This window comes from Schistocerca gregaria, chromosome 4, assembly GCF_023897955.1.
Source record: "Schistocerca gregaria isolate iqSchGreg1 chromosome 4, iqSchGreg1.2, whole genome shotgun sequence".
NCBI lineage: Eukaryota > Metazoa > Arthropoda > Insecta > Orthoptera > Acrididae > Schistocerca > Schistocerca gregaria.
In genome coordinates, this window is record NC_064923.1 from 5,373,731 (window position 1) to 5,517,909 (window position 144,179).

General features: G+C 33.0%; 2 long non-coding RNA genes across 3 annotated transcripts; both read left to right on the forward strand.

Annotated features, from left to right (window-relative positions):
- The first annotated feature begins 9,281 nt into the window (after positions 1 to 9,281).
- On the forward strand, positions 9,282 to 68,526 carry LOC126267575 (uncharacterized). Of its 2 annotated transcripts, none has more exons than XR_007549034.1 (2): positions 9,282 to 9,964; positions 67,910 to 68,526. It is a non-coding gene; the product is annotated as an uncharacterized LOC126267575 (long non-coding RNA). The 2 variants fall into 2 exon arrangements; XR_007549033.1 differs by lacking the exon at positions 9,282 to 9,964 and adding an exon at positions 25,814 to 26,496.
- LOC126267579 (uncharacterized) lies at positions 34,027 to 50,714 on the forward strand. Its single transcript, XR_007549038.1, has 2 exons — positions 34,027 to 35,209; positions 50,531 to 50,714. It is a non-coding gene; the product is annotated as an uncharacterized LOC126267579 (long non-coding RNA).
- Positions 68,527 to 144,179: the final 75,653 nt, after the last annotated feature.

A 144,179-nucleotide genomic window follows, 5' to 3' on the forward strand; every position in this document is an offset into this window, starting at 1 on the left:
AGCTGAACAGCTTTACCAGCAATTACATTAATTTTTATTGCCCTTCCATCATTACGACTATTATATTTACTTGATGATTCAGTAGATGCAATAATTACAATTAAAACCATTGGACGACAATGATATTGAAGATATGAATATTCAGACTTCATAGACGTAGAATTTGACACTTATATAACACCAGAACAAGACCTAGAAAATGATGGATTCCGACTACTAGATGTAGATAACCGAACAATCCTACCAATAAATACAGAAGTACGAGTATTAACAAGAGCATCAGATGTTCTACACTCATGAGCAGTTCCTGCATTAGGGGTTAAAATTGATGCAACGCCAGGTCGGTTAAATCAAGGAACATTCACAATAAATCGACCTGGATTATTCTTTGGACAATGCTCAGAAATCTGTGGAGCAAACCACAGATTTATACCAATTGTAATTGAAAGAACTTCAGTAAATTTATTTATTAAGTGATTATCTAAGATAATTTAAGGAGTTAGTTAAAATAAATAACATTAGAGTGTCAATCTAAAGTAACTAAAAAAAATTAGTACACCTTGAAATTCATCAGATGACTGAAAGTAAGTAGTGGTCTCTTAAACCAAATAATAGTAAATTAACGACTACTTCTGATGGGGAAATTATATCCAAATCCCTCAAATATCCCCTCTTATATGATTCTCACTATTCATTATATTTTCAGCTACATTAATCTTGTTTAATCAAATAAACTTCTTCTCATTTAAACCTAACCTTATTAAAAGAGCAGAAAAAGGAACAATTGAAATAAAAAACTTAAATTGAAAATGATAACAAATCTATTCTCAACATTTGACCCATCAACTAACATCTTTAATTTATCATTAAATTGAACTAGAACATTTCTAGGACTATTATTAATCCCATCACTATTTTGACTTACACCATCACGAATTAACATTATCTGAAATAAACTAAATTTAACCTTACATAATGAATTTAAAACACTTCTTGGACCAAAATCATTTAATGGAACAACATTCATTTTCATCTCAATTTTTATTATAATATTATTTAACAATTTCATAGGATTATTCCCTTATATTTTTAATAGAACAAGACATTTAGCATTAACATTTGCAATTGCCCTACCTATATGGCTAAGATTTATATTATTTGGATGAATTAACCATACTAATCATATATTTACACACCTTGTACCACAAGGTACACCGCCTGCATTAATATCATTTATAGTACTAATTGAAACAATTAGTAATGTTATTCGACCAGGTACATTAGCAGTACGGTTGGCAGCAAATATAATTGCAGGACACTTATTATTAACCTTATTAGGAAACACAGGACCATCTATAGCAATAAACTTAATCTCATTACTAATTATTGGACAAATACTTCTATTAATTCTAGAATCAGCAGTAGCAATAATTCAAGCCTATGTTTTCTCAATTCTAAGAACTCTATATTCTAGAGAAGTATATTAAACCTATGTTAACAACTCACTCAAACCACCCATTCCACTTAGTAGACTATAGACCTTGACCATTAACAGGAGCAATTGGAGCAATAGTCCTAGTATCAGGACAAGCAAAATGATTCCACCTATTTAATATTAACTTATTCATAATTGGATTTGGAATTACCCTACTAACTATAATTCAATGATGACGAGATGTAGTACGAGAAGGAACATATCAAGGATTACATACAGGATTTGTATCAATTGGATTACGATGAGGAATAATTTTATTTATTGCATCAGAGGTATTATTTTTCGTTTCTTTTTTTTGAGCATTCTTTAGAAGAAGATTAGCACCAACAATTGAACTAGGAATACTATGACCTCCAATAGGAATTCAACCCTTTAACCCTATACAAATTCCATTACTTAATACAGCTATTCTTTTAGCCTCAGGAGTAACAGTAACATGAGCACATCATAGTTTAATGGTTTCTAATCATACTCAAGCATTACAAGGATTATTCTTCACAGTGTTATTAGGACTATACTTTACAATACTTCAAGCATATGAATATTGAGAAGCACCTTTTACCATTGCAGATGCAGTTTATGGATCAACATTCTTTGTTGCAACAGGATTCCATGGTTTACACGTAATTATTGGAACAATCTTTTTATCAACATGTCTACTTCGACACTCAATAAATCAATTTTCACCAAGACATCACTTTGGATTTGAAGCAGCAGCATGATACTGACACTTCGTAGACGTAGTATGATTATTCTTATATATCTCTATTTATTGATGAGGTAGATAATTGTTTTTCTAGTATAAATAGTACATTTGACTTCCAATCAGAAAGCTTGATATAAATCAAGAAAAACAATTCTAATTCTATCAACAAGAGTTTTCATTAGATTTATTATTCCAATAATTGTTATAATCCTGGCAACAACACTATCAAAAAAATTAATTAATGATCGAGAAAAAAGATCACCAGTTGAATGTGGGTTTGATCCAAAAAGATCAGCACGAATACCATTCTCAATACGATTCTTCCTAATCGCAGTAATCTTTTTAATTTTTGATGTAGAAATTGCACTAATTCTACCAATTGTAATTATTTTTAAAACTTGAGACATTATAATCTGAACAGTATCAACAATATTTTTTATTCTAGTTCTATTAGGAGGACTATACCATGAATGAAACCAAGGAGCATTACAATGAGCAGAATAAAGGGTTGTAGTTAAATATAACATTTAGGTTGCATTCAAAAAGTATTGATATTATCAATCAACCTTAAATAGAATAAGAAGCGAAATATTGCAGTCAGTTTCGACCTGGAAGATTGGTATGTACTACCCTTATTCTTATTAATTGAAGCCAAAAAGAGGCGTATTACTGTTAATAATATAATTGAACTATAATAGTTCCAATTAAGGAAATGTAAAGCCAATATGAAAGCTGCTAACTTTTTATATTAGCGGTTAAACTCCGTTAACATTTCTAAAATTTATATAGTTTAAATAAAACATTACATTTTCACTGTAAAAATAATATATCTATATTTATAAATACTTAAAAGTAAAAATACTTCCTTAACATCTTCAGTGTCACGCTCTAATTATAAGCTATTTAAGTAAACGAAAAACAATATTACCAAAATAAATATTCAAAAAATAAAAGTTAAAAGATAAATCTTGAAATTAGAATCATATCAACCTTGAATATAACCAATTAAATAAATAAATAATCTATATAAACCTTGACCACCAAGTAATTCACCTCAACCATAATCAAATGACTTAGATGAATAATAACCTATTTTTAAAGGAATATATCTAATAAACTTAGTTGAAAGAAAAGGTATAAATCATATAGAACCAGCAAATCTAACAAAAGAAAGTATACTTAAAGAAAATAAATTATGAGAAAAATCAAAATTAGAAATAAGATAACCTAAATAAGCACCTAAAATAACAACTGTAATAGTTAAAAACTTTAAATAATAAGGTAAAGCAATCACATGAGGAATAGGAAAAATTAATCAAGATAAAAGACTACCACCAAAAACAGCAACAAACAATAGACCAATTATTCCAAATGAAATATAATAACCCTTATCATCAAAAGAAAATCTAGAATAAAAATTATTATCACCAGATATTGAATAATAAAACAAACGAAAAGAATAAGAAGCAGTTAAACCAGTAGAAAAAAAATAAAGAAAAAAAATTAAACAATTAATTCATCTTAAACAAACCATCTCAAGAATTAAATCCTTTGAATAAAATCCCGCTAAAAAAGGTATTCCACACAAAGATAAACTAGAAACATTAAAACAAACTGAAGTTAAAGGTATGAAATTAACAATTGATCCTATAAAACGAATATCCTGAGAATCCTTCAAATTATGAATTATTGAACCTGCACATATAAATAATAATGCCTTAAATAAAGCATGAGCCAATAAATGAAAAAATGCAAGCTTTGGATAACCTATAGCCAAAATTCTTATTATTAAACCAAGTTGTCTTAAAGTAGAAAGAGCAATAATCTTCTTTAAATCAAACTCAAAATTAGCGCCCAATCCAGCCATAAATATAGTTATACAACCAATTAAAAGTAAAAATCAACCACAATTATAAGTATCCAATATTGGTCTAAAACGAATTAATAAATAAACACCAGCAGTAACAAGAGTAGAAGAATGAACTAAAGCAGAAACAGGAGTAGGAGCTGCTATAGCAGCAGGAAGTCATGAAGAGAAAGGAATCTGAGCTCTCTTAGTTATAGCTGCTAAAACAATTAATATAGTAATGAGCTTTATTTCAAAAGAATTAGAAATAAAATCATAATAATAAATATAATTTCAACCACCAAAATTTAACATTCATGCAATAGAAATTAAAATAGCAACATCACCAATACGATTAGAAAGTGCAGTTAATATACCAGCACTATAAGATTTTACATTTTGATAATAAAATACCAAACAATAAGAAACTAAACCTAAACCATCTCAACCTAATAAAATTCTAATTAAATTAGGACTAATAATTAAAAAACCTATAGAAAGAATAAATATTAAAACAATAATAATAAAACGATTTATATTCTTTTCACCAGATATATAATCCTCTCTATAATAAATAACCAAAGAAGAAATATATATAACAAAAGATATAAAAATAAGAGATATTCAATCCAAAATTAAAGTTATAACAACTATAGAACCATTTAAATTGAAAAGCTCTCACTCAACAAAAACTCTATAATCAATTATTAAATAATAAATACCTAAAATAAAAATTATAGTTCTCGAAATAAACAAAGAAAAAAAAACTCAAAGAACAAATAGAAAATAAATTCACGGCCTAAGATGAAAAACTTCATATCATTGATTCCACAAAACAATATTTTTAATTAAAATACTTAAGCAAACTAAACAAAGAAATATTCACCCTTTAAACAGAGAATATTTAAAGGCAATCAATGTAAAAGTAAAAGATGATATTCACGAAAATAACCAAGAGAACAAGTATAAACACCAGAATAATAATTCCCATGCTGAGAATAAGAATATATATACAAAGTATAAACAGCTCTAAAAAAAGATAAAAAAATCAAAGCAAAGAATCTAAAAGAAGATCAAGATATAATTCTATTTAATAATCTAATTTCACCTACCAAATTTAAAGAAGGAGGAGCAGCCATATTTGATGATCTTAAAAGAAATCATCATAAAGCCATTCTTGGCATCAAATTAATTATACCCTTGTTAATTAATAATCTTCGTCTACCTAAACGATCATAAATAATATTAGATAAACAAAATAAACCAGAAGAACATAAACCATGACCAACCATTAGAGAAAGAGAACCTACACAACCTCATCAATTCATAGTCATCAATCCACCAATAACCATTCTTATATGAGCAACAGAAGAATATGCAATTAAAGACTTTAAATCAACCTGACGAAAACAAATAAATCTTACAATAACACCCCCAGATAAACCTAAAGACAATCAAAAATAATTAAACTTTAAACCCAAATAAGAAATAACCTTTATAACACGAAAAATACCATAACCACCTAACTTTAATAAAACACCAGCAAGAATTATTCTACCTGAAATAGGGGCCTCTACATGAGCCTTAGGAAGTCATAAATGAACGAAAAACATAGGTATCTTAACTAAAAAAGCCAAAATTATAAATACATAAAACATAAAATAATAAGAACCAAAATCAACCAATAAAGGAAAATATAAGGTATTAGAAAAATCATAAACCTTAAATAAAACTAATAATAAAGGTAATCTAGCAACCAAAGTATAAAAAATTAAATAAACACCAGCCTGCAAACGCTCAGGTTGATAACCCCAACCCAAAATTAAAAGTAAAGTAGGAACTAATCTAGCCTCAAAAAAAATATAAAAAGAAAGAAGACTTAATCTAGCAAATGAACAATAAAGCATAATTATTAAAATCAAAACCATAAAAACAAAAAAATTAGAATGATATGAACTTAAATAAACTGAACCTCTAGCAGTGATTATTAAAGAACAAATCCAAAAACTAAGTAAAATTAAACTAAAAGAAAAATAATCAATACCAAAATAATATCTAATTATATTCAAATCAGCATATGAATAAACACAAATTATAAAAACAAAACCCGACAGAAACATTGAAGAATGAACCAACCATCAACAATTATTTAATAAACAAAGAGGGATCAAAAAAATAGTTATAAATAAATACTTTAACATAAAGATAAACCAAAAGAATTAAAAAAATCATTACCATGAGAACGAATTATTGAAACTAAAATAGAAAGACCTAAAGCACCCTCACAAACAGAAAAAACTAAAAAAATAACAGGAAAAAATAATCATAATCAAACTCAATAAGAAAAACAATAACTAACATAAATAAAGAAAGTACAATATATTCTAATCTCAAAAGAACCATTAATAAATGTTTACGTTTAGAAGAAAAAACATAAACACCAGCAAAATAAATCAATAAAGAAGTAAAAATAGAGAATATAAACATTAGTTTTAATAGTTTAAAAAAAACGCCGGTCTTGTAAACCGGAAATAAGTCCAGCCCCCACTTTTAAAACTTCAGAGGTGGAAAAGCTTCCATCATCGGTCCCCAAAACCGGTATTTTAAATAAACTAACCCCTGAAATGATCAAAATAATAATTATATCATTATCAAATGTAATAAATATTAATTTTATTAAATTAAGACACCCAATATCAATAATGCTTTTTATTATCCTTCAAACCTTCCTAGTTGGATTAATAACAGGAACAATAATAGAAAGATATTGATTATCATATATTTTATTTTTAGCATTTCTTGGTGGTATACTAGTATTATTTATTTACATTACAAGAATTGCATCAAACGAAATATTTCAGCCTAAATCAATCACTATAATTATTACATTCATAATGTGAGTATTTATCATATTAATATTAATTATTCTAGATATATCTATATTTATAGACTTTTTCAAAAACACCGAAACTATAAATATTGATAATTCAATCAATTATCAAGAAATAACAATATCTTTAGAAAAATTATATAATAGACCAACATTCATTATTACAATAATAATAATAATTTATTTATTTTTAGCACTACTAGCAGTTGTTAAAATCACCAATATTAATCAGGGACCTATTCGTAAAATAAGATAATTACTAATGAATAAACCCTTACGATTAAGACATCCTTTAATTAAAATTATTAATAACTCTTTAATTGACTTACCTGCCCCAACAAATATTTCATTTTGATGAAATTTTGGATCCCTATTAGGGTTATGTTTGGTAATTCAAATCGTAACTGGACTATTTTTAGCTATACATTATACATCAAATATTGAAATAGCATTCAGTAGTGTAGTACACATCTGCCGAGACGTAAATAATGGTTGAATTATCCGAACCTTACACGCAAATGGAGCATCTATATTTTTTATTTGTATTTACTTACATGTAGGACGGGGAATTTACTATGGATCTTATATATATATACATACCTGAATAATTGGTACAGTGATTTTATTTTTAGTTATAACAAGAAATAAAAATATAATAATAAATGAATCATCAATTAAATATTTTATTGTCCAAGCAATTGCATCGACAATATTATTATTTTCAATTTTGCAGATTCAAATAAAATATCCCATGGGATGGGAAACAGAATTTATCCCATCAATAATAATTAGATCTAGACTATTATTAAAGATTGGAGCTGCACCTTTCCATTTCTGATTTCCAGAAGTTATAGGAGCATCAAGATGAAATAATTGTTTAACATTAATAACATGACAAAAAATCGCCCCAATAATGGTCTTATCTTATTGTATTCAATTAAGAACTTTTATTTGAACAATTATTATCTTAAGAATTATTATTGGGGCAATAGGAGGTTTAAATCAAACATCCTTACGACAACTTTTAGCATATTCATCAATCAGACATCTAATTATATTAATTATAATAATATAATTATGTAAATTATCTATAATTAGATTATTTAACTAATATATATGAAAGTTAACTTAATATAAAAAAAGAATTCATATTAATAACATATTATATTAAATTACATAATTGTATAAAATATATTTATTATATTATTTAATCTTTCTTTATTTATTAGTGAAAAGAAAGATTAAATAAGAAAGAATATAATACAATTATTGCTATACATGTTCCATATTAATCTTTAATTATATATAATAGAGAAGTTGTTGTGGTCATACATAGGGGCGTTTCTTTTTTTTTTTGTTAATGTTTCTGGTTTTTTTCTTTTTTTTTCTTTAAATATTTGAATCTTTTATTTTTTCATGAATTAATAGATTTAAAATTTTCTTATTTTTTATTTTTAAAAGTTTTATTCTTGCTTGTTTATTCACTTTTTCTTTGTATTATATGTAAGTTTTGTTAGACTAAATGTTCTTTTTGCAGTAATTTGAGTTAATTATCAAGTGATTTTGGATTTAGCAATTGATTTAGTATCGGCATAATTCGTGCCAGCAGCCGCGGTTATACGATTGATACAAGTGAATATTATTGGTTAAAACAGTTGTTTATATTATTAGGGTTGAAATATAAATTTGTAAGGTGAAATGTTAAAATTTATTTGTGGCCCTTTTTATGAATCTGTGAAATTTAAATAATAAACTAGGATTAGATACCCTATTATTTTAAATGTTAATTATATTTCCCAGGGTACTATTAGTTAAGGTCTTTAAACCCAAAGAATTTGGCGGTATCTCATTCCATTCAGAGGAACCTACCCCATGATTGATAATACACGATTTACTCTACTTAATTTATTTGTTTGTATATCTCCGTTATCAGAGAATCTTTTTAGAGTTATAATTCTCAAGATTTATAATTATAAAATATTTCAGGTCAAGGTGCAGCTTATAGTTAAGAGGAGGTGGGTTACAATAGATTTTTGTTTATAACGGATTTGATAGTGAAATACTGTTAATGAAGGTGGATTTGATAGTAATTTAATTTATTTAATTTAACTGATATTGGCTCTGAGATGTGTACACATCGCCCGTCGCTCTCATTATTGATTATTCTATTTTATTTTAAAGTAGCTTCAATTTAGATGAGATAAGTCGTAACATAGTAGATGTACTGGAAAGTGTATCTAGGAAGAGTTTCAAGATATAACTTATTAGTAAATTGTTTCATTTACACTGAAAATTTTTCTGTGCAAATCAGGATATCTTGATTATTTATTTTATTATATTTATTTTTTGTTTATTTAATTATTTAATATAAATAATTTTATTGTATTTTTGTCTTAGTATATTTTATAGAATTGATTTTTTAAATTATAGTTTATTGGTAATGTAAGTGTTTTATGAAATATTATTTTAAATTTTTTTAAGTAGATTTTATTTATTGTACCTTTTGTATCAGGGTTTATCAAAATTTTAGTATTTATTGTACTTGTCTCGATTTGGGTTGATTTATAAATAATTTATAGTTAATGTATCATAATTATTATTAAATTATTTATAGAAATGAGATGTTAATCGTTTCCCAAGATATCTAGTTTCTTAAGAAAAAATTTAATTTTTTAAAGTTAATTGTTTTTATTTAATTTTTTAAGTAAAAATATTAACTTATTTATTCTTTAAGGGATAAGCTTTGAAGTTAATAACCTATAATTTATTTTATAGAAATATAATAGTAAGCTTTAAACCAGCTATCTTTAAGATTACGTTTTAGTTCATTATTTTTTATTTTGATTTTATAAATATTTTAGGTTTTTTATTAAGATTCTTAATTTAATTTTAAAATTTTTGTAATAATGATAGAATTAGTATATTTATTTGTATGAAATTTTTACCTTGTGAACTTATTATAAGGAACTAGGCAAAATTGATTTCCGCCTGTTTATCAAAAACATGTCCTCTTGTTTATATTTTGAGGTCTGGCCTGTCCACTGAGCGTATTTTTAAAGAGCCGCGGTATTTTGACCGTGCAAAGGTAGCATAATCATCAGTCTCTTAATTAGTGGCTGGAATGAATGGCTTGACGAGAAATCAACTGTCTCTTAATAAATTTTTGAATTTAACTTTTGAGTCAAAAAGCTTAAATTCTTCTTTAGGACGAGAAGACCCTATAGAGCTTGACATTTTACTTTTATATAGTTTTTTGTTTGTCTTTCTATATTTAATGATGATGTTTTGTTGGGGTGACATGAAGAATAGATAAACTCTTCATTATTATATCATTTATTTATGTTTGTTATTTTGATCCATAATTTATGATCATAAGATTAAGTTACCTTAGGGATAACAGCGTAATTGTTTTTGAGAGCTCATATCGACAAAGCAGATTGCGACCTCGATGTTGGATTAAGAAAAATTTTGGGTGCAGGAGCCCAATGATTAGGTCTGTTCGACCTTTAAATTCTTACATGATCTGAGTTCAGACCGGCGTGAGCCAGGTCGGTTTCTATCCTAAGATTGTTAATCCATATTAGTACGAAAGGACCATATGGTTAAAATATTTTTTGTTATATTGATTAATATTAATTTATTTACTATTTTGACAGATTAATGTGTTGAATTTAGAATTCATTTATGTAGATTTTTTCTACAAATAGTATTGATACTTTATGATTTATTTATATTTATTTTGAATTTTCTTTTATTGGTTATTTGTGTTTTAATTAGTGTTGCCTTTTTAACTTTATTAGAGCGTAAGGTTTTAGGTTATATTCAGATTCGAAAGGGTCCAAATAAGGTAGGTTTTGTTGGAATTCCTCAGCCATTTAGAGATGCTATTAAGTTAATTTGTAAGGAGCAGCCAATTCCTATTATATCTAATTACCTACTTTATTATTTTCCCCCTGTTTTTAATTTAATGATTTCTTTAGCCGTTTGAGTAATTTTTCCTTATTTAACTTATATGTGTTCTTTTTCTTATGGATTTTTATTTTTTTTATGTTGTACTAGATTAGGTGTTTATACTGTTATAATTGCTGGTTGATCTTCTAATTCAAATTATTCATTATTAGGTTCTCTTCGTTCTGTTGCTCAAACAATTTCTTATGAAGTTAGTTTAGCTTTAATTTTATTGTCTTTAATTATTTTAATTGGTAGTTTTAATATGTTTGATTTTATAAACTATCAGCTTTATTGTTGATTTATTATTATTTCTTTTCCTTTAGCTTTAGCTTGTTTTGCTTCTTGCTTAGCTGAAACTAATCGTACTCCTTTTGATTTTGCTGAAGGGGAACCTGAGTTAGTTTCAGGATTTAATATTGAGTATGGTGCGGGTGGTTTTACTTTAATTTTTTTAGCTGAATATACTAGAATTGTCTTCATAAGAATGTTATTGGCTTTAATTTTTTTGGGTGGTGATTTTTATTCTTTTATATTTTTTATTAAGCTTGTTATTATATCTTTTGGTTTAATTTGGGTTCGTGGAACATTACCACGGTTCCGTTATGATAAATTAATATACTTAGCTTGAAAAAGTTTTTTACCTTTATCTTTGAATTTTTTTATTTTCTTTGTTGGTTTAAAGATTTTATTTATCTCATTTGTTTAGTGAAATTTTTTGAGAAAAGTTAATAGAAGAGTTAAACTTCTAATTTTATGTTTTCAAAACATATGCTTTTCCTAAGCTAATTAACTTTATTCCTTAATTAATTTATCTCATGCGTTTGCGACATGGACATTAATTAAGAAATATGTGAAGTAAATAATTGTTAAGATTTGACCTGTTATAATATAAGGTTCTTCAACAGGTCGTTTACCAATTCACGTTAGTAAGCATACAACAACTACTATAATTCAGAATAAAATTTGATTAATAGGGTAAAATTGAATGCCTCGGAATGGTGTTTTATTATAAAATGGTAAAATTATTAAGATTCTAATTGATAAAAATAATGCAATAACACCTCCTAACTTATTAGGGATAGATCGTAGAATTGCATATGCAAATACGAAATATCATTCTGGTTGAATGTGAACTGGTGTTACTAATGGGTTGGCAGGTACAAAGTTATCTGGATCTCCTAATAGGCAAGGATTAATTAAACATAGTATAATTAATAATGATGTTATTATTACAAATGTAATAGAATCCTTAAAGGTAAAGTATGGATGGAATGGAAATTTTTCAATATCTCCATTTAGTCCAAGAGGATTATTAGATCCTGTTTGGTGAAGAAAAAATAAATGAATTGCTGCTATAGCAGCAATAATAAATGGTAATACAAAATGGAATGTGAAGAATCGATTTAATGTTGCATTATCAACAGCGAATCCTCCTCATACTCATTGGACTAAATCTGTTCCTAAGTATGGGATTGCTGATAATAAATTAGTAATTACTGTTGTACCTCAAAAAGATATTTGGCCTCAGGGTAAGACATATCCTATAAATGCAGTTGCTATAACTAAAAATAAAATCACTGTACCAATTATTCAGGTATGTATATATATATTAGATCCATAGTAAATTCCCCGTCCTACATGTAAGTAAATACAAATAAAAAATATAGATGCTCCATTTGCGTGTAAGGTTCGGATAATTCAACCATTATTTACGTCTCGGCAGATGTGTACTACACTACTGAATGCTATTTCAATATTTGATGTATAATGTATAGCTAAAAATAGTCCAGTTACGATTTGAATTACCAAACATAACCCTAATACGGATCCAAAATTTCATCAAAATGAAATATTTGTTGGGGCAAGTAAGTCAATTAAAGAGTTATTAATAATTTTAATTAAAGGATGTCTTAATTGTAAGGGTTTATTCATTAGTAATTATCTTATTTTACGAATAGGTCCCTGATTAATATTGGTGATTTTAACAACAGCTAGTAGTGCTAAAAATAAATAAATTATTATTATTATTGTAATAATGAATGTTGGTCTATTATATAATTTTTCTAAAGATATTGTTATTTCTTGATAATTGATTGAATTATCAATATGTATAGTTTCGGTGTTTTTGAAAAAGTCTATAAATATAGATATATCTAGAATAATTAATATTAATATGATAAATACTCACATTATTAATGTAATAATTATAGTGATTGATTTATGCTGAAATATTTTGTTTGATGCAATTCTTGTAATGTAAATAAATAATACTAGTATACCACCAAGAAATGTTAAAAATAAAATATATGATAATCAATATCTTTCTATTATTGTTCCTGTTATTAATCCAACTAGGAAGGTTTGAAGGATAATAAAAAGCATTATTGATATTGGGTGTCTTAATTTAATAAAATTAATATTTATTACATTTGATAATGATATAATTATTATTTTGATCATTTCAGGGGTTAGTTTATTTAAAATACCGGTTTTGGGGACCGATAATGGAAGCTTTTCCACCTCTGGAGATAGAATTAAACTACCTCCTTTAGTATCAAAAACTAACGTGCATCATACACCTTAATGTAAAAAGGTAAGCTAAACAAGCTAATGGGTTCATACCCTATTTATAGAGGTATCAATCCTCTCCTTTTTAATGACCAACAACTCTACAAAACTTCTCTTCGTATCAACATTAATGATAGGAACGATCCTGTCCATTTCATCAAATTCCTGATTTGGGGTTTGAATAGGACTTGAGATCAACTTACTTTCATTTATTCCGCTCCTAACAAGAAATAAAAATATAATAATAAATGAATCATCAATTAAATATTTTATTGTCCAAGCAATAGCATCGACAATATTATTATTTTCAATTTTGCTGATTCAAATAAAATATCCCATGGGATGGGAAACAGAATTTATCCCATCAATAATAATTAGATCTAGACTATTATTAAAGATTGGAGCTGCACCTTTCCATTTCTGATTTCCAGAAGTTATAGGAGCATCAAGATGAAATAATTGTTTAACATTAATAACATGACAAAAAATCGCCCCAATAATGGTCTTATCTTATTGTATTCAATTAAGAACTTTTATTTGAACAATTATTATCTTAAGAATTATTATTGGGGCAATAGGAGGTTTAAATCAAACATCCTTACGACAACTTTTAGCATATTCATCAATCAGACATCTAGGTTGAATAATTAGATCATTAACAGTCAGAGAAAACATCTGAGAACTATACTTCATTATTTACTCACTATTAAGAATAATTATAGTTTTATTATTTAATCAAATTTATTCAGCCAGAAATATAAAAACCGAAATTAAATTCATAATATTCTTATCTTTATTATCTTTAGGTGGACTACCACCATTCCTTGGATTCTTACCAAAAGGAATTGTAATACAATCATTAATAGAAAACAATATAACAACTATTACAACTATTATAGTTGTATTAACTACAATTACACTCTACTACTATATACGTATTAGATTCTCAGCTCTAATTATATCATACACAGAAAATTCGTGATCTATAAAGATAAAGTCCCAAAAATCAAGAATCATTCTTCCTATAACAGTAATAATTTCAACAATAGGATTGATTTCAACATCAACCTTAATTTCATTATACTAAGGACTTAAGTTAATCAAACTAATAACCTTCAAAGTTATAATTAAAAGAATAATCTTTTAGGCCTTAGTAAAATTTTACACCTCTAGAATTGCAGTCTAGAATCATAATTGAATATAAGACCTAAATATGATAAGAGAGAAAACATCTCATAAGTAGATTTACAGTCTACCACCTAAAATTCAGCCATCTTACCGCAAAAATGATTATTCTCAACAAACCATAAGGACATTGGTACTTTATACTTCATATTTGGAGCATGAGCAGGAATAGTAGGAACATCAATAAGAATACTTATTCGTGCTGAACTTGGCCAACCCGGATCTCTAATTGGGGATGACCAGATTTATAATGTTATTATTACAGCTCACGCATTCGTAATAATTTTCTTTATAGTAATACCTATTATAATTGGTGGATTTGGTAATTGACTTGTTCCACTAATAATTGGTGCACCAGATATAGCATTTCCACGAATAAATAATATAAGTTTTTGATTACTACCACCTTCACTAACCCTTCTTCTTACATCTTCTATAGTAGATAATGGTGCTGGTACAGGATGAACAGTTTACCCTCCTCTAGCAGGAGCTATTGCACACGGGGGTGCATCTGTAGATCTAGCTATTTTTTCACTGCACTTAGCAGGTGTATCATCTATTCTTGGTGCAGTGAATTTCATTACAACAGCAATTAATATACGATCAGAAAGTATAACTTTAGATCAAACACCTTTATTTGTATGATCTGTAGCTATTACAGCATTACTTCTCCTTCTTTCACTTCCAGTTTTAGCAGGAGCTATTACTATATTATTAACAGATCGAAATTTAAATACATCATTCTTTGACCCTGCAGGAGGGGGTGACCCAATTCTATATCAACATCTATTTTGATTCTTTGGACACCCAGAAGTTTATATTTTAATTCTACCGGGGTTCGGAATTATTTCACATATTGTATGTCAAGAAAGAGGAAAAATTGAATCATTTGGAACATTAGGTATAATTTATGCTATACTATCAATTGGACTAATAGGATTTATTGTATGAGCACATCATATATTTACAGTAGGAGTGGATGTTGACACACGAGCATATTTTACATCAGCAACAATAATTATTGCTGTACCTACAGGAATTAAGGTATTTAGATGATTAGCTACATTATATGGAACTAAATTCAAGTTCAATCCACCATTATTATGAGCTCTAGGATTTATTTTCCTATTTACAATTGGTGGATTAACAGGATTAGTATTAGCAAATTCATCACTTGATATTGTATTACATGATACATATTATGTAGTAGCCCACTTTCATTATGTATTATCTATAGGAGCAGTATTTGCAATTATAGGAGGTGTCATTCAATGATATCCACTATTTACAGGATTAACTATAAATAATACATGATTAAAAATCCAATTTACAATTATATTCATTGGAGTAAATTTAACATTCTTTCCTCAACACTTCCTAGGATTAGCAGGAATACCTCGACGATACTCTGACTACCCAGACGCATATACATCATGAAACGTAGTATCAAGAATTGGGTCTACAATTTCTATTGTAGGAATCATTATATTCATTGTAATTATATGAGAAAGAATGATTACAAACCGAGCAATTAAATTTAGAGCTAACATAAGAAGATCAACAGAATGACTACAAAATAACCCTCCTGCAGAACATAGTTACTCAGAATTACCATTAATCTCTAGATTCTAATATGGCAGATTAGTGCAGTAGATTTAAGCTCTACAAATAAAGGTTTGACCTTTTATTAGAAAATATTTATTAATGGCAACATGATCAAATTTATCTCTTCAAGATGGAGCTTCACCATTAATGGAGCAATTATCATTCTTTCATGATCATACTATGGTCGTATTATTATTAATTACAGTAATTGTAGGTTATGCCCTAAGTTATATATTATTTATTGCCTATACTAACCGTAATATACTTCATGGACATTTAATTGAAACAATCTGAACAGCTTTACCAGCAATTACATTAATTTTTATTGCCCTTCCATCATTACGACTATTATATTTACTTGATGATTCAGTAGATGCAATAATTACAATTAAAACCATTGGACGACAATGATATTGAAGATATGAATATTCAGACTTCATAGGCGTAGAATTTGACACTTATATAACACCAGAACAAGACCTAGAAAATGATGGATTCCGACTACTAGATGTAGATAACCGAACAATCCTACCAATAAATACAGAAGTACGAGTATTAACAAGAGCATCAGATGTTCTACACTCATGAGCAGTTCCTGCATTAGGGGTTAAAATTGATGCAACGCCAGGTCGGTTAAATCAAGGAACATTCACAATAAATCGACCTGGATTATTCTTTGGACAATGCTCAGAAATCTGTGGAGCAAACCACAGATTTATACCAATTGTAATTGAAAGAACTTCAGTAAATTTATTTATTAAGTGATTATCTAAGATAATTTAAGGAGTTAGTTAAAATAAATAACATTAGAGTGTCAATCTAAAGTAACTAAAAAAAATTAGTACACCTTGAAATTCATCAGATGACTGAAAGTAAGTAGTGGTCTCTTAAACCAAATAATAGTAAATTAACGACTACTTCTGATGGGGAAATTATATCCAAATCCCTCAAATATCCCCTCTTATATGATTCTCACTATTCATTATATTTTCAGCTACATTAATCTTGTTTAATCAAATAAACTTCTTCTCATTTAAACCTAACCTTATTAAAAGAGCAGAAAAAGGAACAATTGAAATAAAAAACTTAAATTGAAAATGATAACAAATCTATTCTCAACATTTGACCCATCAACTAACATCTTTAATTTATCATTAAATTGAACTAGAACATTTCTAGGACTATTATTAATCCCATCACTATTTTGACTTACACCATCACGAATTAACATTATCTGAAATAAACTAAATTTAACCTTACATAATGAATTTAAAACACTTCTTGGACCAAAATCATTTAATGGAACAACATTCATTTTCATCTCAATTTTTATTATAATATTATTTAACAATTTCATAGGATTATTCCCTTATATTTTTACTAGAACAAGACATTTAGCATTAACATTTGCAATTGCCCTACCTATATGGCTAAGATTTATATTATTTGGATGAATTAACCATACTAATCATATATTTACACACCTTGTACCACAAGGTACACCGCCTGCATTAATATCATTTATAGTACTAATTGAAACAATTAGTAATGTTATTCGACCAGGTACATTAGCAGTACGGTTGGCAGCAAATATAATTGCAGGACACTTATTATTAACCTTATTAGGAAACACAGGACCATCTATAGCAATAAACTTAATCTCATTACTAATTATTGGACAAATACTTCTATTAATTCTAGAATCAGCAGTAGCAATAATTCAAGCCTATGTTTTCTCAATTCTAAGAACTCTATATTCTAGAGAAGTATATTAAACCTATGTTAACAACTCACTCAAACCACCCATTCCACTTAGTAGACTATAGACCTTGACCATTAACAGGAGCAATTGGAGCAATAGTCCTAGTATCAGGACTAGCAAAATGATTCCACCTATTTAATATTAACTTATTCATAATTGGATTTGGAATTACCCTACTAACTATAATTCAATGATGACGAGATGTAGTACGAGAAGGAACATATCAAGGATTACATACAGGATTTGTATCAATTGGATTACGATGAGGAATAATTTTATTTATTGCATCAGAGGTATTATTTTTCGTTTCTTTTTTTTGAGCATTCTTTAGAAGAAGATTAGCACCAACAATTGAACTAGGAATACTATGACCTCCAATAGGAATTCAACCCTTTAACCCTATACAAATTCCATTACTTAATACAGCTATTCTTTTAGCCTCAGGAGTAACAGTAACATGAGCACATCATAGTTTAATGGTTTCTAATCATACTCAAGCATTACAAGGATTATTCTTCACAGTGTTATTAGGACTATACTTTACAATACTTCAAGCATATGAATATTGAGAAGCACCTTTTACCATTGCAGATGCAGTTTATGGATCAACATTCTTTGTTGCAACAGGATTCCATGGTTTACACGCAATTATTGGAACAATCTTTTTATCAACATGTCTACTTCGACACTCAATAAATCAATTTTCACCAAGACATCACTTTGGATTTGAAGCAGCAGCATGATACTGACACTTCGTAGACGTAGTATGATTATTCTTATATATCTCTATTTATTGATGAGGTAGATAATTGTTTTTCTAGTATAAATAGTACATTTGACTTCCAATCAGAAAGCTTGATATAAATCAAGAAAAACAATTCTAATTCTATCAACAAGAGTTTTCATTAGATTTATTATTCCAATAATTGTTATAATCCTGGCAACAACACTATCAAAAAAATTAATTAATGATCGAGGAAAAAGATCACCATTTGAATGTGGGTTTGATCCAAAAACATCAGCACGAATACCATTCTCAATACGATTCTTCCTAATCGCAGTAATCTTTTTAATTTTTGATGTAGAAATTGCACTAATTCTACCAATTGTAATTATTTTTAAAACTTGAGACATTATAATCTGAACAGTATCAACAATATTTTTTATTCTAGTTCTATTAGGAGGACTATACCATGAATGAAACCAAGGAGCATTACAATGAGCAGAATAAAGGGTTGTAGTTAAATATAACATTTAGGTTGCATTCAAAAAGTATTGATATTATCAATCAACCTTAAATAGAATAAGAAGCGAAATATTGCAGTCAGTTTCGACCTGGAAGATTGGTATGTACTACCCTTATTCTTATTAATTGAAGCCAAAAAGAGGCGTATTACTGTTAATAATATAATTGAACTATAATAGTTCCAATTAAGGAAATGTAAAGCCAATATGAAAGCTGCTAACTTTTTATATTAGCGGTTAAACTCCGTTAACATTTCTAAAATTTATATAGTTTAAATAAAACATTACATTTTCACTGTAAAAATAATATATCTATATTTATAAATACTTAAAAGTAAAAATACTTCCTTAACATCTTCAGTGTCACGCTCTAATTATAAGCTATTTAAGTAAACGAAAAACAATATTACCAAAATAAATATTCAAAAAATAAAAGTTAAAAGATAAATCTTGAAATTAGAATCATATCAACCTTGAATATAACCAATTAAATAAATAAATAATCTATATAAACCTTGACCACCAAGTAATTCACCTCAACCATAATCAAATGACTTAGATGAATAATAACCTATTTTTAAAGGAATATATCTAATAAACTTAGTTGAAAGAAAAGGTATAAATCATATAGAACCAGCAAATCTAACAAAAGAAAGTATACTTAAAGAAAATAAATTATGAGAAAAATCAAAATTAGAAATAAGATAACCTAAATAAGCACCTAAAATAACAACTGTAATAGTTAAAAACTTTAAATAATAAGGTAAAGCAATCACATGAGGAATAGGAAAAATTAATCAAGATAAAAGACTACCACCAAAAACAGCAACAAACAATAGACCAATTATTCCAAATGAAATATAATAACCCTTATCATCAAAAGAAAATCTAGAATAAAAATTATTATCACCAGATATTGAATAATAAAACAAACGAAAAGAATAAGAAGCAGTTAAACCAGTAGAAAAAAAATAAAGAAAAAAATTAAACAATTAATTCATCTTAAACAAACCATCTCAAGAATTAAATCCTTTGAATAAAATCCCGCTAAAAAAGGTATTCCACACAAAGATAAACTAGAAACATTAAAACAAACTGAAGTTAAAGGTATGAAATTAACAATTGATCCTATAAAACGAATATCCTGAGAATCCTTCAAATTATGAATTATTGAACCTGCACATATAAATAATAATGCCTTAAATAAAGCATGAGCCAATAAATGAAAAAATGCAAGCTTTGGATAACCTATAGCCAAAATTCTTATTATTAAACCAAGTTGTCTTAAAGTAGAAAGAGCAATAATCTTCTTTAAATCAAACTCAAAATTAGCGCCCAATCCAGCCATAAATATAGTTATACAACCAATTAAAAGTAAAAATCAACCACAATTATAAGTATCCAATATTGGTCTAAAACGAATTAATAAATAAACACCAGCAGTAACAAGAGTAGAAGAATGAACTAAAGCAGAAACAGGAGTAGGAGCTGCTATAGCAGCAGGAAGTCATGAAGAGAAAGGAATCTGAGCTCTCTTAGTTATAGCTGCTAAAACAATTAATATAGTAATGAGCTTTATTTCAAAAGAATTAGAAATAAAATCATAATAATAAATATAATTTCAACCACCAAAATTTAACATTCATGCAATAGAAATTAAAATAGCAACATCACCAATACGATTAGAAAGTGCAGTTAATATACCAGCACTATAAGATTTTACATTTTGATAATAAAATACCAAACAATAAGAAACTAAACCTAAACCATCTCAACCTAATAAAATTCTAATTAAATTAGGACTAATAATTAAAAAACCTATAGAAAGAATAAATATTAAAACAATAATAATAAAACGATTTATATTCTTTTCACCAGATATATAATCCTCTCTATAATAAATAACCAAAGAAGAAATATATATAACAAAAGATATAAAAATAAGAGATATTCAATCCAAAATTAAAGTTATAACAACTATAGAACCATTTAAATTGAAAAGCTCTCACTCAACAAAAACTCTATAATCAATTATTAAATAATAAATACCTAAAATAAAAATTATAGTTCTCGAAATAAACAAAGAAAAAAAACCTCAAAGAACAAATAGAAAATAAATTCACGGCCTAAGATGAAAAACTTCATATCATTGATTCCACAAAACAATATTTTTAATTAAAATACTTAAGCAAACTAAACAAAGAAATATTCACCCTTTAAACAGAGAATATTTAAAGGCAATCAATGTAAAAGTAAAAGATGATATTCACGAAAATAACCAAGAGAACAAGTATAAACACCAGAATAATAATTCCCATGCTGAGAATAAGAATATATATACAAAGTATAAACAGCTCTAAAAAAAGATAAAAAAATCAAAGCAAAGAATCTAAAAGAAGATCAAGATATAATTCTATTTAATAATCTAATTTCACCTACCAAATTTAAAGAAGGAGGAGCAGCCATATTTGATGATCTTAAAAGAAATCATCATAAAGCCATTCTTGGCATCAAATTAATTATACCCTTGTTAATTAATAATCTTCGTCTACCTAAACGATCATAAATAATATTAGATAAACAAAATAAACCAGAAGAACATAAACCATGACCAACCATTAGAGAAAGAGAACCTACACAACCTCATCAATTCATAGTCATTAATCCACCAATAACCATTCTTATATGAGCAACAGAAGAATATGCAATTAAAGACTTTAAATCAACCTGACGAAAACAAATAAATCTTACAATAACACCCCCAGATAAACCTAAAGACAATCAAAAATAATTAAACTTTAAACCCAAATAAGAAATAACCTTTATAACACGAAAAATACCATAACCACCTAACTTTAATAAAACACCAGCAAGAATTATTCTACCTGAAATAGGGGCCTCTACATGAGCCTTAGGAAGTCATAAATGAACCAAAAACATAGGTATCTTAACTAAAAAAGCCAAAATTATAAATACATAAAACATAAAATAATAAGAACCAAAATCAACAAATAAAGGAAAATATAAGGTATTAGAAAAATCATAAACCTTAAATAAAACTAATAATAAAGGTAATCTAGCAACCAAAGTATAAAAAATTAAATAAACACCAGCCTGCAAACGCTCAGGTTGATAACCCCAACCCAAAATTAAAAGTAAAGTAGGAACTAATCTAGCCTCAAAAAAAATATAAAAAGAAAGAAGACTTAATCTAGCAAATGAACAATAAAGCATAATTATTAAAATCAAAACCATAAAAACAAAAAAATTAGAATGATATGAACTTAAATAAACTGAACCTCTAGCAGTGATTATTAAAGAACAAATCCAAAAACTAAGTAAAATTAAACTAAAAGAAAAATAATCAATACCAAAATAATATCTAATTATATTCAAATCAGCATATGAATAAACACAAATTATAAAAACAAAACCCGACAGAAACATTAAAGAATGAACCAACCATCAACAATTATTTAATAAACAAAGAGGGATCAAAAAAATAGTTATAAATAAATACTTTAACATAAAGATAAACCAAAAGAATTAAAAAAATCATTACCATGAGAACGAATTATTGAAACTAAAATAGAAAGACCTAAAGCACCCTCACAAACAGAAAAAACTAAAAAAATAACAGGAAAAAAATAATCATAATCAAACTCAATAAGAAAAACAATAACTAACATAAATAAAGAAAGTACAATATATTCTAATCTCAAAAGAACCATTAATAAATGTTTACGTTTAGAAGAAAAAACATAAACACCAGCAAAATAAATCAATAAAGAAGTAAAAATAGAGAATATAAACATTAGTTTTAATAGTTTAAAAAAAACGCCGGTCTTGTAAACCGGAAATAAGTCCAGCCCCCACTTTTAAAACTTCAGAGGTGGAAAAGCTTCCATCATCGGTCCCCAAAACCGGTATTTTAAATAAACTAACCCCTGAAATGATCAAAATAATAATTATATCATTATCAAATGTAATAAATATTAATTTTATTAAATTAAGACACCCAATATCAATAATGCTTTTTATTATCCTTCAAACCCTCCTAGTTGGATTAATAACAGGAACAATAATAGAAAGATATTGATTATCATATATTTTATTTTTAGCATTTCTTGGTGGTATACTAGTATTATTTATTTACATTACAAGAATTGCATCAAACGAAATATTTCAGCCTAAATCAATCACTATAATTATTACATTCATAATGTGAGTATTTATCATATTAATATTAATTATTCTAGATATATCTATATTTATAGACTTTTTCAAAAACACCGAAACTATAAATATTGATAATTCAATCAATTATCAAGAAATAACAATATCTTTAGAAAAATTATATAATAGACCAACATTCATTATTACAATAATAATAATAATTTATTTATTTTTAGCACTACTAGCAGTTGTTAAAATCACCAATATTAATCAGGGACCTATTCGTAAAATAAGATAATTACTAATGAATAAACCCTTACGATTAAGACATCCTTTAATTAAAATTATTAATAACTCTTTAATTGACTTACCTGCCCCAACAAATATTTCATTTTGATGAAATTTTGGATCCCTATTAGGGTTATGTTTGGTAATTCAAATCGTAACTGGACTATTTTTAGCTATACATTATACATCAAATATTGAAATAGCATTCAGTAGTGTAGTACACATCTGCCGAGACGTAAATAATGGTTGAATTATCCGAACCTTACACGCAAATGGAGCATCTATATTTTTTATTTGTATTTACTTACATGTAGGACGGGGAATTTACTATGGATCTTATATATATATACATACCTGAATAATTGGTACAGTGATTTTATTTTTAGTTATAACAAGAAATAAAAATATAATAATAAATGAATCATCAATTAAATATTTTATTGTCCAAGCAATTGCATCGACAATATTATTATTTTCAATTTTGCAGATTCAAATAAAATATCCCATGGGATGGGAAACAGAATTTATCCCATCAATAATAATTAGATCTAGACTATTATTAAAGATTGGAGCTGCACCTTTCCATTTCTGATTTCCAGAAGTTATAGGAGCATCAAGATGAAATAATTGTTTAACATTAATAACATGACAAAAAATCGCCCCAATAATGGTCTTATCTTATTGTATTCAATTAAGAACTTTTATTTGAACAATTATTATCTTAAGAATTATTATTGGGGCAATAGGAGGTTTAAATCAAACATCCTTACGACAACTTTTAGCATATTCATCAATCAGACATCTAATTATATTAATTATAATAATATAATTATGTAAATTATCTATAATTAGATTATTTAACTAATATATATGAAAGTTAACTTAATATAAAAAAAGAATTCATATTAATAACATATTATATTAAATTACATAATTGTATAAAATATATTTATTATATTATTTAATCTTTCTTTATTTATTAGTGAAAAGAAAGATTAAATAAGAAAGAATATAATACAATTATTGCTATACATGTTCCATATTAATCTTTAATTATATATAATAGAGAAGTTGTTGTGGTCATACATAGGGGCGTTTCTTTTTTTTTGTTAATGTTTCTGGTTTTTTTCTTTTTTTTTCTTTAAATATTTGAATCTTTTATTTTTTCATGAATTAATAGATTTAAAATTTTCTTATTTTTTATTTTTAAAAGTTTTATTCTTGCTTGTTTATTCACTTTTTCTTTGTATTATATGTAAGTTTTGTTAGACTAAATGTTTTTTTTGCAGTAATTTGAGTTAATTATCAAGTGATTTTGGATTTAGCAATTGATTTAGTATCGGCATAATTCGTGCCAGCAGCCGCGGTTATACGATTGATACAAGTGAATATTATTGGTTAAAACAGTTGTTTATATTATTAGGGTTGAAATATAAATTTGTAAGGTGAAATGTTAAAATTTATTTGTGGCCCTTTTTATGAATCTGTGAAATTTAAATAATAAACTAGGATTAGATACCCTATTATTTTAAATGTTAATTATATTTCCCAGGGTACTATTAGTTAAGGTCTTTAAACCCAAAGAATTTGGCGGTATCTCATTCCATTCAGAGGAACCTACCCCATGATTGATAATACACGATTTACTCTACTTAATTTATTTGTTTGTATATCTCCGTTATCAGAGAATCTTTTTAGAGTTATAATTCTCAAGATTTATAATTATAAAATATTTCAGGTCAAGGTGCAGCTTATAGTTAAGAGGAGGTGGGTTACAATAGATTTTTGTTTATAACGGATTTGATAGTGAAATACTGTTAATGAAGGTGGATTTGATAGTAATTTAATTTATTTAATTTAACTGATATTGGCTCTGAGATGTGTACACATCGCCCGTCGCTCTCATTATTGATTATTCTATTTTATTTTAAAGTAGCTTCAATTTAGATGAGATAAGTCGTAACATAGTAGATGTACTGGAAAGTGTATCTAGGAAGAGTTTCAAGATATAACTTATTAGTAAAGTGTTTCATTTACACTGAAAATTTTTCTGTGCAAATCAGGATATCTTGATTATTTATTTTATTATATTTATTTTTTGTTTATTTAATTATTTAATATAAATAATTTTATTGTATTTTTGTCTTAGTATATTTTATAGAATTGATTTTTTAAATTATAGTTTATTGGTAATGTAAGTGTTTTATGAAATATTATTTTAAATTTTTTTAAGTAGATTTTATTTATTGTACCTTTTGTATCAGGGTTTATCAAAATTTTAGTATTTATTGTACTTGTCTCGATTTGGGTTGATTTATAAATAATTTATAGTTAATGTATCATAATTATTATTAAATTATTTATAGAAATGAGATGTTAATCGTTTCCCAAGATATCTAGTTTCTTAAGGAAAAATTTAATTTTTTAAAGTTATTTGTTTTTATTTAATTTTTTAAGTAAAAATATTAACTTATTTATTCTTTAAGGGATAAGCTTTGAAGTTAATAACCTATAATTTATTTTATAGAAATATAATAGTAAGCTTTAAACCAGCTATCTTTAAGATTACGTTTTAGTTCATTATTTTTTATTTTGATTTTATAAATATTTTAGGTTTTTTATTAAGATTCTTAATTTAATTTTAAAATTTTTGTAATAATGATAGAATTAGTATATTTATTTGTATGAAATTTTTACCTTGTGAACTTATTATAAGGAACTAGGCAAAATTGATTTCCGCCTGTTTATCAAAAACATGTCCTCTTGTTTATATTTTGAGGTCTGGCCTGTCCACTGAGCGTATTTTTAAAGAGCCGCGGTATTTTGACCGTGCAAAGGTAGCATAATCATCAGTCTCTTAATTAGTGGCTGGAATGAATGGCTTGACGAGAAATCAACTGTCTCTTAATAAATTTTTGAATTTAACTTTTGAGTCAAAAAGCTTAAATTCTTCTTTAGGACGAGAAGACCCTATAGAGCTTGACATTTTACTTTTATATAGTTTTTTGTTTGTCTTTCTATATTTAATGATGATGTTTTGTTGGGGTGACATGAAGAATAGATAAACTCTTCATTATTATATCATTTATTTATGTTTGTTATTTTGATCCATAATTTATGATCATAAGATTAAGTTACCTTAGGGATAACAGCGTAATTGTTTTTGAGAGCTCATATCGACAAAGCAGATTGCGACCTCGATGTTGGATTAAGAAAAATTTTGGGTGCAGGAGCCCAATGATTAGGTCTGTTCGACCTTTAAATTCTTACATGATCTGAGTTCAGACCGGCGTGAGCCAGGTCGGTTTCTATCCTAAGATTGTTAATCCATATTAGTACGAAAGGACCATATGGTTAAAATATTTTTTGTTATATTGATTAATATTAATTTATTTACTATTTTGACAGATTAATGTGTTGAATTTAGAATTCATTTAAGTAGATTTTTTCTACAAATAGTATTGATACTTTATGATTTATTTATATTTATTTTGAATTTTCTTTTATTGGTTATTTGTGTTTTAATTAGTGTTGCCTTTTTAACTTTATTAGAGCGTAAGGTTTTAGGTTATATTCAGATTCGAAAGGGTCCAAATAAGGTAGGTTTTGTTGGAATTCCTCAGCCATTTAGAGATGCTATTAAGTTAATTTGTAAGGAGCAGCCAATTCCTATTATATCTAATTACCTACTTTATTATTTTCCCCCTGTTTTTAATTTAATGATTTCTTTAGCCGTTTGAGTAATTTTTCCTTATTTAACTTATATGTGTTCTTTTTCTTATGGATTTTTATTTTTTTTATGTTGTACTAGATTAGGTGTTTATACTGTTATAATTGCTGGTTGATCTTCTAATTCAAATTATTCATTATTAGGTTCTCTTCGTTCTGTTGCTCAAACAATTTCTTATGAAGTTAGTTTAGCTTTAATTTTATTGTCTTTAATTATTTTAATTGGTAGTTTTAATATGTTTGATTTTATAAACTATCAGCTTTATTGTTGATTTATTATTATTTCTTTTCCTTTAGCTTTAGCTTGTTTTGCTTCTTGCTTAGCTGAAACTAATCGTACTCCTTTTGATTTTGCTGAAGGGGAACCTGAGTTAGTTTCAGGATTTAATATTGAGTATGGTGCGGGTGGTTTTACTTTAATTTTTTTAGCTGAATATACTAGAATTGTCTTCATAAGAATGTTATTGGCTTTAATTTTTTTGGGTGGTGATTTTTATTCTTTTATATTTTTTATTAAGCTTGTTATTATATCTTTTGGTTTAATTTGGGTTCGTGGAACATTACCACGGTTCCGTTATGATAAATTAATGTACTTAGCTTGAAAAAGTTTTTTACCTTTATCTTTGAATTTTTTTATTTTCTTTGTTGGTTTAAAGATTTTATTTATCTCATTTGTTTAGTGAAATTTTTTGAGAAAAGTTAATAGAAGAGTTAAACTTCTAATTTTATGTTTTCAAAACATATGCTTTTCCTAAGCTAATTAACTTTATTCCTTAATTAATTTATCTCATGCGTTTGCGACATGGACATTAATTAAGAAATATGTGAAGTAAATAATTGTTAAGATTTGACCTGTTATAATATAAGGTTCTTCAACAGGTCGTTTACCAATTCACGTTAGTAAGCATACAACAACTACTATAATTCAGAATAAAATTTGATTAATAGGGTAAAATTGAATGCCTCGGAATGGTGTTTTATTATAAAATGGTAAAATTATTAAGATTCTAATTGATAAAAATAATGCAATAACACCTCCTAACTTATTAGGGATAGATCGTAGAATTGCATATGCAAATACGAAATATCATTCTGGTTGAATGTGAACTGGTGTTACTAATGGGTTGGCAGGTACAAAGTTATCTGGATCTCCTAATAGGCAAGGATTAATTAAACATAGTATAATTAATAATGATGTTATTATTACAAATGTAATAGAATCCTTAAAGGTAAAGTATGGATGGAATGGAAATTTTTCAATATCTCCATTTAGTCCAAGAGGATTATTAGATCCTGTTTGGTGAAGAAAAAATAAATGAATTGCTGCTATAGCAGCAATAATAAATGGTAATACAAAATGGAATGTGAAGAATCGATTTAATGTTGCATTATCAACAGCGAATCCTCCTCATACTCATTGGACTAAATCTGTTCCTAAGTATGGGATTGCTGATAATAAATTAGTAATTACTGTTGTACCTCAAAAAGATATTTGGCCTCAGGGTAAGACATATCCTATAAATGCAGTTGCTATAACTAAAAATAAAATCACTGTACCAATTATTCAGGTATGTATATATATATTAGATCCATAGTAAATTCCCCGTCCTACATGTAAGTAAATACAAATAAAAAATATAGATGCTCCATTTGCGTGTAAGGTTCGGATAATTCAACCATTATTTACGTCTCGGCAGATGTGTACTACACTACTGAATGCTATTTCAATATTTGATGTATAATGTATAGCTAAAAATAGTCCAGTTACGATTTGAATTACCAAACATAACCCTAATACGGATCCAAAATTTCATCAAAATGAAATATTTGTTGGGGCAAGTAAGTCAATTAAAGAGTTATTAATAATTTTAATTAAAGGATGTCTTAATTGTAAGGGTTTATTCATTAGTAATTATCTTATTTTACGAATAGGTCCCTGATTAATATTGGTGATTTTAACAACTGCTAGTAGTGCTAAAAATAAATAAATTATTATTATTATTGTAATAATGAATGTTGGTCTATTATATAATTTTTCTAAAGATATTGTTATTTCTTGATAATTGATTGAATTATCAATATGTATAGTTTCGGTGTTTTTGAAAAAGTCTATAAATATAGATATATCTAGAATAATTAATATTAATATGATAAATACTCACATTATTAATGTAATAATTATAGTGATTGATTTAGGCTGAAATATTTTGTTTGATGCAATTCTTGTAATGTAAATAAATAATACTAGTATACCACCAAGAAATGTTAAAAATAAAATATATGATAATCAATATCTTTCTATTATTGTTCCTGTTATTAATCCAACTAGGAAGGTTTGAAGGATAATAAAAAGCATTATTGATATTGGGTGTCTTAATTTAATAAAATTAATATTTATTACATTTGATAATGATATAATTATTATTTTGATCATTTCAGGGGTTAGTTTATTTAAAATACCGGTTTTGGGGACCGATAATGGAAGCTTTTCCACCTCTGAAGATAGAATTAAACTACCTCCTTTAGTATCAAAAACTAACGTGCATCATACACCTTAATGTAAAAAGGTAAGCTAAACAAGCTAATGGGTTCATACCCTATTTATAGAGGTATCAATCCTCTCCTTTTTAATGACCAACAACTCTACAAAACTTCTCTTCGTATCAACATTAATGATAGGAACGATCCTGTCCATTTCATCAAATTCCTGATTTGGGGTTTGAATAGGACTTGAGATCAACTTACTTTCATTTATTCCGCTCCTAACAAGAAATAAAAATATAATAATAAATGAATCATCAATTAAATATTTTATTGTCCAAGCAATAGCATCGACAATATTATTATTTTCAATTTTGCTGATTCAAATAAAATATCCCATGGGATGGGAAACAGAATTTATCCCATCAATAATAATTAGATCTAGACTATTATTAAAGATTGGAGCTGCACCTTTCCATTTCTGATTTCCAGAAGTTATAGGAGCATCAAGATGAAATAATTGTTTAACATTAATAACATGACAAAAAATCGCCCCAATAATGGTCTTATCTTATTGTATTCAATTAAGAACTTTTATTTGAACAATTATTATCTTAAGAATTATTATTGGGGCAATAGGAGGTTTAAATCAAACATCCTTACGACAACTTTTAGCATATTCATCAATCAGACATCTAGGTTGAATAATTAGATCATTAACAGTCAGAGAAAACATCTGAGAACTATACTTCATTATTTACTCACTATTAAGAATAATTATAGTTTTATTATTTAATCAAATTTATTCAGCCAGAAATATAAAAACCGAAATTAAATTCATAATATTCTTATCTTTATTATCTTTAGGTGGACTACCACCATTCCTTGGATTCTTACCAAAAGGAATTGTAATACAATCATTAATAGAAAACAATATAACAACTATTATAACTATTATAGTTGTATTAACTACAATTACACTCTACTACTATATACGTATTAGATTCTCAGCTCTAATTATATCATACACAGAAAATTCATGATCTATAAAGTCCCAAAAATCAAGAATCATTCTTCCTATAACAGTAATAATTTCAACAATAGGATTGATTTCAACATCAACCTTAATTTCATTATACTAAGGACTTAAGTTAATCAAACTAATAACCTTCAAAGTTATAATTAAAAGAATAATCTTTTAGGCCTTAGTAAAATTTTACACCTCTAGAATTGCAGTCTAGAATCATAATTGAATATAAGACCTAAATATGATAAGAGAGAAAACATCTCATAAGTAGATTTACAGTCTACCACCTAAAATTCAGCCATCTTACCGCAAAAATGATTATTCTCAACAAACCATAAGGACATTGGTACTTTATACTTCATATTTGGAGCATGAGCAGGAATAGTAGGAACATCAATAAGAATACTTATTCGTGCTGAACTTGGCCAACCCGGATCTCTAATTGGGGATGACCAGATTTATAATGTTATTATTACAGCTCACGCATTCGTAATAATTTTCTTTATAGTAATACCTATTATAATTGGTGGATTTGGTAATTGACTTGTTCCACTAATAATTGGTGCACCAGATATAGCATTTCCACGAATAAATAATATAAGTTTTTGATTACTACCACCTTCACTAACCCTTCTTCTTACATCTTCTATAGTAGATAATGGTGCTGGTACAGGATGAACAGTTTACCCTCCTCTAGCAGGAGCTATTGCACACGGGGGTGCATCTGTAGATCTAGCTATTTTTTCACTGCACTTAGCAGGTGTATCATCTATTCTTGGTGCAGTGAATTTCATTACAACAGCAATTAATATACGATCAGAAAGTATAACTTTAGATCAAACACCTTTATTTGTATGATCTGTAGCTATTACAGCATTACTTCTCCTTCTTTCACTTCCAGTTTTAGCAGGAGCTATTACTATATTATTAACAGATCGAAATTTAAATACATCATTCTTTGACCCTGCAGGAGGGGGTGACCCAATTCTATATCAACATCTATTTTGATTCTTTGGACACCCAGAAGTTTATATTTTAATTCTACCGGGGTTCGGAATTATTTCACATATTGTATGTCAAGAAAGAGGAAAAATTGAATCATTTGGAACATTAGGTATAATTTATGCTATACTATCAATTGGACTAATAGGATTTATTGTATGAGCACATCATATATTTACAGTAGGAGTGGATGTTGACACACGAGCATATTTTACATCAGCAACAATAATTATTGCTGTACCTACAGGAATTAAGGTATTTAGATGATTAGCTACATTATATGGAACTAAATTCAAGTTCAATCCACCATTATTATGAGCTCTAGGATTTATTTTCCTATTTACAATTGGTGGATTAACAGGATTAGTATTAGCAAATTCATCACTTGATATTGTATTACATGATACATATTATGTAGTAGCCCACTTTCATTATGTATTATCTATAGGAGCAGTATTTGCAATTATAGGAGGTGTCATTCAATGATATCCACTATTTACAGGATTAACTATAAATAATACATGATTAAAAATCCAATTTACAATTATATTCATTGGAGTAAATTTAACATTCTTTCCTCAACACTTCCTAGGATTAGCAGGAATACCTCGACGATACTCTGACTACCCAGACGCATATACATCATGAAACGTAGTATCAAGAATTGGGTCTACAATTTCTATTGTAGGAATCATTATATTCATTGTAATTATATGAGAAAGAATGATTACAAACCGAGCAATTATATTTAGAGCTAACATAAGAAGATCAACAGAATGACTACAAAATAACCCTCCTGCAGAACATAGTTACTCAGAATTACCATTAATCTCTAGATTCTAATATGGCAGATTAGTGCAGTAGATTTAAGCTCTACAAATAAAGGTTTGACCTTTTATTACAAAATATTTATTAATGGCAACATGATCAAATTTATCTCTTCAAGATGGAGCTTCACCATTAATGGAGCAATTATCATTCTTTCATGATCATACTATGGTCGTATTATTATTAATTACAGTAATTGTAGGTTATGCCCTAAGTTATATATTATTTATTGCCTATACTAACCGTAATATACTTCATGGACATTTAATTGAAACAATCTGAACAGCTTTACCAGCAATTACATTAATTTTTATTGCCCTTCCATCATTACGACTATTATATTTACTTGATGATTCAGTAGATGCAATAATTACAATTAAAACCATTGGACGACAATGATATTGAAGATATGAATATTCAGACTTCATAGACGTAGAATTTGACACTTATATAACACCAGAACAAGACCTAGAAAATGATGGATTCCGACTACTAGATGTAGATAACCGAACAATGCTACCAATAAATACAGAAGTACGAGTATTAACAAGAGCATCAGATGTTCTACACTCATGAGCAGTTCCTGCATTAGGGGTTAAAATTGATGCAACGCCAGGTCGGTTAAATCAAGGAACATTCACAATAAATCGACCTGGATTATTCTTTGGACAATGCTCAGAAATCTGTGGAGCAAACCACAGATTTATACCAATTGTAATTGAAAGAACTTCAGTAAATTTATTTATTAAGTGATTATCTAAGATAATTTAAGGAGTTAGTTAAAATAAATAACATTAGAGTGTCAATCTAAAGTAACTAAAAAAAATTAGTACACCATGAAATTCATCAGATGACTGAAAGTAAGTAATGGTCTCTTAAACCAAATAATAGTAAATTAACGACTACTTCTGATGGGGAAAATATATCCAAATCCCTCAAATATCCCCTCTTATATGATTCTCACTATTCATTATATTTTCAGCTACATTAATCTTGTTTAATCAAATAAACTTCTTCTCATTTAAACCTAACCTTATTAAAAGAGCAGAAAAAGGAACAATTGAAATAAAAAACTTAAATTGAAAGTGATAACAAATCTATTCTCAACATTTGACCCATCAACTAACATCTTTAATTTATCATTAAATTGAACTAGAACATTTCTAGGACTATTATTAATCCCATCACTATTTTGACTTACACCATCACGAATTAACATTATCTGAAATAAACTAAATTTAACCTTACATAATGAATTTAAAACACTTCTTGGACCAAAATCATTTAATGGAACAACATTCATTTTCATCTCAATTTTTATTATAATATTATTTAACAATTTCATAGGATTATTCCCTTATATTTTTACTAGAACAAGACATTTAGCATTAACATTTGCAATTGCCCTACCTATATGGTTAAGATTTATATTATTTGGATGAATTAACCATACTAATCATATATTTACACACCTTGTACCACAAGGTACACCGCCTGCATTAATATCATTTATAGTACTAATTGAAACAATTAGTAATGTTATTCGACCAGGTACATTAGCAGTACGGTTGGCAGCAAATATAATTGCAGGACACTTATTATTAACCTTATTAGGAAACACAGGACCATCTATAGCAATAAACTTAATCTCATTACTAATTATTGGACAAATACTTCTATTAATTCTAGAATCAGCAGTAGCAATAATTCAAGCCTATGTTTTCTCAATTCTAAGAACTCTATATTCTAGAGAAGTATATTAAACCTATGTTAACAACTCACTCAAACCACCCATTCCACTTAGTAGACTATAGACCTTGACCATTAACAGGAGCAATCGGAGCAATAGTCCTAGTATCAGGACTAGCAAAATGATTCCACCTATTTAATAATAACTTATTCATAATTGGATTTGGAATTACCCTACTAACTATAATTCAATGATGAAGAGATGTAGTACGAGAAGGAACTTATCAAGGATTACATACAGGATTTGTATCAATTGGATTACGATGAGGAATAATTTTATTTATTGCATCAGAGGTATTATTTTTCGTTTCTTTTTTTTGTGCATTCTTTAGAAGAAGATTAGCACCAACAATTGAACTAGGAATACTATGACCTCCAATAGGAATTCAACCCTTTAACCCTATACAAATTCCATTACTTAATACAGCTATTCTTTTAGCATCAGGAGTAACAGTAACATGAGCACATCATAGTTTAATGGAATCTAATCATACTCAAGCAGTACAAGGATTATTCTTCACAGTGTTATTAGGACTATACTTTACAATACTTCAAGCATATGAATATTGAGAAGCACCTTTTACCATTGCAGATGCAGTTTATGGATCAACATTCTTTGTTGCAACAGGATTCCATGGTTTACACGTAATTATTGGAACAATCTTTTTATCAACATGTCTACTTCGACACTCAATAAATCAATTTTCACCAAGACATCACTTTGGATTTGAAGCAGCAGCATGATACTGACACTTCGTAGACGTAGTATGATTATTCTTATATATCTCTATTTATTGATGAGGTAGATAATTGTTTTTCTAGTATAAATAGTACATTTGACTTCCAATCAGAAAGCTTGATATAAATCAAGAAAAACAATTCTAATTCTATCAACAAGAGTTTTCATTAGATTTATTATTCCAATAATTGTTATAATCCTGGCAACAACACTATCAAAAAAATTAATTAATGATCGAGAAAAAAGATCACCATTTGAATGTGGGTTTGATCCAAAAAGATCAGCACGAATACCATTCTCAATACGATTCTTCCTAATCGCAGTAATCTTTTTAATTTTTGATGTAGAAATTGCACTAATTCTACCAATTGTAATTATTTTTAAAACTTCAGACATTATAATCTGAACAGTATCAATAATATTTTTTATTCTAGTTCTATTAGGAGGACTATACCATGAATGAAACCAAGGAGCATTACAATGAGCAGAATAAAGGGTTGTAGTTAAATATAACATTTGGGTTGCATTCAAAAAGTATTGATAATATCAATGAACCTTAAATAGAATAAGAAGCGAAATATTGCAGTCAGTTTCGACCTGGAAGATTGGTATGTACTACCATTATTCTTATTAATTGAAGCCAAAAAGAGGCGTATTACTGTTAATAATATAATTGAACTATAATAGTTCCAATTAAGGAAATGTAAAGCCAATATGAAAGCTGCTAACTTTTTATATTAGCGGCTAAACTCCGTTAACATTTCTAAAATTTATATAGTTTAAATAAAACATTACATTTTCACTGTAAAAATAATATATCTATATTTATAAATACTTAAAAGTAAAAATACTTCCTTAACATCTTCAGTGTCACGCTCTAATTATAAGCTATTTAAGTAAACGAAAAACAATATTACCAAAATAAATATTCAAAAAATAAAAGTTAAAAGATAAATCTTGAAATTAGAATCATATCAACCTTGAATATAACCAATTAAATAAATAAATAATCTATATAAACCTTGACCACCAAGTAATTCACCTCAACCATAATCAAATGACTTAGATGAATATAACCTATTTTTAAAGGAATATATCTAATAAACTTAGTTGAAAGAAAAGGTATAAATCATATAGAACCAGCAAATCTAACAAAAGAAAGTATACTTAAAGAAAATAAATTATGAGAAAAATCAAAATTAGAAATAAGATAACCTAAATAAGCACCTAAAATAACAACTGTAATAGTTAAAAACTTTAAATAATAAGGTAAAGCAATCACATGAGGAATAGGAAAAATTAATCAAGATAAAAGACTACCACCAAAAACAGCAACAAACAATAGACCAATTATTCCAAATGAAATATAATAACCCTTATCATCAAAAGAAAATCTAGAATAAAAATTATTATCACCAGATATTGAATAATAAAACAAACGAAAAGAATAAGAAGCAGTTAAACCAGTAGAAAAAAAATAAAGAAAAAAATTAAACAATTAATTCATCTTAAACAAACCATCTCAAGAATTAAATCCTTTGAATAAAATCCCGCTAAAAAAGGTATTCCACACAAAGATAAACTAGAAACATTAAAACAAACTGAAGTTAAAGGTATGAAATTAACAATTGATCCTATAAAACGAATATCCTGAGAATCCTTCAAATTATGAATTATTGAACCTGCACATATAAATAATAATGCCTTAAATAAAGCATGAGCCAATAAATGAAAAAATGCAAGCTTTGGATAACCTATAGCCAAAATTCTTATTATTACACCAAGTTGTCTTAAAGTAGAAAGAGCAATAATCTTCTTTAAATCAAACTCAAAATTAGCGCCCAATCCAGCCATAAATATAGTTATACAACCAATTAAAAGTAAAAATCAACCACAATTATAAGTATCCAATATTGGTCTAAAACGAATTAATAAATAAACACCAGCAGTAACAAGAGTAGAAGAATGAACTAAAGCAGAAACAGGAGTAGGAGCTGCTATAGCAGCAGGAAGTCATGAAGAGAAAGGAATCTGAGCTCTCTTAGTTATAGCTGCTAAAACAATTAATATAGTAATGAGCTTTATTTCAAAAGAATTAGAAATAAAATCATAATAATAAATATAATTTCAACCACCAAAATTTAACATTCATGCAATAGAAATTAAAATAGCAACATTACCAATACGATTAGAAAGTGCAGTTAATATACCAGCACTATAAGATTTTACATTTTGATAATAAATAACTAAACAATAAGAAACTAAACCTAAACCATCTCAACCTAATAAAATTCTAATTAAATTAGGACTAATAATTAAAAAACCTATAGAAAGAATAAATATTAAAACAATAATAATAAAACGATTTATATTCTTTTCACCAGATATATAATCCTCTCTATAATAAATAACCAAAGAAGAAATATATATAACAAAAGATATAAAAATAAGAGATATTCAATCCAAAATTAAAGTTATAACAACTATAGAACCATTTAAATTGAAAAGCTCTCACTCAACAAAAACTCTATAATCAATTATTAAATAATAAATACCTAAAATAAAAATTATAGTTCTCGAAATAAACAAAGAAAAAAAACTCAAAGAACAAATAGAAAATAAATTCACGGCCTAAGATGAAAAACTTCATATCATTGATTCCACAAAACAATATTTTTAATTAAAATACTTAAGCAAACTAAACAAAGAAATATTCACCCTTTAAACAGAGAATATTTAAAGGCAATCAATGTAAAAGTAAAAGATGATATTCACGAAAATAACCAAGAGAACAAGTATAAACACCAGAATAATAATTCCCATGCTGAGAATAAGAATATATATACAAAGTATAAACAGCTCTAAAAAAAGATAAAAAAATCAAAGCAAAGAATCTAAAAGAAGATCAAGATATAATTCTATTTAATAATCTAATTTCACCTACCAAATTTAAAGAAGGAGGAGCAGCCATATTTGATGATCTTAAAAGAAATCATCATAAAGCCATTCTTGGCATCAAATTAATTATACCCTTGTTAATTAATAATCTTCGTCTACGTAAACGTTCATAAATAATATTAGATAAACAAAATAAAACAGAAGAACATAAACCATGACCAACCATTAGAGAAAGAGAACCTACACAACCTCATCAATTCATAGTCATCAATCCACCAATAACCATTCTTATATGAGCAACAGAAGAATATGCAATTAAAGACTTTAAATCAACCTGACGAAAACAAATAAATCTTACAATAACACCCCCAGATAAACCTAAAGACAATCAAAAATAATTAAACTTTAAACCCAAATAAGAAATAACCTTTATAACACGAAAAATACCATAACCACCTAACTTTAATAAAACACCAGCAAGAATTATTCTACCTGAAATAGGGGCCTCTACATGAGCCTTAGGAAGTCATAAATGAACCAAAAACATAAGTATCTTAACTAAAAAAGCCAAAATTATAAATACATAAAACATAAAATAATAAGAACCAAAATCAACCAATAAAGGAAAATATAAAGTATTAGAAAAATCATAAACCTTAAATAAAACTAATAATAAAGGTAATCTAGCAACCAAAGTATAAAAAATTAAATAAACACCAGCCTGCAAACGCTCAGGTTGATAACCCCAACCCAAAATTAAAAGTAAAGTAGGAACTAATCTAGCCTCAAAAAAAATATAAAAAGAAAGAAGACTTAATCTAGCAAATGAACAATAAAGCATAATTATTAAAATCAAAACCATAAAAACAAAAAAATTAGAATGATATGAACTTAAATAAACTGAACCTCTAGCAGTGATTATTAAAGAACAAATCCAAAAACTAAGTAAAATTAAACTAAAAGAAAAATAATCAATACCAAAATAATATCTAATTATATTCAAATCAGCATATGAATAAACACAAATTATAAAAACAAAACCCGACAGAAACATTAAAGAATGAACCAACCATCAACAATTATTTAATAAACAAAGAGGGATCAAAAAAATAGTTATAAATAAATACTTTAACATAAAGATAAACCAAAAGAATTAAAAAAATCATTACCATGAGAACGAATTATTGAAACTAAAATAGAAAGACCTAAAGCACCCTCACAAACAGAAAAAACTAAAAAAATAACAGGAAAAAAATAATCATAATCAAACTCAATAAGAAAAACAATAACTAACATAAATAAAGAAAGAACAATATAATCTAATCTCAAAAGAACCATTAATAAATGTTTACGTTTAGAAGAAAAAACATAAACACCAGCAAAATAAATCAATAAAGAAGTAAAAATAGAGAATATAAACATTAGTTTTAATAGTTTAAAAAAAACGCCGGTCTTGTAAACCGGAAATAAGTCCAGCCCCCACTTTTAAAACTTCAGAGGTGGAAAAGCTTCCATCATCGGTCCCCAAAACCGGTATTTTAAATAAACTAACCCCTGAAATGATCAAAATAATAATTATATCATTATCAAATGTAATAAATATTAATTTTATTAAATTAAGACACCCAATATCAATAATGCTTTTTATTATCCTTCAAACCTTCCTAGTTGGATTAATAACAGGAACAATAATAGAAAGATATTGATTATCATATATTTTATTTTTAACATTTCTTGGTGGTATACTAGTATTATTTATTTACATTACAAGAATTGCATCAAACGAAATATTTCAGCCTAAATCAATCACTATAATTATTACATTAATAATGTGAGTATTTATCATATTAATATTAATTATTCTAGATATATCTATATTTATAGACTTTTTCAAAAACACCGAAACTATAAATATTGATAATTCAATCAATTATCAAGAAATAACAATATCTTTAGAAAAATTATATAATAGACCAACATTCATTATTACAATAATAATAATAATTTATTTATTTTTAGCACTACTAGCAGTTGTTAAAATCGCCAATATTAATCAGGGACCTATTCGTAAAATAAGATAATTACTAATGAATAAACCCTTACGATTAAGACATCCTTTAATTAAAATTATTAATAACTCTTTAATTGATTTACCTGCCCCAACAAATATTTCATTTTGATGAAATTTTGGATCCCTATTAGGGTTATGTTTGGTAATTCAAATCGTAACTGGACTATTTTTAGCTATACATTATACAACAAATATTGAAATAGCATTCAGTAGTGTAGTACACATCTGCCGAGACGTAAATAATGGTTGAATTATCCGAACCTTACACGCAAATGGAGCATCTATATTTTTTATTTGTATTTACTTACATGTAGGACGGGGAATTTACTATGGATCTTATATATATATATACATACCTGAATAATTGGTACAGTGATTTTACTTTTAGTTATAGCAACTGCATTTATAGGATATGTCTTACCCTGAGGCCAAATATCTTTTTGAGGTACAACAGTAGTTACTAATTTATTATCACCAATCCCATACTTAGGAACAGATTTAGTCCAATGAGTATGAGGAGGATTCGCTGTTGATAATGCAACATTAAATCGATTCTTCACATTCCATTTTGTATTGCCATTTATTATTGCTGCTATAGCAGCAATTCATTTATTTTTTCTTCACCAAACAGGATCTAATAATCCTCTTGGACTAAATGGAGATATTGAAAAAATTCCATTCCATCCATACTTTACCTTTAAGGATTCTATTACATTTGTAATAATAACATCATTATTAATTATACTATGTTTAATTAATCCTTACCTATTAGGAGATCCAGATAACTTTGTACCTGCCAACCCATTAGTAACACCAGTTCACATTCAACCAGAATGATATTTCCTATTTGCATATGCAATTCTACGATCTATCCCTAATAATTTAGGAGGTGTTATTGCATTATTTTTATCAATTAGAATCTTAATAATTTTACCATTTTATAATAAAACACCATTCCGAGGCATTCAATTTTACCCTATTAATCAAATTTTATTCTGAATTATAGTAGTTGTTGTATGCTTACTAACGTGAATTGGTAAACGATCTGTTGAAGAACCTTATATTATAACAGGTCAAATCTTAACAATTATTTACTTCACATATTTCTTAATTAATGTCCATGTCGCAAATGCATGAGATAAATTAATTAAGGAATAAAGTTAATTAGCTTAGGAAAAGCATATGTTTTGAAAACATAAAATTATAAGTTTAACTCTTCTATTAACTTTTCTCAAAAAATTTCACTAAACAAATGAGATAAATAAAATCTTTAAACCAACAAAGAAAATAAAAAAATTCAAAGATAAAAGTAAAAAACTTTTTCAAGCTAAGTACATTAATTTATCATAACGGAACCATGGTATTGTTCCACGAACCCAAATAAAACCAAAAGATATAATAGCAAGCTTAATAAAAAATATAAAAGAATAAAAATCACCGCCCAAAAAAATTAAAGCCAATAACATTCTTATGAAGACAATTCTAGTATATTCAGCTAAAAAAATTAAAGTAAAACCACCCGCACCATACTCAATATTAAATCCTGAAACTAACTCAGATTCCCCTTCAGCAAAATCAAAAGGAGTACGATTAGTTTCAGCTAAGCAAGAAGCAAAACAAGCTAAAGCTAAAGGAAAAGAAATAATAATAAATCAACAATAAAGCTGATAGTTTATAAAATCAAACATATTAAAACTACCAATTAAAATAATTAAAGACAATAAAATTAAAGCTAAACTAACTTCATAAGAAATTGTTTGAGCAACAGAACGAAGAGAACCTAATAATGAATAATTTGAATTAGAAGATCAACCAGCAATTATAACAGTATAAACACCTAATCTAGTACAACATAAAAAAAATAAAAATCCATAAGAAAAAGAACACATATAAGTTAAATAAGGAAAAATTACTCAAACGGCTAAAGAAATCATTAAATTAAAAACAGGGGAAAAATAATAAAGTAGGTAATTAGATATAATAGGAATTGGCTGCTCCTTACAAATTAACTTAATAGCATCTCTAAATGGCTGAGGAATTCCAACAAAACCTACCTTATTTGGACCCTTTCGAATCTGAATATAACCTAAAACCTTACGCTCTAATAAAGTTAAAAAGGCAACACTAATTAAAACACAAATAACCAATAAAAGAAAATTCAAAATAAATATAAATAAATCATAAAGTATCAATACTATTTGTAGAAAAAATCTACATAAATGAATTCTAAATTCAACACATTAATCTGTCAAAATAGTAAATAAATTAATATTAATCAATATAACAAAAAATATTTTAACCATATGGTCCTTTCGTACTAATATGGATTAACAATCTTAGGATAGAAACCGACCTGGCTCATGCCGGTCTGAACTCAGATCATGTAAGAATTTAAAGGTCGAACAGACCTAATCATTGGGCTCCTGCACCCAAAATTTTTCTTAATCCAACATCGAGGTCGCAATCTGCTTTGTTGATATGAGCTCTCAAAAACAATTACGCTGTTATCCCTAAGGTAACTTAATCTTATGATCATAAATTATGGATCAAAATAACAAACATAAATAAATGATATAATAATGAAGAGTTTATCTATTCTTCATGTCACCCCAACAAAACATCATCATTAAATATAGAAAGACAAACAAAAAACTATATAAAAGTAAAATGTCAAGCTCTATAGGGTCTTCTCGTCCTAAAGAAGAATTTAAGCCTTTTGACTCAAAAGTTAAATTCAAAAATTTATTAAGAGACAGTTGATTTCTCGTCAAGCCATTCATTCCAGCCACTAATTAAGAGACTAATGATTATGCTACCTTTGCACGGTCAAAATACCGCGGCTCTTTAAAAATACGCTCAGTGAGCAGGCCAGACCTCAAAATATAAACAAGAGGACATGTTTTTGATAAACAGGCGGAAATCAATTTTGCCTAGTTCCTTATAATAAGTTCACAAGGTAGAAATTTCATACAAATAAATATACTAATTCTATCATTATTACAAAAATTTTAAAATTAAATTAATAATCTTAATAAAAAACCTAAAATATTTATAAAATCAAAATAAAAAATAATGAACTAAAACGTAATCTTAAAGATAGCTGGTTTAAAGCTTACTATTATATTTCTATAAAATAAATTATAGGTTATTAACTTCAAAGCTTATCCCTTAAAGAATAAATAAGTTAATATTTTTACTTAAAAAATTAAATAAAAACAAATAACTTTAAAAAATTAAATTTTTTCTTAAGAAACTAGATATCTTGGGAAACGATTAACATCTCATTTCTATAAATAATTTAATAATAATTATGATACATTAACTATAAATTATTTATAAATCAACCCAAATCGAGACAAGTAAAATAAATACTAAAATTTTGATAAACCCTGATACAAAATGTACAATAAATAAAATCTACTTAAAAAAATTTAAAATAATATTTCATAAAACACTTACATTACCAATAAACTATAATTTAAAAAATCAATTCTATAATATATACTAAGACAAAAATACAATAAAATTATTTATATTAAATAATTAAATAAACAAAAAATAAATATAATAAAATAAATAATCAAGATATCCTGATTTGCACAGAAAAATTTTCAGTGTAAATGAAACACTTTACTAATAAGTTATATCTTGAAACTCTTCCTAGATACACTTTCCAGTACATCTACTATGATACGACTTATCTCATCTAAATTGAAGCTACTTTAAAATAAAATAGAATAATCAATAATGAGAGCGACGGGCGATGTGTACACATCTCAGAGCCAATATCAGTTAAATTAAATAAATTAAATTACTATTGTAACCCACCTCCTCTTAACTATAAGCTGCACCTTGACCTGATATATTTTATAATTATAAATCTTGAGAATTATAACTCTAAAAAGATTCTCTGATAACGGAGATATACAAACAAATAAATTAAGTAGAGTAAATCGTGTATTATCAATCATGGGGTAGGTTCCTCTGAATGGAATGAGATACCGCCAAATTCTTTGGGTTTAAAGACCTTAACTAATAGTACCCTGGTAAATATAATTAACATTTAAAATAATAGGGTATCTAATCCTAGTTTATTATTTAAATTTCACAGATTCATAAAAAGGGCCACAAATAAATTTTAACATTTCACCTTACAAATTTATATTTCAACCCTAATAATATAAACAACTGTTTTAACCAATAATATTCACTTGTATCAATCGTATAACCGCAGCTGCTGGCACGAATTATGCCGATACTAAATCAATTGCTAAATCCAAAATCACTTGGTAATTAAATCAAATTACTGCAAAAAGAACATTTAGTCTAACAAAACTTACATATAATACAAAGAAAAAGTGAATAAACAAGCAAGAATAAAACTTTTAACAATAAAAAATAAGAAAATTTTAAATCTATTAATTCAGGAAAAAATAAAAGATTCAAATATTTAAAGAAAAAAAAAGAAAAAAACCACAAACATTAGCAAAAAAAAAAGAAACGCCTCTATGTATGACCACAACAACTTCTCTATTATATATAATTAAAGATTAATATGGAACATGTATAGCAATAAATGTATTATATTCTTTCTTATTTAATCTTTCTTTTCACTAATAAATAAAGAAAGATTAAATAATATAATAAATATATTTTATACAATTATGTAATTTAATATAATATGTTATTAATATGAATTCTTTTTTTTATATTAAGTTAACTTTCATATATATTAGTTAAATAATCTAATTATAGATAATTTACATAATTATATTATTATAATTTATATAATTATTTATATTAATTATAATATTTTATATTTAAATTAATAATTTTATTTATTATATCCAATTATAATAATATTAAATATTAAATTACATATTATTATATATATTATATTATAATAACCTATTTTAAGCTAAAAACATAAGTAGCTATAATCCTAGGTAAATAATTGCATTAAAATAGTCAATTGATAATGGTAAGATGAACTTATAATACTTTAATTTCAATTAAATGTAATATATTAATATAAATTATTTGTTATATATATATATATATATATATATATATATATATATATATATATATATATATATATATATATATATATATAAAATGAGCAGGATAAATTAATCCTAATTAAACAAAATAATATATAAAAGAATTTCAAAAAAAAACTTTCGATTTATATATTAAATAAATGAAGTGCCTGATTAAAGGGTTACCTTGATAGGGTAAATAAAGTAAATAAAATTACCTTCATTAAAATTACATAAGATAGAATTAAACTACCTCCTTTAGTATCAAAAACTAACGTGCATCATAAACCTTAATGTAAAAAGGTAAGCTAAACAAGCTAATGGGTTCATACCCCATTTATAGAGGTATCAATCCTCTCCTTTTTAATGACCAACAACTCTACAAAACTTCTCTTCCTATCAACATTAATGATAGGAACGATCCTGTCCATTTCATCAAATTCCTGATTTGGGGTTTGAATAGGACTTGAGATCAACTTACTTTCATTTATTCCGCTCCTAACAAGAAATAAAAATATAATAATAAATGAATCATCAATTAAATATTTTATTGTCCAAGCAATAGCATCGACAATATTATTATTTTCAATTTTGCTGATTCAAATAAAATATCCCATGGGATGGGAAACAGAATTTATCCCATCAATAATAATTAGATCTAGACTATTATTAAAGATTGGAGCTGCACCTTTCCATTTCTGATTTCCAGAAGTTATAGGAGCATCAAGATGAAATAATTGTTTAACATTAATAACATGACAAAAAATCGCCCCAATAATGGTCTTATCTTATTGTATTCAATTAAGAACTTTTATTTGAACAATTATTATCTTAAGAATTATTATTGGGGCAATAGGAGGTTTAAATCAAACATCCTTACGACAACTTTTAGCATATTCATCAATCAGACATCTAGGTTGAATAATTAGATCATTAACAGTCAGAGAAAACATCTGAGAACTATACTTCATTATTTACTCACTATTAAGATTAATTATAGTTTTATTATTTAATCAAATTTATTCAGCCAGAAATATAAAAACCGAAATTAAATTCATAATATTCTTATCTTTATTATCTTTAGGTGGACTACCACCATTCCTTGGATTCTTACCAAAATGGATTGTAATACAATCATTAATAGAAAACAATATAACAACTATTATAACTATTATAGTTGTATTAACTACAATTACACTCTACTACTATATACGTATTAGATTCTCAGCTCTAATTATATCATACACAGAAAATTCGTGATCTATAAAGATAAAGTCCCAAAAATCAAGAATCATTCTTCCTATAACTGTAATAATTTCAACAATAGGATTGATTTCAACATCAACCTTAATTTCATTATACTAAGGACTTAAGTTAATCAAACTAATAACCTTCAAAGTTATAATTAAAAGAATAATCTTTTAGGCCTTAGTAAAATTTTACACCTCTAGAATTGCAGTCTAGAATCATAATTGAATATAAGACCTAAATATGATAAGAGAGAAAACATCTCATAAGTAGATTTACAGTCTACCACCTAAAATTCAGCCATCTTACCGCAAAAATGATTATTCTCAACAAACCATAAGGACATTGGTACTTTAACTTCATATTTGGAGCATGAGCAGGAATAGTAGGAACATCAATAAGAATACTTATTCGTGCTGAACTTGGCCAACCCGGATCTCTAATTGGGGATGACCAGATTTATAATGTTATTATTACAGCTCACGCATTCGTAATAATTTTCTTTATAGTAATACCTATTATAATTGGTGGATTTGGTAATTGACTTGTTCCACTAATAATTGGTGCACCAGATATAGCATTTCCACGAATAAATAATATAAGTTTTTGATTACTACCACCTTCACTAACCCTTCTTCTTACATCTTCTATAGTAGATAATGGTGCTGGTACAGGATGAACAGTTTACCCTCCTCTAGCAGGAGCTATTGCACACGGGGGTGCATCTGTAGATCTAGCTATTTTTTCACTGCACTTAGCAGGTGTATCATCTATTCTTGGTGCAGTGAATTTCATTACAACAGCAATTAATATACGATCAGAAAGTATAACTTTAGATCAAACACCTTTATTTGTATGATCTGTAGCTATTACAGCATTACTTCTCCTTCTTTCACTTCCAGTTTTAGCAGGAGCTATTACTATATTATTAACAGATCGAAATTTAAATACATCATTCTTTGACCCTGCAGGAGGGGGTGACCCAATTCTATATCAACATCTATTTTGATTCTTTGGACACCCAGAAGTTTATATTTTAATTCTACCGGGGTTCGGAATTATTTCACATATTGTATGTCAAGAAAGAGGAAAAATTGAATCATTTGGAACATTAGGTATAATTTATGCTATACTATCAATTGGACTAATAGGATTTATTGTATGAGCACATCATATATTTACAGTAGGAATGGATGTTGACACACGAGCATATTTTACATCAGCAACAATAATTATTGCTGTACCTACAGGAATTAAGGTATTTAGATGATTAGCTACATTATATGGAACTAAATTCAAGTTCAATCCACCATTATTATGAGCTCTAGGATTTATTTTCCTATTTACAATTGGTGGATTAACAGGATTAGTATTAGCAAATTCATCACTTGATATTGTATTACATGATACATATTATGTAGTAGCCCACTTTCATTATGTATTATCTATAGGAGCAGTATTTGCAATTATAGGAGGTGTCATTCAATGATATCCACTATTTACAGGATTAACTATAAATAATACATGATTAAAAATCCAATTTACAATTATATTCATTGGAGTAAATTTAACATTCTTTCCTCAACACTTCCTAGGATTAGCAGGAATACCTCGACGATACTCTGACTACCCAGACGCATATACATCATGAAACGTAGTATCAAGAATTGGGTCTACAATTTCTATTGTAGGAATCATTATATTCATTGTAATTATATGAGAAAGAATGATTACAAACCGAGCAATTATATTTAGAGCTAACATAAGAAGATCAACAGAATGACTACAAAATAACCCTCCTGCAGAACATAGTTACTCAGAATTACCATTAATCTCTAGATTCTAATATGGCAGATTAGTGCAGTAGATTTAAGCTCTACAAATAAAGGTTTGACCTTTTATTAGAAAATATTTATTAATGGCAACATGATCAAATTTATCTCTTCAAGATGGAGCTTCACCATTAATGGAGCAATTATCATTCTTTCATGATCATACTATGGTCGTATTATTATTAATTACAGTAATTGTAGGTTATGCCCTAAGTTATATATTATTTATTGCCTATACTAACCGTAATATACTTCATGGACATTTAATTGAAACAATACTGAACAGCTTTACCAGCAATTACATTAATTTTTATTGCCCTTCCATCATTACGACTATTATATTTACTTGATGATTCAGTAGATGCAATAATTACAATTAAAACCATTGGACGACAATGATATTGAAGATATGAATATTCAGACTTCATAGACGTAGAATTTGACACTTATATAACACCAGAACAAGACCTAGAAAATGAAGGATTCCGACTACTAGATGTAGATAACCGAACAATGCTACCAATAAATACAGAAGTACGAGTATTAACAAGAGCATCAGATGTTCTACACTCATGAGCAGTTCCTGCATTAGGGGTTAAAATTGATGCAACGCCAGGTCGGTTAAATCAAGGAACATTCACAATAAATCGACCTGGATTATTCTTTGGACAATGCTCAGAAATCTGTGGAGCAAACCACAGATTTATACCAATTGTAATTGAAAGAACTTCAGTAAATTTATTTATTAAGTGATTATCTAAGATAATTTAAGGAGTTAGTTAAAATAAATAACATTAGAGGGTCAATCTAAAGTAACTAAAAAAAATTAGTACACCTTGAAATTCATCAGATGACTGAAAGTACTTAAATTGAAAATGATAACAAATTTATTCTCAACATTTGACCCATCAACTAACATCTTTAATTTATCATTAAATTGAACTAGAACATTTCTAGGACTATTATTAATCCCATCACTATTTTGACCTACACCATCACGAATTAACATTATCTGAAATAAACTAAATTTAACCTTACATAATGAATTTAAAACATTTCTTGGACCAAAATCATTTAATGGAACAACATTCATTTTCATCTCAATTTTTATTATAATATTATTTAACAATTTCATAGGATTATTCCCTTATATTTTTACTAGAACAAGACATTTAGCATTAACATTTGCAATTGCCCTACCTATATGGCTAAGATTTATATTATTTGGATGAATTAACCATATTAATCATATATTTACACACCTTGTACCACAAGGTACACCGCCTGCATTAATATCATTTATAGTACTAATTGAAACAATTAGTAATGTTATTCGACCAGGTACATTAGCAGTACGGTTGGCAGCAAATATAATTGCAGGACACTTATTATTAACCTTATTAGGAAACACAGGACCATCTATAGCAATAAACTTAATCTCATTACTAATTATTGGACAAATACTTCTATTAATTCTAGAATCAGCAGTAGCAATAATTCAAGCCTATGTTTTCTCAATTCTAAGAACTCTATATTCTAGAGAAGTATATTAAACCTATGTTAACAACTCACTCAAACCACCCATTCCACTTAGTAGACTATAGACCTTGACCATTAACAGGAGCAATTGGAGCAATAGTCCTAGTATCAGGACTAGCAAAATGATTCCACCTATTTAATATTAACTTATTCATAATTGGATTTGGAATTACCCTACTAACTATAATTCAATGATGACGAGATGTAGTACGAGAAGGAACATATCAAGGATTACATACAGGATTTGTATCAATTGGATTACGATGAGGAATAATTTTATTTATTGCATCAGAGGTATTATTTTTCGTTTCATTTTTTTGAGCATTCTTTAGAAGAAGATTAGCACCAACAATTGAACTAGGAATACTATGACCTCCAATAGGAATTCAACCCTTTAACCCTATACAAATTCCATTACTTAATACAGCTATTCTTTTAGCATCAGGAGTAACAGTAACATGAGCACATCATAGTTTAATGGAATCTAATCATACTCAAGCACTACAAGGATTATTCTTCACAGTGTTATTAGGACTATACTTTACAATACTTCAAGCATATGAATATTGAGAAGCACCTTTTACCATTGCAGATGCAGTTTATGGATCAACATTCTTTGTTGCAACAGGATTCCATGGTTTACACGTAATTATTGGAACAATCTTTTTATCAACATGTCTACTTCGACACTCAATAAATCAATTTTCACCAAGACATCACTTTGGATTTGAAGCAGCAGCATGATACTGACACTTCGTAGACGTAGTATGATTATTCTTATATATCTCTATTTATTGATGAGGTAGATAATTGTTTTTCTAGTATAAATAGTACATTTGACTTCCAATCAGAAAGCTTGATATAAATCAAGAAAAACAATTCTAATTCTATCAACAAGAGTTTTCATTAGATTTATTATTCCAATAATTGTTATAATCCTGGCAACAACACTATCAAAAAAATTAATTAATGATCGAGGAAAAAGATCACCATTTGAATGTGGGTTTGATCCAAAAACATCAGCACGAATACCATTCTCAATACGATTCTTCCTAATCGCAGTAATCTTTTTAATTTTTGATGTAGAAATTGCACTAATTCTACCAATTGTAATTATTTTTAAAACTTCAGACATTATAATCTGAACAGTATCAACAATATTTTTTATTCTAGTTCTATTAGGAGGACTATACCATGAATGAAACCAAGGAGCATTACAATGAGCAGAATAAAGGGTTGTAGTTAAATATAACATTTGGGTTGCATTCAAAAAGTATTGATATTATCAATGAACCTTAAATAGAATAAGAAGCGAAATATTGCAGTCAGTTTCGACCTGGAAGATTGGTATGTACTACCCTTATTCTTATTAATTGAAGCCAAAAAGAGGCGTATTACTGTTAATAATATAATTGAACTATAATAGTTCCAATTGAGGAAATGTAAAGCCAATATGAAAGCTGCTAACTTTTTATATTAGCGGTTAAACTCTGTTAACATTTCTAAAATTTATATAGTTTAAATAAAACATTACATTTTCACTGTAAAAATAATATATCTATATTTATAAATACTTAAAAGTAAAAATACTTCCTTAACATCTTCAGTGTCACGCTCTAATTATAAGCTATTTAAGTAAACGAAAAACAATATTACCAAAATAAATATTCAAAAAATAAAAGTTAAAAGATAAATCTTGAAATAAGAATCATATCAACCTTGAATATAACCAATTAAATAAATAAATAATCTATATAAACCTTGACCACCAAGTAATTCACCTCAACCATAATCAAATGACTTAGATGAATAATAACCTATTTTTAAAGGAATATATCTAATAAACTTAGTTGAAAGAAAAGGTATAAATCATATAGAACCAGCAAATCTAACAAAAGAAAGTATACTTAAAGAAAATAAATTATGAGAAAAATCAAAATTAGAAATAAGATAACCTAAATAAGCACCTAAAATAACAACTGTAATAGTTAAAAACTTTAAATAATAAGGTAAAGCAATCACATGAGGAATAGGAAAAGTTAATCAAGATAAAAGACTACCACCAAAAACAGCAACAAACAATAGACCAATTATTCCAAATGAAATATAATAACCCTTATCATCAAAAGAAAATCTAGAATAAAAATTATTATCACCAGATATTGAATAATAAAACAAACGAAAAGAATAAGAAGCATTTAAACCAGTAGAAAAAAAATAAAGAAAAAAGTTAAACAATTAATTCATCTTAAACAAACCATCTCAAGAATTAAATCCTTTGAATAAAATGCCGCTAAAAAAGGTATTCCACACAAAGATAAACTAGAAACATTAAAACAAACTGAAGTTAAAGGTATGAAATTAACAATTGATCCTATAAAACGAATATCCTGAGAATCCTTCAAATTATGAATTATTGAACCTGCACATATAAATAATAATGCCTTAAATAAAGCATGAGCCAATAAATGAAAAAATGCAAGCTTTGGATAACCTATAGCCAAAATTCTTATTATTAAACCAAGTTGTCTTAAAGTAGAAAGAGCAATAATCTTCTTTAAATCAAACTCAAAATTAGCGCCCAATCCAGCCATAAATATAGTTATACAACCAATTAAAAGTAAAAATCAACCACAATTATAAGTACCCAATATTGGTCTAAAACGAATTAATAAATAAACACCAGCAGTAACAAGAGTAGAAGAATGAACTAAAGCAGAAACAGGAGTAGGAGCTGCTATAGCAGCAGGAAGTCATGAAGAGAAAGGAATCTGAGCTCTCTTAGTTATAGCTGCTAAAACAATTAATATAGTAATGAGCTTTATTTCAAAAGAATTAGAAATAAAATCATAATAATAAATATAATTTCAACCACCAAAATTTAAAATTCATGCAATAGAAATTAAAATAGCAACATCACCAATACGATTAGAAAGTGCAGTTAATATACCAGCACTATAAGATTTTACATTTTGATAATAAATAACTAAACAATAAGAAACTAAACCTAAACCATCTCAACCTAATAAAATTCTAATTAAATTAGGACTAATAATTAAAAAAACCTATAGGAAGAATAAATATTAAAACAATAATAATAAAACGATTTATATTCTTTTCACCAGATATATAATCCTCTCTATAATAAATAACCAAAGAAGAAATATATATAACAAAAGATATAAAAATAAGAGATATTCAATCCAAAATTAAAGTTATAACAACTATAGAACCATTTAAATTGAAAAGCTCTCACTCAACAAAAACTCTATAATCAATTATTAAATAATAAATACCTAAAATAAAAATTATAGTTCTCGAAATAAACAAAGAAAAAAAACTCAAAGAACAAATAGAAAATAAATTCACGGCCTAAGATGAAAAACTTCATATCATTGATTCCACAAAACAATATTTTTAATTAAAATACTTAAGCAAACTAAACAAAGAAATATTCACCCTTTAAACAGAGAATATTTAAAGGCAATCAATGTAAAAGTAAAAGATGATATTCACGAAAATAACCAAGAGAACAAGTATAAACACCAGAATAATAATTCCCATGCTGAGAATAAGAATATATATACAAAGTATAAACAGCTCTAAAAAAAGATAAAAAAATCAAAGCAAAGAATCTAAAAGAAGATCAAGATCTAATTCTATTTAATAATCTAATTTCACCTACCAAATTTAAAGAAGGAGGAGCAGCCATATTTGATGATCTTAAAAGAAATCATCATAAAGCCATTCTTGGCATCAAATTAATTATACTCTTGTTAATTAATAATCTTCGTCTACCTAAACGTTCATAAATAATATTAGATAAACAAAATAAACCAGAAGAACATAAACCATGACCAACCATTAGAGAAAGAGAACCTACACAACCTCATCAATTCATAGTCATCAATCCACCAATAACCATTCTTATATGAGCAACAGAAGAATGTGCAATTAAAGACTTTAAATCAACCTGACGAAAACAAATAAATCTTACAATAACACCCCCAGATAAACCTAAAGACAATCAAAAATAATTAAACTTTAAACCCAAATAAGAAATAACCTTTATAACACGAAAAATACCATAACCACCTAACTTTAATAAAACACCAGCAAGAATTATTCTACCTGAAATAGGGGCCTCTACATGAGCCTTAGGAAGTCATAAATGAACCAAAAACATAGGTATCTTAACTAAAAAAGCCAAAATTATAAATACATAAAACATAAAATAATAAGAACCAAAATCAACCAATAAAGGAAAATATAAAGTATTAGAAAAATCATAAACCTTAAATAAAACTAATAATAAAGGTAATCTAGCAACCAAAGTATAAAAAATTAAATAAACACCAGCCTGCAAACGCTCAGAATAAAATTTGATTAATAGGGTAAAATTGAATGCCTCGGAATGGTGTTTTATTATAAAATGGTAAAATTATTAAGATTCTAATTGATAAAAATAATGCAATAACACCTCCTAACTTATTAGGGATAGATCGTAGAATTGCATATGCAAATAGGAAATATCATTCTGGTTGAATGTGAACTGGTGTTACTAATGGGTTGGCAGGTACAAAGTTATCTGGATCTCCTAATAGGTAAGGATTAATTAAACATAGTATAATTAATAACGATGTTATTATTACAAATGTAATAGAATCCTTAAAGGTAAAGTATGGATGGAATGGAATTTTTTCAATATCTCCATTTAGTCCAAGAGGATTATTAGATCCTGTTTGGTGAAGAAAAAATAAATGAATTGCTGCTATAGCAGCAATAATAAATGGTAATACAAAATGGAATGTGAAGAATCGATTTAATGTTGCATTATCAACAGCGAATCCTCCTCATACTCATTGGACTAAATCTGTTCCTAAGTATGGGATTGCTGATAATAAATTAGTAATTACTGTTGTACCTCAAAAAGATATTTGGCCTCAGGGTAAGACATATCCTATAAATGCAGTTGCTATAACTAAAAATAAAATCACTGTACCAATTATTCAGGTATGTATATATATATAAGATCCATAGTAAATTCCCCGTCCTACATGTAAGTAAATACAAATAAAAAATATAGATGCTCCATTTGCGTGTAAGGTTCGGATAATTCAACCATTATTTACGTCTCGGCAGATGTGTACTACACTACTGAATGCTATTTCAATATTTGATGTATAATGTATAGCTAAAAATAGTCCAGTTACGATTTGAATTACCAAACATAACCCTAATAGGGATCCAAAATTTCATCAAAATGAAATATTTGTTGGGGCAGGTAAGTCAATTAAAGAGTTATTAATAATTTTAATTAAAGGATGTCTTAATCGTAAGGGTTTATTCAATAGTAATTATCTTATTTTACGAATAGGTCCCTGATTAATATTGGTGATTTTAACAACTGCTAGTAGTGCTAAAAATAAATAAATTATTATTATTATTGTAATAATGAATGTTGGTCTATTATATAATTTTTCTAAAGATATTGTTATTTCTTGATAATTGATTGAATTATCAATATTTATAGTTTCGGTGTTTTTGAAAAAGTCTATAAATATAGATATATCTAGAATAATTAATATTAATATGATAAATACTGACATTATTAATGTAATAATTATAGTGATTGATTTAGGCTGAAATATTTCGTTTGATGCAATTCTTGTAATGTAAATAAATAATACTAGTATACCACCAAGAAATGTTAAAAATAAAATATATGATAATCAATATCTTTCTATTATTGTTCCTGTTATTAATCCAACTAGGAAGGTTTGAAGGATAATAAAAAGCATTATTGATATTGGGTGTCTTAATTTAATAAAATTAATATTTATTACATTTGATAATGATATAATTATTATTTTGATCATTTCAGGGGTTAGTTTATTTAAAATACCGGTTTTGGGGACCGATGATGGAAGCTTTTCCACCTCTGAAGTTTTAAAAGTGGGGGCTGGACTTATTTCCGGTTTACAAGACCGGCGTTTTTTTTAAACTATTAAAACTAATGTTTATATTCTCTATTTTTACGTCTTTATTGATTTATTTTGCTGGTGTTTATGTTTTTTCTTCTAAACGTAAACATTTATTAATGGTTCTTTTGAGATTAGAATATATTGTTCTTTCTTTATTTATGTTAGTTATTGTTTTTCTTATTGAGTTTGATTATGATTATTTTTTTCCTGTTATTTTTTTAGTTTTTTCTGTTTGTGAGGGTGCTTTAGGTCTTTCTATTTTAGTTTCAATAATTCGTTCTCATGGTAATGATTTTTTTAATTCTTTTGGTTTATCTTTATGTTAAAGTATTTATTTATAACTATTTTTTGATCCCTCTTTGTTTATTAAATAATTGTTGATGGTTGGTTCATTCTTTAATGTTTCTGTTGGGTTTTGTTTTTATAATTTGTGTTTATTCATATGCTGATTTGAATATAATTAGATATTATTTTGGTATTGATTATTTTTCTTTTAGTTTAATTTTACTTAGTTTTTGGATTTGTTCTTTAATAATCACTGCTAGAGGTTCAGTTTATTTAAGTTCATATCATTCAAATTTTTTTGTTTTTATGGTTTTGATTTTAATAATTATGCTTTATTGTTCATTTGCTAGATTAAGTCTTCTTTCTTTTTATATTTTTTTTGAGGCTAGATTAGTTCCTACTTTACTTTTAATTTTGGGTTGGGGTTATCAACCTGAGCGTTTGCAGGCTGGTGTTTATTTAATTTTTTATACTTTGGTTGCTAGATTACCTTTATTATCAGTTTTATTTAAGGTTTATCATTTTTCTAATACTTTATATTTTCCTTTATTGGTTGATTTTGGTTCTTATTATTTTATGTTTTATGTATTTATAATTTTGGCTTTTTTAGTTAAGATACCTATGTTTTTGGTTCATTTATGACTTCCTAAGGCTCATGTAGAGGCCCCTATTTCAGGTAGAATAATTCTTGCTGGTGTTTTATTAAAGTTAGGTGGTTATGGTATTTTTCGTGTTATAAAGGTTATTTCTTATTTGGGTTTAAAGGAAAATTATTTTTGATTGTCTTTAGGTTTATCTGGAGGTGTTATTGTAAGATTTATTTGTGACTATGAATTGATGAGGTTGTGTAGGTTCTCTTTCTCTAATGGTTGGTCATGGTTTATGTTCTTCTGGTTTATTTTGTTTATCTAATATTATTTATGAACGTTTAGGTAGACGAAGATTATTAATTAACAAGGGTATAATTAATTTGATGCCAAGAATGGCTTTATGATGATTTCTTTTAAGATCACCAAATATGGCTGCTCCTCCTTCTTTAAATTTGGTAGGTGAAATTAGATTATTAAATAGAATTATATCTTGATCTTCTTTTAGATTCTTTGCTTTGATTTTTTTATCTTTTTTTAGAGCTGTTTATACTTTGTATATATATTCTTATTCTCAGCATGGGAATTATTATTCTGGTGTTTATACTTGTTCTCTTGGTTATTTTCGTGAATATCATCTTTTACTTTTACATTGATTGCCTTTAAATATTCTCTGTTTAAAGGGTGAATATTTCTTTGTTTAGTTTGCTTAAGTATTTTAATTAAAAATATTGTTTTGTGGAATCAATGATATGAAGTTTTTCATCTTAGGCCGTGAATTCATTTTCTATTTGTTCTTTGAGTTTTTTTTCTTTGTTTATTTCGAGAACTATAATTTTTATTTTAGGTATTTATTATTTAATAATTGATTATAGAGTTTTTGTTGAGTGAGAGCTTTTCAATTTAAATGGTTCTATAGTTGTTATAACTTTAATTTTGGATTGAATATCTCTTATTTTTATATCTTTTGTTATATATATTTCTTCTTTGGTTATTTATTATAGAGAGGATTATATATCTGGTGAAAAGAATATAAATCGTTTTATTATTATTGTTTTAATATTTATTCTTTCTATAGGTTTTTTAATTATTAGTCCTAATTTAATTAGAATTTTATTAGGTTGAGATGGTTTAGGTTTAGTTTCTTATTGTTTAGTTATTTATTATCAAAATGTAAAATCTTATAGTGCTGGTATATTAACTGCACTTTCTAATCGTATTGGTGATGTTGCTATTTTAATTTCTATTGCATGAATGTTAAATTTTGGTGGTTGAAATTATATTTATTATTATGATTTTATTTCTAATTCTTTTGAAATAAAGCTCATTACTATATTAATTGTTTTAGCAGCTATAACTAAGAGAGCTCAGATTCCTTTCTCTTCATGACTTCCTGCTGCTATAGCAGCTCCTACTCCTGTTTCTGCTTTAGTTCATTCTTCTACTCTTGTTACTGCTGGTGTTTATTTATTAATTCGTTTTAGACCAATATTGGATACTTATAATTGTGGTTGATTTTTACTTTTAATTGGCTGTATAACTATATTTATGGCTGGATTGGGCGCTAATTTTGAGTTTGATTTAAAGAAGATTATTGCTCTTTCTACTTTAAGACAACTTGGTGTAATAATAAGAATTTTGGCTATAGGTTATCCAAAGCTTGCATTTTTTCATTTATTGGCTCATGCTTTATTTAAGGCATTATTATTTATATGTGCAGGTTCAATAATTCATAATTTGAAGGATTCTCAGGATATTCGTTTTATAGGATCAATTGTTAATTTCATACCTTTAACTTCAGTTTGTTTTAATGTTTCTAGTTTATCTTTGTGTGGAATACCTTTTTTAGCGGGATTTTATTCAAAGGATTTAATTCTTGAGATGGTTTGTTTAAGATGAATTAATTGTTTAATTTTTTTTCTTTATTTTTTTTCTACTGGTTTAACTGCTTCCTATTCTTTTCGTTTGTTTTATTATTCAATATCTGGTGATAATAATTTTTATTCTAGATTTTCTTTTGATGATAAGGGTTATTATATTTCATTTGGAATAATTGGTCTATTGTTTGTTGCTGTTTTTGGTGGTAGTCTTTTATCTTGATTAATTTTTCCTATTCCTCATGTGATTGCTTTACCTTATTATTTAAAGTTTTTAACTATTACAGTTGTTATTTTAGGTGCTTATTTAGGTTATCTTATTTCTAATTTTGATTTTTCTCATAATTTATTTTCTTTAAGTATACTTTCTTTTGTTAGATTTGCTGGTTCTATATGATTTATACCTTTTCTTTCAACTAAGTTTATTAGATATATTCCTTTAAAAATAGGTTATTATTCATCTAAGTCATTTGATTATGGTTGAGGTGAATTACTTGGTGGTCAAGGTTTATATAGATTATTTATTTATTTAATTGGTTATATTCAAGGTTGATATGATTCTAATTTCAAGATTTATCTTTTAACTTTTATTTTTTGAATATTTATTTTGGTAATATTGTTTTTCGTTTACTTAAATAGCTTATAATTAGAGCGTGACACTGAAGATGTTAAGGAAGTATTTTTACTTTTAAGTATTTATAAATATAGATATATTATTTTTACAGTGAAAATGTAATGTTTTATTTAAACTATATAAATTTTAGAAATGTTAACGGAGTTTAACCGCTAATATAAAAAGTTAGCAGCTTTCATATTGGTTTTACATTTCCTTAATTGGAACTATTATAGTTCAATTATATTATTAACAGTAATACGCCTCTTTTTGGCTTCAATTAATAAGAATAAGGGTAGTACATACCAATCTTCCAGGTCGAAACTGACTGCAATATTTCGCTTCTTATTCTATTTAAGGTTGATTGATAAAATCAATACTTTTTGAATGCAACCTAAATGTTATATTTAACTACAACCCTTTATTCTGCTCATTGTAATGCTCCTTGGTTTCATTCATGGTATAGTCCTCCTAATAGAACTAGAATAAAAAATATTGTTGATACTGTTCAGATTATAATGTCTCAAGTTTTAAAAATAATTACAATTGGTAGAATTAGTGCAATTTCTACATCAAAAATTAAAAAGATTACTGCGATTAGGAAGAATCGTATTGAGAATGGTATTCGTGCTGATCTTTTTGGATCAAACCCACATTCAACTGGTGATCTTTTTTCTCGATCATTAATTAATTTTTTTGATAGTGTTGTTGCCAGGATTATAACAATTATTGGAATAATAAATCTAATGAAAACTCTTGTTGATAGAATTAGAATTGTTTTTCTTGATTTATATCAAGCTTTCTGATTGGAAGTCAAATGTACTATTTATACTAGAAAAACAATTATCTACCTCATCAATAAATAGAGATATATAAGAATAATCATACTACGTCTACGAAGTGTCAGTATCATGCTGCTGCTTCAAATCCAAAGTGATGTCTTGGTGAAAATTGATTTATTGAGTGTCGAAGTAGACATGTTGATAAAAAGATTGTTCCAATAATTACGTGTAAACCATGGAATCCTGTTGCAACAAAGAATGTTGATCCATAAACTGCATTTGCAATGGTAAAAGGTGCTTCTCAATATTCATATGCTAGAAGTATTGTAAAGTATAGTCCTAATAACACTGTGAAGAATAATCCTTGTAGTGCTTGAGTATGATTAGATTCCATTAAACTATGATGTGCTCATGTTACTGTTACTCCTGATGCTAAAAGAATAGCTGTATTAAGTAATGGAATTTGTATAGGGTTAAAGGGTTGAATTCCTATTGGAGGTCATAGTATTCCTAGTTCAATTGTTGGTGCTAATCTTCTTCTAAAGAATGCTCAAAAAAAAGAAACGAAAAATAATACCTCTGATGCAATAAATAAAATTATTCCTCATCTTAATCCAATTGATACAAATCCTGTATGTAATCCTTGATATGTTCCTTCTCGTACTACATCTCGTCATCATTGAATTATAGTTAGTAGGGTAATTCCAAATCCAATTATGAATAAGTTAATATTAAATAGGTGGAATCATTTTGCTAGTCCTGATACTAGGACTATTGCTCCAATTGCTCCTGTTAATGGTCAAGGTCTATAGTCTACTAAGTGGAATGGGTGGTTTGAGTGAGTTGTTAACATAGGTTTAATATACTTCTCTAGAATATAGAGTTCTTAGAATTGAGAAAACATAGGCTTGAATTATTGCTACTGCTGATTCTAGAATTAATAGAAGTATTTGTCCAATAATTAGTAATGAGATTAAGTTTATTGCTATAGATGGTCCTGTGTTTCCTAATAAGGTTAATAATAAGTGTCCTGCAATTATATTTGCTGCCAACCGTACTGCTAATGTACCTGGTCGAATAACATTACTAATTGTTTCAATTAGTACTATAAATGATATTAATGCAGGCGGTGTACCTTGTGGTACAAGGTGTGTAAATATATGATTAGTATGGTTAATTCATCCAAATAATATAAATCTTAGCCATATAGGTAGGGCAATTGCAAATGTTAATGCTAAATGTCTTGTTCTATTAAAAATATAAGGGAATAATCCTATGAAATTGTTAAATAATATTATAATAAAAATTGAGATGAAAATGAATGTTGTTCCATTAAATGATTTTGGTCCAAGAAGTGTTTTAAATTCATTATGTAAGGTTAAATTTAGTTTATTTCAGATAATGTTAATTCGTGATGGTGTAAGTCAAAATAGTGATGGGATTAATAATAGTCCTAGAAATGTTCTAGTTCAATTTAATGATAAATTAAAGATGTTAGTTGATGGGTCAAATGTTGAGAATAGATTTGTTATCATTTTCAATTTAAGTTTTTTATTTCAATTGTTCCTTTTTCTGCTCTTTTAATAAGGTTAGGTTTAAATGAGAAGAAGTTTATTTGATTAAACAAGATTAATGTAGCTGAAAATATAATGAATAGTGAGAATCATATAAGAGGGGATATTTGAGGGATTTGGATATAATTTCCCCATCAGAAGTAGTCGTTAATTTACTATTATTTGGTTTAAGAGACCATTACTTACTTTCAGTCATCTGATGAATTTCAAGGTGTACTAATTTTTTTTAGTTACTTTAGATTGACCCTCTAATGTTATTTATTTTAACTAACTCCTTAAATTATCTTAGATAATCACTTAATAAATAAATTTACTGAAGTTCTTTCAATTACAATTGGTATAAATCTGTGGTTTGCTCCACAGATTTCTGAGCATTGTCCAAAGAATAATCCAGGTCGATTTATTGTAAATGTTTCTTGATTTAACCGACCTGGCGTTGCATCAATTTTAACCCCTAATGAGTGTAGAACATCTGATGCTCTTGTTAATACTCGTACTTCTGTATTTATTGGTAGGATTGTTCGGTTATCTACATCTAGTAGTCGGAATCCATCATTTTCTAGGTCTTGTTCTGGTGTTATATAAGTGTCAAATTCTACGTCTATGAAGTCTGAATATTTATATCTTCAATATCATTGTCGTCCAATGGTTTTAATTGTAATTATTGCATCTACTGAATCATCAAGTAAATATAATAGTCGTAATGATGGAAGGGCAATAAAAATTAATGTAATTGCTGGTAAAGCTGTTCAGTATTGTTTCAATTAAATGTCCATGAAGTATATTACGGTTAGTATAGGCAATAAATAATATATAACTTAGGGCATAACCTACAATTACTGTAATTAATAATAATACGACCATAGTATGATCATGAAAGAATGATAATTGCTCCATTAATGGTGAAGCTCCATCTTGAAGAGATAAATTTGATCATGTTGCCATTAATAAATATTTTCTAATAAAAGGTCAAACCTTTATTTGTAGAGCTTAAATCTACTGCACTAATCTGCCATATTAGAATCTAGAGATTAATGGTAATTCTGAGTAACTATGTTCTGCAGGAGGGTTATTTTGTAGTCATTCTGTTGATCTTCTTATGTTAGCTCTAAATATAATTGCTCGGTTTGTAATCATTCTTTCTCATATAATTACAATGAATATAATGATTCCTACAATAGAAATTGTAGACCCAATTCTTGATACTACGTTTCATGATGTATATGCGTCTGGGTAGTCAGAGTATCGTCGAGGTATTCCTGCTAATCCTAGGAAGTGTTGAGGAAAGAATGTTAAATTTACTCCAATGAATATAATTGTAAATTGGATTTTTAATCATGTATTATTTATAGTTAATCCTGTAAATAGTGGATATCATTGAATGACACCTCCTATAATTGCAAATACTGCTCCTATAGATAATACATAATGAAAGTGGGCTACTACATAATATGTATCATGTAATACAATATCAAGTGATGAATTTGCTAATACTAATCCTGTTAATCCACCAATTGTAAATAGGAAAATAAATCCTAGAGCTCATAATAATGGTGGATTGAACTTGAATTTAGTTCCATATAATGTAGCTAATCATCTAAATACCTTAATTCCTGTAGGTACAGCAATAATTATTGTTGCTGATGTAAAATATGCTCGTGTGTCAACATCCATTCCTACTGTAAATATATGATGTGCTCATACAATAAATCCTATTAGTCCAATTGATAGTATAGCATAAATTATACCTAATGTTCCAAATGATTCAATTTTTCCTCTTTCCTGACATACAATATGTGAAATAATTCCGAACCCCGGTAGAATTAAAATATAAACTTCTGGGTGTCCAAAGAATCAAAATAGATGTTGATATAGAATTGGGTCACCCCCTCCTGCAGGGTCAAAGAATGATGTATTTAAATTTCGATCTGTTAATAATATAGTAATAGCTCCTGCTAAAACTGGAAGTGAAAGAAGGAGAAGTAATGCTGTAATAGCTACAGATCATACAAATAAAGGTGTTTGATCTAAAGTTATAGTTTCTGATCGTATATTAATTGCTGTTGTAATGAAATTCACTGCACCAAGAATAGATGATACACCTGCTAAGTGCAGTGAAAAAATAGCTAGATCTACAGATGCACCCCCCTGTGCAATAGCTCCTGCTAGAGGAGGGTAAACTGTTCATCCTGTACCAGCACCATTATCTACTATAGAAGATGTAAGAAGAAGGGTTAGTGAAGGTGGTAGTAATCAAAAACTTATATTATTTATTCGTGGAAATGCTATATCTGGTGCACCAATTATTAGTGGAACAAGTCAATTACCAAATCCACCAATTATAATAGGTATTACTATAAAGAAAATTATTACGAATGCGTGAGCTGTAATAATAACATTATAAATCTGGTCATCCCCAATTAGAGATCCGGGTTGGCCAAGTTCAGCACGAATAAGTATTCTTATTGATGTTCCTACTATTCCTGCTCATGCTCCAAATATGAAGTATAAAGTACCAATGTCCTTATGGTTTGTTGAGAATAATCATTTTTGCGGTAAGATGGCTGAATTTTAGGTGGTAGACTGTAAATCTACTTATGAGATGTTTTCTCTCTTATCATATTTAGGTCTTATATTCAATTATGATTCTAGACTGCAATTCTAGAGGTGTAAAATTTTACTAAGGCCTAAAAGATTATTCTTTTAATTATAACTTTGAAGGTTATTAGTTTGATTAACTTAAGTCCTTAGTATAATGAAATTAAGGTTGATGTTGAAATCAATCCTATTGTTGAAATTATTACTGTTATAGGAAGAATGATTCTTGATTTTTGGGACTTTATCTTTATAGATCACGAATTTTCTGTGTATGATATAATTAGGGCTGAGAATCTAATACGTATATAGTAGTAGAGTGTAATTGTAGTTAATACAACTATAATAGTTATAATAGTTGTTATATTGTTTTCTATTAATGATTGTATTACAATTCATTTTGGTAAGAATCCAAGGAATGGTGGTAGTCCACCTAAAGATAATAAAGATAAGAATATTATGAATTTAATTTCGGTTTTTATATTTCTGGCTGAATAAATTTGATTTATGAAAAATAAATTTATTTGCTTAAATAATAAAACTATAATTAATCTTAATAGTGAGTAAATAATGAAGTATAGCTCTCAGATGTTTTCTCTGACTGTTAATGATCTAATTATTCAACCTAGATGTCTGATTGATGAATATGCTAAAAGTTGTCGTAAGGATGTTTGATTTAAACCTCCTATTGCCCCAATAATAATTCTTAAGATAATAATTGTTCAAATAAAAGTTCTTAATTGAATACAATAAGATAAGACCATTATTGGGGCGATTTTTTGTCATGCTATTAATGTTAAACAATTATTTCATCTTGATGCTCCTATAACTTCTGGAAATCAGAAATGGAAAGGTGCAGCTCCAATCTTTAATAATAGTCTAGATCTAATTATTATTGATGGGATAAATTCTGTTTCCCATCCCATGGGATATTTTATTTGAATCAGCAAAATTGAAAATAATAATATTGTCGATGCTATTGCTTGGACAATAAAATATTTAATTGATGATTCATTTATTATTATATTTTTATTTCTTGTTAGGAGCGGAATAAATGAAAGTAAGTTGATCTCAAGTCCTATTCAAACCCCAAATCAGGAATTTGATGAAATGGACAGGATCGTTCCTATCATTAATGTTGATAGGAAGAGAAGTTTTGTAGAGTTGTTGGTCATTAAAAAGGAGAGGATTGATACCTCTATAAATGGGGTATGAACCCATTAGCTTCATTAGCTTACCTTTTTACATTAAGGTGTATGATGAGCGTTAGTTTTTGATACTAAAGGAGGTAGTTTAATTCTATCTTATGTAATTTTAATGAAGGTAATTTTATTTACTTTATTTACCCTATCAAGGTAACCCCTTAATCAGGCACTTCATTTATTTAATATATAAATCGAAAGTTTTTTTTTAAATTCTTTTATGTATTATTTTGTTTAATTAGGATTAATTTATCCTGCTCATTTTTTTTATATATATATATAATAAATAATTTATATTAATATATTACATTTAATTGAAATTAAAGTATTATAAGTTCATCTTACCATTATCAATTGATTATTTTAATGCAATTATTTACCTAGGATTATAGCTACTTATGTTTTTAGCTTAAAATAGGTTATTATAATATAATATATATAATAATATGTAATTTAATATTTAATATTATTATAATTGGATATAATAAATAAAATTATTAATTTAAATATAAAATATTATAATTAATATAAATAATTATATTAATTATAATAATATAATTATGTAAATTATCTATAATTAGATTATTTAACTAATATATATGAAAGTTAACTTAATATAAAAAAAAGAATTCATATTAATAACATATTATATTAAATTACATAATTGTATAAAATATATTTATTATATTATTTAATCTTTCTTTATTTATTAGTGAAAAGAAAGATTAAATAAGAAAGAATATAATACATTTATTGCTATACATGTTCCATATTAATCTTTAATTATATATAATAGAGAAGTTGTTGTGGTCATACATAGGGGCGTTTCTTTTTTTTTGTTAATGTTTGTGGTTTTTTTTCTTTTTTTTTCTTTAAATATTTGAATCTTTTATTTTTTCCTGAGTTAATAGATTTAAAATTTTCTTATTTTTTATTTTTAAAAGTTTTATTCTTGCTTGTTTATTCACTTTTTCTTTGTATTATATGTAAGTTTTGTTAGACTAAATGTTCTTTTTGCAGTAATTTGATTTAATTACCAAGTGATTTTGGATTTAGCAATTGATTTAGTATCGGCATAATTCGTGCCAGCAGCCGCGGTTATACGATTGATACAAGTGAATATTATTGGTTAAAACAGTTGTTTATATTATTGGGTTGAAATATAAATTTGTAAGGTGAAATGTTAAAATTTATTTGTGGCCCTTTTTATGAATCTATGAAATTTAAATAATAAACTAGGATTAGATACCCTATTATTTTAAATGTTAATTATATTTACCAGGGTACTATTAGTTAAGGTCTTTAAACCCAAAGAATTTTGCGGTATCTCATTCCATTCAGAGGAACCTACCCCATGATTGATAATACACGATTTACTCTACTTAATTTATTTGTTTGTATATCTCCGTTATCAGAGAATCTTTTTAGAGTTATAATTCTCAAGATTTATAATTATAAAATATTTCAGGTCAAGGTGCAGCTTATAGTTAAGAGGAGGTGGGTTACAATAGATTTTTGTTTATAACGGATTTGATAGTGAAATACTGTTAATGAAGGTGGATTTGATAGTAATTTAATTTATTTAATTTAACTGATATTGGCTCTGAGATGTGTACACATCGCCCGTCGCTCTCATTATTGATTATTCTATTTTATTTTAAAGTAGCTTCAATTTAGATGAGATAAGTCGTAACATAGTAGATGTACTGGAAAGTGTATCTAGGAAGAGTTTCAAGATATAACTTATTAGTAAAGTGTTTCATTTACACTGAAAATTTTTCTGTGCAAATTAGGATATCTTGATTATTTATTTTATTATATTTATTTTTTGTTTATTGAATTATTTAATATAAATAATTTTATTGTATTTTTGTCTTAGTATATTTTATAGAATTGATTTTTTAAATTATAGTTTATTGGTAATGTAAGTGTTTTATGAAATATTATTTTAAATTTTTTTAAGTAGATTTTATTTATTGTACCTTTTGTGTCAGGGTTTATCAAAATTTTAGTATTTATTTTACTTGTCTCGATTTGGGTTGATTTATAAATAATTTATAGTTAATGTATCATAATTATTATTAAAATATTTATAGAAATGAGATGTTAATCGTTTCCCAATATATCTAGTTTCTTAAGAAAAAATTTAATTTTTTAAAGTTATTTGTTTTTATTTAATTTTTTAAGTAAAAATATTAACTTATTTATTCTTTAAGGGATAAGCTTTGAAGTTAATAACCTATAATTTATTTTATAGAAATATAATAGTAAGCTTTAAACCAGCTATCTTTAAGATTACGTTTTAGTTCATTATTTTTTATTTTGATTTTATAAATATTTTAGGTTTTTTATTAAGATTATTAATTTAATTTTAAATTTTTGTAATAATGATAGAATTAGTATATTTATTTGTATGAAATTTTTACCTTGTGAACTTATTATAAGGAACTAGGCAAAATTGATTTCCGAGTGTTTATCAAAAACATGTCCTCTTGTTTATATTTTGAGGTCTGGCCTGCTCACTGAGCGTATTTTTAAAGAGCCGCGGTATTTTGACCGTGCAAAGGTAGCATAATCATTAGTCTCTTAATTAGTGGCTGGAATGAATGGCTTGACGAGAAATCAACTGTCTCTTAATAAATTTTTGAATTTAACTTTTGAGTCAAAAGGCTTAAATTCTTCTTTGGGACGAGAAGACCCTATAGAGCTTGACATTTTACTTTTATATAGTTTTTTGTTTGTCTTTCTATATTTAATGATGATGTTTTGTTGGGGTGACATGAAGAATAGATAAACTCTTCATTATTATATCATTTATTTATGTTTGTTATTTTGATCCATAATTTATGATCATAAGATTAAGTTACCTTAGGGATAACAGCGTAATTGTTTTTGAGAGCTCATATCGACAAAGCAGATTGCGACCTCGATGTTGGATTAAGAAAAATTTTGGGTGCAGGAGCCCAATGATTAGGTCTGTTCGACCTTTAAATTCTTACATGATCTGAGTTCAGACCGGCGTGAGCCAGGTCGGTTTCTATCCTAAGATTGTTAATCCATATTAGTACGAAAGGACCATATGGTTAAAATATTTTTTGTTATATTGATTAATATTAATTTATTTACTATTTTGACAGATTAATGTGTTGAATTTAGAATTCATTTATGTAGATTTTTTCTACAAATAGTATTGATACTTTATGATTTATTTATATTTATTTTGAATTTTCTTTTATTGGTTATTTGTGTTTTAATTAGTGTTGCCTTTTTAACTTTATTAGAGCGTAAGGTTTTAGGTTATATTCAGATTCGAAAGGGTCCAAATAAGGTAGGTTTTGTTGGAATTCCTCAGCCATTTAGAGATGCTATTAAGTTAATTTGTAAGGAGCAGCCAATTCCTATTATATCTAATTACCTACTTTATTATTTTTCCCCTGTTTTTAATTTAATGATTTCTTTAGCCGTTTGAGTAATTTTTCCTTATTTAACTTATATGTGTTCTTTTTCTTATGGATTTTTATTTTTTTTATGTTGTACTAGATTAGGTGTTTATACTGTTATAATTGCTGGTTGATCTTCTAATTCAAATTATTCATTATTAGGTTCTCTTCGTTCTGTTGCTCAAACAATTTCTTATGAAGTTAGTTTAGCTTTAATTTTATTGTCTTTAATTATTTTAATTGGTAGTTTTAATATGTTTGATTTTATAAACTATCAGCTTTATTGTTGATTTATTATTATTTCTTTTCCTTTAGCTTTAGCTTGTTTTGCTTCTTGCTTAGCTGAAACTAATCGTACTCCTTTTGATTTTGCTGAAGGGGAATCTGAGTTAGTTTCAGGATTTAATATTGAGTATGGTGCAGGTGGTTTTACTTTAATTTTTTTAGCTGAATATACTAGAATTGTCTTCATAAGAATGTTATTGGCTTTAATTTTTTTGGGTGGTGATTTTTATTCTTTTATATTTTTTATTAAGCTTGCTATTATATCTTTTGGTTTTATTTGGGTTCGTGGAACATTACCACGGTTCCGTTATGATAAATTAATGTACTTAGCTTGAAAAAGTTTTTTACCTTTATCTTTGAATTTTTTTATTTTCTTTGTTGGTTTAAAGATTTTATTTATCTCATTTGTTTAGTGAAATTTTTTGAGAAAAGTTAATAGAAGAGTTAAACTTCTAATTTTATGTTTTCAAAACATATGCTTTTCCTAAGCTAATTAACTTTATTCCTTAATTAATTTATCTCATGCGTTTGCGAGATGGACATTAATTAAGAAATATGTGAAGTAAATAATTGTTAAGATTTGACCTGTTATAATATAAGGTTCTTCAACAGGTCGTTTACCAATTCACATTAGTAAGCATACAACAACTACTATAATTCAGAATAAAATTTGATTAATAGGGTAAAATTGAATGCCTCGGAATGGTGTTTTATTATAAAATGGTAAAATTATTAAGATTCTAATTGATAAAAATAATGCAATAACACCTCCTAACTTATTAGGGATAGATCGTAGAATTGCATATGCAAATAGGAAATATCATTCTAGTTGAATGTGAACTGGTGTTACTAATGGGTTGGCAGGTACAAAGTTATCTGGATCTCCTAATAGGCAAGGATTAATTAAACATAGTATAATTAATAATGATGTTATTATTACAAATGTAATAGAATCCTTAAAGGTAAAGTATGGATGGAATGGAATTTTTTCAATATCTCCATTTAGTCCAAGTGGATTATTAGATCCTGTTTGGTGAATAAAAAATAAATGAATTGCTGCTATAGCAGCAATAATAAATGGTAATACAAAATGGAATGTGAAGAATCGATTTAATGTTGCATTATCAACAGCGAATCCTCCTCATACTCATTGGACTAAATCTGTTCCTAAGTATGGGATTGCTGATAATAAATTAGTAATTACTGTTGTACCTCAAAAAGATATTTGGCCTCAGGGTAAGACATATCCTATAAATGCAGTTGCTATAACTAAAAATAAAATCACTGTACCAATTATTCAGGTATGTATATATATATAAGATCCATAGTAAATTCCCCGTCCTACATGTAAGTAAATACAAATACAAAATATAGATGCTCCATTTGCGTGTAAGGTTCGGATAATTCAACCATTATTTACGTCTCGGCAGATGTGTACTACACTACTGAATGCTATTTCAATATTTGATGTATAATGTATAGCTAAAAATAGTCCAGTTACGATTTGAATTACCAAACATAACCCTAATAGGGATCCAAAATTTCATCAAAATTAAATATTTGTTGGGGCAGGTAAGTCAATTAAAGAGTTATTAATAATTTTAATTAAAGGATGTCTTAATCGTAAGGGTTTATTCATTAGTAATTATCTTATTTTACGAATAGGTCCCTGACTAATATTGGTGATTTTAACAACTGCTAGTAGTGCTAAAAATAAATAAATTATTATTATTATTGTAATAATGAATGTTGGTCTATTATATAATTTTTCTAAAGATATTGTTATTTCTTGATAATTGATTGAATTATCAATATTTATAGTTTCGGTGTTTTTGAAAAAGTCTATAAATATAGATATATCTAGAATAATTAATATTAATATGATAAATACTGACATTATTAATGTAATAATTATAGTGATTGATTTAGGCTGAAATATTTCGTTTGATGCAATTCTTGTAATGTAAATAAATAATACTAGTATACCACCAAGAAATGTTAAAAATAAAATATATGATAATCAATATCTTTCTATTATTGTTCCTGTTATTAATCCAACTAGGAAGGTTTGAAGGATAATAAAAAGCATTATTGATATTGGGTGTCTTAATTTAATAAAATTAATATTTATTACATTTGATAATGATATAATTATTATTTTGATCATTTCAGGGGTTAGTTTATTTAAAATACCGGTTTTGGGGACCGATGATGGAAGCTTTTCCACCTCTGAAGTTTTAAAAGTGGGGGCTGGACTTATTTCCGGTTTACAAGACCGGCGTTTTTTTTTAAACTATTAAAACTAATGTTTATATTCTCTATTTTTACTTCTTTATTGATTTATTTTGCTGGTGTTTATGTTTTTTCTTCTAAACGTAAACATTTATTAATGGTTCTTTTGAGATTAGAATATATTGTTCTTTCTTTATTTATGTTAGTTATTGTTTTTCTTATTGAGTTTGATTATGATTATTTTTTTCCTGTTATTTTTTTAGTTTTTTCTGTTTGTGAGGGTGCTTTAGGTCTTTCTATTTTAGTTTCAATAATTCGTTCTCATGGTAATGATTTTTTTAATTCTTTTGGTTTATCTTTATGTTAAAGTATTTATTTATAACTATTTTTTTGATCCCTCTTTGTTTATTAAATAATTGTTGATGGTTGGTTCATTCTTTAATGTTTCTGTCGGGTTTTGTTTTTATAATTTGTGTTTATTCATATGCTGATTTGAATGTAATTAGATATTATTTTGGTATTGATTATTTTTCTTTTAGTTTAATTTTACTTAGTTTTTGGATTTGTTCTTTAATAATCACTGCTAGAGGTTCAGTTTATTTAAGTTCATATCATTCTATTTTTTTTTGTTTTTATGGTTTTGATTTTAATAATTATGCTTTATTGTTCATTTGCTAGATTAAGTCTTCTTTCTTTTTATATTTTTTTTGAGGCTAGATTAGTTCCTACTTTACTTTTAATTTTGGGTTGGGGTTATCAACCTGAGCGTTTGCAGGCTGGTGTTTATTTAATTTTTTATACTTTGGTTGCTAGATTACCTTTATTATTAGTTTTATTTAAGGTTTATCATTTTTCTAATACTTTATATTTTCCTTTATTGGTTGATTTTGGTTCTTATTATTTTATGTTTTATGTATTTATAATTTTGGCTTTTTTAGTTAAGATACCTATGTTTTTGGTTCATTTATGACTTCCTAAGGCTCATGTAGAGGCCCCTATTTCAGGTAGAATAATTCTTGCTGGTGTTTTATTAAAGTTAGGTGGTTATGGTATTTTTCGTGTTATAAAGGTTATTTCTTATTTGGGTTTAAAGTTTAATTATTTTTGATTGTCTTTAGGTTTATCTGGGGGTGTTATTGTAAGATTTATTTGTTTTCGTCAGGTTGATTTAAAGTCTTTAATTGCATATTCTTCTGTTGCTCATATAAGAATGGTTATTGGTGGATTGATGACTATGAATTGATGAGGTTGTGTAGGTTCTCTTTCTCTAATGGTTGGTCATGGTTTATGTTCTTCTGGTTTATTTTGTTTATCTAATATTATTTATGAACGTTTAGGTAGACGAAGATTATTAATTAACAAGGGTATAATTAATTTGATGCCAAGAATGGCTTTATGATGATTTCTTTTAAGATCATCAAATATGGCTGCTCCTCCTTCTTTAAATTTGGTAGGTGAAATTAGATTATTAAATAGAATTATATCTTGATCTTCTTTTAGATTCTTTGCTTTGATTTTTTTATCTTTTTTTAGAGCTGTTTATACTTTGTATATATATTCTTATTCTCAGCATGGGAATTATTATTCTGGTGTTTATACTTGTTCTCTTGGTTATTTTCGTGAATATCATCTTTTACTTTTACATTGATTGCCTTTAAATATTCTCTGTTTAAAGGGTGAATATTTCTTTGTTTAGTTTGCTTAAGTATTTTAATTAAAAATATTGTTTTGTGGAATCAATGATATGAAGTTTTTCATCTTAGGCCGTGAATTTATTTTCTATTTGTTCTTTGAGTTTTTTTTCTTTGTTTATTTCGTGAACTATAATTTTTATTTTAGGTATTTATTATTTAATAATTGATTATAGAGTTTTTGTTGAGTGAGAGCTTTTCAATTTAAATGGTTCTATAGTTGTTATAACTTTAATTTTGGATTGAATATCTCTTATTTTTATATCTTTTGTTATATATATTTCTTCTTTGGTTATTTATTATAGAGAGGATTATATATCTGGTGAAAAGAATATAAATCGTTTTATTATTATTGTTTTAATATTTATTCTTTCTATAGGTTTTTTAATTATTAGTCCTAATTTAATTAGAATTTTATTAGGTTGAGATGGTTTAGGTTTAGTTTCTTATTGTTTAGTTATTTATTATCAAAATGTAAAATCTTATAGTGCTGGTATATTAACTGCACTTTCTAATCGTATTGGTGATGTTGCTATTTTAATTTCTATTGCATGAATGTTAAATTTTGGTGGCTGAAATTATATTTATTATTATGATTTTATTTCTAATTCTTTTGAAATAAAGCTCATTACTATATTAATTGTTTTAGCAGCTATAACTAAGAGAGCTCAGATTCCTTTCTCTTCATGACTTCCTGCTGCTATAGCAGCTCCTACTCCTGTTTCTGCTTTAGTTCATTCTTCTACTCTTGTTACTGCTGGTGTTTATTTATTAATTCGTTTTAGACCAATATTGGATACTTATAATTGTGGTTGATTTTTACTTTTAATTGGTTGTATAACTATATTTATGGCTGGATTGGGCGCTAATTTTGAGTTTGATTTAAAGAAGATTATTGCTCTTTCTACTTTAAGACAACTTGGTTTAATAATAAGAATTTTGGCTATAGGTTATCCAAAGCTTGCATTTTTTCATTTATTGGCTCATGCTTTATTTAAGGCATTATTATTTATATGTGCAGGTTCAATAATTCATAATTTGAAGGATTCTCAGGAAATTCGTTTTATAGGATCAATTGTTAATTTCATACCTTTAACTTCAGTTTGTTTTAATGTTTCTAGTTTATCTTTGTGTGGAATACCTTTTTTAGCGGCATTTTATTCAAAGGATTTAATTCTTGAGATGGTTTGTTTAAGATGAATTAATTGTTTAATTTTTTTTCTTTATTTTTTTTCTACTGGTTTAACTGCTTCTTATTCTTTTCGTTTGTTTTATTATTCAATATCTGGTGATAATAATTTTTATTCTAGATTTTCTTTTGATGATAAGGGTTATTATATTTCATTTGGAATAATTGGTCTATTGTTTGTTGCTGTTTTTGGTGGTAGTCTTTTATCTTGATTAATTTTTCCTATTCCTCATGTGATTGCTTTACCTTATTATTTAAAGTTTTTAACTATTACAGTTGTTATTTTAGGTGCTTATTTAGGTTATCTTATTTCTAATTTTGATTTTTCTCATAATTTATTTTCTTTAAGTATACTTTCTTTTGTTAGATTTGCTGGTTCTATATGATTTATACCTTTTCTTTCAACTAAGTTTATTAGATATATTCCTTTAAAAATAGGTTATTATTCATCTAAGTCATTTGATTATGGTTGAGGTGAATTACTTGGTGGTCAAGGTTTATATAGATTATTTATTTATTTAATTGGTTATATTCAAGGTTGATATGATTCTAATTTCAAGATTTATCTTTTAACTTTTATTTTTTGAATATTTATTTTGGTAATATTGTTTTTCGTTTACTTAAATAGCTTATAATTAGAGCGTGACACTGAAGATGTTAAGGAAGTATTTTTACTTTTAAGTATTTATAAATATAGATATATTATTTTTACAGTGAAAATGTAATGTTTTATTTAAACTATATAAATTTTAGAAATGTTAACGGAGTTTAACCGCTAATATAAAAAGTTAGCAGCTTTCATATTGGCTTTACATTTCCTTAATGGGAACTATTATAGTTCAATTATATTATTAACAGTAATATGCCTCTTTTTGGCTTCAATTAATAAGAATAAGGGTAGTACATACCAATCTTCCAGGTCGAAACTGACTGCAATATTTCGCTTCTTATTCTATTTAAGGTTGATTGATAATATCAATACTTTTTGAATGCAACCCAAATGTTATATTTAACTACAACCCTTTATTCTGCTCATTGTAATGCTCCTTGGTTTCATTCATGGTATAGTCCTCCTAATAGAACTAGAATAAAAAATATTGTTGATACTGTTCAGATTATAATGTCTCAAGTTTTAAAAATAATTACAATTGGTAGAATTAGTGCAATTTCTACATCAAAAATTAAAAAGATTACTGCGATTAGGAAGAATCGTATTGAGAATGGTATTCGTGCTGATCTTTTTGGATCAAACCCACATTCAAATGGTGATCTTTTTTCTCGATCATTAATTAATTTTTTTGATAGTGTTGTTGCCAGGATTATAACAATTATTGGAATAATAAATCTAATGAAAACTCTTGTTGATAGAATTAGAATTGTTTTTCTTGATTTATATCAAGCTTTCTGATTGGAAGTCAAATGTACTATTTATACTAGAAAAACAATTATCTACCTCATCAATAAATAGAGATATATAAGAATAATCATACTACGTCTACGAAGTGTCAGTATCATGCTGCTGCTTCAAATCCAAAGTGATGTCTTGGTGAAAATTGATTTATTGAGTGTCGAAGTAGACATGTTGATAAAAAGATTGTTCCAATAATTACGTGTAAACCATGGAATCCTGTTGCAACAAAGAATGTTGATCCATAAACTGCATCTGCAATGGTAAAAGGTGCTTCTCAATATTCATATGCTTGAAGTATTGTAAAGTATAGTCCTAATAACACTGTGAAGAATAATCCTTGTAGTGCTTGAGTATGATTAGATTCCATTAAACTATGATGTGCCTATACTAACCGTAATATACTTCATGGACATTTAATTGAAACAATCTGAACAGCTTTACCAGCAATTACATTAATTTTTATTGCCCTTCCATCATTACGACTATTATATTTACTTGATGATTCAGTAGATGCAATAATTACAATTAAAACCATTGGACGACAATGATATTGAAGATATGAATATTCAGACTTCATAGACGTAGAATTTGACACTTATATAACACCAGAACAAGACCTAGAAAATGATGGATTCCGACTACTAGATGTAGATAACCGAACAATCCTACCAATAAATACAGAAGTACGAGTATTAACAAGAGCATCAGATGTTCTACACTCATGAGCAGTTCCTGCATTAGGGGTTAAAATTGATGCAACGCCAGGTCGGTTAAATCAAGGAACATTCACAATAAATCGACCTGGATTATTCTTTGGACAATGCTCAGAAATCTGTGGAGCAAACCACAGATTTATAACAATTGTAATTGAAAGAACTTCAGTAAATTTATTTATTAAGTGATTATCTAAGATAATTTAAGGAGTTAGTTAAAAGAAATAACATTAGAGTGTCAATCTAAAGTAACTAAAAAAAATTAGTACACCTTGAAATTCATCAGATGACTGAAAGTAAGTAATGGTCTCTTAAACCAAATAATAGTAAATTAACGACTACTTCTGATGGGGAAATTATATCCAAATCCCTCAAATATCCCCTCTTATATGATTCTCACTATTCATTATATTTTCAGCTACATTAATCTTGTTTAATCAAATAAACTTCTTCTCATTTAAACCTAACCTTATTAAAAGAGCAGAAAAAGGAACAATTGAAATAAAAAACTTAAATTGAAAATGATAACAAATCTATTCTCAACATTTGACCCATCAACTAACATCTTTAATTTATCATTAAATTGAACTAGAACATTTCTAGGACTATTATTAATCCCATCACTATTTTGACTTACACCATCACGAATTAACATTATCTGAAATAAACTAAATTTAACCTTACATAATGAATTTAAAACACTTCTTGGACCAAAATCATTTAATGGAACAACATTCATTTTCATCTCAATTTTTATTATAATATTATTTAACAATTTCATAGGATTATTCCCTTATATTTTTACTAGAACAAGACATTTAGCATTAACATTTGCAATTGCCCTACCTATATGGCTAAGATTTATATTATTTGGATGAATTAACCATACTAATCATATATTTACACACCTTGTACCACAAGGTACACCGCCTGCATTAATATCATTTATAGTACTAATTGAAACAATTAGTAATGTTATTCGACCAGGTACATTAGCAGTACGGTTGGCAGCAAATATAATTGCAGGACACTTATTATTAACCTTATTAGGAAACACAGGACCATCTATAGCAATAAACTTAATCTCATTACTAATTATTGGACAAATACTTCTATTAATTCTAGAATCAGCAGTAGCAATAATTCAAGCCTATGTTTTCTCAATTCTAAGAACTCTATATTCTAGAGAAGTATATTAAACCTATGTTAACAACTCACTCAAACCACCCATTCCACTTAGTAGGCTATAGACCTTGACCATTAACAGGAGCAATTGGAGCAATAGTCCTAGTATCAGGACTAGCAAAATGATTCCACCTATTTAATATTAACTTATTCATAATTGGATTTGGAATTACCCTACTAACTATAATTCAATGATGACGAGATGTAGTACGAGAAGGAACATATCAAGGATTACATACAGGATTTGTATCAATTGGATTACGATGAGGAATAATTTTATTTATTGCATCAGAGGTATTATTTTTCGTTTCTTTTTTTTGAGCATTCTTTAGAAGAAGATTAGCACCAACAATTGAACTAGGAATACTATGACCTCCAATAGGAATTCAACCCTTTAACCCTATACAAATTCCATTACTTAATACAGCTATTCTTTTAGCATCAGGAGTAACAGTAACATGAGCACATCACAGTTTAATGGAATCTAATCATACTCAAGCACTACAAGGATTATTCTTCACAGTGTTATTAGGACTATACTTTACAATACTTCAAGCATATGAATATTGAGAAGCACCTTTTACCATTGCAGATGCAGTTTATGGATCAACATTCTTTGTTGCAACAGGATTCCATGGTTTACACGTAATTATTGGAACAATCTTTTTATCAACATGTCTACTTCGACACTCAATAAATCAATTTTCACCAAGACATCACTTTGGATTTGAAGCAGCAGCATGATACTGACACTTCGTAGACGTAGTATGATTATTCTTATATATCTCTATTTATTGATGAGGTAGATAATTGTTTTTCTAGTATAAATAGTACATTTGACTTCCAATCAGAAAGCTTGATATAAATCAAGAAAAACAATTCTAATTCTATCAACAAGAGTTTTCATTAGATTTATTATTCCAATAATTGTTATAATCCTGGCAACAACACTATCAAAAAAATTAATTAATGATCGAGAAAAAAGATCACCATTTGAATGTGGGTTTGATCCAAAAAGATCAGCACGAATACCATTCTCAATACGATTCTTCCTAATCGCAGTAATCTTTTTAATTTTTGATGTAGAAATTGCACTAATTCTACCAATTGTAATTATTTTTAAAGCTTGAGACATTATAATCTGAACAGTATCAACAATATTTTTTATTCTAGTTCTATTAGGAGGACTATACCATGAATGAAACCAAGGAGCATTACAATGAGCAGAATAAAGGGTTGTAGTTAAATATAACATTTGGGTTGCATTCAAAAAGTATTGATATTATCAATCAACCTTAAATAGAATATGAAGCGAAATATTGCAGGCAGTTTCGACCTGGAAGATTGGTATGTACTACCCTTATTCTTATTAATTGAAGCCAAAAAGAGGCATATTACTGTTAATAATATAATTGAACTATAATAGTTCCAATTAAGGAAATGTAAAGCCAATATGAAAGCTGCTAACTTTTTATATTAGCGGTTAAACTCCATTAACATTTCTAAAATTTATATAGTTTAAATAAAACATTACATTTTCACTGTAAAAATAATATATCTATATTTATAAATACTTAAAAGTAAAAATACTTCCTTAACATCTTCAGTGTCACGCTCTAATTATAAGCTATTTAAGTAAACGAAAAACAATATTACCAAAATAAATATTCAAAAAATAAAAGTTAAAAGATAAATCTTGAAATTAGAATCATATCAACCTTGAATATAACCAATTAAATAAATAAATAATCTATATAAACCTTGACCACCAAGTAATTCACCTCAACCATAATCAAATGACTTAGATGAATAATAACCTATTTTTAAAGGAATATATCTAATAAACTTAGTTGAAAGAAAAGGTATAAATCATATAGAACCAGCAAATCTAACAAAAGAAAGTATACTTAAAGAAAATAAATTATGAGAAAAATCAAAATTAGAAATAAGATAACCTAAATAAGCACCTAAAATAACAACTGTAATAGTTAAAAACTTTAAATAATAAGGTAAAGCAATCACATGAGGAATAGGAAAAATTAATCAAGATAAAAGACTACCACCAAAAACAGCAACAAACAATAGACCAATTATTCCAAATGAAATATAATAACCCTTATCATCAAAAGAAAATCTAGAATAAAAATTATTATCACCAGATATTGAATAATAAAACAAACGAAAAGAATAAGAAGCAGTTAAACCAGTAGAAAAAAAATAAAGAAAAAAAATTAAACAATTAATTCATCTTAAACAAACCATCTCAAGAATTAAATCCTTTGAATAAAATGCCGCTAAAAAAGGTATTCCACACAAAGATAAACTAGAAACATTAAAACAAACTGAAGTTAAAGGTATGAAATTAACAATTGATCCTATAAAACGAATATCCTGAGAATCCTTCAAATTATGAATTATTGAACCTGCACATATAAATAATAATGCCTTAAATAAAGCATGAGCCAATAAATGAAAAAATGCAAGCTTTGGATAACCTATAGCCAAAATTCTTATTATTAAACCAAGTTGTCTTAAAGTAGAAAGAGCAATAATCTTCTTTAAATCAAACTCAAAATTAGCGCCCAATCCAGCCATAAATATAGTTATACAACCAATTAAAAGTAAAAATCAACCACAATTATAAGTATCCAATATTGGTCTAAAACGAATTAATAAATAAACACCAGCAGTAACAAGAGTAGAAGAATGAACTAAAGCAGAAACAGGAGTAGGAGCTGCTATAGCAGCAGGAAGTCATGAAGAGAAAGGAATCTGAGCTCTCTTAGTTATAGCTGCTAAAACAATTAATATAGTAATGAGCTTTATTTCAAAAGAATTAGAAATAAAATCATAATAATAAATATAATTTCAGCCACCAAAATTTAACATTCATGCAATAGAAATTAAAATAGCAACATCACCAATACGATTAGAAAGTGCAGTTAATATACCAGCACTATAAGATTTTACATTTTGATAATAAATAACTAAACAATAAGAAACTAAACCTAAACCATCTCAACCTAATAAAATTCTAATTAAATTAGGACTAATAATTAAAAAACCTATAGAAAGAATAAATATTAAAACAATAATAATAAAACGATTTATATTCTTTTCACCAGATATATAATCCTCTCTATAATAAATAACCAAAGAAGAAATATATATAACAAAAGATATAAAAATAAGAGATATTCAATCCAAAATTAAAGTTATAACAACTATAGAACCATTTAAATTGAAATGCTCTCACTCAACAAAAACTCTATAATCAATTATTAAATAATAAATACCTAAAATAAAAATTATAGTTCTCGAAATAAACAAAGAAAAAAACTCAAAGAACAAATAGAAAATAAATTCACGGCCTAAGATGAAAAACTTCATATCATTGATTCCACAAAACAATATTTTTAATTAAAATACTTAAGCAAACTAAACAAAGAAATATTCACCCTTTAAACAGAGAATATTTAAAGGCAATCAATGTAAAAGTAAAAGATGATATTCACGAAAATAACCAAGAGAACAAGTATAAACACCAGAATAATAATTCCCATGCTGAGAATAAGAATATATATACAAAGTATAAACAGCTCTAAAAAAAGATAAAAAAATCAAAGCAAAGAACTAAAAGAAGATCAAGATATAATTCTATTTAATAATCTAATTTCACCTACCAAATTTAAAGAAGGAGGAGCAGCCATATTTGATGATCTTAAAAGAAATCATCATAAAGCCATTCTTGGCATCAAATTAATTATACCCTTGTTAATTAATAATCTTCGTCTACCTAAACGTTCATAAATAATATTAGATAAACAAAATAAACCAGAAGAACATAAACCATGACCAACCATTAGAGAAAGAGAACCTACACAACCTCATCAATTCATAGTCATCAATCCACCAATAACCATTCTTATATGAGCAACAGAAGAATATGCAATTAAAGACTTTAAATCAACCTGACGAAAACAAATAAATCTTACAATAACACCCCCAGATAAACCTAAAGACAATCAAAAATAATTAAACTTTAAACCCAAATAAGAAATAACCTTTATAACACGAAAAATACCATAACCACCTAACTTTAATAAAACACCAGCAAGAATTATTCTACCTGAAATAGGGGCCTCTACATGAGCCTTAGGAAGTCATAAATGAACCAAAAACATAGGTATCTTAACTAAAAAAGCCAAAATTATAAATACATAAAACATAAAATAATAAGAACCAAAATCAACCAATAAAGGAAAATATAAAGTATTAGAAAAATCATAAAACTAATAATAAAACTAATAATAAAGGTAATCTAGCAACCAAAGTATAAAAAATTAAATAAACACCAGCCTGCAAACGCTCAGGTTGATAACCCCAACCCTAAATTAAAAGTAAAGTAGGAACTAATCTAGCCTCAAAAAAATTATAAAAAGAAAGAAGACTTAATCTAGCAAATGAACAATAAAGCATAATTATTAAAATCAAAACCATAAAAACAAAAAAATTAGAATGATATGAACTTAAATAAACTGAACCTCTAGCAGTGATTATTAAAGAACAAATCCAAAAACTAAGTAAAATTAAACTAAAAGAAAAATAATGAATACCAAAATAATATCTAATTATATTCAAATCAGCATATGAATAAACACAAATTATAAAAACAACACCCGACAGAAACATTAAAGAATGAACCAACCATCAACAATTATTTAATAAACAAAGAGGGATCAAAAAAATAGTTATAAATAAATACTTTAACATAAAGATAAACCAAAAGAATTAAAAAATCATTACCATGAGAACGAATTATTGAAACTAAAATAGAAAGACCTAAAGCACCCTCACAAACAGAAAAAACTAAAAAAATAACAGGAAAAAAATAATCATAATCAAACTCAATAAGAAAAACAATAACTAACATAAATAAAGAAAGAACAATATATTCTAATCTCAAAAGAACCATTAATAAATGTTTATGTTTAGAAGAAAAAACATAAACACCAGCAAAATAAATCAATAAAGAAGTAAAAATAGAGAATATAAACATTAGTTTTAATAGTTTAAAAAAAACGCCGGTCTTGTAAACCGGAAATAAGTCCAGCCCCCACTTTTAAAACTTCAGAGGTGGAAAAGCTTCCATCATCGGTCCCCAAAACCGGTATTTTAAATAAACTAACCCCTGAAATGATCAAAATAATAATTATATCATTATCAAATGTAATAAATATTAATTTTATTAAATTAAGACACCCAATATCAATAATGCTTTTTATTATCCTTCAAAACTCCTAGTTGGATTAATAACAGGAACAATAATAGAAAGATATTGATTATCATATATTTTATTTTTAACATTTCTTGGTGGTCTACTAGTATTATTTATTTACATCACAAGAATTGCATCAAACGAAATATTTCAGCCTAAATCAATCACTATAATTATTACATTAATAATGTGAGTATTTATCATATTAATATTAATTATTCTAGATATATCTATATTTATAGACTTTTTCAAAAACACCGAAACTATAAATATTGATAATTCAATCAATTATCAAGAAATAACAATATCTTTAGAAAAATTATATAATAGACCAACATTCATTATTACAATAATAATAATAATTTATTTATTTTTAGCACTACTAGCAGTTGTTAAAATCACCAATATTAATCAGGGACCTATTCGTAAAATAAGATAATTACTAATGAATAAACCCTTACGATTAAGACATCCTTTAATTAAAATTATTAATAACTCTTTAATTGACTTACCTGCCCCAACAAATATTTAATTTTGATGAAATTTTGCATCCCTATTAGGGTTATGTTTGGTAATTCAAATCGTAACTGGACTATTTTTAGCTATACATTATACATCAAATATTGAAATAGCATTCAGTAGTGTAGTACACATCTGCCGAGACGTAAATAATGGTTGAATTATCCGAACCTTACACGCAAATGGAGCATCTATATTTTTTATTTGTATTTACTTACATGTAGGACGGGGAATTTACTATGGATCTTATATATATATACATACCTGAATAATTGGTACAGTGATTTTATTTTTAGTTATAGCAACTGCATTTATAGGATATGTCTTACCCTGAGGCCAAATATCTTTTTGAGGTACAACAGTAATTACTAATTTATTATCAGCAATCCCATACTTAGGAACAGATTTAGTCCAATGAGTATGAGGAGGATTCGCTGTTGATAATGCAACATTAAATCGATTCTTCACATTCCATTTTGTATTACCATTTATTATTGCTGCTATAGCAGCAATTCATTTATTTTTTCTTCACCAAACAGGATCTAATAATCCTCTTGGACTAAATGGAGATATTGAAAAAATTCCATTCCATCCATACTTTACCTTTAAGGATTCTATTACATTTGTAATAATAACATCATTATTAATTATACTATGTTTAATTAATCCTTACCTATTAGGAGATCCAGATAACTTTGTACCTGCCAACACATTAGTAACACCAGTTCACATTCAACCAGAATGATATTTCCTATTTGCATATGCAATTCTACGATCTATCCCTAATAAGTTAGGAGTTGTTATTGCATTATTTTTATCAATTAGAATCTTAATAATTTTACCATTTTATGATAAAACACCATTCCGAGGCATTCAATTTTACCCTATTAATCAAATTTTATTCTGAATTATAGTAGTTGTTGTATGCTTACTAACGTGAATTGGTAAACGACCTGTTGAAGAACCTTATATTATAACAGGTCAAATCTTAACAATTATTTACTTCACATATTTCTTAATTAATGTCCATGTCGCAAATGCATGAGATAAATTAATTAAGGAATAAAGTTAATTAGCTTAGGAAAAGCATATGTTTTGAAAACATAAAATTAGTAGTTTAACTCTTCTATTAACTTTTCTCAAAAAATTTCACTAAACAAATGAGATAAATAAAATCTTTAAACCAACAAAGAAAATAAAAAAATTCAAAGATAAAGGTAAAAAACTTTTTCAAGCTAAGTACATTAATTTATCATAACGGAACCGTGGTAATGTTCCACGAACCCAAATAAAACCAAAAGATATAATAGCAAGCTTAATAAAAAATATAAAAGAATAAAAATCACCGCCCAAAAAAATTAAAGCCAATAACATTCTTATGAAGACAATTCTAGTATATTCAGCTAAAAAAATTAAAGTAAAACCACCCGCACCATACTCAATATTAAATCCTGAAACTAACTCAGATTCCCCTTCAGCAAAATCAAAAGGAGTACGATTAGTTTCAGCTAAGCAAGAAGCAAAACAAGCTAAAGCTAAAGGAAAAGAAATAATAATAAATCAACAATAAAGCTGATAGTTTATAAAATCAAACATATTAAAACTACCAATTAAAATAATTAAAGACAATAAAATTAAAGCTAAACTAACTTCATAAGAAATTGTTTGAGCAACAGAACGAAGAGAACCTAATAATGAATAATTTGAATTAGAAGATCAACCAGCAATTATAACAGTATAAACACCTAATCTAGTACAACATTAAAAAAATAAAAATCCATAAGAAAAAGAACACATATAAGTTAAATAAGGAAAAATTACTCAAACAGCTAAAGAAATCATTAAATTAAAAACAGGGGAAAAATAATAAAGTAGGTAATTAGATATAATAGGAATTGGCTGCTCCTTACAAATTAACTTAATAGCATCTCTAAATGGCTGAGGAATTCCAACAAAACCTACCTTACTTGGACCCTTTCGAATCTGAATATAACCTAAAACCTTACGCTCTAATAAAGTTAAAAAGGCAACACTAATTAAAACACAAATAACCAATAAAAGAAAATTCAAAATAAATATAAATAAATCATAAAGTATCAATACTATTTGTAGAAAAAATCTACTTAAATGAATTCTAAATTCAACACATTAATCTGTCAAAATAGTAAATAAATTAATATTAATCAATATAACAAAAAATATTTTAACCATATGGTCCTTTCGTACTAATATGGATTAACAATCTTAGGATAGAAACCGACCTGGCTCACGCCGGTCTGAACTCAGATCATGTAAGAATTTAAAGGTCGAACAGACCTAATCATTGGGCTCCTGCACCCAAAATTTTTCTTAATCCAACATCGAGGTCGCAATCTGCTTTGTCGATATGAGCTCTCAAAAACAATTACGCTGTTATCCCTAAGGTAACTTAATCTTATGATCATAAATTATGGATCAAAATAACAAACATAAATAAATGATATAATAATGAAGAGTTTATCTATTCTTCATGTCACCCCAACAAAACATCATCATTAAATATAGAAAGACAAACAAAAAACTATATAAAAGTAAAATGTCAAGCTCTATAGGGTCTTCTCGTCCTAAAGAAGAATTTAAGCCTTTTGACTCAAAAGTTAAATTCAAAAATTTATTAAGAGACAGTTGATTTCTCGTCAAGCCATTCATTCCAGCCACTAATTAAGAGACTAATGATTATGCTACCTTTGCACGGTCAAAATACCGCGGCTCTTTAAAAATATGCTCAGTGAGCAGGCCAGACCTCAAAATATAAACAAGAGGACATGTTTTTGATAAACACTCGGAAATCAATTTTGCCTAGTTCCTTATAATAAGTTCACAAGGTAAAAATTTCATACAAATAAATATACTAATTCTATCATTATTACAAAAATTTTAAAATTAAATTAATAATCTTAATAAAAAACCTAAAATATTTATAAAATCAAAATAAAAAATAATGAACTAAAACGTAATCTTAAAGATAGCTGGTTTAAAGCTTACTATTATATTTCTATAAAATAAATTATAGGTTATTAACTTCAAAGCTTATCCCTTAAAGAATAAATAAGTTAATATTTTTACTTAAAATATTAAATAAAAACAAATAACTTTAAAAAATTAAATTTTTTCTTAAGAAACTAGATATCTTGGGAAACGATTAACATCTCATTTCTATAAATAATTTAATAATAATTATGATACATTAACTATAAATTATTTATAAATCAACCCAAATAGAGACAAGTAAAATAAATACTAAAATTATGATAAACCCTGATACAAAAGGTACAATAAATAAAATCTACTTAAAAAAATTTAAAATAATATTTCATAAAACACTTACATTACCAATAAACTATAATTTAAAAAATCAATTCTATAAAATATACTAAGACAAAAATACAATAAAATTATTTATATTAAATAATTAAATAAACAAAAAATAAATATAATAAAATAAATAATCAAGATATCCTGATTTGCACAGAAAAATTTTCAGTGTAAATGAAACACTTTACTAATAAGTTATATCTTGAAACTCTTCCTAGATACACTTTCCAGTACATCTACTATGTTACGACTTATCTCATCTAAATTGAAGCTACTTTAAAATAAAATAGAATAATCAATAATGAGAGCGACGGGCGATGTGTACACATCTCAGAGCCAATATCAGTTAAATTAAATAAATTTAATTACTATCAAATCCACCTTCATTAACAGTATTTCACTATCAAATCCGTTATAAACAAAAATCTATTGTAACCCACCTCCTCTTAACTATAAGCTGCACCTTGACCTGAAATATTTTATAATTATAAATCTTGAGAATTATAACTCTAAAAAGATTCTCTGATAACGGAGATATACAAACAAATAAATTAAGTAGAGTAAATCGTGTATTATCAATCATGGGGTAGGTTCCTCTGAATGGAATGAGATACCGCCAAATTCTTTGGGTTTAAAGACCTTAACTAATAGTACCCTGGTAAATATAATTAACATTTAAAATAATAGGGTATCTAATCCTAGTTTATTATTTAAATTTCACAGATTCATAAAAAGGGCCACAAATAAATTTTAACATTTCACCTTACAAATTTATATTTCAACCCTAATAATATAAACAACTGTTTTAACCAATAATATTCACTTGTATCAATCGTATAACCGCGGCTGCTGGCACGAATTATGCCGATACTAAATCAATTGCTAAATCCAAAATCACTTGATAATTAAATCAAATTACTGCAAAAAGAACATTTAGTCTAACAAAACTTACATATAATACAAAGAAAAAGTGAATAAACAAGCAAGAATAAAACTTTTAAAAATAAAAAATAAGAAAATTTTAAATCTATTAATTCAGGAAAAAATAAAAGATTCAAATATTTAAAGAAAAAAAAAGAAAAAAACCACAAACATTAACAAAAAAAAAGAAACGCCCCTATGTATGACCACAACAACTTCTCTATTATATATAATTAAAGATTAATATGGAACATGTATAGCAATAAATGTATTATATTCTTTCTTATTTAATCTTTCTTTTCACTTATAAATAAAGAAAGATTAAATAATATAATAAATATATATTATACAATTATGTAATATAATATAATATGTTATTAATATGAATTCTTTTTTTAATATAAAGTTAACTTTCATATATATTAGTTAAATAATCTAATTATAGATAATTTACATAATTATATTATTATAATTAATATAATTATTTATATTAATTATAATATTTTATATTTAAATTAATAATTTTATTTATTATATCCAATTATAATAATATTAAATATTAAATTACATATTATTATATATATTATATTATAATAACCTATTTTAAGCTAAAAACATAAGTAGCTATAATCCTAGGTAAATAATTGCATTAAAATAATCAATTGATAATGGTAAGATGAACTTATAATACTTTAATTTCAATTAAATGTAATATATTAATATAAATTGTTTATTATATATATATAAAAAAATAAAATGAGCAGGATAAATTAATCCTAATTAAACAAAATAATACATAAAAGAATTTCAAAAAAAAACTTTCGATTTATATATTAAATAAATGAAGTGCCTGATTAAAGGGTTACCTTGATAGGGTAAATAAAGTAAATAAAATTACCTTCATTAAAATTACATAAGATAGAATTAAACTACCTCCTTTAGTATCAAAAACTAACGTGCATCATACACCTTAATGTAAAAAGGTAAGCTAAACAAGCTAATGGGTTCATACCCCATTTATAGAGGTATCAATCCTCTCCTTTTTAATGACCAACAACTCTACAAAACTTCTCTTCCTATCAACATTAATGATAGGAACGATCCTGTCCATTTCATCAAATTCCTGATTTGGGGTTTGAATAGGACTTGAGATCAACTTACTTTCATTTATTCCGCTCCTAACAAGAAATAAAAATATAATAATAAATGAATCATCAATTAAATATTTTATTGTCCAAGCAATAGCATCGACAATATTATTATTTTCAATTTTGCTGATTCAAATAAAATATCCCATGGGATGGGAAACAGAATTTATCCCATCAATAATAATTAGATCTAGACTATTATTAAAGATTGGAGCTGCACCTTTCCATTTCTGATTTCCAGAAGTTATAGGAGCATCAAGATGAAATAATTGTTTAACATTAATAACATGACAAAAAATCGCCCCAATAATGGTCTTATCTTATTGTATTCAATTAAGAACTTTTATTTGAACAATTATTATCTTAAGAATTATTATTGGGGCAATAGGAGGTTTAAATCAAACATCCTTACGACAACTTTTAGCATATTCATCAATCAGACATCTAGGTTGAATAATTAGATCATTAACAGTCAGAGAAAACATCTGAGAACTATACTTCATTATTTACTCACTATTAAGATTAATTATAGTTTTATTATTTAAGCAAATAAATTTATTTTTCATAAATCAAATTTATTCAGCCAGAAATATAAAAACCGAAATTAAATTCATAATATTCTTATCTTTATTATCTTTAGGTGGACTACCACCATTCCTTGGATTCTTACCAAAATGAATTGTAATACAATCATTAATAGAAAACAATATAACAACTATTATAACTATTATAGTTGTATTAACTACAATTACACTCTACTACTATATACGTATTAGATTCTCAGCTCTAATTATATCATACACAGAAAATTCGTGATCTATAAAGATAAAGTCCCAAAAATCAAGAATCATTCTTCCTATAACAGTAATAATTTCAACAATAGGATTGATTTCAACATCAACCTTAATTTCATTATACTAAGGACTTAAGTTAATCAAACTAATAACCTTCAAAGTTATAATTAAAAGAATAATCTTTTAGGCCTTAGTAAAATTTTACACCTCTAGAATTGCAGTCTAGAATCATAATTGAATATAAGACCTAAATATGATAAGAGAGAAAACATCTCATAAGTAGATTTACAGTCTACCACCTAAAATTCAGCCATCTTACCGCAAAAATGATTATTCTCAACAAACCATAAGGACATTGGTACTTTATACTTCATATTTGGAGCATGAGCAGGAATAGTAGGAACATCAATAAGAATACTTATTCGTGCTGAACTTGGCCAACCCGGATCTCTAATTGGGGATGACCAGATTTATAATGTTATTATTACAGCTCACGCATTCGTAATAATTTTCTTTATAGTAATACCTATTATAATTGGTGGATTTGGTAATTGACTTGTTCCACTAATAATTGGTGCACCAGATATAGCATTTCCACGAATAAATAATATAAGTTTTTGATTACTACCACCTTCACTAACCCTTCTTCTTACATCTTCTATAGTAGATAATGGTGCTGGTACAGGATGAACAGTTTACCCTCCTCTAGCAGGAGCTATTGCACACGGGGGTGCATCTGTAGATCTAGCTATTTTTTCACTGCACTTAGCAGGTGTATCATCTATTCTTGGTGCAGTGAATTTCATTACAACAGCAATTAATATACGATCAGAAAGTATAACTTTAGATCAAACACCTTTATTTGTATGATCTGTAGCTATTACAGCATTACCTCTCCTTCTTTCACTTCCAGTTTTAGCAGGAGCTATTACTATATTATTAACAGATCGAAATTTAAATACATCATTCTTTGACCCTGCAGGAGGGGGTGACCCAATTCTATATCAACATCTATTTTGATTCTTTGGACACCCAGAAGTTTATATTTTAATTCTACCGGGGTTCGGAATTATTTCACATATTGTATGTCAGGAAAGAGGAAAAATTGAATCATTTGGAACATTAGGTATAATTTATGCTATACTATCAATTGGACTAATAGGATTTATTGTATGAGCACATCATATATTTACAGTAGGAATGGATGTTGACACACGAGCATATTTTACATCAGCAACAATAATTATTGCTGTACCTACAGGAATTAAGGTATTTAGATGATTAGCTACATTATATGGAACTAAATTCAAGTTCAATCCACCATTATTATGAGCTCTAGGATTTATTTTCCTATTTACAATTGGTGGATTAACAGGATTAGTATTAGCAAATTCATCACTTGATATTGTATTACATGATACATATTATGTAGTAGCCCACTTTCATTATGTATTATCTATAGGAGCAGTATTTGCAATTATAGGAGGTGTCATTCAATGATATCCACTATTTACAGGATTAACTATAAATAATACATGATTAAAAATCCAATTTACAATTATATTCATTGGAGTAAATTTAACATTCTTTCCTCAACACTTCCTAGGATTAGCAGGAATACCTCGACGATACTCTGACTACCCAGACGCATATACATCATGAAACGTAGTATCAAGAATTGGGTCTACAATTTCTATTGTAGGAATCATTATATTCATTGTAATTATATGAGAAAGAATGATTACAAACCGAGCAATTATATTTAGAGCTAACATAAGAAGATCAACAGAATGACTACAAAATAACCCTCCTGCAGAACATAGTTACTCAGAATTACCATTAATCTCTAGATTCTAATATGGCAGATTAGTGCAGTAGATTTAAGCTCTACAAATAAAGGTTTGACCTTTTATTAGAAAATATTTATTAATGGCAACATGATCAAATTTATCTCTTCAAGATGGAGCTTCACCATTAATGGAGCAATTATCATTCTTTCATGATCATACTATGGTCGTATTATTATTAATTACAGTAATTGTAGGTTATGCCCTAAGTTATATATTATTTATTGCCTATACTAACCGTAATATACTTCATGGACATTTAATTGAAACAATACTGAACAGCTTTACCAGCAATTACATTAATTTTTATTGCCCTTCCATCATTACGACTATTATATTTACTTGATGATTCAGTAGATGCAATAATTACAATTAAAACCATTGGACGACAATGATATTGAAGATATGAATATTCAGACTTCATAGACGTAGAATTTGACACTTATATAACACCAGAACAAGACCTAGAAAATGATGGATTCCGACTACTAGATGTAGATAACCGAACAATCCTACCAATAAATACAGAAGTACGAGTATTAACAAGAGCATCAGATGTTCTACACTCATGAGCAGTTCCTGCTGAAACACAGAAATTGCATCGGGAGTGAATACAACTGTCACAATCTGCACTTTCCTCAATGGGAGTAATGTCTGGTACAGTCTACGCTTTGATCGTACCCAAGAAGACCAGTAGTAGTTTCCGATGCACATCTGGAGACAATCTGTATTCTGTGGACTATCAGAGTGTTGATGAAACACAGAAATTGCATAGGGATTCAATACAACAGGCACCATGTGCGCCTTCCTCCATGGGAGTCATGTCTCAAACAGTCTACGCTTTGATCGTTCGCTGGAAGACCAGCAGTAGTTTCCAATGTACATCTTTAGGCATTCTGTTAACTGTGGTCTATCAGAATGTTGTTGAAACACTGAAATTGCATCGGGATTTAATACAACAGTCACCATGCGCACTTTCCTCCATGGGAGTAATGTCTCAAACAGTCTACGCTTTGATCGTTCCCTGGAAGACCAGTAGTAGTTTCGATTCACATCTGGAGGCATTCTGTAATCTGTGGTTCTTCAAAGTGTTGATGAAACACAGAAATTGCATCGGGATTGAATACAATAGTCACCATGGGCACTTTCCTCCATGGGAGTAATGTCTCAAACAGTCTACACTTTCATCGTTCCCTGGAAGACCAGTAGTAGTTTCCATTGCACATCTGGTGGCATTCTGTAATCTGTGGACTATCAGAGAGTTGATGAAACACAGAAATTGCATCGGGATTAAATACAACAGTCACAATCCGCACTTTTCTCCATGGGAATAATGTCTAAAACAGTCTACGCTTTGATCGTTCCCTGGAAGACCAGTAGTAGTTTCCGATGCACATCTGGAGGCATTCTGTAATCTGTGGACCTTCAAAGTGTTGATGAAACACAGAAATTGCATCGGGAGTGAATACAACTGTCACAATCCGCACTTTCCTCAATGGGAGTAATGTCTGGTACAGTCTACGCTTTGATCGTACCCAAGAAGACCAGTAGTAGTTTCCGATGCACATCTGGAGACAATCTGTATTCTGTGGACTATCAGAGTGTTGATGAAACACAGAAATTGCATCGGGATTGAATACAACAGTCACCATCCGCACTTTCCTCCATGGGAGGAATGTCTCAAACGGTCCACGCGTTGATCGGTCCCAGGAAGACCAGTAACACATTCCGATGCACATCTGGAGACAATCTGTAATCTGTGGACTATCAGAGTGTTGATGAAACACAGAAATTGCATCGGGATTGAATACAACAGTCACCATCCGCACATTCCTCCATTGGAGTAATGTCTCAAACAGTCAACGCTTTGATCGTTCCCAGGAAGGCCAAGAGTAGTTTTCGATGCACTTCTGGAGGCAATCTGTTATCTGTGGACTATCAGAGTGTTGATGAAACACAGAAATTGCATCGGGATTGAATACAACAGTCACCATGCACACTTTCTTCCATGGGAGTAATGTCTCTAACAGTCTACGCTTTGATAGTTCGCTTTAACACCAGTAGTAGTTTCCGATGCACATCTGGAGGCATTCTGTAATCTGTGGACTATCAGAGTGTTGATGAAACACAGAAATTGCATCGGGATTTAATACAACTGTCACCATGTGCACCTTCCTCCATGGGAATAATGTCTCAAACAGTCTACGCTTTGATCGTTCCCTGGAAGACCAGTAGTAGTTTAGATTCGCATCTGGAGGCATTCTGTAATCTGTGGTTCTTCAAAGTGTTGATGGAACACAGAAATTGCATCGGGATTAAATACAACAGTCACCATGGGCACTTTCCTCCATGGGAGTTATGTCTCAAACAGTGTACTCTTTTATCGTTCCCTGGAAGACCAGTAGCAGTTTCCGATGCACATCTGGAGGCATTCTGTAATCTGTGGACTATCAGAGAGTTGATGAAACACAGAAATTGCATCGGGATTAAATACAACAGTCACAATCCGCACTTTTCTCCATGGGAATAATGTCTAAAACAGTCTACGCTTTGATCGTTCCCTGGAAGACCAGTAGTAGTTTCCGATGCACATCTGGAGGCATTCCGTAATCTGTGGACCTTCAAAGTGTTGATGAAACACAGAAATTGCATCGGGAGTGAATACAACTGTCACAATCCGCACTTTCCTCAATTGGAGTAATGTCTGGTACAGTCTACGCTTTGATCGTACCCAAGAAGACCAGTAGTAGTTTCCGATGCACATCTGGAGACAATCTGTATTCTGTGGACTATCAGAGTGTTGATGAAACACAGAAGTTGCATCGGGATTGAATACAACAGTCACCATCCACAATTTCCTCCATGGGAGTAACGTCTGAAACAGTCTACGCTTTGATCGTTCCATGGAAGACCAGTAGTAGTTTCTGATGCACATCTGGAGGCATTCTGTAATCTGTGGACTATCAGAGTGTTGATGAAACACAGAAATTGCATCGGGAATGAATACAACAGTCACCATGCGCACTTTGCTCCACGGGAGTAATGTCTCAAACAGTCTATGCTTTGATCGATCCCTGGAAGAGTAGTAGTAGTTTCCGATGCACATCAGGTGGCATTCTGTTATCTGTGGACTATCTGAGTGTTGATGAAACACAGAAATTGCATCGGGATTGAATACAACAGTCACCATCCACAATTTCCGCCATGGGAGTAATGTCTGAAACAGTCCTCGCTTTAATCGTTTCCTGGAAGACCAGTAGTAGTTTCCGATGCACATCTGGTGGCATTCTGTAATCTGTGGGCTATCAGAGTGTTGATGAAACACAGAAATTGCATCGGGATTGAATACAACAGTCACCATGAGCACTTTCCTCCAAGGGAGTAATGTCTCAAACAGTCTACGCTTTAATCGTTCCCTGGATGACCAGTAGTAGTTTCCGATCCACATCTGGAGACAATCTGTATTCTGTGGACAATCAGAGTGTTGATGAAACACAGAAATTGCATCGGGATTGAATACAACAGTCACCATCAGCAATTTCCTCCATGGGAGTAACGTCTGAATAGTCTACGCTTTGATCGTTCCCTGCATGACCAGTAGTAGTTTCCGATGCACATCTGGAGGCATTCTGTAATCTGTGGATCATCAGAGTGTTGTTGAAACACAGAAATTGCATCTAGATTGAATACAACAGTCACCATGCGCACTTTCCTACATGGGAGTAATGTCTCAAACAGTCTATGCTTTGACCGTTCATAGGAAGACCAGTAGTAGTTTCCGATGCATATCTGGAGGAAATCTGTAATCTGTGGACTATCAGAGTGTTGATGAAACACTGAAATTGCATTGGGATTGAATACAACAGTCACCATCCGCAGTTTCCACCACGGGAGTAATGTCTCAAACAGTCTACGCTTTGATCGTTCCCTGGAAGACCAGTAGTAGTTTCCGATGCACATCTGGAGGCATTCTGTAATCTGTTGACCTTCAAAGTGTTGATGAAACGCAGAAATTGCATAGGGATTGAATACAACAGTCACCATGCGCAATTTCCTCAACGTGAGTAATGTCTCAAACAGTCTACGCTTTGATCGTTCCCTGGAAGACCAGTAGTAGTTTCCGATGCACATCTGGTGGCATTCTATAATCTTTGGACTATCAGAGTGTTGATGAAACATAGAAATTGCATCGGGATTGAATACAACAGTCACCATGCGCACTTTTCTCAACGGGAGTAATGTCTCAAACAGTCTACGCTTTGATCGTTCCCTAGAAGACCAGTAGTAGTTTCCGATGCACATCTGGTGGCATTCTGTAATATGTGGACTATCAGAGAGTTGATGAAACACAGAAATTGCATCTGGATTGAATACAACAGTCACCATGCGCACTTTCCTACATGGGAGTAATGTCTCAAACAGTCTATGCTTTGACCGTTCATAGGAAGACCAGTAGTAGTTTCCGATGCATATCTGGAGGAAATCTGTAATCTGTGGACTATCAGAGTGTTGATGAAACACAGAAATTGCATTGGGATTGAATACAACAGTCACCATCCGCAGTTTCCACCACGGGAGTAATGTCTCAAACAGTCTACGCTTTGATCGTTCCCTGGAAGACCAGTAGTAGTTTCCGATGCACATCTGGAGGCATTCTGTAATCTGTGGACCTTCAAAGTGTTGATGAAACACAGAAATTGCATCGGGATTGAATACAACAGTCACCATGCGCACTTTCCTCCACGGGAGTAATGTCTCAAACAGTCTACGCTTTGATCGTTCCCTGGAAGACCAGTAGTAGTTCCCGATGTACATCTGGTGGCATTCTGCAATCTGTGGTCTATCAGAGTGATGATAGAACACAGAAATTGCATCGAGATTGAATACAACAGTCACCATCCGCACTTTCCTCCATGGGAGTAATGTCTCAAGCAGTCTTCACTTTGATCGCTCCCTGGAAGACAAGTAGTAGTTTCCGATGCACATCTGGAGGCATTCTTTAATCTGTGGACCTTCAAAGTGTTGATGAAACATAGTAATTGCATCGGGTTTGATTACAACAGTCACCATGCGCACTTTCCTCCATTTAAGTAATGTCTCATACAGTCTACGCTCTAATCGCTCCCAGGAATACCAGTAGTAGTTTCCGATGCACATCTGGAGGCAATCTGTAAATTGTGGACTATCAGAGTGTTGATGAAACATAGAAATTGCATCGGGATTTAATACAACAGTCACCATCCGCACAATCCTTAATGGGAGTAATGTCTGAAACAGTCTACGCTTTGATTGTACCCTGGAAGACCAGTAGTAGTTTCCGATGCACATCTGGAGGCATTCTGTAATCTGTGACCTTCAAAGTTTGACGAAACACAGAAATTGCATCGGGAGGAATACAACAGTCACCATGCGCACTTTCCTCCATGGGAGTAATGTCTGAAACAGTCTACGCCTTGATCGGTCCCAGGAATACCAGTAGTAGTTTCCGATGCACATCTGGGGACAATCTGTAATCTGTGGACCATCAGAGTGTGGATGAAACACAGAAATTGCATCGGCATTGAATACAACAGTCACCATCCGCAATTTCCGCCATGGGAGTAATGTCTGAAACAGTCTACGCTTTGATCGTTCCCTGGAAGACCAGTAGTAGTTTCCGATGCACATCTGGAGGTATTCTGTAATCTGTGGTCTCTCCGGGTGTTGATAAAAGACAGAAATTGCATCGGGATTGAATACAACAGGCACCATGCGTACATTTCTCCCTGGGAGTAATGTCTCAAACTGTCATCGCTAAGATCGTTCCCTGTTAGACCAGTAGTAGTTTCCGATGCACATCTGGAGGCATTCTGAAATCTGTGGACTATCAGAGTGTTGATGAAACACAGAAATTACATCGGGATTGAATACTACAGTCACCATGACCACTTTCCTCCATGGGAGTAATGTCTAAAACAGTCTACGCTTTGATCGTTCTCTGGAAGACCAGTAGTAGTTTCCGATGCACATCTTGAGGTATTCTGTAATCTGTGGTCTATCCGGGTGTTGATAAAAGACAGAAATTGCACCGGGATTGAATACAACAGGCACCAAGCGTACATTTCACCATGGGAGTAATGCCTCAAACTGTCATCGCTTTGATCGTTCCTGAAGACCATTAGTAGTTTCCGATGCACATGTGGAGGCATTCTGTAATCTGTGGACTATCAGAGAGTTGATAAACACAGAAATTGCATCGGGATTGAATACAACAGTCAACATGCGCACATTCCTCCATGGGAGTAATGTCTCAAACAGTCTACGATTTGATCGTTCCCTGGAAGAACAGTAGTAGTTTCCGATGCACATCTGGAGGCATTCTGTAAGCTGTTGACTATCAGAGTGTTGACGAAACACAAAAAATTGCATCGGGATTGAATACAACAGTCACCATCCGCACATTCCTCCATGGGAGTAACGTGTGAAACAGTCTACCCTTTGATCGTTCCCTGGAAGACCAGTAGTAGTTTCCGATGCACATCCGGAGGCATTCTGAAATCTGTGGACCTTCAAAGTGTTGATGAAACACAGATATTTCATAGGGATTGAATACAACAGTCACCATGCACACTTTCCTCCATGGGAATAATGTTTCAAACAGTCTAAGTTTTGATCGTTCCCTGGAAGACCAGTAGTAGTTTTCGTTGCACTTCTGGAGGCAATCCGTAATCTGTGGACTATCAGAGTGTTGATGAAAAACTGAAATTGCATCGGGATTGAATTCAACAGTCACCATGCACACTTTCCTCCAAGGGAGTAATGTCTCTAACAGTCTACGCTTTGATCGTTCCCTGGAAGACCAGTAGTAGTTACCGATGCACATCTGGAGGCATTCTGTTATCTGTGGACTATCAGAGAGTTGATGAACACAGAAATTGCATCGGGATTGAATACAACAGTCACCATGCGCACTTCCCTCCATGGGAGTAATGTCTCAAACAGTCTACGGTTTGATCGTTTCCTGGAAGACCAGTACTAGTTTTCGATGCACATCTTTAGGTACTCTGTAATTGTGGTCTATCCGGGTGTTGATAAAAGACAGAAATTGCATCGGGATTGAATACAACAGGCACCATGCGTACATTTCTCCATGGGAGTAATGTCTCAAACTGTCATCGCTAAGATCGTTCCCTGTTAGACCAGTAGTAGTTTCCGATGCACATCTGGAGGCATTCTGTAATCTGTGGACTATCAGAGTGTTGATGAACTCAGAAATTACATCCGGATTGAATACAACAGTCACCATGACCACTTTCCTCCATGGGAGTAATGTCTGAAACAATCTACGCCTTGATCGGTCCCAGGAATACCAGCAGTAGTTCCCGATGTACATCTGGTGGCATTCTGTAATCTGTGGACTATCAGAGTGATGATAAAACACAGAAATTGCATCGAGATTGAATATAACAGTCACCATCCGCACTTTCCTAAATGGGAGTAATGTCTCAAGCAGTCTTCACTTTGATCGCTCCCTGGAAGATAAGTAGTAGTTTCCGATGCACATCTGGAGGTATTCTTTAATCTGTGGACCTTCAAAGTGTTGATGAAACACAGAAATTGCATCGGGTTTGATTACAACAGTCACCATGCGCACTTTCCTCCATTTGAGTAATGTCTCATACAGTCTACGCTCTAATCGTTCCCAGGAATACCAGTAGTAGTTTCCGATGCACATCTGGAGGCAATCTGTAAATTGTGGACTATCAGAGTGTTGATGAAACATAGAAATTGCATCGGGATTTAATACAACAGTCACCATCCGCACATTCCTTCATGGGACTAATGTCTGAAACAGTCTACGCTTTGATTGTACCCTGGAAGACCAGTAGTAGTTTCCGATGCACATCTGGAGGCATTCTGTAATCTGTGACCTTCAAAGTTTGACGAAACACAGAAATTGCATCGGGAGTGAATACAACAGTCACCATGCGCACATACCTCCATGGGAGTAATGTCTGAAACAGTTTACGACTTGATCGGTCCCAGGAATACCAGTAGTAGTTTCCGATGCACATCTGGAGGCATTCTGTAATCTTAGGACTATCAGAGAGTTGATGAACACAGAAATTGCATCGGGATTGAATACAACAGTCACCAAGCGCACTTTTCTCCATGGGAGTAATGTCTCAAACAGTGTACGCTTTGATCGTTCCCTGGAAGACCAGTAGTAGTTTCCGATGCACATCTGGAGGTATTCTGTAATCTGTGGTCTCTCCGGGTGTTGATAAAAGACAGAAATTGCATCGGGATTGAATACAACAGGCACCATGCGTACATTTCTCCCTGGGAGTAATGTCTCACACTGTCATCGCTAAGATCATTCCCTGTTAGACCAGTAGTAGTTTCCGAATCACATCTGGACTCATTCTGAAATCTGTGGACTATCAGAGTGTTGATGAAACACAGAAATTACATCGGGATTGAATACTACAGTCAACATGACCACTTTCCTCCATGGGAGTAATGTCTCAAACAGTCTACACTTTGATCGTTCTCTGGAAGACCAGTAGTAGTTTCAGATGCACATCTTGAGGTAATCTGTAATCTGTGGTCTATCCGGGTGTTGATAAAAGACAGAAATTGCACCGGGATTGAATACAACAGGCACCAAGCGTACATTTCTCCATGGGAGTAATGTCTCAAACTGTCATCGCTTTGATCGTTCCCTGAAGACCATTAGTAGTTTCCGATGCACATGTGGAGGCATTCTGTAATCTGTGGACTATCAGAGAGTTGATAAACACAGAAATTGCATCGGGATTGAATACAACAGTCAACATGCGCACATTCCTCCATGGGAGTAATGTCTCAAACAGTCTACGCTTTGATCGTTCCCTGGAAGAACAGTAGTAGTTTCCGACGCACATCTGGAGGCATTCTGTAAGCCGTGGACTATCAGAGTGTTGACGAAACACAAAAAATTGCATCGGGATTGAATACAACAGTCACCATCCGCACATTCCTCCATGGGAGTAACGTGTGAAACAGTCTACCCTTTGATCGTTCCCTGGAAGACCAGTAGTAGTTTTCGATGCACTTCTGGAGGCAATCTGTAATCTGTGGACTATCAGAGTGTTGATGAAAAACTGAAATTGCATCGGGATTGAATTCAACAGTCACCATGCACACTTTCCTGCAAGGGAGTAATGTCTCTAACAGTCTACGCTTTGATCGTTCCCTGGAAGACCAGTAGTAGTTACCGATGCACATCTGGAGGCATTCTGTTATCTGTGGACTATCAGAGAGTTGATGAACACAGAAATTGCATCGGGATTGAATACAACAGTCACCATGCGCACTTCCCTCCATGGGAGTAATGTCTCAAACAGTCTACGCTTTGATCGTTCCCTGGAAGACCAGTAGTAGTTTCCGATGCACATCTGGAGGTATTCTGTAATCTGTGGTCTCTCCGGGTGTTGATAAAAGACAGAAATTGCATCGGGATTGAATACAACAGGCACCATGCGTACATTTCTCCCTGGGAGTAATGTCTCAAACTGTCATCGCTAAGATCGTTCCCTGTTAGACCAGTAGTAGTTTCCGATGCACATCTGGAGGCATTCTGAAATCTGTGGACTATCAGAGTGTTGATGAAACACAGAAATTACATCGGGATTGAATACTACAGTCACCATGACCACTTTCCTCCATGGGAGTAATGTCTAAAACAGTCTACGCTTTGATCGTTCTCTGGAAGACCAGTAGTAGTTTCCGATGCACATCTTGAGGTATTCTGTAATCTGTGGTCTATCCGGGTGTTGATAAAAGACAGAAATTGCACCGGGATTGAATACAACAGGCACCAAGCGTACATTTCACCATGGGAGTAATGCCTCAAACTGTCATCGCTTTGATCGTTCCCTGAAGACCATTAGTAGTTTCCGATGCACATGTGGAGGCATTCTGTAATCTGTGGACTATCAGAGAGTTGATAAACACAGAAATTGCATCGGGATTGAATACAACAGTCAACATGCGCACATTCCTCCATGGGAGTAATGTCTCAAACAGTCTACGATTTGATCGTTCCCTGGAAGAACAGTAGTAGTTTCCGATGCACATCTGGAGGCAATCTGTAAATTGTGGACTATCAGAGTGTTGATGAAACATAGAAATTGCATCGGGATTTAATACAACAGTCACCATCCGCACATTCCTTCATGGGACTAATGTCTGAAACAGTCTACGCTTTGATTGTACCCTGGAAGACCAGTAGTAGTTTCCGATGCACATCTGGAGGCATTCTGCAATCTGTGACCTTCAAAGTTTGACGAAACACAGAAATTGCATCGGGAGTGAATACAACAGTCACCATGCGCACATACCTCCATGGGAGTAATGTCTGAAACAGTTTACGCCTTGATCGGTCCCAGGAATACCAGTAGTAGTTTCCGATGCACATCTGGAGGCATTCTGTAATCTTAGGACTATCAGAGAGTTGATGAACACAGAAATTGCATCGGGATTGAATACAACAGTCACCAAGCGCACTTTTCTCCATGGGAGTAATGTCTCAAACAGTGTACGCTTTGATCGTTCCCTGGAAGACCAGTAGTAGTTTCCGATGCACATCTGGAGGTATTCTGTAATCTGTGGTCTCTCCGGGTGTTGATAAAAGACAGAAATTGCATCGGGATTGAATACAACAGGCACCATGCGTACATTTCTCCCTGGGAGTAATGTCTCACACTGTCATCGCTAAGATCGTTCCCTGTTAGACCAGTAGTAGTTTCCGAATCACATCTGGACTCATTCTGAAATCTGTGGACTATCAGAGTGTTGATGAAACACAGAAATTACATCGGGATTGAATACTACAGTCACCATGACCACTTTCCTCCATGGGAGTAATGTCTCAAACAGTTTACACTTTGATCGTTCTCTGGAAGACCAGTAGTAGTTTCCGATGCACATCTTGAGGTAATCTGTAATCTGTGGTCTATCCGGGTGTTGATAAAAGACAGAAATTGCACCGGGATTGAATACAACAGGCACCAAGCGTACATTTCTCCATGGGAGTAATGTCTCAAACTGTCATCGCTTTGATCGTTCCCTGAAGACCATTAGTAGTTTCCGATGCACATGTGGAGGCATTCTGTAATCTGTGGACTATCAGAGAGTTGACAAACACAGAAATTGCATCGGGATTGAATACAACAGTCAACATGCGCACATTCCTCCATGGGAGTAATGTCTCATACAGTCTACGCTTTGATCGTTCCCTGGAAGAACAGTAGTAGTTTCCGACGCACATCTGGAGGCATTCTGTAAGCCGTGGACTATCAGAGTGTTGACGAAACACAAAAAATTGCATCGGGATTGAATACAACAGCCACCATCTGAACATTCCTCCATGGGAGTAACGTCTGAAACAGTCTACCGTTTGATCGTTCCCTGGAAGACCAGTAGTAGTTTCCGATGCACATCTGGAGGCATTCTGTAATCTGTGGAGCTTCAAAGTGTTGATGAAACACAGATATTTCATCGGGATTCAATACAACAGTCACCATGCACACTTTGCTCCATGGGAATAATGTTTCAAACTGTCTAAGTTTTGATCGTTCCCTGGAAGACCAGTAGTAGTTTCCGATGCACTCCTGGAGGCAATCAATAATCTGTGGACTATCAGAGTGTTGATGAAAAACAGAAATTGCATCTTGATTGAATTCAACAGTCACCATGCACACTTTCCTCCAAGGGAGTAATGTCTCTAACAGTCTACGCTTTGATCGTTCACTGGAAGACCAGTAGTAGTTACCGATGCACATCTGGAGGCATTCTGTAATCTGTGGACTATCAGAGAGTTGATGAACACAGAAATTGCATCGGGATTGAATACAACAGTTACCATCCGCAATTTCCTCCATGGGAGTAATGTCTCAAACAGTCTACGCTTTGATCGTTCCCTGGAAGACCAGTAGTAGTTTTCGATGCACATCTTTAGGTACTCTGTAATCTGTGGTCTATCCGGGTGTTGATAAAAGACAGAAATTGCATCGGGATTGAATACAACAGGCACCATGCGTACATTTCTCCCTGGGAGTAATGTCTCACACTGTCATCGCTAAGATCGTTCCCTGTTAGACCAGTAGTAGTTTCCGAATCACATCTGGACTCATTCTGAAATCTGTGGACTATCAGAGTGTTGATGAAACACAGAAATTACATCGGGATTGAATACTACAGTCACCATGACCACTTTCCTCCATGGGAGTAATGTCTCAAACAGTCTACACTTTGATCGTTCTCTGGAAGACCAGTAGTAGTTTCCGATGCACATCTTGAGGTAATCTGTAATCTGTGGTCTATCCGGGTGTTGATAAAAGACAGAAATTGCACCGGGATTGAATACAACAGGCACCAAGCGTACATTTCTCCATGGGAGTAATGTCTCAAACTGTCATCGCTTTGATCGTTCCCTGAAGACCATTAGTAGTTTCCGATGCACATGTGGAGGCATTCTGTAATCTGTGGACTATCAGAGAGTTGACAAACACAGAAATTGCATCGGGATTGAATACAACAGTCAACATGCGCACATTCCTCCATGGGAGTAATGTCTCATACAGTCTACGCTTTGATCGTTCCCTGGAAGAACAGTAGTAGTTTCCGACGCACATCTGGAGGCATTCTGTAAGCCGTGGACTATCAGAGTGTTGACGAAACACAAAAAATTGCATCGGGATTGAATACAACAGCCACCATCTGAACATTCCTCCATGGGAGTAACGTCTGAAACAGTCTACCCTTTGATCGTTCCCTGGAAGACCAGTAGTAGTTTCCGATGCACATCTGGAGGCATTCTGTAATCTGTGGAGCTTCAAAGTGTTGATGAAACACAGATATTTCATCGGGATTCAATACAACAGTCACCATGCACACTTTGCTCCATGGGAATAATGTTTCAAACAGTCTAAGTTTTGATCGTTCCCTGGAAGACCAGTAGTAGTTTCCGATGCACTCCTGGAGGCAATCAATAATCTGTGGACTATCAGAGTGTTGATGAAAAACAGAAATTGCATCGGGATTGAATTCAACAGTCACCATGCACACTTTCCTCCAAGGGAGTAATGTCTCTAACAGTCTACGCTTTGATCGTTCACTGGAAGACCAGTAGTAGTTACCGATGCACATCTGGAGGCATTCTGTAATCTGTGGACTATCAGAGAGTTGATGAACACAGAAATTGCATCGGGATTGAATACAACAGTCACCATGCGCTCTTCCCTCCATGGGAGTAATGTCTCAAACAGTCTACGCTTTGATCGTTCCCTGGAAGACCAGTAGTAGTTTTCGATGCACATCTTTAGGTACTCTGTAATCTGTGGTCTATCCGGGTGTTGATAAAAGACAGAAATTGCATCGGGATTGAATACAACAGGCACCATGCGTACATTTCTCCCTGGGAGTAATGTCTCACACTGTCATCGCTAAGATCGTTCCCTGTTAGACCAGTAGTAGTTTCCGAATCACATCTGGACTCATTCTGAAATCTGTGGACTATCAGAGTGTTGATGAAACACAGAAATTACATCGGGATTGAATACTACAGTCACCATGACCACTTTCCTCCATGGGAGTAATGTCTCAAACAGTCTACACTTTGATCGTTCTCTGGAAGACCAGTAGTAGTTTCCGATGCACATCTTGAGGTAATCTGTAATCTGTGGTCTATCCGGGTGTTGATAAAAGACAGAAATTGCACCGGGATTGAATACAACAGGCACCAAGCGTACATTTCTCCATGGGAGTAATGTCTCAAACTGTCATCGCTTTGATCGTTCCCTGAAGACCATTAGTAGTTTCCGATGCACATGTGGAGGCATTCTGTAATCTGTGGACTATCAGAGAGTTGACAAACACAGAAATTGCATCGGGATTGAATACAACAGTCAACATGCGCACATTCCTCCATGGGAGTAATGTCTCATACAGTCTACGCTTTGATCGTTCCCTGGAAGAAAGTTGTAGTTTCCGACGCACATCTGGAGGCATTCTGTAAGCCGTGGACTATCAGAGTGTTGACGAAACACAAAAAATTGCATCGGGATTGAATACAACAGCCACCATCTGAACATTCCTCCATGGGAGTAACGTCTGAAACAGTCTACCCTTTGATCGTTCCCTGGAAGACCAGTAGTAGTTTCCGATGCACATCTGGAGGCATTCTGTAATCTGTGGAGCTTCAAAGTGTTGATGAAACACAGATATTTCATCGGGATTCAATACAACAGTCACCATGCACACTTTCCTTCATGGGAATAATGTTTCAAACAGTCTAAGTTTTGATCGTTCCCTGGAAGACCAGTAGTAGTTTCCGATGCACTCCTGGAGGCAATCAATAATCTGTGGACTATCAGAGTGTTGATGAAAAACAGAAATTGCATCGGGATTGAATTCAACAGTCACCATGCACACTTTCCTCCAAGGGAGTAATGTCTCTAACAGTCTACGCTTTGATCGTTCACTGGAAGACCAGTAGTAGTTACCGATGCACATCTGGAGGCATTCTGTAATCTGTGGACTATCAGAGAGTTGATGAACACAGAAATTGCATCGGGATTGAATACAACAGTCACCATGCGCTCTTCCCTCCATGGGAGTAATGTCTCAAACAGTCTACGCTTTGATCGTTCCCTGGAAGACCAGTAGTAGTTTTCGATGCACATCTTTAGGTACTCTGTAATCTGTGGTCTATCCGGGTGTTGATAAAAGACAGAAATTGCATCGGGATTGAATACAACAGGCACCATGCGTACATTTCTCCATGGGAGTAATGTCTCAAACTGTCATCGCTAAGATCGTTCCCTGTTAGACCAGTAGTAGTTTCCGATGCACATCTGGTGGCATTCTGTAATCTGTGGACTATCAGAGTGTTGTTGAAACACAGAAATTGCATCAGGATTGAATACAACAGTAACCATGCGCACTGTCCTCCATGGGAGTTGTATCTCAGTCTACGCTTTGACCGTTCCCTGGAACACCAATAGTAGTTTCAAGTGAACATCTTGAGGAATTCTGTGATCTGTGGACCTTCAAAGTGTTGATGAAACACAGAAATTGCCTCGGGATTGAATACAACAGTCACCATGCGCACTTTCCTCCATGGAAATAATGACTCAAACAGTCTACGCTTTGATCGTTCCTGGAAGAAAAGTAGTAGTTTCCGATGCACGTCTGGAGGCGTTCTGTAGCTGTGGACTATCAGAGTGTTGATGAAACACAGAAATTCCTTCGGGATTCAATACAACAGTTACCATCCGCACATTCCTCCATGGGAGTAACGTCTGAAACAGTCTACCCTTTGATCGTTCCCTGGAAGACCAGTAGTAGATTCCGATGCACATCTGGTGGCATTCTGTATTCTGTGGACTATCAGAGTGTTGATGAAACACAGAAATTGCATCGGGATTGAATACAACAGGCACCATGCTCACTTTCCTCCACAGGATTAATGTCTCAAACAGTCTACGCTTTGATCGTTCCCAGGAAGACAAGTAGTAGTTTTCGATGCACTTCTGGAGGCAATCTGTTATCTGTGGACTATCAGAGTGTTGATGAAACACAGAAATAGCATCGGGATTGAATACAACAGTCACCATGCACACTTTCCTCCATGGGAGTAATGTGTCTAACAGTCTACGCTTTGATCGTTCCCTTTATGACCAGTAGTAGATTCCGATGCACATCTATAGGAATTCTGTAATCTGTGGACTATCAGAGTGTTGATGAAACACAGCAATTGCATCGGGATTCAATACAACATTCACCATGTGCGCCTTCCTCCATGGGAGTAATGTCTCAAACAGTCTACGCTTTGATCGTTCGCTGGAAGACCAGCAGTAGTTTCCAATGCACATCTTTAGGCATTCTGTTATCTGTGGACTATCAGAATGTTGTTGAAACACTGAAATTGCATCGGGATTGAATACAACAGTCACCATGGGCACTTTCCTCCATGGGAGTAATGTCTCAAACAGTCTACTCTTTTATCGTTCCCTGGAAGACCAGTAGTAGTTTCCATTGCACATCAGGTGGCATTCTGTAATCTGTGGACTATCAGAGAGTTGATGAAACACAGAAATTGCATCGGGATTAAATACAACAGTCACAATCCGCACTTTTCTCCATGGGAATAATGTCTAAAACAGTCTACGCTTTGATCGTTCCCTGGTAGACCAGTAGTAGCTTCCGATGCACATCTGGAGGCATTCTGTAATCTGTGGACCTTCAGAGTGTTGATGAAACACAGAAATTGCATCGGGAGTGAATACAACTGTCACAATCCGCAGTTTCCTCAATGGGAGTAATGTCTGGTACAGTCTACGCTTTGATCGTACCCAATAAGTCCAGTAGTAGTTTCCGATGCACATCTGGAGACAATCTGTATTCTGTGGACTATCGGAGTGTTGATGAAACACAGAAATTGCATCGGGATTGAATACAACAGTCACCATCCGCAATTTCCTCCATGGGAGTAATGTCTGGTACAGTCTACGCTTTGATCATTCCCAGGAAGACCAGTAGTAGTTTTCGATGCACTTCTGGAGGCAATCTGTTATCTGTGGACTATCAGAGTGTTGATGAAACACAGCAATTGCATCGGGATTAATTACAACAGTCACCATGTGCACCTTCCTCCATGGGAGTAATGTCTCAAACAGTCTACGCTTTGATCGTTCCCAGGAAGACCTTTAGTAATTTTCGATGCACTTCTGGAGGCAATCTGTTATCTGTGGACTATCAGAGTGTTGATGAAACACAGCAATTGCATCGGGATTCAATACAACAGTCACCATGTGCACCTTCCTCCATGGGAGTAATGTCTCAAAGAGTCTACGCTTTGATAGTTCCCTGGAAGACCAGTAGTAGTTTCCGATGCACATCCGGTGGCATTCTGTAATCTGTGGACTATCAGAGTGTTGTTGAAACACTGAAATTGCATCGGGATTGAATACAACAGTCACCATGCGCAATTTCCTCCATGGGAGTAATGTCTCAAACAGTCTACATTTTGATCGTTCCCTGGAAGACCAGTAGTAGTATCGATTCACATCAGGAGGCATTCTGTAATCTGTGGTTCTTCAAAGTGTTGATGAAACACAGAAATTGCATCGGGATTAAATACAACAGTCACCATGGGCACTTTCCTCCATGGGAGTAATGTATCAAACAGTGTACTCTTTTATCGTTCCCTGGAAGACCAGTAGTAGTTTCCGATGCACATCTGGAGGCATTCTGTAATCTGTGGACTATGAGAGTGTTGTTGAAACACAGAAATTGCATCGGGATTGAATACAACAGTCACCATGCGCACTTTCCTACATAGTAGTAATGTCTCAAACAGCCTACGCTTTCATCGTTCCCTGGAAGACCAGAAGTAATTTCCGATGCACATCTGGAGGTATTCGGTAATCTGTGGTCTATCCGGGTGTTGATAAAAAACAGAAATTGCATCGGGATTGAATACAACTGACACCATGCTTACATTTCTCCATGGGAGTAATGTCTCAAACTGTCATCGCTTTGATCGTTCCCTGGAAGACCAGTAGTAGCTTCCGATGCACATATGGTGGCATTCTCTAATCTGTGGACTATCAAGTGTTGATAAAAAAAAGAAATTGCATCGGGATTGAATACAACAGTCACAATCCGCACTTTTCTCCATGGGAATAATGTCTAAAACAGTCTTCGCTTTGATCGTTCCCTGGAAGACCAGTAGTAGTTTCCGATGCACATCTGGAGGCATTCTGTAATCTGGGAACCTTCAAAGTGTTGATGAAACACAGAAATTGCATCGGGAGTGAATACAACTGTCACAATCCGCACTTTCCTCAATGGGAGTAATGTCTGGTACAGTCTACGCTTTGATCGTTCCCGGGGAGACCAGTAGTAGTTTTCGATGCACATCTGGGGGCATTCTGTAATCTGTGGACTATCAGATTGTTGATGAAACACAGAAATGGCATCGGGTTTGAATACAACAGACAAGATGCGCACTTTCCTCCATGGGAGTAATGTCTCAAACAGTCTACGATTTGATCGTTCCCTGGAAGACCAGTAGTAGTTTGCGATGCACATCTGGGGGCATTCTGTAATCTGTGGACTATCTGAGTTTTGATGAAACACAGAAATTGCATTGGGATTGAATACAACAGTCACCATGCACACTATCCTCCACGGGAGTAATGTCTCAAACAGTCTACGCTTTGATCGTTCCCTGGATGACCAGTAGTAGTTTCCGATGCACATCTGGAGGCATTCTGTAATCTGTGGAGCATCAGGGTGTTGATGAAACACAGAAATTGCATCGGGATTGAATACAACAGTCACCATGCGCACTTTCCTACATGGGAGTAATGTCTCAAACAGTCTATGCTTTGACCGTTCCCAGGAAGACCAGTAATAGTTTCCGATGCATATTTGGAGGCAATCTGTAATCTATGGACTATCAGAGTGTTGATGAAACACAGAAATTGCATTGGGATTGAATACAACAGTCACCATCCGCACATTCCACTACGGGATTAATGTCTCAAACAGTCTACACTTTGATCGTTCCCTGGAAGAACAGTAGTAGTTTCAGATGCACATCGGGAGGCATTCTGTAATGTTTTGACCTTTAAAGTGTTGATTAAACACAGAAATTGCATCGAGGTTGAATACAACAGTCACCATGCACACTTTCCTCCATGGGAGTAATGTGTCTAACAGTCTACCATTTGATCGTTCCCTTTAAGACCTGTAGTAGTTTCCGATGCACATCTGGAGACATTCTGTAATCTGTGGACTATGAGAGTGTTGATGAAACACAGCAATTGCATCGGGATTCAATACAACAGTCACCATGTGCACCTTCCTCCATGGGAGTAATGTCTCAAACAGTCTACGCTCTGATAGTTCCCTGGAAGACCAGTAGTAGTTTCCGATGCACATCCGGTGGCATTCTGTAATCTGTGGACTATCAGAATGTTGTTGAAACACTGAAATTGCATCGGGATTGAATACAACAGTCACCATGCGCAATTTCCTCCATGGGAGTAATGTCTCAAACAGTCTACATTTTGATCGTTCCCTGGAAGACCAGTAGTAGTATCGATTCACATCTGGAGGCATTCTGTAATCTGTGGTTCTTCAAAGTGTTGATGAAACACAGAAATTGCATCGGGATTGAATACAACAGTCACCATGCGCACTTTCCAACATAGTAGTAATGTCTCAAACAGTCTACGCTTTCATCGTTCCCTGGAAGACCAGTAGTAATTTCCGATGCACATCTGGAGGTATTCGGTAATCTGTGGTCTATCCGGGTGTTGATAAAAAACTGAGATTGCTTCGGGATTGAATACAACTGGCACCATGCTTACATTACTCCATGGGAGTAATGTCTCAAACTGTCATCGCCTTGATCGTTCCCTGGAAGACCAGTAGTAGCTTCCGATGCACAAATGGTGGCATTCTGTAATCTGTGAACTATCATGTGTTGATGAAACACTGAAATTGCATCGGTATTGAATACAACAGTCACAATCCGCACTTTTCTCCATGGGAATAATGTCTAAAACAGTCTTCGCTTTGATCGTTCCCTGGAAGACCAGTAGTAGTTTCCGATGCACATCTGGAGGCAATCTGTAATCTGGGAACCTTCAAAGTGTTGATGAAACACTGAAATTGCATCGGGAGTGAATACAACTGTCACAATCCGCACTTTCCTCAATGGGAGTAATGTCTGCTACAGTCTACGCTTTGATCGTTCCCGGGAAGACCAGTAGTAGTTTTCGATGCACATCTGGAGACAATCTGTATTCTGTGGACTATCAGAGTGTTGATGAAACACAGAAATTGCTTCGGGATTGAATACAACAGTCACCATCCGCAATTTCCTCCATGGAGTAACGTCTGAAACAGTCTACGCTTTGATCGTTCCCATGAAGATCAGTAGTAGTTTCCGATGCACATCTGGGGGCATTCTGTAATCTGTGGACTATCAGATTGTTGATGAAACACAGAAATGGCATCGGGTTTGAATACAACAGACAAGATGCGCACTTTCCTCCATGGGAGTAATGTCTCAAACAGTCTACGATTTGATCGTTCCCTGGAAGACCAGTAGTAGTTTGCGATGCACATCTGGGGGCATTCTGTAATCTGTGGACTATCTGAGTTTTGATGAAACACAGAAATTGCATTGGGATTGAATACAACAGTCACCATGCACACTTTACTCCACGGGAGTAATGTCTCAAACAGTCTACGCTTTGATCGTTCCCTGGATGACCAGTAGTAGTTTCCGATGCACATCTGGAGGCATTCTGTAATCTGTGGAGCATCAGGGTGTTGATGAAACACAGAAATTGCATCGGGATTGAATACAACAGTCACCATGCGCACTTTCCTACATGGGAGTAATGTCTCAAACAGTCTATGCTTTGACCGTTCCCAGGAAGACCAGTAATAGTTTCCGATGCATATCTGGAGGCAATCTGTAATCTACGGACTATCAGAGTGTTGATGAAACACAGAAATTGCATTGGGATTGAATACAACAGTCACCATCCACATATTCCACCACGGGAGTAATGTCTCAATCAGTCTACACTTTGATCGTTCCCTGGAAGACCAGTAGTAGTTTCAGATGCACATCGGGAGGCATTCTGTAATGTGTTGACCTTTAAAGTGTTGAGGAAACACAGAAATTGCATCGGGATTGAATACAACAGTCACCATGCGCACTTTCCTCCACGGGAGTAATGTCCCAAATACTCTACGCTTTGATCGTTCCCTGGAAGACCAGTAGTAGTATCGATTCACATCAGGAGGCATTCTGTAATCTGTGGTTCTTCAAAGTGTTGATGAAACACAGAAATTGCATCGGGATTAAATACAACAGTCACCATGGGCACTTTCCTCCATGGGAGTAATGTATCAAACAGTCTACGCTTTGATTGCACCCTGGAAGACCAGTAGTAGTTTCCGATGCACATCTGGAGGCATTCTATAATCTGCGGACCTTCAAAGTGTTGATGAAACACAGAAATTTCATCGGGAGTGAATACAACTGGCACAATCCGCACTTTCCTCAATGGGAGCAATGTCTGGTAAAGTCTACGCTTTGATCGTACCCAGTATGACCAGTAGTAGTTTCCGATCCACATCTGGAGGCATTCTGTAATCTGTGGAGTATCAGAGTGTTGATGAAACACAGAAATGCCATCGGGATTGAATACAACAGTCACCATGCGCACTTCCCTCCATGGGAGTAATGTCTCAAACAGTCTACGCTTTGATCGTTCCCTGGAAGACCAGTAGTAGTTTCCGATGCACATCTGGTATCATTCTTTAATCTGCGGACTATCAGAGTGTTGATGAAACACAGAAATTGCATCAGGATTGAATACAACAGTCACCATCCGCAATTTCCGCCATGGGAGTAATGTCTGAAACAGTCCTCGCTTTAATCGTTCCCTGGAAGACCAGTAGTTGTTTCCGATGCACATCTGGTGGCATTCTGTAACCTGTGAGCTATCAGAGTGTTGATGAAACACAGAAATTGCATCGGGATTGAATACAACAGTCACCATGCGCACTTTCCTCCACGGGAGTAATGTCCCAAATACTCTACGCTTTGATCGTTCCCTGGAAGACCAGTAGTAGTTCCCGATGTACATCTGGTGGCATTCTGTAATCTGTGGACTATCAGAGTGATGATAAAACACAGAAATTACATCGAGATTGAATACAACAGTCACCATCCGCACTTTCCTCCATGGGAGTAAAGTCTCAAGCAGTCTACACTTTGATCGCTCACTGGAAGACAGGTAGTAGTTTCCGATGCACATCTGGAGGCATTCTGTAATCTGTGGACCTTCAAAGTGTTGATGAAACACAGAAATTCCATCGGGTTTGATTACAACAGTCACCATCCGCACTTTCCTCCATTTGAGTAATGTCTCATACTGTCTACACTCTAATCGTTCCCAGGAAAACAAGTAGTAGTTTCCGATGCACATCTGGAGGCAATCTGTAAATTGTGGACTATCTGAGTGTTGATGAAACATAGAAATTGCATCGGGATTGAATACAGCAGTCACCATCCGCACATTCCTTCATGGGAGTAATGACTGAAACAGTCTACGCTTTGATTGAACCCTGGAAGACCAGTAGTAGTTTCCAATGCACATCTGGAGGCATTCTATAATCTGCGGACCTTCAAAGTGTTGATGAAACACAGAAATTTCATCGGGAGTGAATACAACTGTCACAATCCGCACTTTCCTCAATGGGAGCAATGTCTGGTACAGTCTACGCTTTGATCGAACCCAGTGTGACCAGTAGTAGTTTCTGATCCACATCTGGAGGCATTCTGTAATCTGTGGAGTATCAGAGTGTTGATGAAACACAGAAATTGCATCGGGATTGAATACAACAGTCACCATGCGCGGTTTCCTACATGGGAGTAATGTCTCAAACAGTCTATGCTTTAATCGTTCCCAGGAAGACCAGTAGTAGTTTCCGATGCATATCTGGAGGCAATCTGTAATCTGTGGACTATCAGAGTGTTGATGAAACACAGAAATTGCATCGGGATTGAATACAACAGTCACTATGCGCGGTTTCCTACATGGGAGTAATGTCTCAAACAGTCTATGCTTTAATCGTTCCCTGGAAGACCAGTAGTAGTTACCGATGCACATCTGGAGGCATTCTGTAATCTGTGGACTATCAGAGAGTTGATGAACACAGAAATTGCATCGGGATTGAATACAACAGTTACCATCCGCAATTTCCTCCATGGAGTAACGTCTGAAACAGTCTACGCTTTGATCGTTCCCTGGAAGACCAGTAGTAGTTTGCGATGCACATCTGGGGGCATTCTGTAATCTGTGGACTATCTGAGTTTTGATGAAACACAGAAATTGCATTGGGATTGAATACAACAGTCACCATGCACACTATCCTCCACGGCAGTAATGTCTCAAACAGTCTACGCTTTGATCGTTCCCTGGATGACCAGTAGTAGTTTCCGATGCACATCTGGAGGCATTCTGTAATCTGTGGAACATCAGGGTGTTGATGAAACACAGAAATTGCATCGGGATTGAATACAACAGTCACCATGCGCACTTTCCTACATGGGAGTAATGTCTCAAACAGTCTATGCTTTGACCGTTCCCAGGAAGACCAGTAATAGTTTCCGATGCATATCTGGAGGCAAACTGTAATCTGTGGACTATCAGAGTGTTGATGAAACACAGAAATTGCATTGGGATTGAATACAACAGTCACCATCCGCACATTCCACCACAGGAGTAATGTCTCAATCAGTCTACGCTTTGATCGTTCCCTGGAAGGCCAGTAGTAGTTTCAGATGCACATCGGGAGGCATTCTGTAATGTGTTGACATTTAAAGTGTTGAGGAAACACAGAAATTGCATCGGGATTGAATACAACAGTCACCATGCGCACTTTCCTCCACGGGAGTAATGTCACAAACAGTCTACGCTTTGATCGTTCCCTGGAAGACCAGTAGTAGTTTCCGATGCACATCTGGTGGCATTCTATAATCTTTGGACTATCAGAGTGTTGATGAAACATAGAAATTGCATCGGGATTGAATACAACAGTCACCATGCGCACTTTTCTCCACGGGAGTAATGTCACAAACAGTCTTCGCTTTGATCGTTCCCTGGAAGACCAGTACTAGTTTCCGATGCACATCTGGTGGCATTCTGTATTCTGTGGACTATCAGAGTGTTGATGAAACACAGAAATTGCATCGTGATTGAATACAACAGGCACCATGTGCTCTTTGCTCCACAGGAGTAATGTTTCAAAGAGTCTACGCTTTGATCGTTCCCTGAAAGACCAGTAGTAGTTTCGGATGCACATCAGGTGGCATTCTGTAATCTGTGGACTATCAGAGTGTTGATGAAACACAGAAATTGCATCGGGATTGAATACAACTGTCACCATGCGCACTTCCCTCCATGGGAGTAATGTCTCAAGCAGTCTACGCTTTGATCGTTCCCTGGAAGACCAGTAGTAGTTTCCGATGCACATCTGGTATCATTCTGTAATCTGCGGACTATCAGAGTGTTGATGAAACACAGAAATTGCATCGGGATTGAATACAACAGTCACCATCCGCAATTTCCGCCATGGGAGTAATGTCTGAAACAGTCCTCGCTTTAATCGTTCCCTGGAAGACCAGTAGTTGTTTCCGATGCACATCTGGTGGCATTCTGTAACCTGTGAGCTATCAGAGTGTTGATGAAACACAGAAATTGCATCGGGATTGAATACAACAGTCACCTTGCGCACATTCCTCCATTTGAGTAATGTCTCATACAGTCTACGCTCTAATCGTTCCCAGGAATACCAGTAGTAGTTTCCGATGCACATCTGGAGGCAATCTGTAAATTGTGGACTATCAGAGTGTTGATGAAACATAGAAATTGCATCGGGATTGAATACAACAGTCACCATCCGCACATTCCTTCATGGGAGTAATGACTAAAACAGTCTACGCTTTGATTGTACCCTGGAAGACCAGTAGGAGTTTCCGATGCACATCTGGAGGCATTCTGTAATCTGCGGACCTTCAAAGTGTTGATGAAACACAGAAATTGCATCGGGAGTGAATACAACTGTCACAATCCGCACTTTCCTCAATGGGAGCAATGTCTGGTACAGTCTACGCTTTGATCGTACCCAGGAAGACCAGTAGTAGTTTCCGATGCACATCTGGAGGCATTCTGTAATCTGTGGAGTATCAGAGTGTTGATGAAACACAGAAATTGCATCGGGATTGAATACAACAGTCACCATGCGCGGTTTCCTACATGGGAGTAATGTCTCAAACAGTCTATGCTTTGATCGTTCCCAGGAAGACCAGTAGTAGTTTCCGATGCATATCTGAAGGCAATCTGTAATCTGTGGACTATCGGAGTGTTGATGAAACGCAGAAATTGCATTGGGATTGAATACAACAGTCACCATCCGCACTTTCCACCACGGGAGTAATGTCACAAACAGTGTACGCTTTGATCGTTCCCTGGAAGACCGGTAGTAGTTTCCGATGCACATCTGGAGGCATTCTGTAATCTGTGGACCTTCAAAGTGTTGATGAAACACAGAAATTGCATCGGGATTGAATACAACAGTCACCATGCACACTTTCCTCCATGGGAGTAATGTCTCAAACAATCTACGCTTTGATCGGTCCCTGGAAGACCAGCAGTAGTTTCCGATGCACATCTGGAGGCATTCTGTAATCTGTGGACCTTCAAAGTGTTGATGAAACACAGAAATTGCATCGGGATTGAATACAACGGTCACCATGCACACTTTCCTCCATGGGAATAATGTCTCACACAGTCTAAGGTTTGTTCGTTCCCAGGAAGACCAGTAGTATTTTTCGATGCACTTCTGGAGGCAATCTGTTATCTGTGGACTATCAGAGTGTTGATGAAACACAGAAATTGCATCGGGATTGAATACAACAGTCACCATGCACACTTTCCTCCATGGGAGTAATGTCTCTAACAGTCTACGCTTTGATCGTTCCCTTTAAGACCAGTAGTAGTTTCCGATGCACATCTGGAGGCATTCTGTAATCTGTGGACTATCAGAGTGTTGATGAAACACAGAAATTGCATCGGGATTGAATACAACAGGCACCATGCTCACTTTCCTCCACAGGATTAATTTCTCAAACAGTCTACGCTTTGATCGTTCCCTGGAAGACCAGTAGTAGTTTCCGATGCACATCTGGTGGCATTCTGTTATCTGTGGACTATCAGAGTGTTAATGAAACACAGAAATTGCATCGGGATTGAATACAACAGTCACCATCCACACTTTCCGCCATGGGAGTAATGTCTGAAACAGTCCTCGCTTTAATCGTTTCCTGGAAGACCAGCAGTAGTTTCCGACGCACATCTGGTGGCATTCTGTAATATGTGGACAGTCAGAGTGTTGATTAAACACAGAAATTGCATCGGGATTGAATACAATAGTCACCATGCGCACTTTCCTAAACGGGAGTATTGTGTCAAACAGTCTACGCTTTGATCATTCCCTGGAAGACCAGTAGTAGTTCCCGATGTACATCTGGTGGTATTCTGTAATCTGTGGACTATCAGAGTGTTGATGAAACACAGAAATTGCATCGGGATTGAATACAACAGTCACTATCCGCACTTTCCTCCATGGGAGGAATGTCTCAAACGGTCTACGCGTTGATCGGTCCCAGGAAGACCAGTAGTAGTTTCCGATGCACATCTGGAGACAATCTGTAATCTGTGGACTATCAGAGTGTTGATGAAACACAGAAATTGCATCGGGATTGAATACAACAGTCACCATCCGCACATTCCTCCATGGGAGTAACGTCTGAAACAGTCTACCCTTTGATCGTTCCCTGGAAGACCAGTAGTAGTTTCCCATGCACATCTGGAGGCATTCTGTAATCTGTGGACCTTCAAAGTGTTGATGAAACACAGAAATTGCATCGGGATTGAATACAACGGTCACCATGCACACTTTCCTCCATCTGAATAATGTCTCAAACAGTCTAAGCTTTGATCGTTCCCAGGAAGACCAGTAGTAGTTTCCGATGCACATCTGGTATCATTCTGTAATCTGTGGACTATCAGAGTGTTGATGAAACACAGAAATTGCATCGGGATTGAATACAACTGTCACCATGCGCACTTCCCTCCATGGGAGTAATGTCTCAAGCAGTCTACGCTTTGATCGTTCCCTGGAAGACCAGTAGTAGTTTCCGATGCACATCTGGTATCATTCTGTAATCTGCGGACTATCAGAGTGTTGATGAAACACAGAAATTGCATCGGGATTGAATACAACAGTCACCATCCGCAATTTCCGCCATGGGAGTAATGTCTGAAACAGTCCTCGCTTTAATCGTTCCCTGGAAGACCAGTAGTTGTTTCCGATGCACATCTGGTGGCATTCTGTAACCTGTGAGCTATCAGAGTGTTGATGAAACACAGAAATTGCATCCGGATTGAATACAACGGTCACCATGCACACTTTCCTCCATCTGAATAATGTCTCAAACAGTCTAAGCTTTGATCGTTCCCAGGAAGACCAGTAGTAGTTTCCGATGCACATCTGGTATCATTCTGTAATCTGTGGACTATCAGAGTGTTGATGAAACACAGAAATTGCATCGGGATTGAATACAACTGTCACCATGCGCACTTCCCTCCATGGGAGTAATGTCTCAAGCAGTCTACGCTTTGATCGTTCCCTGGAAGACCAGTAGTAGTTTCCGATGCACATCTGGTATCATTCTGTAATCTGCGGACTATCAGAGTGTTGATGAAACACAGAAATTGCATCGGGATTGAATACAACAGTCACCATCCGCAATTTCCGCCATGGGAGTAATGTCTGAAACAGTCCTCGCTTTAATCGTTCCCTGGAAGACCAGTAGTTGTTTCCGATGCACATCTGGTGGCATTCTGTAACCTGTGAGCTATCAGAGTGTTGATGAAACACAGAAATTGCATCCGGATTGAATACAACAGTCACCATGCGCACTTTCCTCCATTTGAGTAATGTCTCATACAGTCTACGCCCTAATCGTTCCCAGGAATACCAGTAGTAGTTTCCGGTGCACATCTGGAGGCAATCTGTAAATTGTGGACTATCAGAGTGTTGATGAAACATAGAAATTGCATCGGGATTGAATACAACAGTCACCATCCGCACATTCCTTCATGGGAGTAATGACTAAAACAGTCTACGCTTTGATTGTACCCTGGAAGACCAGTAGGAGTTTCCGATGCACATCTGGAGGCATTCTGTAATCTGCGGACCTTCAAAGTGTTGATGAAACACAGAAATTGCATCGGGAGTGAATACAACTGTCACAATCCGCACTTTCCTCAATGGGAGCAATGTCTGGTACAGTCTACGCTTTGATCGTACCCAGGAAGACCAGTAGTAGTTTCCGATGCACATCTGGAGGCATTCTGTAATCTGTGGACCTTCAAAGTGTTGATGAAACACAGAAATTGCATCGGGATTGAATACAACGGTCACCATGCACACTTTCCTCCATGAGAATAATGTCTCAAACAGTCTAAGTTTTGATCGTTCCCAGGAAGACCAGTAGTATTTTTCGATGCACTTCTGGAGGCAATCTGTTATCTGTGGACTATCAGAGTGTTGATGAAACACAGAAATTGCATCGGGATTGAATACAACAGTCACCATGCACACTTTCCTCCATGGGAGTAATGTCTGAAACAGTCCTCGCTTTAATCGTTTCCTGGAAGACCAGTAGTAGTGTCCGACGCACATCTGGTGGCATTCTGTAATATGTGGACAGTCAGAGTGTTGATTAAACACAGAAATTGCATCGGGATTGAATACAATAGTCACCATGCGCACTTTCCTAAACGGGAGTAGTGTGTCAAACAGTCTACGCTTTGATCATTCCCTGGAAGACCAGTAGTAGTTCCCGATGTACATCTGGTGGTATTCTGATGTCTGTGGACTATCAGAGTGTTGATGAAACACAGAAGTTGCATCGGGATTGAATACAACAGTCACTATCCGCACTTTCCTCCATGGGAGGAATGTCTCAAACGGTCTACGCGTTGATCGGTCCCAGGAAGACCAGTAGTAGTTTCCGATGCACATCTGGAGACAATCTGTAATCTGTGGACTATCAGAGTGTTGATGAAACACAGAAATTGCCTCGGGATTGAATACAACAGGCACCATGCTCACTTTCCTCCACAGGATTAATTTCTCAAACAGTCTACGCTTTGATCGTTCCCTGGAAGACCAGTAGTAGTTTCCGATGCACATCTGGAGGCATTCTGTAAGCTGTGGACTATCAGAGTGTTGACGAAACACAAAAAATTGCATCGGGATTGAATACAACAGTTACCATCCGCACATTCCTCCATGGGAGTAACGTCTGAAACAGTCTACCCTTTGATCGTTCCCTGGAAGACCAGTAGTAGTTTCCGATGCACATCTGGAGGCATTATGTAATCTGTGGACCTTCAAAGTGTTGATGAAACACAGATATTTCATAGGGATTGAATACAACAGTCACCATGCACACTTTCCTCCATGGGAATAATGTTTCAAACAGTCTAAGTTTTGATCGTTCCCTGGAAGACCAGAAGAACTTTGCGATGCACATCTGCATGCATTCTGTAATCTGTGGAATATCAGAGTGTTGATGAAACTCAGAAATTACATCCGGATTGAATACAACAGTCACCATGACCACTTTCCTCCATGGGAGTAATGTCTGAAACAGTCTACGCCTTGATCGGTCCCAGGAATACCAATAGTAGTTCCCGATGTACATCTGGTGGCATTCTGTAATCTGTGGACTATGAGAGTGATGATAAAACACAGAAATTGCATCGAGATTGAATACAACAGTCACCATCCGCACTTTCCTCCATGGGAGTAATGTCTCAAGCAGTCTTCACTTTGATCGCTCCCTGGAAGACAAGTAGTAGTTTCCGATGCACATCTGGAGGCATTCTTTAATCTGTGGACCTTCAAAGTGTTGATGAATACACAGAAATTGCATCGGGTTTGATTACAACAGTCACCATAAGCACTTTCCTCCATTTGAGTAATGTCTCATACAGTCTACGCTCTAATCGTTCCCAGGAATACCAGTAGTAGTTTCCGATGCACATCTGGAGGCAATCTGTAAATTGTGGACTATCAGAGTGTTGATGAAACATAGAAATTGCATCGGGATTTAATACAACAGTCACCATGCGCACATTCCTCCATGGGAGTAATGTCTGAAACAGTCTACGCCTTGATCGGTCCCAGGAATACCAGTAATAGTTTCCGATGCACATCTGGGGACAATCTGTAATCTGTGGACTATCAGAGTGTGGATGAAACACAGAAATTGCATCGTCATTGAATACAACAGTCACCATCCGCAATTTCCGCCATGGGAGTAATGTCTGAAACAGTCCTCGCTTTAATCGTTCCCTGGAAGACCAGTAGTAGTTTCCAATGCACATCTGGTAGCATTCTGTAACCTGTGAGCTATCAGAGTGTTGATGAAACACAGAATCTGCATCGGGATTGAATACAACAGTCACCATGCGCACTTTCCCCCATGGGTGTAATGTCTCAAACAGTTTACGCTTTGATCGCTCCCTGGAAGACCAGTAGTAGTTTCCGATGCACATCTGGAGGCATTCTGTAATCTTAGGACTATCAGAGAGTTGATGAACACAGAAATTGCATCGGGATTGAATACAACAGTCACCAAGCGCACTTTCCTCCATGGGAGTAATGTCTCAAACAGTCTACGCTTTGATCGTTCCCTGGAAGACCAGTAGCAGTTTCAGATGCACATCTGGAGGTATTCTGTAATCTGTGGTCTCTCCGGGTGTTGATAAAAGACAGATATTGCATCGGGATTGAATACAACAGACACCATGCGTACATTTCTCCCTGGGAGTAATGTCTCACACAGTCATCGCTAAGATCGTTCCCTGTTAGACCAGTAGTAGTTTCCGATGCACATCTGGAGGCATTCTGAAATCTGTGGACTATCAGAGTGTTGATGAAACACAGAAATTACATCGGGATTGAATACAACAGTCACCATGACCACTTTCCTCCATGGGAGTAATGTCTGAAACAGTCTACGCCTTGATCGGTCCCAGGAATACCAGTAGTAGTTCCCGATGTACATCTGGTGGCATTCTGTAATCTGTGGACTATCAGAGTGATGATAAAACACAGAAATTGCATCGAGATTGAATACAACAGTCACCATCCGCACTTTCCTCCATGGGAGTAATGTCTCAAGCAGTCTTCACTTTGATCGCTCCCTGGAAGACAAGTAGTAGTTTCCGATGCACATCTGGAGGCATTCTTTAATCTGTGGACCTTCAAAGTGTTGATGAATACACAGAAATTGCATCGGGTTTGATTACAACAGTCACCATGCGCACTTTCCTCCATTTGAGTAATGTCTCATACAGTCTACGCTCTAATCGTTCCCAGGAATACCAGTAGTAGTTTCCAATGCACATCTGGAGGCAATCTGTAAATTGTGGACTATCAGAGTGTTGATGAAACATAGAAATTGCATCGGGATTTAATACAACAGTCACCATGCGCACATTCCTCCATGGGAGTAATGTCTGAAACAGTCTACGCCTTGATCGGTCCCAGGAATACCAGTAATAGTTTCCGATGCACATCTGGGGACAATCTGTAATCTGTGGACTATCAGAGTGTGGATGAAACACAGAAATTGCATCGTCATTGAATACAACAGTCACCATCCGCAATTTCCGCCATGGGAGTAATGTCTGAAACAGTCCTCGCTTTAAACGTTCCCTGGAAGACCAGTAGTAGTTTCCAATGCACATCTGGTAGCATTCTGTAACCTGTGAGCTATCAGAGTGTTGATGAAACACAGAATCTGCATCGGGATTGAATACAACAGTCACCATGCGCACTTTCCCCCATGGGTGTAATGTCTCAAACAGTTTACGCTTTGATCGCTCCCTGGAAGACCAGTAGTAGTTTCCGATGCACATCTGGAGGCATTCTGTAATCTTAGGACTATCAGAGAGTTGATGAACACAGAAATTGCATCGGGATTGAATACAACAGTCACCAAGCGCACTTTCCTCCATGGGAGTAATGTCTCAAACAGTCTACGCTTTGATCGTTCCCTGGAAGACCAGTAGCAGTTTCAGATGCACATCTGGAGGTATTCTGTAATCTGTGGTCTCTCCGGGTGTTGATAAAAGACAGATATTGCATCGGGATTGAATACAACAGACACCATGCGTACATTTCCCCCTGGGAGTAATGTCTCACACAGTCATCGCTAAGATCGTTCCCTGTTAGACCAGTAGTAGTTTCCGATGCACATCTGGAGGCATTCTGAAATCTGTGGACTATCAGAGTGTTGATGAAACACAGAAATTACATCGGGATTGAATACTACAGTCACCATGACCACTTCCCTCCATGGGAGTAATGCCTCAAACAGTATACACTTTGATCGTTCTCTGGAAGACCAGTAGTAGTTTCCGATGCACATCTTGAGGTAATCTGTAATCTGTGGTCTATCCGGGTGTTGATAAAAGACAGAAATTGCACCGGGATTGAATACAACAGGCACCAAGCGTACATTTCTCCATGGGAGTAATGTCTCAAACTGTCATCGCTTTGATCGTTCCCTGAAGACCATTAGTAGTTTCCGATGCGCATGTGGAGGCATTCTGTAATCTGTGGACTATCAGAGAGTTGATAAACACAGAAATTGCATCGGGATTGAATATAACAGTCAACATGCGCACATTCCTCCATGGGAGTAATGTCTCAAACAGTCTATGCTTTGATCGTTCCCAGGAAGAACAGTAGTAGTTTCCGACGCACATCTGGACGCATTCTGTAAGCTGTGGACTATCAGAGTGTTGACGAAACACAAAAAATTGCATCGAGATTGAATACAACAGTCACCATCTGCACATCCCTCCATGGGAGTAACGTCTGCAACAGTCTACCTTTTGATCGTTCCCTGGAAGACCAGTAGTAGTTTCCGATGCACTTCTGGAGGCAATCTGTAATCTGTGGACTATCAGAGTTTTGATGAAAAACAGAAATTTCATCGGGATTGAATTCAACAGTCACCATGCACACTTTCCTCCAAGGGAGTAATGTCTCTAACAGTCTACGCTTTGATCGTTCCCTGGAAGACCAGTAGTAGTTACCGATGCACATCTGGAGGCATTCTGTAATCTGTGGACTATCAGAGAGTTGATGAACACAGAAATTGCATCGGGATTGAATACAACAGTCACCATGCGCACTTCCCTCCATGGGAGTAATGTCTCAAACAGTCTACGCTTTGATCGTTCCCTGGAAGACCAGTAGTAGTTTTCGATGCACATCTTCAGGTACTCTGTAATCTGTGGTCTATCCGGGTGTTGATAAAAGATAGAAATTGCATCGGGATTGAATACAACAGGCACCAAGCGTACATTTCTCCATGGGAGTAATGTCTCAAACTGTCATCGCTATGATCGTTCCCAGTTAGACCAGTAGTAGTTTCCGATGCACATCTGGTGGCATTCTGTAATCTGTGGACTATCAGAGTGTTGATGAAACTCAGAAATTACATCCGGATTGAATACAACAGTCACCATGACCACTTTCCTCCATGGGAGTAATGTCTCAAACTGTCATCGCTTTGATCGTTCCCTGAAGACCATTAGTAGTTTCCGATGCACATGTGGAGGCATTCTGTAATCTGTGGACTATCAGAGAGTTGATAAACACAGAAATTGCAACGGGATTGAATACAACAGTCACCACGCGCACTTTCCTACATGGGAGTAGTGTCTCAAACTGTCATCGCTTTGATCGTTCCCTGGAGACCAGTAGTAGTTTCCGATGCACATCTTGAGGCATTCTGTAATCTGTGGACTATCAGAGAGTTGATGAACACAGAAATTGCATCGGGATTGAATACAACAATCACCATGGTCACTTTCCTCCATGGGGGTAATGTCTCAAACAGTCTACTCTTTTATCGTTCCCTGGAAGGCCAGTAGTAGTTTCCGATGCACATCTGGAGGCATTCTGTAATCTGTTGACTATCAGAGTGTTGTTGAAACACAGAAATTGCATCAGGATTGAAAACAACAGTAACCATGCGCACTTTCCTCCATGGGAGTTGTATCTCAGTCTACGATTTGATCGTTCCCTGGAACACCAATAGTAGTTTCCAGTGAACATCTTGAGGAATTCTGTAATCTGTGGACCTTTAAAGTGTTGATGAAACACAGAAATTGCCTCGGGATTGAATACAACAGTCACCATGCGCACTTTCCTCCATGGAAATAATGTCTCAAACAGTCTACGCTTTGATCGTTCCTGGAAGAAAAGTAGTAGTTTCCGATGCACATCTGGAGGCATTCTGTAAGCTGTGGACTATCAGAGTGTTGATGAAACACAGAAATTCCATTGGGATTCAATACAACAGTTACCATCCGCACATTCCTCCATGGGAGTAACGTCTGAAACAGTCTACCCTTTGATCCATCCCTGGAAGACCAGTATTAGTTTCCGATGCACATCTGGTGGCATTCTGAATTCTGTGGACTATCAGAGTGTTGATGAAACACAGAAATTGCATCGGGATTGAATACAACAGGCACCATGCACACTTTATTCCACAGGATTAATGTCTCAAACAGTCTACGCTTTGATCGTTCCCAGGAAGACAAGTATTAGTTTTCGATGCACTTCTGGAGGCAATCTGTTATCTGTGGACTATCAGAGTGTTGATGAAACACAGAAATTGCATCGGGATTGAATACAACAGTCACCATGCACACTTGCCTCCATGGGAGTAATGTGTCTAACAGTCTACGCACTAATCGTTCCCAGGAATACCAGTAGTAGTTTCCGATGCACATCTGGAGGCAATCTGTAAATTGTGGACTATCAGAGTGTTGATGAAACATAGAAATTGCATCGGGATTTAATACAACAGTCACCATGCGCACATTCCTCCATGGGAGTAATGTCTGAAACAGTCTACGCCTTGATCGGTCCCAGGAATACCAGTAATAGTTTCCGATGCACATCTGGGGACAATCTGTAATCAGTGGACTATCAGAGTGTGGAGGAAACACAGAAATTGCATCGGCATTGAATACAACAGTCACCATCCGCAATTTCCGCCATGGGAGTAATGTCTGAAACAGTCCTCGCTTTAATCGTTCCCTGGAAGACCAGTAGTAGTTTCCGATGCACATCTGGTAGCCTTCTGTAACCTGTGAGTTATCAGACTGTTGATGAAACACAGAATCTGCATCGGGATTGAATACAACAGTCACCATACGCACTTTCCCCCATGGGTGTAATGTCTCAAACAGTTTACGCTTTGATCGCTCCCTGGAAGACCAGTAGTAGTTTCCGATGCACATCTGGAGGCATTCTGAAATCTGTGGACTATCAGAGTGTTGATGAAACACAGAAATTACATCGGGATTGAATACTACAGTCACCATGACCACTTTCCTCCATGGGAGTAATGTCTAAAACAGTCTACACTTTGATCGTTCTCTGGAAGACCAGTAGTAGTTTCCGATGCACATCTTGAGGTAATCTGTAATCTGTGGTCTATCCGGGTGTTGATAAAAGACAGAAATTGCACCGGGATTGAATACAACAGGCACCAAGCGTACATTTCTCCATGGGAGTAATATCTCAAACTGTCATCGCTTTGATCGTTCCCTGAAGACCATTAGTAGTTTCCGTTGCACATGTGGAGGCATTCTGTAATCTGTGGACTATCAGAGAGTTGATAAACACAGAAATTGCATCGGGATTGAATATAACAGTCAACATGCGCACATTCCTCCATGGGAGTAATGTCTCAAACAGTCTATGCTTTGATCTTTCCCTGGAAGAACAGTAGTAGTTTCCGACGCACATCTGGAGGCATTCTGTAAGCTGTGGACTATCAGAGTGTTGACGAAACACAAAAAATTGCATCGGGATTGAATACAACAGTCACCATCTGCACATTCCTCCATGGGAGTAACGTCTGCAACAGTCTACCTTTTGATCGTTCCCTGGAAGACCAGTAGTAGTTTCCGATGCACATCTGGAGGCATTCTGTAATCTGTGGACCTTCAAAGTGTTCATGAAACACAGATATTTCATCGGGATTGAATACAACAATCACCATGCACACTTTCCTCCATGGGAATAATGTTTCAAACAGTCTAAGTTTTGATCGTTCCCTGGAAGACCAGTAGTAGTTTCCGATGCACTTCTGGAGGCAATCTGTAATCTGTGGACTATCAGAGTTTTGATGAAAAACAGAAATTGCATCGGGATTGAATTCAACAGTCACCATGCACACTTTCCTCCAAGGGAGTAATGGCTCTAACAGTCTACGCTTTGATCGTTCACTGGAAGACCAGTAGTAGTTACCGATGCACATCTCGAGGCATTCTGTAATCTGTGGACTATCAGAGAGTTGATGAACACAGAAATTGCATCGGGATTGAATACAACAGTCACCATGCGCACTTCCCTCCATGGGAGTAATGTCTCAAACAGTCTACGCTTTGATCGTTCCCTGGAAGACCAGTAGTAGTTTTCGATGCACATCTTCAGGTACTCTGTAATCTGTGGTCTATCCGGGTGTTGATAAAAGACAGAAATTGCATCGGGATTGAATACAACAGGCACCATGCGTACATTTCTCCATGGGAGTAATGTCTCAAACTGTCATCGCTAAGATCGTTCCCTGTTAGACCAGTAGTAGTTTCCGATGCACATCTGGTGGCATTCTGTAATCTGTAGACTATCAGAGAGTTGATGAAACACAGAAATTGCATCGGGATTAAATACAACAGTCACAATCCGCACTTTTCTCCATGGGAATAATGTCTTAAACAGTCTACGCTTTGATCGTTCCCTGGAAGACCAGTAGTAGCTTCCGATGCACATCTGGAGGCATTCTGTAATCTGTGGACCTTCAAAGTGTTGATGAAACACAGAAATTGCATCGGGAGTGAATACAACTGTCACAATCCGTACTTTCCTCAATGGGAGTAATGTCTGGTACAGTCTACGCTTTGATCGTACCCAAGAAGACCAGTAGTAGTTTCCGATGCACATCTGGAGACAATCTGTATTCTGTGGACTATCAGAGTGTTGATAAAACACAGAAATTGCATCGGGATTGAATACAACATTCACAATCCGCAATTTCCTCCATCGGAGTAATGTCTGGTACAGTCTACGCTTCGATCGTTCCCAGGAAGACCAGTAGTAGTTTTCGGTGCACTTCTGGAGGCAATCTGTTATCTGTGGACTATCAGAGTGTTGATGAAACACAGAAATTGCATCGGGATTGAATACAACAGTCACCATCCGCAATTTCCTCCATGGAGTAACGTCTGAAACAGTCTACGCTTTGATCGTTCCCAGGAAGACCAGTAGTAGTATCCGATGCACATCTGGGGGCATTCTGTAATCTGTGGACTATCAGATTGTTGATGAAACACAGAAATGGCATCGGGTTTCAATACAACAGACACGATGCGCACTTTCCTCCATGGGAGTAATGTCTCAAACAGTCTACGATTTGATCTTTCCCTGGAAGACCAGTAGTAATTTCCGATGCACATCTGGGGGCATTCAGTTATCTGTGGACTATCAGAGTGTTGATGAAACACAGAAATTGCATCGGGATTGAATACAACAGTCACCATCCACACTTTCCGCCGTGGGAGTAATATCTGAAAGAGTCCTCGCTTTAATCGTTTCCTGGAAGACCAGTAGTAGTTTCCGATGCACATCTGGTGGCATTCTGTAATCTGTGGGCTATCAGAGTGTTGATGAAACAGAGAAATTGCATCGGGATTGAATACAACAGTCACCATGCGCACTTTCCTCCAAGGGAGTAATGTCTCAAACAGTTTACGCTTTGATCGTTCCCTGGAAGACCAGTAGTAGTTTCCGATGCACATCTGGTTTCATTCTGTAATATGTGGACTGTGAGAGTGTTGAAGCAACACAGAAATTGCATCGGGATTGAATACAATAGTCACCATGCGCACTTTCCCAAACGGGAGTAGTGTGTCAAACAGTCTACGCTTTGATCATTCCCTGAAAGACCAGTAGTAGTTACCGATGTATATCTGGTGGCATTCTGTAATCTGTGGACTATCAGAGTGTTGATGAAACACAGAAATTGCATCGGGATTGAATACAACAGTCACCATGCACAATTTCCTCTTCCAGGGAACGATCAAAGCGTAGACTGTTTGAAACTTTACTCCCATGGAGGAAAGTGCGCATGGTGACTGTTGTATTCAATCCCGATTGCAATTTCTGTGTTTCAACAACACTCTGATAGTTCACAGATTACAGAATGCTGCCAGATGTGCATCGGAATCTACTACTGGTCTTCCAGGGAACGATCAAAGCGTAGACTCTTTGAGACATTACTCCCAAGGAGGAAAGTGCGCATTGTGACTGTTGTATTCAATCTCGATGCAATTTCTGTGTTTCATCAACACTTTGAAGGTCCACAGCTTACAGAATGCCTCCATATGTGAATCGAAACTACTACTGGTCTTCCAGGGAACGATCAAAGTTTAGACTGTTTGAGATATTACTCCCATGGAGGAAGGGGCGCATTGTGACTGTTGTATTCAATCCCGATGCAATTTCTGTGTTTCAACAACACTCTGATAGTCTACAGATTACAGAATGCCACCAGATGTGCATCGGAAACTACTAGTGGTCTTCCAGGGAACCATCAAAGCTTAGACTGTTTGAGATGTTACTCCCATTGAGGAAAGTCCGCATGGTGACTGTTGTATTCAATCCCAATGCAATTTCTGTGTTTCAACAACACCCTGATAGTGAACAGATTACAGAATGCTTCCAGATGTGCATCGGAAACTACTACTGGTCTTCCACGGATCGATCAAAGCGTAGACTGTTTGAGACATTACTCCCATGGAGGAAAGTGGTCATGGTGACTGTTGTATTCAATCCCGATGCAATTTCTGTGTTTCATCAACACTCTGATAGTCCACAGACTACAGAATGCCTCCAGATGTGCATCGGAAACTACTACTGGTCTTCCAGGGAACGATCAAAGCATAAACTTCTTGAGACATTACTCCCATGGATGAAAGTGCGCATGGTGACTGTTGCATTCAATCCCGATGCAATTTCAGTGTTCCAACAACACTCTGATAGTCCACAGATTACAGAATATCTCCAGATGAGCATCGGAAACTACTACTGGTCTTCCAGGTATCGATCAAAGCGTTGACTGTTTGAGACATTACTCCCATGGAGAGAAGTCAGCATGGTGACTGTTGTATTCAATCCCGAGGCAATTTCTGTGTTTCAAAAACACTCTGATAGTAAACAGATAACAGAATGCCTAAAGACGTGCATCGGAAACTACTACTGGTCCTCCAGGGAACGATCAAAACGTAGACTGTTTGAGACATTACTCCCATGGAGGAAAGTGCGCATGGTGACTGTTGTATTCAATCCCGAAGCAATTTCTGTGATTCATCAACACTCTGATAGTCCACAGATTACAGATTGCCTCCAGATATGCATCGGAAACTACTACTGGTCTTCCTGGGAACGATCAAAGAATAGACTGTTTGTGACATTACTCCCATGGAGGAAAGTCCGCATGGTGACCGTTCTATTCAATCCCGATGCAATTTCTGTGTTTCATCAACACCCTGATAGTCCACAGATTACAGAACGCCACCAGATGTGCATCGGAAACAACTACTGGTCTTCCAGGGAACGATCAAACCGTAGACTCTTTGAGACATTACTCCCATGGAGGAAAAGGCGAATGGTGGCTGTTGTATTCAATCCCGATGCAATGTCTGTGTTTCATCAAAACTCTGATAGTCCAAGGATTAGAGAATGAAACCAGATGTGCATCGGAAACCACTACTGGTCTTCCTGAGAACGATCAAAGTGTAGACTGTTTGAGGTATTACTCCCATGGAGGAAAATGCGCATGGTGACTGTTGTATTCAATAACGATGCAATTTCTGTGTTTCAGCAACACTTTGAAGGTCCACAGATTACAGAATGCCTCCAGATGTGCATCGGAAACTACTACTGGTCTTCGAGGAAACGATCAAAGCATAGACTGTTTGAGATATTACTTCCGTGGAAGAAAGTGCGCATTGTGACTGTTGTATTCAATCCCGATGCCATTTCTGTGTTTCATCAACACCCGGATAGACCACAAATTACAGAATGCCTCCAGATGTGCATCGGAAACTACTACTTTTCTACCAGGGAACGATCAAGGCGTACACTGTTTGAGACATTACTCCCATGGAGGAAAGTTCGCATGGTGACTGTTGTATTCAATGCCGATGCAATTTCTGTGTTTCATCAACACCCGGATAGACCACAAATTACAGAATGCCTCCAGATGTGCATTGGAAACTACTACTGGTCTTCAGGGAACGATCAAATCGATGACAGTTTGAGACGTTACTCCCATGGAGGAAAGTGCGCATGGTGACTGTTTATTCAATCCCGATGCATTTTCTGTGTTTCATCAACACTTTGAAGGTCCACAGATTACAGAATGCCTCGAGATGTGCATCGGAAACTACTACTGGTTTTCCAGGGAACGATCAAAGAGTAGACTGTTTAAGATATTATTCCCATGGAGGAAAGTGCGCACGGTTACTGTTGTATTCAATCCCGATGCAATTTCTGTGTTTCAAGACTACTCTGATAGTCCACAGCTTACAGAATGCCACCAGACGAGCATCGGAAACCACTACTGGTCTTCCAGGGAACGATAAAGGCGTAGAAAGTTTGAGACATTACTCCACTGGAGGAAAGTGCGCATGGTGACTGTCGTATTAAATCCCGATGCAATTTCTTTGTTTCATCAACACTTCGAAGGTCCACAGATTACAGAATGCCTCCATATGTGAATCGAAACTACTACTGGTCTTCCAGGGAACGATCAAAGCTTAGACTGTTTGAGACATTACTCCCATGGAGGAAAGTGCGCATGGTGACTATTGTATTCAATCCCGATGCAATTTCTGTGTTTCATTAGCACTCGGATAGTCCACAGATTACAGAAGGCCTCCAGATGTGCATCGGAAACTGCTACTGGTCTTTAGGGAATGATCAATGCGATGACAGTTTGAGACATTACTCCAATGTAGAAATGTAAGCATGGTGCATGCTGTATTCAATCCCGATGCAATTTCTGCGTTTCGTCAACACTTTGAAGGTCCACAGATTACAGAATGCCTCCAGATGTGCATCGGAATCTACTACTGGTCTTCCAGTGAACGTTCAATGCGTAGACTGTTTGACACTTTACTCCCATGGAGGAATGTGCGCATGGTGACTGTTGTATTCAATCCCGATGCAATTTCTGTGTTTCATCAACACTCTGATAGTCCACAGATTACAGAATTCTTTCAGTTGTGCACCTGAACCTGCTACTGGTCTTCCAGGGCACGATCAAAGCGTAGACTGTTTGAGACATTACTCCTATGTAGGAAAGTGCGCATGGTGACTGTTGTATTCAATCCCGATGCAATTTCTGTGTTTCATCAACACTCTGATAGTCCACAAATTAGAGAATGCCTCCAGATGTGCATCGGAAACTACTACTGGTCTTCCAGGGAACGATCAAAGCGTAGACTTCTTGAGACATTACTCCCATGGATGAAAGTGCGCATGGTGACTGTTGTATTCAATCCCGATGCAATTTCAGTGTTTCAACAACACTCTGATAGTCCACAGATTACAGAATGCCTCCAGATGTGTTCGGAAACTACTACTGGTCCTCCAGGGATCGATCAAAGCGTTGACTGTTTGAGACATTACTCCCATGGAAGGAAGTCCGCATGGTGACTGTTGTATTAAATCCCGATGCAATTTCTGTGTTTCAACAACACTCTGATAGTAAACAGATAACAGAATGCCTAAAGACGTGCATCGGAAACTACTACTGGTCTTCCAGGGAACGATCAAAGCGTAGACTATTGAGACATTACTCCTAAGTAGGAAGGTGCGATGGTGACTGTTGTATGCAATCCCGATGCAATTTCTGTGTTTCATCAACACTCTGATAGTCCACAGATTACAGAATGCCTCCAGATCTGCATCGGAAACTACTACTGGTCTTCGAGGAAACGATCAAAGCATAGACTGTTTGAGACATTACTTCCATGGAAGAAAGTGCGCATGGTGACTGTTGTATTATATCCCGATGCCATTTCTGTGTTTCATCAACACCCGGATAGACCACAAATTACAGAATGCCTCGAGATGTGCATCGGAAACTACTACTTTTCTACCAGGGAACGATCAAGGCGTACACTGTTTGAGACATTACTCCCATGGAGGAAAGTTCGCATGGTGACTGTTGTATTCAATGCCGATGCAATTTCTGTGTTTCATCAACACCCGGATAGACCACAAATTACAGAATGCCTCCAGATGTGCATTGGAAACTACTACTGGTCTTCAGGGAACGAGCAAATCGATGACAGTTTGAGACGTTACTCCCATGGAGGAAAGTGCGCATGGTGACTGTTTATTCAATCCCGATGCATTTTCTGTGTTTCATCAACACTTTGAAGGTCCACAGATTACAGAATGCCTCGAGATGTGCATCGGAAACTACTACTGGTTTTCCAGGGAACGATCAAAGAGTAGACTGTTTAAGATATTACTCCCATGGAGGAAAGTGCGCACGGTTACTGTTGTATTCAATCCCGATGCAATTTCTGTGTTTCAAGACTACTCTAATAGTCCACAGCTTACAGAATGCCACCAGACGTGCATCGGAAACCACTACTGGTCTTCCAGGGAACGATAAAGGCGTAGAAAGTTTGAGACATTACTCCAATGGAGGAAAGTGCGCATGGTGACTGTCGTATTAAATCCCGATGCAATTTCTGTGTTTCATCAACACTTCGAAGGTCCACAGATTACAGAATGCCTCCATATGTGAATCGAAACTACTACTGGTCTTCAAGGGAACGATCAAAGCTTAGACTGTTTGAGACATTACTCCCATGGAGGAAAGTGCGCATGGTGACTATTGTATTCAATCCCGATGCAATTTCTGTGTTTCATTAGAACTCGGATAGTCCACAGATTACAGAAGGCCTCCAGATGTGCATCGGAAACTACCACTGGTCTTCAGGGAATGATCAATGCGATGACAGTTTGAGACATTACTCCAATGTAGAAATGTACGCATGGTGCATGCTGTATTCAATCCCGATGCAATTTCTGCGTTTCGTCAACACTTTGAAGGTCCACAGATTACAGAATGCCTCCAGATGTGCATCGGAATCTACTACTGGTCTTCCAGTGAACGATCAAAGCGTAGACTGTTTGACACTTTACTCCCATGGAGGTATGTGCGCATGGTGACTGTTGTATTCAATCCCGATGCAATTTCTGTGTTTCATCAACACTCTGATAGTCCACAGATTACAGAATTCTTTCAGTTGTGCACCTGAACCTGGCTACTGGTCTTCCAGGGCACGATCAAAGCGTAGACTGTTTGAGACATTACTCCTATGTAGGAAAGTGCGCATGGTGACTGTTGTATTCAATCCCGATGCAATTTCTGTGTTTCATCAACACTCTGATAGTCCACAAATTAGAGAATGCCTCCAGATGTGCATCGGAAACTACTACTGGTCTTCCAATGAACGATCAAAGCGTAGACTTCTTGAGACATTACTCCCATGGATGAAAGTGCGCATGGTGATTGTTGTATTCAATCCCGATGCAATTTCAGTGTTTCAACAACACTCTGATAGTCCACAGATTACAGAATGCCTCCAGATGTGTTCGGAAACTACTACTGGTCTTCCAGGGATCGATCAAAGCGTTGACTGTTTGAGACATTAATCCCATGGAAGGAAGTCCGCATGGTGACTGTTGTACTAAATCCCGATGCAATTTCTGTGTTTCAACAACACTCTGATAGTAAACAGATAACAGAATGCCTAAAGACGTGCATCGGAAACTACTACTGGTCTTCCAGGGAACGATCAAAGCGTAGACTGTTGAGACATTACTCCTATGTAGGAAAGTGCGATGGTGACTGTTGTATGCAATCCCGATGCAATTTCTGTGTTTCATCAACACTCTGATAGTCCACAGATTACAGAATGCCTCCAGATGTGCATCGGAAACTACTACTGGTCTTGCAGGGAGCGATCAAAGCGTAGACTGTTTGAGGCATTACTCCCATTGGGGAAAGTGTGCATGGTAACTGTTGTATTCAATCCCGATGCAATTTCTGTGTTCATCAACACTCTTATAGTCCACAGATTACAAAATTCCTCCAGATGTGCATCGGAAACTACTAGTGGTCTTCCATGGAACGATCAATGCGTAGACTGTATGAGACATTACTCCCACGGAGAAAAGTGCGCATGGTGACTGTTGTATTCAATCCCGATGCAATTTCTTTGTTTCATCAACACTCAGATAGTCCACAGATTACAGAATGCCTCCAGAGGTGCATCGGAAACTACTACTGGTCTTCCATCGAACGATCAAGGCGTAGACTGTTTGAGATATACTCCCATGGAGGAAAGTGTGCATGGTGACTGTTGTATTTAATCCCGATGCAATTTCTGTGTTTCATCAACACTTTGAAGGTCCACAGATTACAGAATGCCTCCAGATGTGCATCGGAAACTACTACTGGTCTTCCATCGAACGATCAAGGCGTAGACTGCTTGAGACATAACTCCCATGTAGGAAAGTGACCATGGTGATTGTTGTATTCAATCACGATGTAATTTCTGTGTTTCATCAACACTTTGAAGGACACAGATTACAGAATGCCTCCAGATGTGTATCGGAAACTACTACTATCCTACGAGGGAACGTTCAAAGCATAGACTGTTTGAGACATTACTCCTGTGGAGGAAAGTGCGCATGGTGACAGTTGTATTCAATCCCGATGCAATTTCTGTGTTTCATCAACACTCAGTTACTTCACAGATTATAGAATGCCTCCAGATGTGCATCGGAAACTACTATTGGTCTTCCTGGGAACCATCAAAGCGTAGATTGTTTGAGACATTAATCCCATGGAGGAAAGTGCGCATGGTGACTGTTGTATTCAATCCCGATGCAGTTTCTGTGTTTTGTCAACACTCTGATAGTCCACAGATTACGGAATGCCTCCAGATGTGCATCGGAAACTACTACTGGTCTTCCAGGGAACTATCAAAGCGTAAACTGTTTTGAGACATTACTCCCTTGGAGGAAAGTGCGCATGGTGACTGTTGTATTCAATCCCGATTCAATCTCTGTGTTTCAACAACACTCTGATAGTCCACAGATTACAGAATGCCACCTGATGTGCATCAGAAACAACTACTGGTCTTCCAGGGGACGATGAAACCGTAGACTGTTTGTGACATTACTCCCATGGAGGAAAGTGCGCATGGTGACTCTTGTATTCAATCCCGCTGCAATTTCTGTGTTTCAACAACACTCTGATAGTCCACAGATTACAGAATGCCTCCAGATGTGCATCGGAAACTACTGCTAGGCTTCCTGGGAACGATCAAAGCATAGACTGTTTGAGGTATTACTCCCATGGAAGAAATTGCGCATGGTGACTGTTGTATTCAATCACGATGCAATTTCTGTGTTTCATCAACACTTTGAAGGTCTACAGATTACAGAATGCCTCCAGTTGTGCATCGGAAACTACTACTGGTCTTCGAGGGAACGATCAAATCATACACTGTTTCAGACATTCCTCCCATGGGGGAAAGTGCGCATGGTAACTGTTGTATTAAATCCCGATGCAATTTCTGTGTTTCAACAACACTCTGATAGTCCACAGACTACAGAATGCCTCCAGATGTGCATCGGAAACTACTACTGGTTTTCCAGGGAACGATCAAAGCGTAGACTGTTTGAGACATTACTCCCACGGAGGAAATTGCGAATGGTGACTGTTGTATTCAATCCCGATGCAATTTCTGAGTTTCATCAACACTCTGATAGCCCACAGATTACAGATTGCCTCCAGATGTGCATCGGAAACTACTACTGTTCTTCCAGGGAACGATCAAAGCGTAGACTGTTTGAGACATAACTCCCATTTAGGAAAGTGCGCATGGTGTCTGTTGTATTCAATCCCGAGGCATATTCTGTGTTTCATCAACACTTTGAAGGTCCACAGATTACAGAATGCCTCAAGATGTTCATCGGAAACTACTATTGGTCTTCCAGGGAACGATCAAAGCGTAGACTGAGATATAACTCCCATGGAGGAAAGTGCGGATGGTTACTGTTGTATTAAATCCCAATGCAATTTCTGTGTTTCAACAACACTCTGATAGTCCACAGACTACAGAATGCCACCTGATGTGCATCGGAAACAACTACTGGTCTTCCAGGGGACGATGAAACCGTAGACTGTTTGAGACATTACTCCCATGGAGGAAAGTGCGCATTGTGACTCTTGTATTCAATCCCGCTCCAATTTCTGTGTTTCAACATCACTCTGATAGTCCACAGATTATATAATGCCTCCAGATGTGCATCGGAAACTACTACTGGTCTTCCAGGGAACGATAAAAGCGTAGACAGTTTGAGACATTACTCCCATGGAAGGAAGTGCGAATGGTGACTGTTGTATTCATTCCCGGTGCAATTTCTGTGTTCCATCAACACTCTGATACTCCACAGATTACAGAATGCCTCCAGATGTGCATCGAAAAATACTACTGGTCTTTTAGGGAACGATCAAATCATTACTGTATGAGACAATACTCCTATGGGGGAAAGTGCGCATGGTAACTGTTGTATTCAATCACGATGCAATTTCTGTATTTCATCGACACTCTGATAGTCCACAGATTACACAATGCCTCCAGATGTGCATCGGAAACTACTACTGGTCTTCCAGGGTACGATCAAAGCGTAGACTGTTTGAGACATTTCTCAAATGGAGGAAAGTGCGCATGGTGACTGTTGTTTTCAATCCCGATGCAATTTCTTTGCTTCATCAACACTCTGATAGTCCACAGATTACAGAATGCCTCCAGATGTGCATCGGCAACTGCAACTGGTCTTCCAGGGAACGATCAAATCGTAGACTGTTTGAGACATTACTCCCATGGAAGGAAGTGCGAATGGTGACTGTTGTATTCAATCCCGGTGCAATTTCTGTGTTTCATCAACACTTTGAAGGTCTACAGATTACAGCATGCCTCCAGATGTGCATCGGAAACTACTACTGGTCTTCGAGGGAACGATCAAATCATAGACTGTTTCAGACATTACTCCCATGGGGGAAAGTGCGCATGGTAACTGTTGTATTCATTCCCGATGCAATATCTGTATTCATCAACACTCTCATAGTCCACAGATTACAGAATGCTTCCAGATGTGCATCGGAAACTACTACTGGTCTTCCAGGGAACGACCAAACGTAGACTGTTTGAGACATTACCCCTATGTAGGAAAGTGCGCATGGTGACTGTTGTATACAATCCCAATGTAATTTCTGTTTCTCATCAACACTCTGATAGTCCTCAGATTACAGAATGCCTCTAGATGTTCATCGGAAACTGCTATTGGTCTTCCAGGGAACGATCAAACCATAGACTGTTTGAGACATTACTCCCATTGAGGAAAGTACGCATGGTGACTGTTGTATTCAATCCCAATGCTATTTCTGTGTTTCATCAACACTCAGATATTCATCAGATTACAGAATGCCTCCAGATGTGCATCGGAAACTACTACTGGTCTTCCAGGGAATGATCAAAGCGTAGACTGTTTGTGACATTACTCCCACGGAGGAAAGTGCCCAGGTCTACAGATTACAGCATGCCTCCAGATGTGCATCGGAAACTACTACTGGTCTTCGAGGGAACGATCAAATCATAGACTGTTTCAGACATTACTCCCATGGGGGAAAGTGCGCATGGTAACTGTTGTATTCATTCCCGATGCAATTTCTGTATTCATCAACACTCTCATAGTCCACAGATTACAGAATGCTTCCAGGTGTGCATCGGAAACTACTACTGGTCTTCCAGGGAACGACCAAACGTAGACTGTTTGAGACATTACTCCTATGTAGGAAAGTGCGCATGGTGACTGTTGTATACAATCCCGATGTAATTTCTGTTTTTCATCAACACTCTGATAGTCCACAGATTACAGAATGCCTCCAGATGTGCATCGGAAACTACTACTGGTCTTCCTGGGAACGATCAAAGCGTAGACTGTTTGTGACATTACTCCCATGGAGGAAAGTGCCCATGGTGACTGTTGTATTCAATCCAGATGCAATCTCTGAGTTTCATTAACACTCTGTTAGTCCACAGATTACAGATTGCCTCCAGATGTGCATCGGAAACTACTACTGGTCTTCCTGGGAGCGATCAAAGCGTAGACTGTTTGAGACATTACTCCCACGGAGGAAAGTGCGCATGGTGACTGTTGTATTCAATCCCAATGCAATTTCTGTGTTTCATCAACACTCAGATATTCATCAGATTACAGAATGCCTCCAGATGTGCATCGGAAACTACTACTGGTCCTCCAGGGAACGATCAATGAGTAGACTGTTTGAGACATTACTCCAAGGAGGAAAGATCGCATTGGTGACTGTTGTATTCAATGCCGATACACTTTCTGGGTTTCATCAACACCCGGATAGACCACAGATTACAGAGTGCTTCCAGATGTGCATCTGAAACTACTACTGGTCTTCAGGGAACGATCAAATAATAGACTGTATGAGACAATACTCCTATGGGGGAAAGTGCGCATGGTAAATGTTGTATTCAATCACGATGCAATTTCTGTGTTTCATCAACACTCCGACAGTCCACAGTTTACACAATGCTTCCAGATGAGCATCGGAAACTACTACTGGTCTTCCAGGGAACGATCAAAGCGTAGACTGTTTGAGACATAACTCCTATGTAGGAAAGTGCGCATGGTGACTGTTGTATTCAATCCCGTTGTAATTTCTGTGTTTCGTCAACACTCTGATAGTCCACAGATTACACAATGCCTCCAGATGTGCATCGGAAACTACTACTGGTCTTCCAGGGTACGATCAAAGCGTAGACTGTTTGAGACATTTCTCCCATGGAGGAAAGTGCGCATGGTGACTGTTGTTTTCAATCCCGATGCAATTTCTTTGCTTCATCAACACTCTGATAGTCCACAGATTACAGAATGCCTCCAGATGTGCATTGGAAACTGCTACTGGTCTTCCAGGGAACGATCAAAGCGTAGACTGTTTGAGACATTACTCCCATGGAAGGAAGTGCGAATGGTGACTGTTGTATTCAATCCCGGTGCAATTTCTGTGTTTCATCAACACTCTGATAGTCCACAGATTACAGAATGCCTCCAGATGTGCATTGGAAACTACTACTCGTCATCGAGGAAACGATCAAAGCATAGACTGTTTGAGACATTACTCCCATGGAAGAAAGTGCGCGTGGTGACTGTTGTATTCAATCCCGATGCAATTTCTATGTTTCATCAACACTCAGTTAGTCCACAGATTACAGAATGCCTCCAGATGTGCATCGGAAACTACTACCGGTTTTCCAGGAACGATCAAGACGTACACTGTTTGAGAATTACTCCCATGGAGGAAAGTGGTCATGGTGACTGTTGTATTCAATCCCGATGCAATTTCTGTGTTTCATCAACACTTTGAAGGTCTACAGATTACAGCATGCCTCCAGATGTGCATCGGGAACTACTACTGGTCTTCGAGGGAACGATCAAATCATAGACTGTTTCAGACATTACTCCCATGGGGGAAAGTGCGCATGGTAACTGTTGTATTCAATCCCGATGCAATTTCTGTATTCATCAACACTCTCATAGTCCACAGATTACAGAATGCTTCCAGATGTGCATCGGAAACTACTACTGGTCTTCCAGGGAACGATCAAAGCGGAGACTGTTTGAGACATTACTCCAATGTAGGAAAGTGCGAATGGTGACTGTTGTATACAATCCCGATGTAATTTCTGTTTTTCATCAACACTCTGATAGTCCACAGAATACAGAATGCCTCTATATGTGCATCGGAAACTACTATTGATCTTCCAGGGAACGATCAAACCGTAGACTGTATGAGACATTACTCCCATTGAGGAAAGTACGCATGGTGACTGTTGTATTCAATCCCAATGCTATTTCTGTGTTTCATCAACACTCAGATATTCATCAGATTACAGAATGCCTCCAGATGTGCATCGGAAACTACTACTGGTCTTCCAGGGAACGATCAAATCGAAGACTGTTTGAGTCATTACTCCTATGGAGGAAAGTGCGCATGGTGTGTGTTGTATTAAATCGCGATGCAATTTCTGTGTTTCAACAACACTATGATAGTCCACAGATAACAGAATGACTAAAGATGTGCATCGGAATCTACTACTGGTCTTCCAGGGAACGATCAAATCGATGACAATTGAGACATTACTCCCATGGAGGAAAGTGCTCATGGAGACCGTTGTATTCATCCCGATGTAATTTCTGTGTTTCATCAACACTCTGATAGTCCGCAGATTACAGAATGCCTCCAGATGTGCATCGGAAACTACTACTGTTCTTCCAGGCAACGATCAAAGCGTAGACTGTTTGAGACATTACTCCCGTGGAGGAAAGTGCGCATGGTGACTGTTGTATTCAATCCCGAGGCAAATTCTGTGTTTCATCAACACTTTGAAGGTCCACAGATTACAGAATGACTCAAGATGTTCATCGGAAACTACTATTGGTCTACCAGGGAACGATCAAAGCGTAGACTGAGATATTACTCCCATGGAGGAAAGTGCGCATGGTTACTGTTGTATTCAATCCTGATGCAATTTCTGTGTTTCAACAACACTCTGATAGTCCACAGACTACAGAATGCCACCTGATGTGCATCGGAAACAACTACTGGTCTTCCAGGGACGATGAAACCGTAGACTGTTTGAGACATTACTCCCATGGAGGAAAGTGCGCACGGTGACTCTTGTATTCAATCCCGCTGCTATTTCTGTGTTTCAACAACACTCTGATAGTCCACAGATTACAGAATGCCTCCAGATGTGCATCGGAAACTACTACTGGTCTTCCAGGGAACGATCAAAGAGTAGACTGTTTGAGACATTACTCCCATGGAGGAAAGTACCCATGGTGACTGTTGTATTCAATCACGATGCAATTGCTGGGTTTCATTAACACTTTGATGAACCACAGATTACAGAATGCCTCCAGATGTGAATCGAAACTACTACTGGTCTTCCAGGGAACGATCAAAGCGTAGACTGTTTGAGACATTACTCCCATGGAGGAAAGTGCGCATGGTGACTGTTGTATTCAATCCCGATGCAATTTCTGTCTTTTATCAACACCCAGATAGACCACAGATTACAGAATACCTCTAGATGTGCATCGGAAACCGTTACTGGTCTTCGAGGGAACGATCAAATCATAGACTGTTTCAGACATTACTCCCATGGAGGAAAGTGCGCATGGTGACTGATGTATTCAATCACGATGCAATTTCTGTGTTTCATCAACTCTTAGAAGGTCCACAGATTACAGAATGCCTCCAGATGTGCATCGAAAAATACTACTGGTCTTCGAGGGAACGATCAAATCATAGACTGTATGAGACATTACTCCCATGGGGGAAAGTGCGCATGGTAACCGTTGTATTCAATCACGATGCAATTTCTGTGTTTCATCAACACGCTGACAGTCTAAAGATTACAGAATGCTTCCAGATGAGCATCGGAAACTAATGCTGGTCTTCCTGGGAACGATCAAACGTAGACTGTTTGAGACATTACTCCCATGGAGGAAAGTGCGCATGGGGACTGTTGTATTCAATCCCAATGCAATTTCTGTGTTTCATCAACACTCAGATATTCATCAGATTACAGAATGCCTCCAGATGTGCATCGGAAACTACTACTGGTCCTCCAGGGAACGATCAAGGAGTAGACTGTTTGAGACATTACACCAAGGAGGAAAGATCGCATTGGTGACTGTTGTATTCAATGGCGATACACTTTCTGGGTTTCATCAACACCCGGATAGAGGACAGATTACAGAGTGCTTCCAGATGTGCATCGGAAACTACGACTGGTCTTCAGGGAACGATCAAATCGAAGACAATTGAGACATTACTCCCATGGAGGAAAGGGCGCATGGTGACCGTTGTATTCAATCCCGATGTAATTTCTGTATTTCATCAACACTCTGATAATCCACAGATTACAGGATGCCTCCAGATGTGCATCGGAAACTACTACTGTTCTTCCAGGCAACGATCAAAGCGTAGACTGTTTGAGACATTACTCCCGTGGAGGAAAGTGCGCATGGTGACTGTTGTATTCAATCCCGAGGCAAATTCTGTGTTTCATCAACACTTTGAAGGTCCACATATTACAGAATGCCTCAAGATGTTCATCGGAAACTACTATTGGTCTTCCAGGGAACGATCAAAGCGTAGACTGAGATATTACTCCCATGGAGGAAAGTGCGCATGGTTACTGTTGTATTCAATCCCAATGCAATTTCTGTTTTCATCAACACCCGGATAGACCACAGATTACAGAATGCATCCAGATGTGCATCGGAAACTACTACTGGTCGTCAGGGGACGATCAAACCGATGACAGTTTGAGACATTACTCCCATGGAGGAAAGTGCGCATGGTGACCGTTGTATTAAATCCCGATGTAATTTCTGTGTTTCATCAACACTCTGATAGTCCACAGATTACAGAATGCCTCCAGATGTGCATCGGAAACTACTACTGTTCTTCCAGGGAACGATCAAAGCGTAGACTGTTTGAGACATTACTCCCATGGAGGAAAGAGCGCTTGGTGACTGTTGTATTCAATCCCGAGGCAAATTCTGTGTTTCATCAACACTTTGAAGGTCCACAGATTACAGAATGCCTCAAGATGTTCATCGGAAACTACTAATGGTCTTCCAGGGAACGATCAATGCGTAGACTGAGATATTACTCCCATGGAGGAAAGTGCACATGGTTACTGTTGTATTCAATCCTGATGCAATTTCTGTGTTTCAACAACACTCTGATAGTCCACAGACTACAGAA